This window comes from Tyto alba, unplaced genomic scaffold, assembly GCF_018691265.1.
Source record: "Tyto alba isolate M040663 unplaced genomic scaffold, T.alba_DEE_v4.0 Super-Scaffold_6, whole genome shotgun sequence".
Lineage (NCBI taxonomy): Eukaryota > Metazoa > Chordata > Aves > Strigiformes > Tytonidae > Tyto > Tyto alba.
This window is the reverse complement of record NW_024881327.1, coordinates 52,511,236-52,654,026: the sequence shown is the minus strand read 5'-3', so window position 1 is coordinate 52,654,026 and position 142,791 is coordinate 52,511,236. Positions and strand designations below refer to the sequence as shown.

The 142,791-nt window shown below is 46.7% G+C and overlaps 1 protein-coding gene across 3 annotated transcripts; it reads left to right on the top strand.

The window, feature by feature from the left end:
* The first annotated feature begins 40,384 nt into the window (after window positions 1-40,384).
* SMOX (spermine oxidase) lies at window positions 40,385-117,069 on the top strand. 3 transcript variants are annotated; one of them, XM_032993888.2, is made up of 9 exons: window positions 40,385-40,443; window positions 40,799-40,912; window positions 51,891-51,978; window positions 91,400-91,634; window positions 96,775-97,001; window positions 105,375-105,548; window positions 108,110-108,806; window positions 115,141-115,301; window positions 116,596-117,069. In XM_032993888.2, exons 4-9 carry the CDS (start codon window positions 91,427-91,429, stop codon window positions 116,731-116,733), a joined length of 1,605 nt encoding a protein of 534 aa, XP_032849779.1. In that variant the 5' UTR covers window positions 40,385-40,443; window positions 40,799-40,912; window positions 51,891-51,978; window positions 91,400-91,426; the 3' UTR covers window positions 116,734-117,069. The 3 variants fall into 3 exon arrangements, with proteins under 3 accessions (XP_032849779.1, XP_032849780.1, XP_032849778.1); XM_032993889.2 differs by lacking the exon at window positions 51,891-51,978; XM_032993887.2 differs by lacking the exons at window positions 40,385-40,443; window positions 40,799-40,912; window positions 51,891-51,978 and adding an exon at window positions 61,435-61,593.
* The last annotated feature ends 25,722 nt before the right edge of the window (window positions 117,070-142,791 follow it).

The following is a 142,791-nucleotide window of genomic DNA, read 5'->3' as shown; positions in this document are numbered from 1 at the left end:
AGGTCTGAATGTGCTGGTCTGTCCGTCCTGCTGATCCCAAATGAGATGTCAATGTTCTTGGCCATAGCAGATTGTCAGATTGTTCACAGCTTTTGCTGTATCTGCAATTCTGACGTTTTGTGGCTTCGATGGAAATCTGCTACCCTCCAGCTGTCTGTCGCTGGATTACAACCTCCAGCTGCATTTCTCACTGGAGCACCAGCTTTGGTGTGAGCAAGCCCAGAGCTTTGCAGTGATATTTCCACGTGTGTCCAACGGCCGAGCTGGCTGGAAACCCCAGGTCAGTTTATGCAATTTGGGACTGCATCCTGCTGAGGCTTTTTGTGGTCTTAACACATACTGGGGGCTTGTGGGGCATGAGTCTGCTTTTCCTGGGGCAAAGAGGACTGCTTTGTGCCTTTGGAGCAAGCCACCCATGCAGAGCTATGTGCCGTGTTGAATTAATTTGGTACTACTGTCCTCTTGCTAGATCCCAAAGCATCACTCTCATTTCAGGAAGAGTCTTGTCTTCTGCTGAAGATGCCATCTCCCACAGTCCGAGCATTGAAAGTCTATGTGTTATTTCCCTGTGGTTCTAGGTGCAGCACAGAGAAAGCATTACGTCTGGGCAGTACCTTCTGGTGCTCCAGGAGCTGCTTATGGTCTGGAGAAGTCCAAGGACTCCTGCAGATACCAGTGGAAAGCTCTGAAATGAATTAGTTTGCATCCCCAGCCCTTCTCCCAGTGACACGACAACAGATGACACCAGAACCACGGGGTATGGGGCAGCTGTGAAGGGCAGCCTGAAGTGTGTCTGATGCCCATGGAGAAGGGGCTGAGAGGACCTTGTCTGTCTGTGGTTGTGCTTGTAGGGCTTTATCTGGAGGACGTGGAGAGTACCCTGCCCTTCATCCTGAGTGGGGAACGGGCTTCTCTGTTTTTTTTACCACTTTGATCCATCCGTCCATCGATCGATCGATTGATCCATCCATCCATCCATCCATCCATCCATCCATCCATCCATCCATCCATCCATCCATCCATCCATCCATCCATCCATCCATCCATCCACAGCTCACTCCTTTCTGGTGCCCCAGAGCAGCTGTATTTCAGTGGCTGATGAGGTGCTGCCTGTCTAAAGAGAGAGCTGCTATCTATCATTATCATGTTTCTTGTTTCCTATTATTATAAGACTTTGCCTTTAATTGCTGATAACTCTGCCAGACTCTACTTTTTCTCCAGCCTGGCTGGCTGCCTTCAGGCTGAAATGTTTTTGGAAAATTTCAGCTAAAATAGTTCAGCATTTTGCAAGAATGAGATTAGGAGGAAAAAAAAAAAAATGTTTTTCCCCTGTTGGGTGGGGAGGGGAGCTTCCAGCTTTTTTCTGCAGTTGTTTTGGTCTTCGTGCATCAGTGGAGACCCTGAAGGTTGGAGGTGGGGGGAAGGCCCTTGCATTCACTATACCATCAGCACTTGATGGGGTTCTGTCCTTGAGCAGATCTCGTCCTTGCTTGGCAGAAAACTTGCCTCAGTTGGCCACATGCCCATTGCAACCTCCTCCTGACATAGCAAGGCTGCTCCTTCCTGCAATGCTCAATCAGGGAAAAGGAAGAAAGGGCTGCAGGCAGCTGCCCTGAAGCTCTTTACATCTTCCTGAAATTCCTTTTCAGTCCCAGAGAAGTCTGTCATATGCGCATTTTATGGACTCAGTGCTCCCTCTCTCTCTAAGGCTCCATCCAGTAGCGGCAACACAGCAACGCAGGGCAGTGCCTTGGGACACCTGGAACAGCCCTGTGGGGATGGAAGATTTAGCAGAGGACCTTCAAGAGACCGGGACTCTTCTGGAAAAGCAGCTGGAGGCAGGTGGGGTATCTTAGTCCTACACAATTGGACACCTACACAATTCAACCAAACCCTGGTAGCCTAATTCATCTCCTGTAGTGGTAGAATGGGACCATAAAGTTGTGCCACGTTGAGTACAGAGCCTGTGACCCTCACTAGAGCATCTGGAGCTTTGTTTTATATCCTCTTTTAGTTTATAAAAACATTTGCTTCTCATGCGGCGACTTCTCAGCTATGTGGTTGCACTTCTGGTACATACGGAAAGTCTCAATGTGATTGCCCAGCTTGCTTTTCCCAAGAGATGCATTGATTCATCCAGCACATTTTAAAATATTAACAAGGCATGGTCTTCCTTTGCTGGAACTGACCCCCAGCACATGAACCCTCAAAACTCCTCACCAATAACTCTGTGGAGATGGGGCAGAGGCTGCAAACCAGAGATGTCACTGAGAAATCCTTCATCCCCTTCTCTCCCTTCACCCAGGGCTGAGAGGCAGGTGGGGATCCTGAGGAGACTGGGTCTGGGTTAAACTTGACTTTGGCATTGCTTCGCTGTAGGAAAATGGCTCTTCCTTACCATGCTTTCTCCCACAGGATGGGACCGCGTTTGTACGGAGAGGTGGAAGAGGAAAAGCTGGACTTGTTCCAGCCTCTTCACTCTCTGATGTGTGATTTGGGGCTGTGCATGCAAATTCTCTACCAATGTGCCTGGATGGGGGGTTCTGCCTTCCCAGACCTTGGCCAGAGGGAACCAGAATCCTGCTTCCACACTGCTCACAAAACTTAATTAAATTTGTTCCATCTTTTATTTCTGCAGATGTTAACTTTGCCTTTTCTTTTAGCTGAATAGCCGTTGTTTCTGGTGGCTTTCATGGCACATAGGAGAGGGTGTGGAGAACACTGGCACAGGTTGCTTAGAGAGCTTGGAGATGCCCCATCCCCAGAGACATTCTAGGTCAGGTTGGACAGGGCTCTGGTTGAAGCTGTCCCTGATCGTGGCAGGAGGGTTGGACTAGATGACCTTTAAAGGCAGTGGCCATCCCTCCTGCTCTTCTGCCACAGGACATCTTGTGTGGCACATTTGGGTTGACCCTAAGTGGCTGTCCCTAAACCCTCCGTCATGAGGGGCTGGTGCTCTGTGGCGGGGCGTGCAGGCAGCTGTGCAAATAACAAAGTTTTGCCTTCGGATTACACTGAAAAATCAAAGGGAATTTTGGGGCTGAGTCAACTAAAGTAAATAAATAGAAGAATCCCCTCCACTGAAAACAGAAACTGGAAAAAAATATGAAATCTGACCCAAACCAAGAGTTGTTTTGCTTTTGTTTCTAGCCTTAACTCTGTTTTGATTTAGTACTGCTGGTGTGAATAAGCTGTGGCAGATGTTGACTTTTCTGAACTTTTGTATATTTTTTCTGACTTTTGTATATTTTTTCTTCAGTTTTTTCATCTGACCAGAGTGATTTGCCAAATTCATGAGTTCTTCTAGCCACTTAAATCCACATTTTTCAGTGGAAAAGGTAGTCTGAGCCAGACCTTGTTACATTAGGGTGCAGTGGCTCATGAAGGACACTCACACAGGCACAGACTTGTAGTGCTGCCTTAGCTCTTGGTCTCCAGATGCTGCTCTGGAAGGGTGTGCATGTCCCTTTGGTCTTCTGTCATATCAGCCAGCCTCTTCCAGGTGGAGACCTGGAGCTTCTTCATGGCCCACGTGTCCCTGGTGGGCAGCTGCATCCCACCCCAGAGGCTGCTGGGACTGCCAAGCTTTGCAATTCATGTTCTTGATTCAACCTATTTTGGTAACCGATGAGGTGACACATGTCACATGGCCTGGGGAGTGACCTTCCCCTTCTCTTCAGATGGCCTTGATGAAAGAGGACTTGAGAGAAGGTTGAAATGGTGGGCCATGGTGTTTTACAATGACATTTCTGTGTTGCAGGATAATAAATACACCTGGGTAGCCTTGCTAATTTATAATAAGGTCTGGAAAAAAACATGGCCATTTCAGTTTTGCAGCTGACATGAAGGAAGAAAGGAAGAAGATTTGGCAATAAGAGTGGTCTCCTGAAGTCTTGGCCATGGCATTTGACCTGACTTTAATTAGGACTGGGTCTTCCTTTGACAAGAGGAACAAAATCCTTAAAACAGATTTGACTTGACTCAGACTTGGATGAGTTGTGGATCTTGGGTCTTGTTTTTTTGAAAATGAATGATTGTGAGGGTCATAGAATCGCAGAATCATTTAGGTTTGAAAAGACCTTTAAGATCAAGTCCAACCTTTAAACTAGCACTGCGAAGGCCACCACTAAACCACATCCCCAAGCACCACGTCTACGCTCCTTTTAAGAACCTCCAGGGACGGTGACTCCACCACTCCCCTGGGCAGCCTGTTCCAGTGCTTGGCAACCCTTTCAGTGAAGAAATTTTTCCCAATATACAACCTAAACCTCCCCTGGCACAACTTGAGGCCGTTTCCTCTTGTCCTATCACTTGGCACTTGGGAGAAGAGACCGACCCCTGCCTTGCTACAACCTCTTTCCAGGAAGTTGTAGAGAGCCATCAGGTCTCCCCTCAGCCTCCTTTTCTCCACGCCAAACACCCCCAGTTCCCTCAGCTGCTCCTCACAGCACTTGTGCTCCAGACCCTTCCCCAGCTGAAAGAGGCTGGAGGTAACTACTTTGGAAAGGTACCAGGGACTCATGGCTAATGACCCTCACCAAAAATGCTGGAGGGTCACTAATAACAAAGAGTTGACGGGACCTTGGCTTGATTTGCCATGGAAGGCAGGACCTCCACAGTCAGCCAACTTTGTTTTATTACCCCAAGTTGGTTAGGGTCCAGAGCACATTGCCTGTAAGGAAAGGCTGAAGGTGTTAAAGGGTAGCTACAGAGATCGTTGCCTACCCGATGGGCTGTCACCAGGGTGGGCCCAGCCCCAAACTCTGCTGAATCCTCTGGAGCTTTGAGTAAATTCAGATCCAGGTGTGGATCTCCATCTCTTTCTCTCTTGGCTTCATCAGTACAATATGACAGATGATCGTTGTAGGTCCCTTCCAACCGAAATATTCTAGTCTATTAATTTCTGATACTCAGGTAGAAATGTGCTGGCAGCTTATGACATCTGGAGGCAGGTCTGAGAACTTTCCTTGGACCACATCCAGGTGCCAAAACCCTGACTGCTGGCAGCTCTAGCCCTACTTCAGGAATTTGTGTCTTTCAGCTCTTTCTCTACGCTGCACCACAGCACCAGCTCTGTTGGCTGGGAGAGGGTAGGAGAAGATTCTTTCTCCTGCTTTTTTCTGAGCCAGCAGAAAGGACAGAATAAATGGACAATTCCTGGTCCTGGATCGTTTCTCCAGGTTGGTACAAGTTATTTGAGTTCTCTGGGTTTGCATTTAACAGGTGCTCTAAAATGTTGATATTGAAGGGGAAAAAGCCAACAGAACGGTGTTCAGGCTGTGGCCAGTGAGTGGTCATCATAGCCCATAACAAGCTCAAGGTTTTTAGGTGCAGGGCATGGTGGCAACGTGCCAGGGAGCAGAAGGAGATGGAGAAGGCTCGTTGCTGGTAGCCTCCTCCTTCCTCCAGCTCTGCTCTCCATGGGATGTCCCATCATGTTTCAGGCTTGGAAGGAGAAATAAAGCGATGGGAAATGTGGAATTAGAGTAGGACAGCAGCAGATGAGCAGAGGGGCCATGGCTGATGTGAAGCAATCTGGTGGAAAGACTGAAAACACATCTGGAGAGGGCTCTGCCAGCACACCCAGCTGCCTGCCAGCCAGAAATTCAAGGTGTGAGACGAGGAAGGCATGGGAAAAAGGCACCGGTCTGTTGGCTACAGCTCTGACAGAGAGGGAAACTGAGGCAAGGTGCCCTGAATTGCTGGTTGGTTTTTGCTGGGTGTTTTACTGCTTCTGCAAAGCGTTGCTTAGTCAGGGTGTTCCAGGGAAAGCTCCCTCCCAGGCTTTGGGCTGGGGCTTGCTGCAGGGTTAGCAGGAGCACACAGGGTTTTAAATAAACCCCATGTGTTCCAAGAAGAGCAGGGTACGCAGTTTCCCAGCTCTGTGAGCTGTTCTCAGCAGGAACTGCACGAGGTAGACCTTGCATGATCTGCTTTCCAGGATCTCTCTTTGGGCAAAACCAACAAAGGTTTGGGGCAGTGGGAGCAGGGAGTGCTTCACCTGCAGAAGAAAATGACCCAGACGCATGGCTGAGATTTTTCTTTCATGCAACCGGATCAGAGTATGCCCTCACAGCCCAAGTATATCTGGGCTCTTGTTCCACGCTGCCGGGTAAACAGGATGTTGATATAATTAGCTTTCCTGTCATCAACCCTATAGTAGCTGTAGCATGGAAAAAAACCTCTTGGCAGTGTTGGGCCATTTTGTTATGGAAGGATCCAGCATCTGATTTCAGCCCCCTTGTTCCTTCTCCTTGCAAGCTGCAAGTGGGAGGTCCCAGAGGTCTCCTGCTTCACCTCTTTAACACTTCGCCTTCTTCCCCATCCCTGTTTGAACCCAGGAGGTGGGAGAAAAGACGCTTGGAGCTTGGTACAGGGTAAAAAAAATTGGCTTGGAACATGATTTCTGAGAGGGTGGCTTTGGGCTGTACTGGGCTCCCTATGGATGGCATCTCTGCCATGTGATAAGCTGCCTCCAGCCTCTGCTGCTGCTGGAGAGGAGGTGGATGCTTGTGGGACAGAGGAGGAGACCTGCTCGCCCATTGCCAAGGATTTCTATGGAATCCAGGGGTGGTGGGAACAAGGGGCCCTGCAAATATCCCTGATCTGGGAAGGAAACAGTCTGTGTGTCCTAAAGGAAAGGCTGAGCTTTGAATCCTTCTCTCAGGGAGCTAAAACACCCCAACCTGTTGGTACGATGATTACTGCAAACACAACAAGAAATCTGAAATAAAACAGCAAAAATGAACCACAAACCATCCTCCCCCCACCATAATATTGCATTTTAGGAGGATGCAAAATGGGATGCTTGTAGAACATCAAACCTTCCCCAACTCCCCTGAGCTGGGAAAGGCAGTGTATCCTGCTGAGATACATATCTATAGATTCTATAATTTTCTGGGGGAAGGAAGATAAGGTCTGTCCAAATATTTCTGACTGTCTGAATCCTGGAGGCAGTGGGCAGAGCCCTGTGTTGGGAAGGGTTGCAGATGCATGGGTACGTGCCCATGGCTTCCCAGTTATGTCCTTGGCTTGTGGCTAGACTGGGGTGTGCAAGGGACAAAAGCAAGCAGGATGAAAGCTCCTGGGTGGCCTGAAAACTCCATTTGGGCCAGGAAGAAGTGTCCCAATCTGTGACACGAGACTGAGTGGAGGCTGATTGGTTTAAAGCCCTGTGGGGCTTTACTTGCGCGGCAAGCATGGCATGGTGGGGAAGGGGTTGGTGCAAGGCAGGATCTCACCTGGACGTGGAGCAAGGAGGCTGGGACCTTGCGTGGGCTCTGAGGTCCCTCAGTTTCTGTATGGAGACTGAGTTTCAAAGGGTTTTCTGCCCTCAGACCTGCTCTCCATATGACTTCTTGTGGGAGCACCGCCTTGCTATGAGCATGATGATGTGTCTTGCCTGGGTAGGGATGCGCTGCACAGGCGTGAGCACATTTCTTCCCAGGTAGTGACATCCTCACATGGGGAACCATACTGCTAAACTGATGCAACTCTCAGCCCGCCTGTGCTGGTAGTGAAGAGGGTCTTGCTCAAGCCCATGCTCTGCCATCTTCCCCATTGCTGGCACGTAAACGTGCTGTTGGGCCAAACTCCAGCCAAGCTCCGTGTCCTCCAGACTTTGGTTCATTAACGGTGTTCAAGGTCTTGCTCATCCAGGCTGTAGGGCAGAGATTGACGCCAGCAAGAGTGACTGATGCAGCCCGTCCATAGGGGCTGGCCTGGCCTCGGTTCACCCAGAGCAGGATGGAAATAGCGTGGATTGTGCTTTTGGTCTGCAGGAATCTGCCTCCGGCTTGCTTTCGCCTTGCAGCTCTGGCAGAGCCTTGTCTGTGGTTCAGCCTTGCTGCAAGTCCTGCCCTTTCTCGAAACACGAGGAGCTGGTTGACCTTGACAACTCAGTGCTCTCTTTCTCTTCATTTTCCTTGCAGAGACATCCCTCAGGGTTTTCCCAAACTAGATTAAAACCAGAGTGCCCTTGGATTACAAAACGGAGCCACAGTCACATCTTTTTCCTATGCTGTTTTCGCCTACCAGCTCTCCCCAGCACAGGCAGACCAGCTGGAGCCACTGGCACTAAAAAAGCACCCAGGACTCAGCAGCCACCCGCCGGCTCCCAGCCAGCCAGCCAAGAAACTTGAGCTGGTCTCAGGAGCTGTGGGGGAGAAGCAGCAGCCAAATTTTTGGAGGTTCAGGCTGGGTTGACCAGGAGGTCTCCGAAGGAGGGTGTGCAGAGAGGCTGTGAAGCACTGCAGCGAGTGACCCAGCTGGGTAAACCTGACCTTCCCCCTCCTGCATGGCCAGCAGAAGGTTGTATCCCTGTGGGTCTTCCATCCCATCTAGAGGTGAAAATCTCCTGGGGAAACACCAGCTACAAACACATCCTGAGCTGCTTCAGGTAAAATCTGGTGTCTCACCATCACCAATGTGTCCTGAAAACAAAAGAGCTGTTACTGGATGCAGTCCATTTTGAGTAGTTATCTCCTGATGGCCAAATTCCTTATGTATTTGCTGGCCAAGCATCTTGCAGCATTCCCGTATGCAGGTAAGATGTGCTAAGGCCCATGCCACTGGTGGCTGCAACCGTACAGGAGGGTGAATGATCTCAGCTCAGAATGTTAGCTGTGAAAAAGGGGGAGGGAGACGGAAGAAAGCTTGTGACCACAATACAGTGCAAAAGTCTGGGCCAAATAAATAGGACTCAGTGGGGTGGTGACCCTAATCTGAGATGATGGCTTTTACCCTGGCCAGTTTGTACCGTCCTTCCCTTCCAGGATTAGGTTCGCCATGGGTTTGACCTTGATCCAGCAGCGTGCCCTTGAGGCAAAGGTGGTGTCCTGGGCTGTGTTAGACAAAGCATTGCCAGCAGGGCCAGGGAGGGGATCCTGCTGCTCGGCTCAGCGCTGGTGAGGCCACACCTGGAGTGCTGTGTCCAGTGCTGGGCTCCCCAGGACGAGAGGGACACGGACAGACTGGAGAGAGCCCAGCAAAGGGACTGGAGCATCTCTGCTCTGAGGAGAGGCTGAGAGAGCTGGGACTGTTCAGCCCGGGGAAGAGGAGGCTCAGGGGGGTCTCATCGATGTCGATAAATACCTGAAGGGAGGGTGCAGAGGGGACGGAGCCAGGCTCCTTCCAGTGGTGCCCAGTGACAGGACGAGGGGCAACGGGCACAGAGTGAGAGGCAGGAGGGTCCCTCTGAACACCAGGGAACGCTTTTGGACCGTGAGGGTGAGCGAGCACTGCCAGAGGTTGCCCGGGGAGGTTGTGGGGTCTCCATCCTTGGAGGTATTTAAAATCTATCTGGACACAGCCGTGGGCAACCAGCTCTGTGTGGCCCTGCCTGGGCAGGGGCTTGGGCCAGATGACCCCCAAAGATCCTTTCCAACCTCAACCACTTTGTGATTCTGCCATTCTGTTTAGTCTTCCCTAGTTTGGGGGAGCAGGAGGCAGCCCTGCAGAGAAGGTCTGGAGATCCTCATGGAGAAAAGAGGAGAATCCTAGGGCAGACAGTTCCTTGTTATCTTTTGCTGATCTCTGGCTGGGGAAAAGCAGAGATTCGGGGTTCTGGAGGGTGATGGACAGCCAGGCCAACCCCCAGCCCATGTCACAAATAAAGCCCTTTATGTAAGAGCCCTTCAGGTCTACCTGCCCCCTCTTCTTCAGCAGGTCCCGCATGAGCCAGGGCTTATGATCTGATCTGCAGAGCCTGCACTTGCCAAGGGTAACCCCGACTGCTGGGGTCCTTGGTGCTGGTGTTTCTGTTTGCTTTGGCTGCTGGCAGAACTTCAGCAACCTGCAATGAGCCAGCTTCGCCCAGGGCTTGTAACGGCGGGCAGGGGATCTGAAAGGAGAGGGATTCCCCGTTTGGATCACCATTTGCTGCAGCCGGGGGGGAAGTGGGGGTTCCTTTGTGTTGCTGCCAGTCAGATGGGTGCAGCCTGCAGGATGGTGAGAGATGCCTACAGGGTGGCTCAGATGGGCTGTTTATGTTCGGGGGGGGGGGGTGGGCACTGCTCCCACCCTTCCCACGTGCTGGCAGAGAAGACCTGGAGTACCATCTCCTCCACCAACATCCTCAAAAAGCACCTGGTTCCTCCTTCCCTCTATCTCCCATCCATTGTCTGTGGAAACCAGGGGCACCATGTGCTCCAGTGGGCTTTAGGCCAGGTCTGCACATCTGGCAATGACTCCATGTGGGTCTGTGAGAATGAAGAGTAAAGTATTGGTCCATGCAAGGGGAGTAGCCTACTGCTTGTGTCATGCTGATTCTTGAATTGCCTCATCTTATCAATGAAGGGCAGAAGACATCCTGGCCAGAGGTGAGCTGGGATCAGAGGTCACATGCTACTTTTTTCCTTGCAAAGTCTTTCACTGATTTTCAAAGCCACATGGGATCCTTAAGATATTTGTTTGCCACCTTACAGGTCAAAAGAGGGCTTTGATTAGGTGATAGGGAGGTGGGGCTTAGTTCTGCCCCTTCCCAGTGGTTGTGTCCCTGGAGTATTGAAGTCACAACTCCTCTCAATGCCATGAAGACTTCTGGGACAGCTCACACTGCCACGGCATTTGCTTTGTGAATCAGTAAGAGAGTTTTGATCACTGTAAGGTCTCCATTGCTGTCTCGTACAGCCAAGGTCTTCTGAAGGGCTGACCAGCCCCTTGGCGGTGGTGTCACAACCCACGAACCTTCCAGTGGACACAGATGCTTCACATTGATACTTGCATGGGAACTGACCTTTCCTAAAGCTGAATTTAGAATCAGTTTTTAGTGTAAATGCATAAAAAGAAGACTGCCTTCCTTCCTTGGGTGGGACTTTTTCCCCTTCAGCCACATGCCTTTGTTTGCTCATGAGTATTAATGTTCAGAAGAGATAATATCCCTAAAGCCATCAGTTGGCGTCAGAGCAGAATAGTTTTCCTGCTGGGCTGCAGTAAAACCGGGCAATTTTGAACATAAAATGCCAGGATTTCTAAGCTCCTTAATTTCCAGTTGCATTACCCACTAATTAGATGATTTCCATACTTCAAAGGATGATAGAAAGATGACGCAGGCTTGTAGTCTGCAGATGTCTTCTGGAGTAACGTGGCTTTAGGGTCCTGAATGCTTCACTGAGCAGACACTATGTAAGCCCTGGAGTTGGGAGAGGGTGATGCTGAAGGGAACCACCCCTAAAATAAGTGAGAGCAACAGGAGAAAAGAAGGAGAGTGTTTACAATATGTGAAAACAAGATATTTGAGCATTTCTGAGGTGAAGTGTTTCTGCTGGTCCTTTTATGATTTGTGTCACCTTTATGGTTGAAACACCTTTGCTGAAATCTTCAGCTCGTGCTGCTGCATGAATAGTTGTAATCCCCCCCGGAATGAAGCTCCATTCAGCTGCCCCCACACAGGTATCTTCTGCCATCAGAGACGTCCTTGGTGTCAAGGCTCTGAAGACACTAATAAGCCTTAATGGCCATGACCAGCTTCATCTGTGGCCTCCACCCCCACCCATGGGCCCTGGAGCACTATTTAAGCTCAAATTGGGGCATTCAGTTTCTGTTTGATGTGTTTTGGAAGGCTGGTGGTTTCTAGTTTGCTCATCAGCTTCTTTTTAGCTGTGTTGAGACTTGGTTTTCATGTCTCTTGAATGTATGCAAGCCTTGACTGAAGCGTAAGAGCCTGCAGTGTCTCCTGGTCCTTGTTTACTGGCCACAACCAGCTCTGTGCTAGCATTTCTGAGCATGTGTCTGCAGGAACCAGAAACCAAGTTTGGGATTTGGCTCAAGGACTGAGATGCCTACGGGTAGAGGTATCAGCATGCTGGGCTTGGATGTCCCAAGGTAGGTGTGTTGCTGTTTGAGATGTCTGTGAGCATGCCAAGCTTCCACAGCCAGGGACAAGGTAGGCCTTCTTCCTTTTCAACCTGCAAAGTGGTGAGGCAGGCCTAAAGAATATACCAGGGTACTTGATGTCTGAACGACTGAATGATGTTGTTCCAGCCAGCCAAGACTGCTTCCAGCTGGAACTTCAAACTGGTCCCTGTGGGATGGGGTGTGGGGGGGAGTGTTCTCCAGACCAGACATCCTCATCATCTTTTTTTCTTCCATTCTCACCTTGTAAGTGCTTGCCTTCTCTGTGTTGCTGTTATCTTGCTCACTGTACCCACATGGGTGAGGTTGCCAGCAGCCCCTGGGGCTTTACTTGGTGGTGCATTGTCCTCTTCTCCTCTTCTTTGTGGAGCCCGTTCCCTGACTGCAGAAGTTTGGCAGATGCTGGTTTTGGCTGGCTGTGTTGCAAGGTGAGGACAGGGCGAGAGAGACAGATCTATCGTGTCTTGTTCCTTGTGGCTGAGACTCAGTCTACCAACCTCTCCAGCTTGGTCGTGCCTAGGTCTTGCATCTTCTCAAGATCCTACTAAGGTCTTTTTTTTTTTTTCAGCGCCAGCATCTTAGGTGTTGTAGAATCCAGCTGCTTGGTCTGCTCTGTGACCAACAGCTGTGTGGCCCACAGGGTCCCAGAACAAGAGAGGAGCCAAGGGAGGCTGGCCAGAAGACCGGCTCCTTGCTCTGAAGGGTGGGATCAGAAGCACTGTGACTTGGCAGGTCGTCACCCAAAGCTGAGCCAGAGCCATGCTCCTGTCAACAGCCAGCCTTGGCAAAGCTTGCAGGTGCTCCTGGGGTTTCCCAGGGCGATAGTTTCATTCCAGGGTTTGTGATATATGCCAGCCCAGCTGAATCTTGCCTGCTTTGGGACTAAGTTCCCCAAAGTGGCATAGAACTCAAACCATAGTTGTTGGTTATGAGCACTGAGAAGTCAGAAGCTTGCAGTGGGCCAGTTAGCAGACCCTGGGGCTCGAGGGCAATAGATAATTATCTCTTTAGGACGGATGTGTTGGTGCCTCTGTACTTCTGACCACTGTGCAAAGCACAGGTCAGAGCTATGTGTAGGGATGGCTCTGCTTGATCAGGCTGTCCTGCTGCTGGAAGCATTGAGTCCCCTTATCTACCAGAGCTTGCTTTCCTCCTCTGCTACTAGCTAGTATCTGCTTGTGTCCTGCAGTTCAAGCCTGCATAAGCCTTCCCAGACACCATCCAGCCTCATTGTGGATGTTGTCCTTTACTTATATTTAAGATACTCTGAGGCAGTTGCTCAGCCCAGGTCTCAAAAGCTGGGGATGTCAGGTTGCCCATGATAACATTCGTGTTGCTCCTTGGGTGCACGATGGCACAGTCTGGAGGAGCACATTCATTATTTTCCCCACCGTATGTTTTTTGTAGACTTTTTTTTGGGCATGTGCAGCACAGAGGCTACCGGGAAGGATTTCTTCCTTCTGAGTTGGTTGGTTACTGACTGTTTTTTTCAAGCCCAGCCCTGGAGCCAGGCTGATGCTATTGCTGGAGGACTCAGTGCTTTCACGCTGCAGGTGTCCCTGTCATCATGGGCATCTAGGAAATAATGTGCAAGCCAGCAATTCCTTCCTTCTCCTCTTACTTCGAGTGATTTGGTGTCAGAGTAGCAGAGATGGCCACAGCATTTGCAGACAACATGCAATGTCTTTAACAAGGAAAGCACCTGTCCTCTTCTTTAATGTCCCATCCCTCGTGCACTGCTCCTCAAACCCCTCAGAGACCTACACACTCTGATTTCCTATTACATGGTTCAGATACAGACTCAGAGCTGCTTCATCCCAGCAAGGTCTCGCGGGGACAAGCGTGTGAGCTGTTGCACGCCCTAGCACATGGGGTGAGGAGGAAGTTCACCTAATCAAGGCATCTGCTGTCATTTTAAGGTTTGACATCAGCATCTTCATTTTCTTATAATGTAGATTTTTCTGGGTGTGAATAATGTAATGAAGCTGAAACATAAACCTGAAGTGGGTACCCCAGCAGGAGAAATGTTTTGGATCATTTGAGATTAATATTAGTTTGATGGAGGTATTTCATGTGGAAATCAGTTATAAATAATGACATTTAGTACCTTAAAAGCTTCAGAAATATCTTCAGCAGTGAGTTCCACAGATTAATGGCAGATTGTAAGTCAGACAATTTTTTTCTGAATTCCAATCTTCTCCTATTTGTCTACCAAGATAAATTTGGAGCGGCATCTGATGTTTCTGCGTTCTTCCAGTTACCGGTCTTTGCTGGTCTGGAGAAGCTGTCTGCTCTCAAGCCATGGGAGGTTTTTGACTTGAAGCTACTCAGTTTGCTGGAAAAGTACATAGGAGGTTGTTTTAAAATAGAGAATTCCAAAGCGTTTTGGTTTTGTTTTTAAAAAAATTCCCCAAGAAATAGACAGCTTGCACTCATTCATATCAAATAAGATTTTATCAATTGAATTCAGAACACTTTTCAGTTAAAAAAATGCCATAAACTGCTGAGAAACAGTAAAGATTGCAGCCCTGGGGAAAGGTCCTATGTTCAGTTGGGTTTATATTTTCCATGAGTGCTTTTGCCTCAGGATAGCTTTTAATTGTGTCTTAACAATGACACCATGGTTCTTGCCTGGCACTTGGCTTTCCCGACAGACAGATCGCAAGCATCGCTGACACCAGGGAGCTCCCCAGGAGCGGTAGTGCAGCCCCTAACACAGATCTGGGGAGCTGTCAGATGGAGAAGTGATGCATGCATGAGGTGTCCGTGGTCTCCTCAGATGGGTTTTCTCACTGAATTTGTTCTTCCTTTTCTTTAAGGATTTCATTGGGGATGGCGAGTGTGAATACAGCACGACTGGGTGGGGAGAACAAGTGATGCTCCTCTTTCTTGGAGAATTAGACCCTTGGGATGGAGGGGTAGGACAGTTCTGGGGAGGGAATTGGTAGGAAGAATTTAAATAATGATCAGCTGGAAATTTCTGGCAAAGGCAGGGCTGAGTTCCTTGCTCCAGAAGCTGCTGTTTTTTCACCCCTTGTATGGCCCCAAGTCAATGAGGAGAGACTTGGATATGACTCCATGGATGTAATGGTCTCTTGTCACCATGCTGGATGTCACGGCCTCCACTGAGGAGCTCAGGGTTGGGAAAAACCCTGCCCAAGCACAAGGTCCTGGCCAAGCTGTGCCTGAGATGTTGCAGGGGGAGTTGGTCACTGTGGTCGAGAAAGTCCTGATCCGTACACAGGAGAGTTGGGATGTTGTGGGGGGGTGATTTGGGGCATGGCTGGGCTCCCTTTTTTCCCATAAATTTGCAGGCAGCAGCCATGCTGGTGGTCTCCGAAGATGGGGAAAGAGAGATGACACTGAGGATGCTCCTTGCAAATACGGGGGGTGGTGGCCATGCTAATGCATTTCAGGAGACTGGGTATCTGCCCAGTTGTGGCTGGGAGCCATGCCCCCTTGCCGCAGGGACGAGCCCTGATGGGTTGGGGTAAGGCTGGGCTGGGCATCGCTCCCAGCTCTGTCCTGCATCTCCTTCCTCCCTTGCCAAACCTGCACCTCTCAAGACTGCTGCAACCACCCCCTGCAACAAAAATACAGCTCCTTCCCTCCAGTGCACGCCAGGCAGTGTCCTGCAGCACCCTCCAGCATCCCCCAGACAGAGGGGATGGGTTCAAAGTGAACATTTAACCCTTGGCTCTGAAGCAAGGGGTCTCCTGGGGTGGAGACCCACACTGGTCTTGCAGGCTAGACCTCCAGAAGGCAAAACCCCCTGCACACGTGTGCAGCCTGTGAGGAGCAGGGAGGGCACTGTGGGGAGGATTTGCAAGGTCCAGGAGCTGTGAAGGATGGGATGCAAATTCTCCTTGCCATATCTGCATGTGCCACTTGCTGCAGGAGGCAACATCTTTGTGATCTCAGTTGATGATCGGCTTTCTCTGCCCTGAAGCATAAGGGCTGTGAGGCATTGCAACAGCAAATGCTACTTGTAGGGGCATCAAAATATTTAATTCTTTGTTGGAAATTATTATCTGCGGTGGTGTTGTACAGGTGGAGATCGAAAGAGCACAATAAATGTGTCAAAATAAAACTGGACATGAGGGGAAGTCGCTAGCAGGGAATAATTATCACAATAAGCATAGAGATCTTTAACCTCTGGAAATTCCCTGTACTGTAAAAATCACCAGGCAGGAGTCAGGGGCTACCATATTTCTCACGGCAGCTCTGCTGCCTCTGGCAGAGCTGTGCTCGTTCCCCTTGGGAGAGAAGTTGGCTCTCTGCTCCCGCAGGCCACAGAAAGCAATGTTGGGTTTTGGAATGTGACTTACAAATTCTCCTGCTGGGATTTTTACTTTCGGACTCCTGAAATAACAATTGATTTTTTTTTTTTTTTTTTTTTTTTCCTTATTGATTCCCTTGGTGTGAACTTTCCATTTCCTTGCTAGGCTGGAGGAGTCTGCAGGGCTCTCCTTGCTGGGGGTGGCTTTTCTCAGATCTCCACTGGATCTGGGATAGGGGTGCATCTTTCAGATAGGGGAGACCCTGGGGAGTTCAGACCCTTTGGGACCAACAGCAGGGAGGATGGTGGAGATGCACCATGGAGATGTAGTTAGAGGGGGCTGTTGGGGAAAGTGGTCCTGTGGAAAAAGCATGTTTGGTAGATCTGGGGAGTGGAGCAGGAAAGCAAAGGCTCAGCAGGGTGGGAGCAAAGCTTTCACAGTAACGTGTTTGGAAAGACTGTCTGGGAGGAAAGATGGGCTAGATTGAGCTCAGGTTGGTCAAGAAAACACCAGGAACTTGAGATGTGTAAGCTGCTCTGAGGCTGGGGATTTTGTCCCTCCGGGGTTACGTTTTTAGCAGTTTTAGCTTTGATATTTAATCTTTCAAACTTTCTGCCTGCACTTGAGGTTAACTCCTGCAAAACAGCAGCCGTCACCCCGAGCCACGCACAGTGGCGTGCCCAGACAGGTCCCATCAGATGCAGCACTCGAGAGCTTGGTCAGGAGCCTGGGTTTGGGAATGAGGGGGGACACGGAGCTGGGTGGACCCTCAGGTCCTGACCTAGAGATGTACCAGGTGGTGAAGGAGCAGCTCTAGCTCCAGTGGGCAACGTGGGGGCGTAAGGGGACAGATCCAACCTTTCTCAGTGGGACCCCCGTGAGGAGCTCTTCCAGGGAGCATCATATTGCAAAATCATAGCAATGAGAGCTCTTCAGGAAAGTGTAGCCTCTCTATTTAAATGGAAGATGCCACCTGAGGGCTTTCCAAAGCCAGCTCCCCTCCTGCCTCTCTCCCTTTCTTGGTGTAGATACCCACCTCTACAAGTCAGGATTCATGGGAGCCCAGCAGATATCCAAGGGGTGACCCAGCTGATGGGCCAACCAGGTATGCAATTATCTGGCTGCTTTCAGAGTGGGTCTCACCACCCTGATCCCACTCAGGGGAACACAGCACCCAGGTGAGGAGGGGCTCCAGGGCCCCTTGCAGCTGCCTGCTGGTGCACCTGGGTGCTTTCATCTCCCGGCTCTCCAGGGAGAGTGCTGCCAGGTGCTTTCCCGTGGAGCTGGGGCTTAGTCGCTGCCTGTCCTGATGATGAGCCCTTTGGGATGGGTTCTGCAGCAGCTCTTCTCCTGTGTGGTTTGCCCTGCACTGCTGGGAGTGCCCTGACATAAGGGAGTGACTGTTGCCTGGACCCAGGATGTAGGTCTCGTTCAAGAATGCCAAAGACACCATGCACTCGGGAGGGTCCCAGAATTGTGTTAGAAATTAGAAATCTTTTTTTTCCTAGAAATAGAAAGCCAAGAAAAGCTCTTCAGAAATGCAAATCAGCCTGATGGCACAAGAGGGATGTTCAACAGGATGAAACCTGGGGTTGTGTCCTCCTGGAAGAAGTGCCAAGCCTGCCATTTGACAGGCATTGCACGAGCATGCGAGGGCGTCCTGCTGGGGTCTGTGGCAAAGCGGCTGAATGCTTCAGCATGTGAGCTCCCTGTGAAGGGAAAGACTTTCCGTGATAAGCCACATCACATGCCCCTGTACAACATTCTCCCACATCCCAGAGAGATGGATCTGTAGCACCACAGATGAGAACTGGTTAGTCTTTGTGCTCGGTGCTGTGTCAGGGCCTGAGTGGGTGCTGGGAAGGGGTAGGACCACACAGCTGGGGAGAAGCAGGGAGAGATGAATAGCTGAGGCTCTTCCCCTTTGCAGCTATGTTGGCTCAGCTGCACATGGATCTTGGCAATGGAGTTAATTTTGCTCATAAAATTTTTCTTATGCCTTTAGAAGGAGTTTATCAGAACCTAAGCAGGTGGATTTGGTGGCCCAGGTCTCTGTTAAAGCATGTCTTTCTTCCTAGGGCTCTGTTAGGCAGAGACTTAGAGCAGGAATTTTCATAAGCATCCTCAAAGCAATACATGGGTTAATACTCCAGGGAATGTGAGACCTAGTTCATGGCAAGGCCAATTTCCCAACAGTGAGTGGAAGTGACAGAGCTCACCACAATATCCTTTACATGACAATAAAGGTCTGACTTTGAGTGATAAATTCAAGAAGTTTCATAGCTAAAGACTGTCCTTAAATCGCCTCTCAAGGGCCTTGCTAGATGCAGGTGTCAGGGAAATACAGGATGTTTTGTGTATGCTCAGCACACTAGGTCTCATCCTGAGGACAAGGGCATGCTTGGTCTGGAGCAAAGTCAAGAGCTGTTTGCTCTGTCTACCTGGGTTGTCTCTTGTAGTTGTGAAGAGATGTGAAGGCTCGAGTGATATGCAGGGGGTGACCATGCTTAAAGTGACAAGGGAAGCAGGAAGGACAACTCCAACACCTTTGAGGAGTAGAGGTAGATCGAGGTGACTGTCCTTGGTCCTCACCCTTAATGGTGAAGGGAATCCCTGGTGAAGGAGATGCTAGAGTGACAGGGGGACAAGCAGCTGGAGACATGCAGAAGCCTGCATTGCTTTGGAGTAAATTAATGTCCCCTCTGAGAGGAACCTGGGCATAATTTGCACCAGAAACTTTCCTCTTCTCTGTTTCAGGTTGAACGTAGTCTAGACCTGGGTCTTTGCACCCTGAGCAGTTCTCTAGCCCTCCAAATGCCAGGTTGCTTGCTTAGATTCCCCACACGGGCACATGCCCTTTTTCAAAACACGGCTGTGCTGCAAACACCTTTCTGGGATGTTACTCCAGGCACTGTGAATGGGGCAGAAGCATAGGAAATGTCTGTGGCCCCAGGAAAATCACGGGAAGTGCAGGGTAGAATGAGCTCCAGGAGTTGCAGCGTGGATGTGCACGAGTGGTCTAACTGTGAAGATGGGAGCTGTTCCACACTGCTGGGACCTGGGGTCAATTCTTGCCCTCCAGCATGGTTGCATTCAGCAGAACAGATATGAGCGCTAAGAAGGGGAAAAAAACTGGAGGAGAGAAAGAGGCAAAAGGAAAGAAATGGGCTGCCAAGAAGATTAGAGAGGTTAGAGAAAAGCAGAGGAGAAACAACTCCCTATTTTTCTTTATCCCACACATGAGAATACATGGGGAGAAAACAACACAAGTGGAGGGAGGAAGTAGAGCTAGTGGGTCACCCACCTCTGTGAGACCCATGCAGAAAGATATTGGGAAGGGAAAGGGAAGAGTTAAGAGCAAAAGTTGTGCCTTCACACCCTGGGAGGGGAAGGAAACCCCTTGTGTTCAGCGAAGCATGAGTACAGAGCCAGGTGGGGGCCAGAACACAATCTGCTTGATTTCCCATCACCTACGGTGGAGGTAACGTGGCTGGATTTGTTGGCAGCGAGTTGCACCGCCTCTGCGAGTGGTGTGAAATAGTGCTTCCTTTTGTTTGCTTTAAGCCTGCTGCCAGGCTATCTCGGGACTTTCCAGTTCCTGCAGACTGGGAAGGCTGTTGGCTGTCCCCTGGCCCAACGTCATGTCATCCAGAAGTACAAAGGCTTGATCTGAGTTGGCCCCGTCTGCGGGAAGTTGTTGCATTGTGGCTGACCAAAGGCCGGCCACCCCGATACCTCGAGCTGCCGCGGATCTGGCTTCTCACGCCCTGATTGTAGGTGTTTGCTTTGATCTGTTTCGCTGGGAAAATTGCCCCAAAGTGCTGATGATAAGCTGGCTTCTTGGTTTCCTCTGCAGCACTGAGGAGGAGGTGGTAGGGATGGAGATGGCAGCAGGGTTGACCCTGGGAGAAACCCATGTGCATCTGTGAGCCCTGCCAGATGCTGAGCTCAGTCTAACCTGAGCCCTTCCACCAACCCTGTTGCTGGCTGTCCCCTTTTTTTCTCCTGATTATGAATATTAAGAGCCCAACTTTGAGAAGCAAAGTTTCTGCTGGAAGCACAGGCTGGTGACAGAGGGGAGCCAACACAAACACCTGGCAAGCTTCCCTGGCCAAATTTCACACCTAGAATAAATCAAAACATCTTCCTTCCTGCTTAGGCAGCCCCCAAGGAGCTGCTTGCTCCTGCCACACACACTTTCTGTTCTTTCCAGGAGAAAACTTGCTTCCTCTGGAAAGTTCACACCATGAAACTTTTTATTGTAGACTGGCCCTCTTGACCGTGGTTCCGGCCAAGGGCTGGGAACAGGGGATGCTGGTCCCTCTCCTGTACTGGCTTCAGGCACGCTTACCCTGGGAGGTCTGTGCATCTGCAGTTAATTAGGGCTCCACGGTGAAAAAAACACGGAAAGACCTCACAAACAGCTTAAGGTGAGGAGAAATGTCCTCCCACCCCTCCCGGTGATGGAGTTTCTTTGGCTTTATGCAAGGTGGTGTTTGGTCATTATCCAAACAGCTCTGGAGGCAGATGGGAGTGACAAGGTCCTCTCCGTCTGTCTTCCTTCTGATACCTTATTTACAACCTTGCTGGCTCCAGAGAGGCAGAGTTGCCCTGATATGCCAAGTTCAGTGGTCTGTGATTTGTATTTTGCTTTGAAAGAATGATTATTTGCGGGAGAGGATGAGAAATATGGTGTGGACTTAATCTGGATTTCAGAACAAATCCATAAGGAGAAATAATTCAGTGTTCTGTGCTCCTAGGAAGGAAAATCACATCATCTGCAAGACAAACAGGTGCCCCACGAATGCTCACACCCTCCCTCTGGTTTCTCTTGATGATTCTGTCCCACCCAGCTCATTTCAGCTGCCAAAGTGTACGTGCTAAGTGTTGTTTGATATGACCTGGGGTATCTCTCTGTCCTCGGGCTCCTCGCCCAGAAGGACACACACGGGTTTTTTGCAGGTTCTCAGTCAGGCATCTCAGATCCTTGTGGCACCGTGAAGGTCTGACAGGACTTCTGTAAAAGGAGTGTTTAGGCAGGCCAGGATTTCTTAGCTTGGGAAAGAAGGGAAACACAGCAGGTCCATCGAATCCAGCATGACATGGAGAGATGGGAAGGAATGACTCCTTCATTGAAAAGTGATTTCTTGGAGGAATTTCTGGCCAAAGTTTGGGGAGGGGATTCTTGGACATATAAGCCAGAGCTGTGGCCATGCATTTTATACTGTTAGAGAGGATTATATGTGCTGGTGCAATAGCAAAGCAATCCTCTAGTTCAGCTTTCCGTCATAAAAAATGGTGATTTCCAAAAACACCTTCAAAAACATTTCCAGGAAGTAAACTCTTTGTCAGCCCAGTCAAGCTTCAAAGCAGAAGGAGGAAGGCACAGCTAATTCAATTAAGTTTTTTTTTTTTTTTTTTGTACAAATATGTACTTGGAAAAGAAGTATCCTATTGTATTCCTCTGAAAGAGGGGTAACTTCATGATCCTCCAGGAGAGAAGGGGCAGCGTGAGGTTCAGCATCCTGCTGCATTTACAACATTTTCACATCCTCAGGTGAAAGTTGAACCAAGGCTGACGAGTATTATGATAAAGGAGTATGACTGTTTTCTCTTGTTTTATGAAGTCTTTCTCCTGAATGACCTGGTGACATAAGATCTTAAATTTGGAATTACCTTAAGAGCTGCTTTAGTCTTCCCCCTGCCTGACTGGGGGAAAACAGCAATTTCATAGCAAATCTCTTTTAGAATTTCTCTCTTGCCAACAGCAACAGCAGAAAGCAATGAGAAGTCTGTCAAATTTTGCTTCATTTTAGAACAATGTATTCCTCATCTTAGCTATTAGCTCAAGTGATTAACTTATTGTCAATGATTTATGACTCCTCTTAAGCTATTGCCAGGGTTATTGGACTGACATCATCAAATTGCTCCACTTAAGAGCAGGCAGAGCCAGCAGATAAGCAATCCTGACTAGTTGCTACCGTTCCAGGCAGGGTTTGCTGAAACCTTTCAATGGTGTGAAATGCAGAGTCTGAGTTTTTCTCACCCATGCCTTCCTCTTCCTGCGGTGATGACCCAAGCGCTGGTGTTGGAGCATGAGCTTGTGCTTCACCATCGTGCAGCTCCATTAGTGGTTTCCAGTGGAAGCAAAGGTAAGGGCAAGAAGCCAGTAGGTACGTGCTGCCAATAAGATTAGATACATCCAGAAGCTGACAGCGCTCAGGTTATGAGTGAAAAGTAGAGCGTCCTAAAATTGGCTTCTCCTTGCACTCCTGATAAGGGGCCTCTGTAGTTGCTCTGCAGAGCAGATCTTACCTTTCTTTCATCATTCTGAATCTCCTCTGGGTCTTCTGTTTCATCTGGGCCCATGAAACTATCTTGTAGGCAGGTCTCTGCTGTTTCTGCCCAAGCATTCTTCCTTTCCCATTTGGTGTCCTCTGCAAAAATGCTTCCTCCTGGAGCTTGAATACTCTCTGAAGCAAGTCTCTGTGCTGCTGTCATTGATCTGAGTGGTTCTCCAGCTGGGGGCAGGGACGAGGAGATGGGAGCTGCAGAAGGTGGCTGGCAAAGATCAGGACTGCACACATCCTTGGAAATATCCATCTGGTCATTGCATCTCATTCCCTCCTCTTCTGGCTCTCCTTCTGCTCTCTGTTCTGCAGATTCCCTCCCCTCTGGTGTCCTGGTGGGAACAGGTCATGGATGAGCTGGAATCTTATCCATACAAGCCAAGATGTCTGCAGTGCCTGCAGCATGCAGCCAGTGGAGTCACCCGCATTGGCCATATGAATTCTCCTTCTGGTCCTCAAGAGGATGGGGCCAGGTCTGGCAGACCAGGACAGGCAGGGTCTGAGGCTCTCGCTGCTCTGTGAGCTGCACAGCAAATGTTCATCCAGCTGGGGGGCCAGCAGAGGAATATGGCCCCCTGTCATCACAGCCTGTTTGCCAGGCTTGCCAAAAGGGAATACAAGCGGGAGGATGTTGCTCAGCAGAAGGGGTGCATCCTCCTCCCTTCCCTGGGCTGCTCTCCTGCAGGGCTTCACTCCTAATTCAAGAAGATTGCACAAGCTTCTGCTACTTTATCTCTTTACCCATCTCCTCCCACTCTTCTCTCACCCAAATTGAAGTGTCTTCAAACACAGCCCAACATTCAGCCTGTGCCCCCAGGCTGGGAATACTTGGTTTGAAGACAGACTGAATAGGTTCTGGAGATGGTTGTGGGTGGTGCTGCCTCCTGAGGTGCTTCATTGGAGTCCTGTGCTGATGGGACACTTCACAGAACAAAGTCATCTATGCAGCCATGGGCACAAATCCCTCTCCCACCTCTGCAGCTCAGATGTGAGGAAGGTTTACGTTCCTCTGCCACCCACACTCTTCTCCCCACAGCCCAGCCCCCGGGCTTCATCCTGCTCCCTTTGAACCCATCCTGATCATGGGTTTGTTCCGTCTCCTGATCATTCCACAGCAATTGGGCTGGGGCCTTGCTCTGAGCTGGCATCTTTGATCAGAGCAGCTCCTGGCCTTCCAGATCAACGGTTCCTCCTTTTCTGGGGGGTAAGTCCTACCTGCTCCCCGTTCCTTAGTGGCTGCCGGCAGGAGAAGATGCTGAAAAAAGACATTGGAGCCCATGCAGAGACCTGGGACAATGGACTCAAGGTTGTGCTGAGTACAACTCTTCTCCACCTCCCATTAGCAAGGGCTTTGCCGTCCTGCTCCCGCTGGGAGCTGCTCAGCTGTGGTGGCACAGTACAGCTCTAAAACAGGATGCCAGCTTATTTTCTTTTCAGGGTGGACACTCTTCTCAAAATAAACCTTCTGAGATAAACCTGGCTGCCATTCAACCCTGGGTCACTGCTTCAAACAGCCCGAGGTTATCAGGTCCAACCTGGCCACGGGTGGGAGATGACCTGAACCCGGTAAGGTCTGGCATCTGTTGGGTCGGACACCTCCCTTGCATCTCTTACCCCATCAGCAGGACTGCCACGAGGTTGATGTCATTGCTGCCAGTCCCTGCAGAAGAATTAAGGACTGACTGGGTGGCAGCTTGCATGATCCTCTGCCTTCCCCCCCCCCAGGCTGGCCCTGCCACAGCTGGAGCCTCCTGGCATCACCTCGCTCACTTCTAAACATGTATTGACCCCAGCCACCCTCCGTGGCAGCTTCATCCTCATGGCAGAGCCCAAGGGATGTATTTCCAGTTTACCACTATCTTTCTACAGCATCCCAGGCCTGTCTCAGCCACTGCATGCCTCAGTTTCCCCGTGTGTGAATTGCTGGTGGAGGTTATTTCACTTCTATGCTCTTCATCCCAAGATGGGCTGTCTCCTGCTATGCCACACACATTGCCAAGAATGTTGCGGGGCTCAGGTCTCCTGGGGACAAGTGGTGGCTGTAGGATTATCATCGCTATGGCAGATGGTAGCTCCTCCTGCAATGGGCATGGGTGATGATGTTCAGCAAGCCAACAGATTGTTTTTCCCACCTTTGCCAGCTCAGAAGGCATCTGGCATTCCCACATCTCCAAGGGCCAGTGGTGCAAATGCTGGGCTGACAAAACACCTTGGTTCAAGAGAAGTCATTGAGATTTACACTCCAACTGAGATCGAAGGCACAGCATGTAGCGGTTAAAGTAATGTCTTCAAAATAAACCAGGAAAAGGCTGCTGTGATACCCCCCTGCCGTGAATTTCTGCTCATCTGATCTGGGTATGGTCCCACTGAGGGATGTGTACATAGAGACAGCAAGGGAGCATCAGCGAGGGAGATGCCAGATGGTCTTCCTGCCCTCGGTGATGCAGTGAAGGCATTTGTTTCGTCTTGGTACATTCCTGCCCTTTTTTATAAAAAACAAACAAACAAACAAAAAAACAAAAAACCCAAAGGATGGAAAATAAACCAAGAACCTTGAAGGTCACAGAGATAGTGGCACTGAGTCTGGTTTAGCGGCCATAGGCTGTTGGAAGTGCCCTAGGATCTGCTGGCCTCCAGCTGTGGTGGGTCTCCTATGGGACCCGGGACATGTGCAGATGTTTAAGGTGTCACAGAGCATTTTGTATGTCACCAGGCATCTTGCAGGGATCCAGCTCACCCCTCAACCCCAAAGACTCTGCTCTGCCAGCCAACTGCTACGCCAGCTTCATTGGCTGCTTCTGGTGGCTTCTCCTCTCTGAAAATGTAGTTTGGGTCAAGTTGGAAGAAACAGCAGCAGAGGGAGCTGGTCGGCTGGTGGATGGTTGAAAATTATTGCTTAAAAGGTGTTCTTGTTTCACTGAGCAGCACTTCAGGGGTCGAGCAGGAGTTGGCCTGGAAATCTTGCACCCTGCCGCTGTCGCTGGGCTGGATCCCACGTGGTGACTGGGAAAATGACCTGCTGTCCTTGCAAATAAATCTGGGAGGCGGCAGCGGGGGTTGCAGAGTCTGGCCCGAGAGCTGCTTGAAGGCAGCAAATGCTGGGCTGTACTCCATCAGCACGAGAAGTGCGTCAGCATAGCCGGTATTCGGCAAATAAACCCCATCCCATGTCGGTCCCGCTGAAAGGCAACCTTGGAGCTACGCTGCCATCGTTCGGGCCAAATCTCACCAGGGCCTGTTAGAGGGAAAGGCTCTTTGGACACGGGAAGTGATTTTATTTCTGCCTGATTTAGCTTCACAGGTCTGGGGGAAGTAACATTTCAGATCCCCCTGGGAGGGGTGTGATCCTGCGGGGAGGGCATCCTCCAGCAACACCAGTCCAAATTGGCTGGGTTTCCCAGAAAGGGGCATTTTTGTCTCTGCTGAAGGAGAGGGTTGTCTAAGCTTCTCTAGCTTGTGCTTTTTTCTACTTCATTTGAAAAAGCATTCAAGCTAAAGATGCCTCTCTCTTTACAGGCAAAATCTTTTCAAGATTATCTCTCTCCTTTTCAGAAAGCAGATGTTGGCAGTAATCATCATTTCATGTCACTGAAATTTGCTTTTATTTTTATTCTGTTTTGTTGTTGTTTTTTAACTTATTTTAAATTACAGAGTGGAAGGATTGCTCTACAATTTGGGAAGATGTTTGTGGCTCAGGATAAACAAAAAGAAATCAGTCCCCTGTTTCTGCTGTAAATCTGAGTGATCTTGGTACATTTTTAATACATAAATCATTGATAATCTGTTAAGGTTTATATCCTTTGAATGAATGGCCATTCGGTCAAGGGACTTTCGATACTTTAGGATTTGGACCTAAATCTGTCCTTGCCTTGCATTTGTTTGAAATAACTCTCCATTGCTGTGACAGGAGGATATCTACTGCATCTCCTGCTGAGTTCTTGGGAGGATTTGTCCATGTCTGCTGTAGATGCTCAGGGGTCACTGGAGCTCCCACTTAGGCAGCAAGGCCTTGTGTGAAGCGCATCCCCATGGCCACATCCCCTGATGTGGCTGTTAATCCCCCGTCCCATGATGTACCCCACTGCCTCATCTCCCAGGAGAGGAGACGTGTGGTTTGGAAAAGAGATTCCCAGGATGGATATTGCTTTGCTGTGCCAATTTACGGAAAAGTCCAGCCAGCTCCTGCCCGTGCTGTATTTCCTGCACATATTCCTTTGCAATTTCTGCACTTTAAGCAAATGAAAAGCCATCTTTGAAACTTGATTCCCTTTTTGGGCTTTAAACAGTGAAAGCAGATCAATATCTTGTGAACCTCCTCCGTAAAGATGGGTGTGATTTGCTGCTATACTGCAGCTTTCTGTGCTGGAAGCTTTATCACCCACTTCCCCCTCTTCTTATTCCCACCATGAGCACATTAAGTCATGCCACAGGCAGAGATCCATCAAAGGTTGTAACTGCTGTGGATGTTTCCTGAAGTATTTTATTCAGAAGATGAGGAAGCTTGAGTGCTTCTCCTAATGCAGTCACAATTCAAAGTTACTGGTGTGCTCTTAACTAATAAACTTGCAATTGCGGACCAGAATAGAAAGCTCTGTAATCATGTAAAATTGCTTTCTGACGGGTGAAAATGCATGAGCCTGGGGTGGAGATTTGCTTCCCTTCCCCCTTCTCCATGTTTCTTAAGGCAGAGAGTGGGAAGCTGGATATTTTGCCGGATGGGGGCTGCATGGAGGGGAGAGGGAGGCAGGAGCATCCTCCCCTCGGCTGTAGAGATGGCTCTTTCTGAAGCACTCAGCGGTCAAATGGGATTTGCCGCTGGTTATTGTTGCAAACTGTGATCATAGGACACATGGAAAAGGGACCTCTCCAAGCCCCTGTGAAAACTTCCCCACTCTGGGCTTCATCCAGCAGGTCACTAAGCCTTCCGTGGTGGTGCCAAGTTCCCTGTTCCCTGGAAAGGAGGGTGCTCAGCACCCCAAGAAGTGGCGCATTGCACAGCGAGGGGAGGAGGAGGCCGGGAAACGGGGCTCCCTGCAACAAGCTTGGTGTCCCCCATCCTTTCATCCATGTTGTCTGAAGCATCTACACCTCACCGGGAGGAGGGAGGGTATGTGAGCTCCAGAGGGAGCTGGAGGAGCCTGAGCCCAGTCAGAGGACGGGCTCCTTGGGATAACACCAGGCCTTGTCTTGAGAGCTGTTATAGAGCAATCTTGATGGATGGGATGCACTCCAGTGCCTCCAGCTGGAGAATCCCTGAGTGTTTTGCAAGAGATAGCCTGGGAAGGAGGTTTTTACTCTGCAGAGAAATGACTCGGTGGGACACCTGGGCTTAAAGGTGTGGGCTGAAGTCCCACGTTGAATGGGCCTTGGTAGGCGATGAAATATGAAGCCTTAACTGGTCCGCGTGCCGAAAAGACCACCTCGTGCATCCAGGGCAGGATCATCTCCCTCCGTGTCTTTCTGGGAGGGTGCACGGCTCGGCGAGACGAGCCGACGTGAGGCATGGCAGGGAGCACACCGTCAGCACGGCGCTGCGAGACGCCGAGCCCTCTCCGAGGAGCCTTCCAGGGCCGGGAGACCGGCGGGGTCACCTCCCTCCCGGTTCCGCACGTGCAGAGCGGGAGACGCTCCCTGGACACTACCGGGGTTATCCTGGTGTCAACCCGGGTGACCGCGGAGCGAGGGCCAGGACGTTCCCTCGGCTGGAGCCTTGCCTGGCCGAGGTCGGATTGCCAGGGGCAGGAAGAACAACGTCCCCAGAGGCATCTGATGCATGCTGCGTGCAGGGACAGCGGCCGACGGATGGATGGCTTCATCACGGCTGAATCAACACTTCTCCGTCTGTAAAGCACAGCCCTCAAACGCAGCGCATGCAATATACCTCAAGGCAGGGAGGGAGGATGCCCAGCGGTTATAATTCACGTGCTTGCAATTCCAAAGCTGAACTTAGACTCCAAATTCAGTCAAAAAAAAAAAAAAAAAAAAAAATCATCTTAGATCCACATTTCCCTCTGTGAGGTTTGGCTTTAATTGGGACTTCTGTGTTAGTTCTGAATTATTCATAAATTATGTATTTATTTTTTTCATACAGACTGGTTTTGGTTATCCTGCTTCATCTTGAGTGTCTTGCATCTCAGGCTGGCTTGTCTAATTAATTGGCACCTATAAGAATATGAGGCAGAAAAATCCCTCCAAGCCCTTCCAAGAGCTTCACAGCTGAATTCACAGACTATCCAAGGACTGAGGTTATGGCTACTAAAATATTAATACTCATTAAGTAATATTATCCTCTTCCATTCCTTCCTTTATGCTGCTCCTCCTTCAGTAACTCAAGATCAGACCATCCCATCAGCATCACCCAAAACCTTCCTAGAGCTCCCTCCTTTGCAGCTGACCTAGAATAAGTTGATCTCCCTATTTCCAAGCACCTGATATATTTTAATAGCAGAAATCAAGGTGCTCTCCCAGTTGGTTTCTGACTGAGGGGAGGTACACAAGGTCTGGAGCATGCATGCCAAGAACGGGCGTAGAGGTCACTCAGCCAAAATCATGTGCCCTCCGTGGCGACCATGACTACTGCAGTCTCCAAGCCAGGATGGCCACCTTGCAGGTTCAGCTCATGGCTGATACCTTAAGGTTGTAGAAGACCATGCGTGGCTCATGGTGGTCCCCGTTTCACGTGTGCCTCATGCCACTGAGTGGTGGTCGTAGAGGTACTGACCTGCACTCAGAAGGCACCAAGGGATGTCTGACAGAGCCAGCACCAGGCCACTGCAGCTGTGGCTTCCCATGGTGCTGGTCTCCCAAGGAGATGAACTTTGATGGCATGAGAGTGTTTCCAGGCCTTGTTTTGTGCCTTCCTTCCAAGACAGAATGAGTTACAACCATCAAGCCCGGAGATCTCTGATCTGTGGGAAACTTCAGCCAGGTCCAAGGATGAGACGATGAGGTGCCAGATTAAGGTCAGAGCTAGCTGGGAGGGAGCATATCTTTCCCATCGCGGCTGCTGGGATGCTTGGGGGAATTGAAGAGGACACAGAAGCTGTGGGATGACGTGATGGTCTGAGGGCAAAGGTCATGGACAAGGGGAAGATCTCCAGCAGCTACATCTCCATCCACACTCTTTGTCTCGGCCTCTCTTCCTCTTGCTGTGTTTAGGGTGGAAAAAAACCCTTGAGTGCAAGAGGACCCTCTTAGCACCCTGCCAAGCAGAGGATCTGGGCCAGGACAGAGGCTGCGTCACAGGGCCATTCCCATAGCAATAATGTCCTGTGTGGGAAGGTGTTTGGGTCTTGGAGGGGGCTTGGGTCTCTGAGCCAAACAACAGACCCCAACCTCGCCTGGCCAGGACCAGTGGGAGTCCCCTCTGCAAGAGCTCTGAGCTGCTTCAGCCCTTATAGCAGTTAAAAGAGTAAATAATGAAATTAAACAGGCACAAACAAGCACAGAGATCAGAATTCAAGACTCCCCAGCGCTTCTGGCTTGGGAGTCGCAACAAAACCTTTTCTCAGCCGGCTTTGAAAGGGAAACCCACACAAGCTCCTTTTGCTATTCAGCCCAAACACAGGGCTGCTACTCATTCGAGCCCTCTCAATGTTTTCTTAGCTCCCGGGTTCATCGGGCTGTGCCAAGAGCACAAACACTAAGGCCGCTGGTTGTAGGTGGGCAGGAAATGACAGCGGCGGAGCAAAGTGTTCTCCAGAGCAGGGTAATCGGGGCTCGTTCCAACCCTCTCATCCCCTTTTTTTACTGTGGCAAATGGAGAGAAGTGGATGAGAGGACATCCTGGAATCTGCTCAGCTTCCTCCTGTAATTTCTATTTGGGCTTTGGCTCAGTTTGCAAGTTGAAGCCAAGCTGTTCATCCTCGTTCAGTTCCAGCAAGAGTGGGGCCAGCAGAGAAACCTTTCATCTGAGCCATCGGGCATGGACTGGGGGCTTGGCCAAAATAGCTCCAGAGCCCAACCATTGGTTTGGAAACTACCTACTGCTGTATGTGCCATCTTCATCTGCTAGGGAGCATGGCTTCTTTGGAGGAGGGCATAAGACTGGGATCCTCTCCTTGGGATGCATAGCTTAGCTGTGCCTCAGTTTCCTTTCAACTTTATCGCTGCCTCACTGAGGTGCTGCATATTTCATTAACTGATCCAGTGGAGGAAGTCCTAAAATTAGGTCCTTTCTCTCTCCATGATGCAGCTGGACTCCTGATCCAAACCAGAGAGATGCTGAGTACTGGGGAGCTCAGTGCACCCAGGAGACCCTGTGCAATCAGCCCTTCCTTAAGTGCCCCCCAGCAAACCCACCGCAGGCTGCTGACCTATGCCAGACCGCAACCAACAGTAAAATCAGGTCAGCAAACCATTGGGACCAGGAGGGAGATGTTAGATGTAGCTCAGATGCAGGACACAGCAGCCCCAAGGGGCTAGCAGGATGGCAAAGGCTCTCCAGCCCTGTGCTGATGTTCTCCAAAACCACACGAGGTTTTCAGCTCCCCTCCATGCCCTGGGGAGGTTGTGCTGCCTGGGTCTCTTGCAGGGATGAAGTTATGAGGTGGTGTCCCCTAGATTGTCTGGGTCCACAGCAGAAAAAGGAAACAGATTTTATGCATTGCCTGCATTTTATTTTCTGCTCAAAAGGGGAAGACTTTTGGCCCTTCTCCGCGTTTTGTGGCCACCTTCAGGAAGTCCTGGATGCACCTACAGAAACCCTTCTTGAATGCTTTGATTTTTAGTCCAAAGAACATCATCAAGAGAAACAGCTTGTCCTCGTGGTTAGGTCAAGGAGAAAGCATCAGGTTGTAATCCATGCTCCTCCTCCTGCTTGTCCCTGAAATTTCTGTGCTTTCCCTTCTGTTACGAAATGGAGGTTACAACACTCATTTTACCTTCCTGAAAGCCTGTGATGTTCTCAGAGGTGTGTTTACATGTAGAGGTGCTATTATCCAAAGCACTGTTTCTCCCAGCACTGTGGCTTTTGCTCTGTTCTCTACTACAAAGCAAGCTCCTCGTAGCCCACAGTCACCACTTCAGTATCTTCCCTTCTCCATTTCCCTGGCTCATCCCAAGGAAATTCCCTCAGAAACCCCCTCCTGCCCTCTGAATGCATTTCTGTTTGATCTGTTGCCTTTGCCAGGCATCACCACCTTACAGCACTGCTTGTTACGATGGCTAATTGGTGCCGGTGGTGCTTATATGTGATTTTAAAGCTAACAACGCAGGGATTTGAATTTGTAGCTTGTGAGCATGGATCATGCTAGGAGGGCTGGCTATGCCAGGAAATTCCTTGCATTTTCTTGGGCAGTTTGTTACTCTGTACCTCCTTGCTGGAATGGGCTCTGACACAGCTTTTGTTTGTTGCAGCTGCTGGAGAACAGAGCTATCATCGTTCCTCTCCTTCGTGGGTGAAGCTTATTATTTTGGAAGGGAAGCTGGTATTTTCAGAAGCCTGCTGAATTGGCATCTTGGGTGCCAACGCTCTCTTGGCCCAGAGCGAGTACAGCCCAAGCTTCATATCGTCCAGGGTCTCCTGCCTGGCACATCCCTCCCTCCATCCACTGGGTCAGTGGCCGTAGCTCTATCCTTGAAAAGCCTGTGCCACATCCCTAAGAGGATGTCCCAGACAGCACAGCAGGTCTCTGGTATCACTAGACATGTTTTGGCAACCACATCGAATCTCTTGCCAGTACAGGCAATAATGTCTACATGCAATTCATCTGACCACACGCAGGCACTTTCTGCAGAGGTGAATAGCTCTCTAGGGTCCCTTGATTAAATCTCTGCGGACCGCAACAGGCCCTTGGACACTTCTGACTAAATTCAGTTGCCTCAGTGTAAACACTTCAGGCTTTTTGAGATGTTGTACCATGCCCAGGACGCCTGCAGTGCTTGGCAGGTATGGCACAGGATGGGTGCACAGGAGACCCATGCGTTTCCAGAAAGGTGGGTGGGATACCCAAGGATGTCCCCAGTGGAAAGGGATGCCTACATTTAGGTAGCTGAGTCCTGCCCCTAGATTCTAGGTAGACACCTAATGCTAGTGGGGTTTTCATCTGTGAACTGAACCCCATTCCTGCTGACTCAAAAGGACGTTGACCACTCCAAGCCCTGAAAGAGAGGAAGGATTTCACAGGGCATGCTGACGCATCAGCAAGAGGCTCCTTCCTCCCTATCGTGGCGCAGGTGACACAGTCATACTGTCATTACCATGTAGATGATCTTCCAGCTCATTCACAAGCTTCATCCCTCTGGTAACCTCTGTCGTCCCAGGAGATGCCAATACCTGAATGCAATTTTGGCTCGTTATGGCGCAACAACTGGCTACAGAAGGTATGTCAGCTAACATCCTCCCTATGGGATGGGTTTGTGTGTGATGTGTTGCTGGAATCAGTGGCTGTAAACATCTCTCAGCCATGTGTAAGATGGAAACAGCCCAGAAGCCCAATGCCTTTTTGGCCCAAAGCCTCTTTTCACCTACCATGTGAGCTTGGTGTTGGTTATATCACTGTTTTGCTGAACCAGAATTGAAGTTTGGGACATGCCCTGGTAGAGACATGCTCCCACAAAAGGGATCTGGACAGTGATGGAGGGGAAAGATAAGCACTGTCAGATGCCCTTGTAATGTGTGCATGCAGTGAGGGTAGCAATAAATGCAAATTTATTTAAAAGCTCTCCATACCTGAGGTGGGGGAGGCTTAATTTCATTCCAGTTCCCTTTGGCAGGCGGAGTAAACTTGGATGTTGTCAGGGATAATAAATGTTGCTAAGCAACACGCGATCCCAAATCAGCTTCATCAGCCCAGTCCTGTGGGGAGGAAAAGACAAAAGGGATCTGAGCGGGAAAGATCAGCAGAAAACACCTTGTAAGGGGATGGAGGACAGAAACAGCTCTGGTCACCCTGGGGACAAGCCCATCCCCATGCCCCCATCGGGGGAGCGAGCCAAGGGCTGTGGTTGTGCTTGTCCCAAGCGCAGCATCACAGGGGCTGACCGGTCCTGAGCGATCCCCTCGGGCAGTGCTGGCCCCTGTCCTTGCTGGCTCGAGCTCGGGTGTTATCATTTCTGACTTTTGTGCCACCACGAATGTGGCTTTGGGTTGGGGAGAGAGACAGACAGACAATCTGCAAAAGCCGGAGGCACAACCGTGTTCAGCACAGAGCGAGCTGATAGGCAGGGGGGTTTTCCCAAGGAAGAATAACACAGGAATTGACCTCTCTTGCATTCCCGTTTCTCTCAGATAAGTAAGCCACCTCTTCCCACTGGATGCTCACCACAGCTCGTGTAGCAGGGAGGGCACTGGAGGGTGACACACGTGTCCCCAAGCACCTCTGTATCAGCCCAAACACTTTCCTGCCCGTCTCTGCGCTGTCAGGAGCTCTCCAAGCTCCTGACTTAGGTCCTTGAGATCTTGCTTTAGGCCTGTCTTATCGCAACAGAGGTGTAACTGTGTTCATTGGCTCCTTCCCATGCAGGTTATGGGGGCAGCAGGGAGGATGGTTCAAGCCTCTCCATCCCCATCCTCATCAGGGGCACGTTTCTTGCCACTGAGCGCCGTTCTTCGTGCCCTTCCTGCTCAGATCTGTTCACCCTTGGATGAAGCTGTCTCCAGCGTGGGTGAGGTGCCAGGAGCTCTCACACAGGAGTTAAGAACACAGGGGAAACATCACAATAGCCCTGCACTGTGCCATGGCTACGTACAGCTGCCACCTACCAGGGGAGCTGGAGCTGGGAAAGGCCCAGAGAAGGGCAGCGAGTGAGGAAGGGAAGAGGCATGGAGTGATATTCCTGCGAGGAGTAACCAGGTAGGTACTTCTCGGCTTTGAAAAGAGATGACGGTGGGAAGACACAAGAGCAGTCTAGAAGCTCATGGGTGGTTTGGAGAGTGTGAACAGGGATTAGCTAGTCTCTGTCTCATACAGATCAAGAACTAGGGGTCATGAATTGAAGCTGGCAGGACAAACACTTCCAATCTCAGGAAATCCCAGAGATGATTCCTCCACCTTGCTTGCTTTGGTTGTGTTTCAGTTACTTGTTAGCTACTAGAGTAAGTGAGATGGTCGACAGGCATCCCCTGCAGCCCACCTGGTGTGGAAGTGTACTTCCCAGTGGCAAATGCAGCTTTAATGGTGCCTCCAAGGATGGCTGCAGAGGACTCCACTGTCATTGCATACACTACCATAAGTCACTCCGCCTCAGTTGCATCCCCCAGTACGAGTTTGGAGTGGGGCTCAGTGAGTCCAGAGTCTCTTCTCACCCCCTGCAATGACAAATGGCTGATGAGACTGCTGGTGAGGCGGGGGAATCAAACCCCACGGGGCTTTGCAACAGGACTGGACTCTGTGTGATGCAAGAGATCCAAGTTACTTGTCACCCGTTGGGTTGCTGACTTCCTTTTTGCCTTCCAGTTGAGTTTCAGTTCTCCTTTGCCTGCTTGCACAGAAGCAGCACGTGTTTGTTTTTTTAGTATCACCGCAGGATATTTTGTTTAAAAACATTTACACTTCTTTTCCTGGTTGATTTGGTACAGCTTTAGTTTTGGTCCCAACCCAGCAGTTCTCAAATTGCACCCCAGTGAGCAACCTTCACAGTGTCCTGGGGACCAACATGCATCGTGGGGGGAAGCTTTTATGTGGACACAGTGGCCATGGGTATGGTTTCATGGGCTGCCCAAAATGCCCTCACAGTCCCCAGGGACAGAAAAGTAGTTCTCAGCAGTGTAATGTTTTATTTAGTCATTATCCTGAGGAAGTGAAGGACATGAGCTCTTGTCCCTGAGTAGCTGCATTTTGTCTTCCATCCCAGCAAACTCTCCCCTGGGTGTTCATGCCCACCTAGTTTGACATATGGTTGTATAACTATAGATAGGTTGACCTATATGGACTTGACCTATACGGAGTTTGAGGGTGACAATATTCCATTAAAAAAAAAAAAAAAAAAAAAAGACCAACCAAAAACTGAAAGTGCACCAAAACAAAACTGGTATATTTTTTCCCCCCCTTGATCTCTACCTGGTCTCTTTTTGATGCTGGTGCTATATGCTGACGATGACAAATATTCTGCTGGACCACAAATCAGGAGGAACTGATGTGATTGCTGTGGGCACCTTAATTTCTACCGTTGCTTCTACATTTTTAACATACAGTTAGTGAACTCTTGCACCGCAAGCCGACGCAGTGCTGCTGCAAATGGTTGGCGGGGGGAAGCAAGATTTTCCACAACGGTTTCTTTGTGTGCCTGACCTAGCCTCTTAGAGAGGAGCAGTGGATGTTCACGTAGAAGATGGGGAGTCTCCAGGAGAGCAGTGGTTGCCACTAGAGGGTGACCATGTCATAGCTGGTGCTGGCCTTGGGGACAGCGCTTTCCTGGGGCAGCTCTCCACAGCAGGAACCTCATCGGGGTACATGACTTCTGGCTTTGGGTGTCTGACCTGCCCAGGTAGAATATTTCTGCTCTAAATGAGGTTTTATACGCTCTGACGGATGATGGACAGGCAAGTAGTTTTCACATCATGTGTCAGAGAAGGAGCAGAGGTGTTTGGACATCTGGGAAGGAAGAAAAGGAAAGGTGTGAGAGTTGGGTTGTTGTCTAGGCGGGGCCATGAGTAACGTCATGGCTACTCACCATGAATCTCCCGATCCTCTCAAGTCAGGGGTACCAATGCAACATTTCCATCAGCTCAGAACTGCATTGCAATTTTTCCAAGCTCCATTTTTCATCTGCTTGCATCATGACCTGACTTCACATCCAAGCCAACACAAGCACTGCTCTGTTATTAATCAGTTACTGCTTGAAAGCCATGATATTGTCAGAGAACATAATGAGTTCTCCACCTCTCATATTATTGCAGGTACCAGTGGTAGGTCTTTTACTGCTACTTGCAAATACATTGCATAACCTGAAGGACAGAGTTCCTTGGATGGAAGTGGCCCTAGGCTAAGGCATGGTAAGGACTTTTGCTGAAAAGGGACAAAATAAATTCTCTCCTCAGTGCCTGGCTCTTTGCAGCTCACTGCAGGTCTCCCAGACCATCCCACCAGCCTTGGCCACCTTCCAGCGTCCACTTCCCCTCCTCTGCTCTCCCGCTGCGGGATATCTTGTGATAAAGCTGATTTCCTCGTTCATGTCCCCCCTGTTTTGGTTCTGAACAGGAGCTCTCTGTTCTCTTCCAAGGAGACTTTGGCAAAAGAGCACATTTCTTCCTTTCTCTTTAGCAGCCCCTTTCCTGTCCCAGACCTGTCCCCACCGTCCTCCTTGCTCCATCACCTGATGCTCCCTTCTGCTCTGGCTTTCTTTTTGCTTACCCTTCCACTGGCTTCTGGTTCTCCTCCTCACAGCCCAAACATGTTTTAATCTTTCCCATCTGAAACAACTCTCCCTTGGCTCTGATTTTCTCTCCAGCTCGATCCGATTGCCACTTCTTTGCACACACTAAGCCAAGACCCAGCTCACGTCTTCACTAAAACCTTGGCCTGCGTCTGACAAGACCTCATGGATTTTGGGTTATGCCCAGCATAGCTAATTTATTCCTCCTGTGCTGTCTTGGTGTCTTTTCTTGAAGCCTGAGGACACCACTGTGTCTGCTGACACAGTGAATTTGTCCGCTCCTGCTTACACACATCTTATCCCCAGTCCCTGACACTTGTGCTGTGTCAAAATCCTGCTGATGCCTTCTGTGCTGTGTCCTCCCCACCCCTCTGCACAGCTACGGGGCTCATCCATGGCCCCTGGCAGCCAGTACCTTCATCACTACACGGATGCTCTGCAGCTGACAACTGCCTTTCTGTACCAAATGGCTGACCCCTGCTTCTGTTCATCCCACCGTGTCTGCAGCCTTCTCACTGTTTTCAGGCATGTGTGCCCATGCTCTCTCCTGCACTGTCCCTTCAAGCACAGTTGGGGAGAATTTCTTTTAAACATCCTTGTTCTCCTTCAAGTATCTTCTTAAACCACCATGGTGCTGTGATGGCTACAAAATGGAAGGGTCGGGAAGGCCCGGCATTGTCTTTTTTGATTCTTTACACTCGCTTTTGTTCACGCTGGTGTCTACTGATGGTCTCTGACCATATGTACTTGAGTCCTGGGCTTACAGGGTTTTGGATGAACAGGAATTTGAATGAACCCGGAATTATGAAGTGTCTCTGATTTAAGCATCTCTTTTGCTGGAGCTGTGATATCAACAGAAGTGAGTCTGGCTCTCTGGGGTGTACCAGACAGAGAAAGCTGTGGGACGCTGCCTATAAAGGACACGTAGGGGCTGGGGAGACAGACAGATGTTTGCATGGCAGGCAGGCTGTTATTGCCAGCCAACACCAGCTGGTCTCAAACGGGATCTGCTGGTGATTTTTTAGTTCAGTTTGAGCCTCTTAAAGGCTTAGCTGTGTTCATAGGAAGGGCTGTCCATGTACATCCCTGAACACATCGCAGTTCTTGTGCTCTGATCACCTCTTTAGATGCTGTGACAATCAAGAAGCAGGGAGAGGGGTGAAACGGTCTCACATCAGCTCTGCAAGTTCGTGATTTCTGTGATCAGGGGCAGAAAATACCTGACAAGTCCTCCGACACTTCCCACCTTCCCAGGCTGTGTATTGGGATCAACAAGCTCAGCAGTGCTTCCCAAGGGCTCCTGCCTTGGCTGTTGGCAGTTCCTTATGTTTGTAAAATGAGCCTGGCCCTCTGGGGCTGGTTCCTATCTCCGCTGACTTTGCAAACATCAGGCAGACATGAATGTTTGCCCAGTGAAGCACATGTGAGATCTGCTCTGAGCAGTGAAGACATTGCTTCCTCAGCACTGTGGGTGCTGGAGACGGTTTGCCCAGCACCTCTGCTAACACAGGCAGAAAGGGAACAGGGAGAGGTTCACAGAGGACGCCACTGCCCAGAGATTTCTGCAAAGATCATGTCAGCCATCTTCTGGGCTTTTCATTCAGGGAAATCACCCTGGAGAAATTCAAATCTCCTCCGCTATTTTTTCTCCCCTCCAGTGTCCCTGGAGTCCACTATAAAAATATTGGCATCTTTCTCCCCTTTCAAAAAATGCAGCCCTCCAAGACCCTTTGCAAACACTGCATTCTGACTCCTGTCTCCCCAGGGAAGCAGGAAGTTGTGTTATTAGAGCTGTTAGAGCTGCTTTGGCCTGATGGGCTTCCACGTTCAAGTGTTTGGTAGCCCCTTTGTTTTGAGTCCGTAGGGGATACACACCCCCCTCCTGAGGAAGGGCCTCAGCTGCTCATGTTCTCTTTTAGGGAGTATCTGAAAGACAGCTCCCTGGCCTCAAAAGGCAAGTGAACACAAAGTGAATTGGGAAAAGACTCAGGTCACCAAGATGCCCAGAATGCTGTAGTGGCTACCATATCACTAGATGAGGACTCATCAGGCTGGAAGGGAGACACACAAGAAAGGTTATGACAGAGGGCTATAAATCACTGAGTGATATGGGAAGGGTGGAGAGGGAGAGCATGTTCGCCACCTCTATCTCTACAAGAACTACAGGACATCAGCTGAAACCAGAAATTGCAAGTCCAAAACAAACAAGGGGAGGTGGTTCTTCTCCCAGTGTGTAATTAAGCTGTAGAACTCCTTGCAACAGGATGTTGTGGTTGTTGAAAATCAATGGGGGTTCATAAAGCAACTAGATAAATTCATGGAAGAAAAATTCACTATGGGTAATTAAATAAGAAAACAATCTCTATGGCACAGGAAGCCACAAATTGTTGGAAGCTGACTGAATATTTTGGGGAAGGATCTCAAACTGTTTGATGTATTCTGACGCTCTTCTACAGACATCCAGTCTTGACTGTGGCCAAAGACAAGTCACTGGGATGAATGGACCTTGATGGCCATTCTGATGATTCCACATTTTTTCACCTGAATACCTAATGGCAGGTTAGGGGCCCCATTACCTTTTAGGTCTCAGGACTCGTGAGGATGCTGCAGGAGTTTTGGTGGTATGTTGTGGGAGTTTATTCTGTCTTCTGGTGGATATGATGCTAAGATTAATTACTAGCCAGGGACTTTGTGCAGGAAGGGGGTAAGTCACCTCCACAGACACCATGCATCAAATGGCTTAGAAACTGCTTGTGCCATCCCTGTGTGCTTAACATTCCATGCTTACCATGCTCTCTAAACTTTCTAATACCAAGTCGAAGTGTTCCTTTAACCTGCATCTGCAGATCAGCTCTGGACCCTTTACAGCGGGACTCTCTGGATTCAGTGGGAACCAGCACAGTGTAGATAAGTCTACCTATCTATATTAGAGTTTGGTCACCTGCCACAAAGCTGTTTGTGATGAACGTTTCAGTGTTTTCCTGGTCCTAATCCACAAGAGTAACCTCAGCGAGGCATAGACTGAGCTTTGTTATTTCTCTATTTGCAGTTTTGAGTAAGTACTTGTTTTATAGCCAAGGCACATAAGAGAAGCTTTTGTTGCCTTCTTCCCCAGCCTTGTGTGGACCAGAAGCATCGGGCAGCTCATGCAGCACCTTCAGCACCTGCAGGCACTCGCCTGCCCTTGTTTCTGCTTAGCCTGAGTACCTCGGTACCAGTAAAACATAAATACGCACCCCCTTCCCAGGGCCCATCCCCAGTTTTATCCATGCCATCTCCTGTCTGTATATTAACTGCACAGTCAGGCAGGATGCAGTTATGGGAGTTGATCCACCTGAAAAATAGGTAAACAACACCAGCAATAGCAAGTGTGGTTGTTTTGAAAGCTGTGGTGGTGGTAACTGAGAGGACGAGGCAGTTGCAGTGTGTGATGATGGGTGGGGAAGGATGAAGCAGGCAGCAATACCTTCAGCAGGTTTTTCTGCAAAGGCTTGGTGCTGTGAAGCCACAGACCCAACGCACGTTGGCGTTTGCACAATGCCATTAGCAAGCGTGCTGTTTTTTAAGGCAGGTTGTTGTGATCGCTGGCTTCAGGTCTCTTGCAGTAGGGCTTGTGCTTCATTCAAGAAGAATGGGGGCTTGAGGTAGGTTTTTGTTTCCTTGTACGATTGGCTTCTCATCAGGGAATACAAGGGGAATCAGCAGGGATGGTCTGGTTCATGCTAGCCCAGCACAGCTTGGTGACATTTAAAGGCTTAGCACATTCCCTTCGGCTACCAGTGGGTGACCTATCAAGGGAAAGAAAGGGGTGCCTGTGCCTGGGAAGCCCCAGGCTGTTGAGTTTCCTCATGCAGAGCCTGGCTCTCCTCCCGTTTCCCACAGATCACAAGGGAAGAGGGAAGTCACGATGCCCGCACTGTCTGTTTTGACGGCTACTAGTGTCCACTTTGCTGCAGCTGCAAATTAACATCAGCTTCCCCATTTGGCTTCCCTCTGCAGAACCAAGGAGGACAATCCGTGCCAGAGGTATCCGGGGACGAGTTGAGGTGCTCACCTGGCTGACAAATCCTGCCTTGTTCAGCGCCAAGAGTGAGAAGTGACTTCGTCCACAAGGTAAGACACAATTCTGGTTAATTATCCTTGTGAGAGCTCTTGCAGATTTGCAGGCGGAGGGTCTGAAGGCTGGAGGTGAGGGTACAAAAGACGGGCTGAAATTTGGAAGGCAAGAAGAATTTTTCTCAGTCCTTGGTGTCCACACCCCGAGCAACATCATCCCACCGAGGACAGTGAGTCCCTGTGCTGCCCCCGAGCATCACCAGGGAAGCCACAGCTGAGCAGCACTGAAGGTGGTGCTTCTTACTTCTAGAAGCTATTTCCAACTACTCCACTGGGACACACCAACTTCGGATCAGTGGAGACCTCCTGTCCCTTGGGCTGACAACGAAACACTTTGATTCAGCGGCTGTCTTCATGTTTACCTTCGCAAAGGCTAAGAGGAAACATTTCTACCCAAAATTCTCTTCCCACTGCTCAGATCAGAAACCCCTGCAAGTTCCCGACCCATTAATCTTTGAGGCAGGGCAAATGTGGTGTCAATTAGCCTGTTATGAGCTAATAAGGGACATTATTGGGATTCAGACACATGAAGTTCATAGGCCACATACTGAGCTGTCTAATAACAGACAGAAATTTGGAATAGCTACAGACTGCAATAAACGGTGTTAGATGTAGTGTATTTTAAAGTTGAGATATCAAGAGCCTTTGTAGGAGGAGGGCTGACCCAGTGTGCAGAGCTGTGAGTTTCTACGTGCCTAAGTGCAAGTTTCACCAGGTAGCAAAAAATACTCTTAGATTGGAGGTTTTTCTGTTTTATCAGGAGATAGACTCCAGGAACAGAGGAATTGGGAGTCCAGGATCCAGCACTCTGATCATAACTTGTCTTCTTTTATCTTTAACGTGTATAACGTGTTCTGCCAAGTTGCCCTAAGGAGGCACCTGAGGCTGGTTTAATGCATTCTCTTATGAGTTAAACCATCCCTTGAGTTCACTCCAGTTTAGATGTGCTGCTTGGTCAATACTCAGGCAGGACATCTTAGGCTGAGTATTTGAAAAAAATCCACTCCCTCTGCTGGGGGGCTGCGTTTTCTTATTAGGAATCAAAGTAGCCAGATTGACAGCAGAGGTCCACGTAGGGTGAGAAGGACTCTGATATGCTCTGAAAATGTCATCCAGAGGCTGTCATGGTTTGTAGTTCTCACCTTTGCTACACACTGTGCTCAAAATCTGTTCCTGGCTTTGGTGCCTAAGTGAGTTCTGAACCCTTTCAATGATGTAGAAATCTGCGTGTGATCGCGTGTGTGTATGTGCGCACGTGGATGTCTGGCCAGGGGGGCAGAAATGTTGAGTCCTCACAAATTCAGCTGAACTGAGGTGAAGCTGAAGGACAGTCATGCCTCTCAAGATGGTAATTTCCTCTTGTTCTCTTTCAAAAGACCAGGGAAGGATTTGGTTTTGCATCTTAGCAAGAAGCCAGACTGCACCACCCCAAGCCATGCCAGGCTCTGCCAAGGCAGATGGTACTACTTAGCCTTCTGCAGTCACTTCCATTTTCATCAGCAGCTTTATAAATGTCTGGACAAAGGGACATTTTATGATACCTGCCAAGAAAAGCCTCCTGCAGACACTCCTATATTACCTGACTGCTCTCTTGGTGGGCTCTGCTGCAGGAAGGGGATGAGTCTGTGTATTCTGTTCCTTCTGCTGACCCAGAAGGTCTTTTGGAGCTTTCAGCCTCCCCAGCTACTGATCTAACTAGCCAAAGTCAGCCCAAACATGGGGCTTTCCCTCCTGACCTTTCCAGCCTTTTCTTGAACTTTTGGGCTTATTCTGCCCTGATATAAAGCTTCGCGATTCCTACTATAGAAGACAGCAGGAAGGCTTCAGGAACGGATCAATATGAATGAAAGAATCTGACAGAAATGGTACATTGTGATAGGTACTATTTCATACTTAATGTTCAAAGACTGTTGATGGGGATTAATTTCCCTTGCTTTAAGCCATACAAAAGTCAGGAATGTAATCTAGATGTTGCCCAGGCTCAGAGGATGGGCTGAGGCTTTACCACTGTGCTTGAGACAGACCTGAGCCATTTTACTGCTTCAGCTGTGGTCTGCATGGAGAAGGTCTTCCTTGCAGTGTCCAAGCTGTGTGGTTCACCCGCAGCTGGCTGCCTTCTTTGGTCTCAGTTTGTCCATAAAGAAAGGGAGAGGGAGGAAAAGGGCTTCTCTCTTTCAACCCACCCACCCTTGGGATTGCTGCCTCTGCTGCTGAACCCAAACAGCAGCCAAAGGTCACAGTCCCTGTCCTCAAATGTCTCAGAAGAGGAAGTGCTGTAGATCCTGAAACTGTCTCCTTGACAAAAAAAGCAAGACAAACACTGCAGCTGGTGTTTAAATAGCCTGACCTTGAGTAACATGGGCTTCCCAACTTTAAGAGAAAAGTAACCCTCATGTTTGGGGATAGGAAGGCAATTCTGAGAGGGAATGGTTTGGCTTGCAGAAGAGGTGAGGGGCAGATGCCCAGCTGTCTAGAAGACCAGATGTATCTCCACTCCACATGGTGATATGGAGAGCAGCCCTGTGGAGAGGGACTTGGGGTTGTTGGTGGATGGAAAACTGCCTGTGAGCCAGCCCCGTGCGCTGGCAGCCCAGAACCCACCCGTGCCCTGGGCTGCAGCCAGAGCAGGGGGGGCAGCAGGGCCAGGGGGGGGATTGTCCCCCTCTGCTCCGCTCTGGGGAGACCCCCCTGCAGTGCTGGGGCAGCTCGGGGGCCCCCAACAGCAGAAGGACCCGGAGCTGCTCGAGCGGGGCCAGAGGAGGCCACGGAGATGCTGGGGGGGCTGGAGCAGCTCCCCTGGGGGGCCGGGCTGAGAGAGTTGGGGGGGTTCAGCCTGGAGAAGAGAAGGCTCCGGGGAGCCCTTCAAGCGGCCTCCCAGGGCTTAAAGGGGGGACAGGGAAGGGGGGGAGGGACTCTGGGTCAGGGGGTGGGGATGGGATGAGGGGGGGACAGTTTTAAGCTGAAAGAGAGTAGGTTTAGGTTATATATAAGGCAGAAATTGTTCCCTGTGCGGGGGGTGAGGCGCTGGCCCAGGGTGCCCAGAGCAGCTGTGGCTGCCCCCTCCCTGGAAGGGTTCAAGGCCAGGTTGGACGGGGCTGGGAGCACCCTGGGCTGGGGGAAGGGGGCCCTGCCCGGGGCAGGGGGGGGCACTGGGTGATATTTAAGGTCCTTGCTCAACACAAGCCATTCTATGATTCTATGACTGGACAAGTAATGGTGTGTAGGTGCCCTGCAGAGCATGTATGTGCCCCATTTGTGCATTGTTAGAACCTTCGGGACAGCCAGGCTGGGGGTTGATCTCCCAGCCGCAGATGAAGCGATGGAGGCTGTCCTGGGGTAGGGAACTGGTCCCTGGAGTGAGACCAGCAACCCGCTGATTGTGGCAATGACTGTGAGACACACCTTATAATAGGCACTGACAGAATAGTGTGAACATGGAGAAGTGCAGTCCTGGCTCTTGTTTGTCAGTGCTGGGCTCATGCTGTGGCTGAGGAACCTGTGGTTGGGGGCTTCACACAGCCTGTGACTTCATTCCATATGCGTTGCTGACCCATTAGGGCATCATGGCTTAAAGCATTCAAGTTGTAGACTGGCTCTGGCCAACCTACAAGGTCTCCTCCAGCACTAGCCCAGCATGTCTTGCAGCATCTGCCATGCCCATGTGCATGTTTTGTCCAACAGCACTCAACCTAGGACACCACTCTGGTGGGTTGTGACTCTTGCAAGGTCTTTGAAGTGAAAAAATACTAAATAATAATTCCATTTTGTGCACAAAAGGACCAAAAGAGATAGGGGACCCAAAAGAGACTTGCAGCAAGCACTGTTTGGAGTGGGCATGGTTAGTGTATTCCAGAAAAATAGTATAGACAAGAGCCCACAGCATTGTCTGGAGACCAGAAACTGCTTCCTGGAGAGGATGACTCTGGCAGTACAGAGATAGTCCAAGTTAAATAGGTCATTTGTAGCTTGTTCAAGGGGCGTGAAGGATCCATTTGACCTTTTGTAATGAAAAGGTCCACAGTCTTGTTTCACAGAGTAAAATGGGAAGGTCTAAGCCCCTGAGAAAGTACTTATGCTCTACAAATATGACTGGCCATATGGATAGCTGACCTGTAAGGCCCTCGTTTGCAAAGAGAGGTTGAAACAGGGTAATTGGCTGGCCTGGCCTGGCTTTGTTTGGGGGTTTCTGTGTGTTGTTTTGCAAAAGGATCAGTGGGAGCAGTGACAGTGGGAAGGGCATTTCCCAGCAGGAGGAGGGGAAGGGTCTCTGACTCCCTCTCCAGGGAGCAGCCACAACCACCCTGTTTTTAGAGGTGGATATAGAAAGTATGTGTAGATATAAATGTGCAGCTGGCCATGAGTCTCCTGGATCAAAAAAACCCCAAAACACCAAACATTGCATAAAATGTCCTGGGGATCTTGGTGGACAGTAAGTTGGACATTAGCCAGCCATGTGCTCTTGCAGGGATGAGCCACACATAACACTGTAATAAAAAGAGTGCAGGTTGAGGGAAGTGATTATTTCCTTCTGTTCAACACTGGTGAGACACATCCAGCTACTGTGTCCTGTTTTGGTCTCCCTGGTAAAAGACAGACACTGATGTACAGGAGCAAGCCCAGAGGGTCGGGGGCTGGTGTGCATGAGATACAAGGAGAGGCTGAGAGAGCAGGGTTTGTTCAGCCAGCAGAAAGGTAGGGCAAGATGACACCTTATTGCTGTTTAGAGCTACCTCATGAGAGGGTATAGAGAAGACAGAGATGACTTGTCTTGTAGGTGGTCAGTGGAAGGGCAACGTGCAGTGGGCACAAGCTGCAACGTGGGAAGTTCCAGTTACATACAAGGACAAAATTCTTCCCCATGAGGATGGTCGAACACGGAACCAGGACACCAAGAGGTGGAGGAATCTCCATCCTTGGAGATATTCAAAACTCAGTTGGAGAAGGTCCTGAGCAACCTGAGCTAACTAGCCCTGCTTTGGGCAGGAGGTTGGGTCACAGACCAGAGGTGCTTTCCAACCTAAAATGTTCAATGATTCTAAGACATGTGAATATATGTGTATATGGGCAGTATGTGTAGATACACACCTTAGAAGTGATTACTATGTGCTGTGAGATGCCTCCTGGAGTTATCCATAACACCATCACCGGGCTGTGTTCCCTCATCCCTTAGCAAACACCGAGTATGAGGGAGTGAGTAACCCACTGTGGTCACAGCTTCTGGGATGGCATCCCAAAACGAACAGTGCATGTCACCTCTTGTCCCACTGCTCCCTTAACACTCCTTTACAGGTTTTCATTATTCTCTTGTTCTGACTAACCTAAAATCTGAAATGTTGTTGTGTCCCCCCTAGGCCCCTTTAATTGGGTCACCAGCCTATTCAAGCGTGAGCTCTTATCTGGCGCTGTAGCTAAGTGATTTGGAGGGGACATGAGGGGAACTGACCACCACCTCTCTTGGCAATTCTGTCTCCTCCAGCAACAGCAGCAGGAGGAGCAGGCCTGGCTCTCCTGGACTCACGCTCCATTCCTTTGTCTCATCTCCATCCTCTTTATCTTCTCTCCTGAGGGAAGGCACCATCTCTTTACCCTATGGGAGAAGTGATGAGCCCGCTCTGGCTGCAAGGCAACATGCAACACCCCCAGCTGAATCCCCTGCATTTTAATCTGCAAACTCAAAACTCTCCTCCTATTGGCACCTAATGTTTTTCCAGGCCCATGAAAATCCTCTGCCATGCTCCCCATCAGGGTAGAGAACGCTGTTTCTTTGGTGCAGGGAGCTAGGCCCTTTCCTCCCTTGGGAATCTCTGTTTTCTGGAGAGACAGCTAGGCTTATCAAACACAACTGAGGCATCTGTCCATAATTATTCTGCTGTTTTTTTAATATGCCTGGCTCAGCTTCTTTGTGGGGTTTGCAGTCAAAATGTTGCAAGGACAGTGCTACTGAACAGGTTCCCCAATGTAAAGGAAATGATAAGCATAAGAAAAATGGCAAACTGAGATTGCTGACTTCTCAGGAATGCCACTATTATTATATCACTGATAATGTCATTGAAGACTTTGAACTAGGAGAATAACCTATCTTTTCCTGCCTTGGTCACTATATCTGCAACAAATGAGGCAAGGATCTAGGGTAAAAATATTTCCATTCTGCACATCAGAGCTATCAAGACCAATAAACGGTGCAAGAGTTCTGCAGAAGAGAAAGAGACTGTGCACGGACCACCTTGAATGTTTTATTTCCCAGGCTTCACACAGCTGGTGGTTGTGGGTGACTCTCCTCTCACCTCTGTTTCATCTGTGCACATTAAATTATTGGCTGGATTTGCTAATCCTTGGCCCTGAGATCAGGAAAAAGTGGACTTATAACCATGTTAGAAATGTAGCTTGCCAGGACCATATATCTCATAGAAAGGCATGGCTAGCAGATGAGTCTGAAGAGTTTTGGGCTGTCAGAGCATGTGTGTAGTCAGCACTAGAAATTTCTTGGGAGGTTAAACTTAATTTATGTCCTCCCTGGCTACAGAAATATGTATTTTCCCTTCCAAATGGAAATCTCATAACTTTTTCATCTGAGGCCATGCCAAATCCGAGTGCTTCCAGACTTTAACATGGACCCCAGGATCCAGCACTGAGGACTGGAGCTGGTGTGATTCTTGCCAGTTTTAAAGCTGCTATTTCAGGCTCTCAAGAACTGTGCTGGTTTTAGACAGTGGCTGCAGAGATTTCTAGCAGTAAAAGAAGGAGCAATGACCTCAAGCAATCCAAACAAATTTAGGTCTACCTAGGCTATTTGGCTGGATGGGTCCTTGGGCTGTCTGACAGATGGGGCAGTGAGGCTCCTCAAGGGACTGCCCAGCAGCCTGGAGTTGGGATTGTACCTGTAATGAGCTGCCCCGGAGCCAGGAACAGCCAAGCTTAGCCCAGCATTTCATTAGGAGCTGGAATAGAGACTTTTGTAGAAGCCTTGAGCTCATCAAGTCATCAACCCGGGATCCTGATTGCAAATCAACAAGCCTGGCTCCCCAGAAGTATGGACAAGTTGGTTTGTAAGGAGTTCCTCACCATCACATGAACTGGCAGTGAGGTTCCCAATGGAAATTTGCCTTGTCCAGTGAAAATATTTCCCTGCCTGTGCTCCACCAGAGGTTCAATGAATGCAATGTGTTTTCTGTGAAAGGTTCAGTGTTCCATAGATCAGCATGTTCTGATGGAAAATAATGTTTGTCTGGAAAATTCCCAGGGAGCTTGACTGGGTCTGAGTGGTGTGAAACAGGCCTGGGAGTGGGGTGGTGTTGAGAAATATGACAGTGTCATGCTGTCCATCCTGTCTCTTGGGTGTAACCTCATCCCAGACCTGACTAACCTGTTGCTCTTGGCTAAAGGCTGTCTTTCTGTCCCTGCTCCTGGCTCCCTTGTCTCTACTGAGTTTGTTTCCATGGATGTCTGCCATGGAGATAGCTTTATCTTGGTCTCCTAAGGAAACATCTGGGAACACACTTTACATATGTACGGAAGAGAGGATTGGCTTCATTTATACCCTTCTCTACTTCAACATCTCTTGAAGTGTTTGACCAACCTCCACCATATTTCATGGCAAAAGAGTCATAGAGATAAAGCTTTTACATGTTTGCAGTCAACTTGTACCAGAGTTGGACCACAAGGCACAAATCCACACGGAGTCATTGGGCATCATCAGCTCTGTTGTGTATTGAACCACTTGTTCTTGATCCCTTTCTCTTTCCATCCCTGCACGGTGAGTCTGACGGGGCTAGGGAAAGCCCACAGTCTTTATCCATGGCTGGAAGAAGGAAGCTGCAGGCTTGTCTCTCTTTTGCCTCTTGTGTGGGGTCTGTAGTATCTCTCCCCAACTGAAAATCAGGCTGGGTCCCTTCTCTTTCTCCTCTGGATGTTGTTTAGCACAGCAGAGACCTGGTGATAACTGCCCGTGAAGCTGCCCTCCAGATCCTGCATTGGCCTCCAAAGGCCTCTGAGGTTCTGCAGCTTTACAAGAGGAGGAGATGTCAATGTTTCACGTTACTGAAGCACTCCTGGCTTAGCTAGCCAGAAGTCTATGCTGTGGAAACAACAAACATTCCTGCTTGAAAATTCACACGCTCCTTGGGGGCTTGCTCCAGGAGTAACCAGCTCACACATTTGAAAGTCATAATTCCGTCCTTCCTCCTCTTCTCCACAAACATGGCATTTAACTGAAGTTTTAGGCTGTGCAGACAGTTGGGGATATCTTTGGAGAATATCCTGGTGCTGCCAAGCCAGCTCTGCACCTGCTCCTTTTTGCTGCTGGAGGCAGCAGACTCCAGCCCCGTGGGACCATGAGCTTTCTTCTGCTTGTTTGTTTTGCTCTGTGGCTCCACGTTCGATGCTGTGCTGGGCAGATTGTACTGCCCTCTGACCCTGCTCTTCTGGAGACATGACACATCTGCTCCTCACGCTCCTGGTTTTGAATAGGACTCCCTTCCCCAACGTCAAAATATGCAGCTGCCTGACAGTGCCAAAGAGGCTTTCGCAACTTCTTGCATGACAGCAGTGGATGTGGGGAAAGGTGATGATGTCAAGCGTGGTTGCTGCAGCAACCTGATGTCAGAATGTGGTTGTGGTGCAGAACTGACGTGGAGTCAGAGCTGGAGTCCTCAGATGAGCTGGGCGAGATCCAGATGGTGCTGGGGCTGTTTGGGGACAGTCACCGAGGCGGCTCCCTCCGGCGCACTGCTGTGGACACAAGGAAAGCATTTCCAGAGAAGAGCTGAGCATGCTGAGTAGTGACTGGATCTTTGCAATGGCCCAGCCTTGTCCTAGAGAACAAAACACGGGAATCAGCACAATTTCAAACCAGACAAAGCAGGGGGAGAATTGTAGGAAAGAACGACAAAGGAATTTGAGGGGGACAATGGGAATCCATGAAGGACAGTATGATTAAAGGCCTGATCGTGCTGATATATGCCACCTCTGGGAGTGCCCACCAACTAACCGAGGTGTCAGTGACATTTGACCATCAAGCATTCAGTTTCTTGCTGAGTTGGTTTGACCAGATGGGGAGACCCAATGGTGGAGGGAAGGCAACAGGCTGTTCTTGCATCCCTGACCCACGTCTAAAGCAGAATGGAGACCTCTACTCTATCCAATTAGAAGAGCTTTAATTAAAAAAAAGTTGAAGGAGAAGCAGGTTTGCCCAGCACGGTATCACTGAGCTGGTTGCAGCAGTGCTCACCACAGGATGGACCCCAGGCTCTGAACAAGTGAGGGATGCTGGCTTATCTCTGTCTTGGGGCTAACGGACAGGATCCCAGGGGAGGGCTGAGAAAGGCCGTGGCGCAGCAGAGACTGGCGTTTGCTTCTCCTGACAGGTTTGAACTTCCAGGTGTAGACTGTGGTGGGCATGGGGAAGTCAGTACGTGGTGATCTATAGCACGATTAGACCATCCTCTGCGATCTCCTTGTTGGATCCCTGTGTGACAGGTCTGAAGAAGGGTATCGTGTCGAATTCCCATGGCTGGCAGAACTTACAAGGGCCGGTTGGCACGGGTTTGGTTCCTCTAAGTGCTGCTATCTGGGACCTGTGGGGACCTAGTTACAGTTCTCAGTCGGTCACACAGGACAAAGCCTGGCTCAGTCTTGGCTCAGTCTTGGCTTAGGCTAGAATTAAGAGGGTGACCCCTGTCCTTCCTCATTAGGGTAGGGGTCTGGAGAGCCAAATGGGCTAACCTTTATGCTTCAGAACCCCACCTAACCCTTCTTTCCTCTGGGAAAAGCACTGTAGTTGCCCTCCTCTTCCCATGTGCCAGACAGAGAAGGTTGCCTCGATCACTAGACCTAAAGTTTGAGGGAGGCAGTGGCACTGTGGCCCCGTTATTAGCAAGGATCTACACTCATGGGCAACAGATCCCTTTTCTGTCGCATGGCTGGACGTGCTGGGGTGCTCCTAATGTGTCCTGACATGCACGTCTCACCTACCTCATTGTGTGAGGTGTGACCCAGCGTGCAGCTCTCAGATGCCCACGCTATAAAAAATGGCCATTGCTTAGGCTGCGTTGACCTCACACGGAAATCATCTCAGCCTTGTTTCTCACCTTCACCCTTACCCATGGCCATGCAGGTCTCCTCCCACCGCCGCAGCAGACCCTTCTGAGAACAGATCTAATTCTCTGCTCTGGCAGAACACTGTCCCACTGTCCAGGGGCAATGAGGACAGGGGGAAATAAGGGACGCCCTTCTAATGCAGGGAGCTGTTAATTCAACTCACCATGTCTGCTAGACTTGGCCTTTAATCTGAAAAGGTACCAAAATGCTCTCTTGCATACAAGGAAGAAGCAGGCATGACACTTACACCCTTGCATAACTCAAACACATCTCCAGGCTCCCCGCTGGATAGAAGCCCAGAGGTACTTTGTCTTGATTCAGTAACACACTCTGATACGTGGGATTTACTAAAAAATAAGCGTGTGTATCAAATTACTTGTGTACAGCAGGGAAAGAGTTCAGCATTTTATTGCTTCCTGAACTTGCAGCTCGATTCTGTGAAATGAGGGTGTATATTGAACAAGAGAGGTGTACCAAAAGACTGCTTGTCAAGCTTGTCTTGATTTTGAGTCCCCCATTCCATTAGGATCCCAGCGGAAAAACACCAAAGAAGTCCTCTGCCTTCCAATCACACAAAGGCAAGAGACTGAAAGGGCTTTTTTCAGACTTCCTCCAGACCAATAACTATTAGCCAGATATTGTTATTTTTTTTTAATGGAAAAAAAATATTATGTAGGCAATTGATCTGATGTTTCTTGGTGAGCAAGGATAATTAGTTTGTTGTAACTATATGCTACGAAGTGCTCTTGCTACTATAAATAAAGGTCAAACGCACGACACTTCCTGCTACTTTTGCTCACACGTGGCTGCCATTTAGTGATTCATAATCTCTACACACAGCTTGGCAAACAGAGGGGATTTTTTTTTTTTTTTTTAATAGGAGCTGTTTTCCACTTGTGCAAGCACAACAAAGGATTTAAAGGGACCTGCTTCGCTCCACCTACACAACCAGCAAGTTTCGTCAGAAGGTAACTAAGACAAGTAAGGGCCCTGGTCTGTAGGCTGAACTATGCACAAGAGGGAACTGATCCTCTATTATCTTTTAGGGGTCTTCAAGCCAAAAAAAGTTTAAAGCTATGCCTATTTTTGTGTTTTTATAGCATTTTTTCTTCTATATATCATACTGCCTTGTGCAACTGCATAAACACTGATAGACTGAGGGGCAGAGGGGGAAAATGGACACTGGGAGATAAGAAAACCTGACAGTGTTTGGATAGGATTGTATTGGGCTGCGGTCTTCTGGTCCACAGGCTGGGCTTTAGTTGTGAGATGGACTCTAATGAGATTAATTTCATTATCTGGACAGGAATAGGAAAAAAATGTACGTGAATTAAGCGCCTTTCCACGTTGGGTCTATTCTGTGGTTTGTACAATGCCTCAGTAGCAGGAATATCACAGCAGCCTTGAAGTACAATGGCAATTGCAAGAGGTGAAGAAGACCCTTCACGTTTAGGAAGACAACTGGGCTTCACGTGCTTGTTTCATCAAACAGGCATTCTTATTTTCACAGATTTATGTTTAAGTTGCATAAGATCACAGTTATTTTATTTGAGACAACTTTTCTCAGTGCGGTGCGGAAATTATCTGCAAGATTCAGACAAACCTGAAACACCAGGGTTTGGAGAGCTGCTGGGTATTTGGATATTTGGCCTGAATGCAGGCAAGAGGAATGACTTTTTTAATGCACTCTCACCGTTTCTCAGGCCGCAGTAGTAATCTGCCTCATCCCCTATTTTGATTTATTTTAATGACCTGATAAGAGGTTTCCAATTGGAGCTGGACTGGGATGTATGACTCGGGATGTGTATCTGTGAGCAAGTAATTCCATGAAGGATTATCTTTTACCTTTGATGGCTGGCCCACTTAATTTCCTTTTGGTAATCTTTTTTTTTTTTTTTTTTTTTTTTTTTGTGTGTGTATTCATGGAAAGTTCAGGGAAATGCTTTGAATTCTGCTGTCTGAGTGAAGCCACCATGCAGTCACGTCGGTGTTTGCATTGCAGCCCAGCTTAGAGTTTCCACCATGCTGGGCACTGTTTAGGTGTGCAGCGAGAGCCAGTCCTTGCATGGGGAGCTAACAGCTGAAGGAAAAGGGAGAGAAGAAGCTGGCTGGGGAAGGGAAATCTGGAGTGAGCACCCGAGTGGGAGATTTGTAGTCCGTGGTCCTACCAACTGAAACACACTGCTGATATCATTTATTAAGGCTGTTTCCTGGTGAGGAAGAGACTCAGCACCGCACAGGTCACCAGTCACTGTAATGAATCACCAGTGCTGTTTGTTGAGCTGAGTCACTTGCACGGACAGAGACCTTTCCACAGAAAATGTGCCTCAGTGAACGAAAACCCCCACCAATTCAGTAAAAAACTCCAGGTCCATTTTCAGTATCTTTTTTTGAATGAAAGGAGCGTTTTGCTCAGTTGAATATTGCCTCCTTCTGAGGAGCTGGTCCGTGGCAGTGTCTGGGTGCAGAGTGACCTGAGGTTTCCAGCTGGCAGAACAAAGGCAGGGGATCGTGTTTGCAGGCTGTTTGTTCAGCGTCCCGGTAACAGGACATTGGGCACCTGGAAACTTTGGCATGCAAAACTTGGATTTCATTATCTTTTTTCTTTTCTTCTGAATCTCAAAGCAACTGGGGAGAGAAATACCATTTTAATCTTTTTTTTTTTTTTTTTTCCTAACAGAAAAGTGAATTATGCAAGGGGGAAAAAACATTGTCCTGAGGCCAAGTTATCACCTGCTCACTTAAAAAACACTTGAATATTGGCTCTGAGGAGATAAGTGAAAGCAGAATGTGGCCTTAGGTGCTAAAGCAACACATGAAGGAGGTCTGGAAGATCCTGTGTGCCAGGGACGGGGTGGCGAGGGAACACTGTCCCATGTCTCAGCCACTACAAGAACTAGTGGCCAGCAAATGGAGTTAGTGGGATGTGGGCTCCAACCAAACCCAGGGAGGTGGGTCCTCATGCAGTGGGTAGCTGAGCTGTAAACTTCATGCTTAAAGCATATTGTGGGTACAAGAAGGTTCAAGAGGTAAATGGGCAAGTGGAAGAGAGATCTGTTGGGAAATCCCATCAGGCTCAGGACATCTCGGGAGCTGAATATAAAGGAGGCAGGGAGAGTTTTGGGGACCAGTAACACATGTGCTTGACCCACCCTTGAGTGCCTGCTCATGGCTACTGGTTTTATCTCTTTTTCCATCTTGTTAACTTGAAACAGCAGGAAGCAAAATGGGTTTAGCCACCAAAGCCACCACACCTCATGGCATATGATTGGAGTTGGGAACAGCAGAACAGCATCCTTTGTCACGTGCAGCAGGAATGTGTTCTCTACAGCTCTCTGTGTAGGTAATCTCAGGTTTTGAGATGCCCTGAATGCTGCCAGAGAGCACCTTACGAGGATGCTCAGCTTTGTCTTACATTTTCTTTTCCAAGTCCCTTCTCATCTTTATCTGCACCCACCACAGAAGCTTCCCAAGCTGGATAGACCCTGGGCCAGAGCAGTGTGGCTGTTTTTATGCTCTTAATGTGTCCCAACAACACCGGGCAGCCAGCCTAGCATTTGGACTGAGATTTTGATGGCTTGCTATTACCAATTCCCTTCTTCTGTTTCTCTTCCAGCAGCACTGGGTAATTTTACCAGTTTTTGTTAAAGTCTGGTTCTGCCCTTCCTTTGGGGATTAGGACAAGGCACCTGTTGTCACAAAAGTGATTTGGGTACCGGATCCCTGCTAGTGCCTGTCAACAGCTGTAGTGTGCTGCTACCTTTCTCCTTCCCCACCTCAGAGCCAGGCAAACACGTTATGTCCTTTTGGGATTATATCCGAGAGATCTGAATGTCACAGCAGGCTGGATGGTTTAACACAGGAAACATTTGTACCTGCTATTTAAGAGAAATAAGTTGCTCATGTTTCCCTGGGAACCAGCCCGTCAATCGAGCTTGCTTGACTCCCCTGTTATTAAAATAAGATGTGAAAGAGTAAATGGATATGTTGCAACTTGTGGAAGGGTAAAAAGCTATCTGGATATATTTTGTGTTCAAAATACGTACCCTTATGTAAAGAAGGAGCTAAATTTGAGTGCTTTTTCAGATTATTTAGGTGGATCATTGTTCTTTTGCTTTTTGATTACTTTTGCTAGCAGTGATGCATCTTCATGCGCAGAACTTGGAGGCTGGCTCTAAAAAAGGCCCTGTGGCTCAGCAGTTGTCATAGTATGTCTGTGTGCAGGTTATACGTAACACTTGCTCCCCGGGCCCCTTGGCACTACTTTCCTCTGCTGCTTGTGAGTGTACCGAGGCTGTATTCTCTGTTCTACTTCTTAGCCTATTTCTTCAGAGCTGAGCTTTTCACGCCAGGAGCGCCTTTCCTTCTCATTTTGTGCAGGTTATAGGAGGGCTTATCTTCAAGACCTGTGACTTTTAAAGACTGCAGGTTATCTGTGGGGCAAGCTATTTTTAGGAAAGGCAGCACCAGGGTGGCTCATAGCACTTGGCAGCGTACACGTGCGGTACACAAAGGCAGCCTCTGTACTGGACGGCTTGTGAAACTGGCATCGTCAGGAGCGGAGAGCCAGGCACGGACAGACAGTGGGATATAGAGAAAACAACAGCTTTTGTTGTTTTGGTCAGCGAGAACGGCTGCAGCCTGCGAGCAGACATCTGCGGGCATCGCAGTGCCCGGAGCGAAGGCAGGAGGGGAGGCAGGGGCTGCTGAGACCAGGGTGGAAGAGGTGTGGGGGGCAGGAGGACTCTCCTGATCTTTCACTGGCCTTTAAGGGGGAACATCTGAAAGAAGCAAGATACTGGCTGGAAGAGAGATATATTGGCTGGAAGTACTGCTGTCACCGGGCCAGTGCTAGAGATCAAAAATGAGACTTGTTGGGCTAGTTTGCGTTTTTCCACTGTTCTCACTGCAGTTGCCATTGCTTGCACTTTCCTCTGTTTCCTGCGGTGAGATAAGGCAGGAGCTGTGCTGCTGTCATCAGCAAAGCCTCCTCCCAGATCTCCACATTCAACCCTGTTCCTTTGTACCTGCCAAATTTTAATTTCTTGGATTCTTTGTGTTCAGAACAGTTTAAGTGGCTGCGGTTTCAGGCAGCCTACACTCAATTGGTGACAAAGTGGAGTAAAGGCCTGTAACTGCTTTCATAAGAAGGCATATTAGGTGAGCTAGGTCTGTCTCTCCTGGGGATAACTCACGAAGGATGTGCTAGAGGTGTATGAAATAGTGAGAGACTTGCAGAGAAGCCAGCTCTTCACCGTCTCTTCCAATATAAAAACATGGGGGCATCGAATGAAGAGCTCCAAGCAAATCAAAGGATGTGTCATTGGTACAGTTCCTCTGTGGAACCCTGCTGCAGGGTGCTGGGGTCATCTATATTTACATGGGGAGATCAGGCAAGCTCATGAAAACAAAATCCAGAGAAAGTTACTAAATACAGAGAAACCATGTCTATCTCGTAAAGTCCCTGAGCAGAAAATAATCGGGAGCTGAGAGGGGCAAGTCTTGTTCTTCCATGTGTGGAGGCAGCGTACTGGCCTAGACAGACCTTTGTTCTCACCCAGGACAATCGTTCTGCTGTTCTTTGCCAGCCCCGATTTTCTGCCTCTTTATTTTTTTTTCACTTTTTTTCAAAGACGTTTGCATTGTGGTGTGGCTGGGGTACTGCTGTCCTTCTTGTTGTCTCCTGCAGATGACTTACTCCAGGATTTTTGAGAGATGGAGCAAGGTGCAAGGGAAATGAATGTGTAATAAAAGCATGCACTGCTGAAGCCGGCACCTATGCTCTGATAGCCTTGCTCCCCCGATGATGGTGGGGATTGAAGGCCCAGGAAGGATTTTTCTCCTGTGTACTTTCTCTCTCCAGTACGGACAGAAAACAGCCTGGGCTGTACTGACTCAGGTTGTTGCCACCATATATCCCAGAGAGTCTTGCAGCACTTACACACCCCATGTAAGTATTTCCAGTTTTTCTAATCCAAATGAAACCAAAGGGATACTTTAGCTACAAGGCCTCGCAGAAATGGAATCATGAAGGATTTTTAAATTTAGCAGAGAGAAGGCTGCCGTAAGAATAAGTATTTGGGACTCAAAGATTGACAGATACAACCTAGAAATAGTGATGCATTTCAAGCATTCAGGGTGCATGCTTGCTACAACAAATTATCAAGGATTGCAATGTATCTTCCACGGCTAGATTTTTTTTTCCACTGAGATTGGATACTTTTCTGAGCAGCTATATCCTTCCAGAAATCCATGTAGGAAAGTGTTAAAGCCTGTAGCTCTCAGGATATTAGAAGAAATTATTGCTTGAGCTGTATCATTCTGGAAATCACCTTCCTAGAAGGGAATAAGGAAGAAAAAACCTGTGAGGGGAATTTCAGGAGTTCTCTTCCTCACCTGGGCTTGTTCTATTTCTAACCATAAAGGCAAGCTGGATGGTTGTTCTTTGTCTAGATTGTTTATTATTACAGGGAAATATTTATGATAGATCTCCCTGCCACTTAGACAGCTTGTCAGATGATGACTGAATAGCAAACGTCATTATTACTCATTCCTATGAATTACTGCAGCTACGCCGGAATGACTGCAAGGTCACGGCTTTTTAGCAAAGGGCACACTCTCTGAAGTGACTTTTGAAACTGCCTGTAGTCTGAATATACTTTCAAAGGGAGGCTGCTGGGCTTTCAGAGTCCCTTTGTAGTCTTGGTAAAACCTTTTATTGACTTATTGTAAGGGGATTGTAAGGAAAAGGGGAAAAACATTCACAAGAAGCAATATTGTTTAATCTTTGCCCTTCCCCGTTGTGTTTATGATCAGTAGTCTTGCTTCAGATAAAACTCCTAGCAGGATTTTGTATTTATGTTAGAATGTTTCTTTCTCCTGCACCGGACGTGGTTTTGCTTTTTCTCCTGGGAATGTATGTTTTTGTTTGACTATTCAAATGTCCGTCAAGTGGATGAATGAATCATGGAAATTCCGTATTACGTACAGATGGAAAGATGATAAAGCATTATATCTGAGCCCTCATGGTAAGCTTGCTTTGTCTACTTTGCAGGTAAAATGGATTAGTCTCTCTCTAGTAAACAAACAGGGTAGAGGATGGAAAATTCAGCTGGGCTGTTTGGAGTTGTTGTAATTATTTAACACAGGTATTTCTAAACTGTACTTAGTGTACTGCTTGGGGGAACACAAGCAGCTCTGCCATTAAGCCCAGAGCAGGAGCAAAAATCAGCGACCTGGTGTCCTAATGGTAATGATTCCTGGGTTAGAAAAATCAGAAAAAAACCCTGTTCTAAGCTACGTATTTTGTGTTTGCTTTTGAGTTGTATTTTAGCTTGACAAAGGGTCCTGCCAGACATCAGTGTGCGAGTGGATCCCCCAAAGATCTGAGCATGTGCCAGACTTCTGACATGCAATGGGGCCTTTTGACTACTGACATGCTCTTAATGCCAACTCTGAATCTTAGCAAGAGTGGGCAATCTGTAAAGCATAGCGCACCCCGTGGTTTGTATCAGGTGGCTTTGCACTGGAAGATCGCTGACTTCAAGTGAATAACGGCATTTTTAACAACATTTTTAAATCTGAGGATGAAAAATGCTGTGTGAGAACACCAAGAGGCAAAGCCTTTCTATACTGAATGTCAGGAATGTGGTGTTTTGGAGCATGGAGGGGTACCGAATGCTGCCTATTTTTCATTTCCACTCCATCTCTTTTCCAAGCAGCTGGATTTTTATTTTCCTAAAAAAGGCTTCATGCCAGGCTTGATCCTCATCTCACCTGACAGTTCTAGGAATGGGGCATTATGCTGGTCGATAAGAAGCTAGAGGACAGTAGCTTAATGGCTTTAAATCATTATTTTGCTTGGCAGAAAGAAAAAGGATCAATCCATCTAATAAGATTCCCTCGACAAGACTTCAAACACCCCCAAACCCAGAAGTACAGCTTAATATAGTGCCCTTCCACTCCCCTCATGCCCACTGTGGGCTCTCCGGCTTAGTTTGCTAGACTCCCTTTGCCTTTGAACGTGTGTGTTGAAGGACATGAGACCTAAGCTATTTCTGTCCATCCCTGGGAGATCTTGCTGTGGTACAAAAAAACCCAAGAGTCCTCCCAGAAAGAGATCTTCTAGGCAAGAACACCCTTTTCTTTCTTCATTCCGATTATGTCTCTGACTCGCAGCTCTTGGCAGTCTTCTCAGGTGTGTTGCACAAGGAGGTCTTTCTTCCTAGCTTGTGGGTTACACTTTCTGGACTTTCATCGTTCACTTTGCATTTCATTCATAAACCTGTGGTTAATGGGTTCTTCCCAGGAAAGATCCTCTATTTACCTTGAAGGCCAGCTGTTCACAGACCACAAGCTAAGAAAACAAATGTCAGAGGCACAAAAAGTGCTTATTTTAGGGTTTAATGAAATTTATTTGGAACTGCTGTCAGAATATGGCACCAACATCAGCCGTATCTGTCAATTCCTCTTTCTTAATGCACCAAACACTGTATGAAACATGTGCTTGCAAAGCATTTTAGCTTTATGTTCCCACAGGTAATTGCATCTCTATGTACCCTCAAAACGTCTTGCAAGCATGCCTAGGGCTTTTGAGCTGGCTGGGCTCCGTTGCCAAATTTAAACTGGAGAAAGAGGGTAGAGCCCAGGGGACCCCAGCCACTCAGAGATTTCTAGATTTAGTTCAAATCCTTCAAATTGCAGCCAAGTGAGCTGAGAGCTAGTGCAGTCCTGAAGAACGGTTGTTTACTTGCAATGGAGGAAATAGAAGTGCCATTCAGTAGGAATTGGCTCACCAGCTTTCCCAGCTGCTGGATGACTAGCATCTCTCATGGGTCAGCCTCTCTGTGGGAACAGGGAGCACAGTTCTTCATCGCGGCTCCTCTGGCTACAAACAGACACGGCCTCGATCAGAGGCAGCCCTGGGGGCAGGTATTGCTCTGGGAGATGCTGAGGACTACGGGTAGGAAATCCTGGCTTCCTCTCTGTCCCCTCCAGATAGGTAGCTCCAAGTCGGACCATCAAACTGACCCTATTTCCTTATCATCTCGGACTCTGTCCGGTCTGGTGGGAAAGGCTGCTCTTTCCAGCCAACATAACCAACCTCGTTGCCAATTCCTCTTTCCAGATATAGCTGGTTAAAACAGGGATATGGCTCATTTCCCTGATGTCCTTTAATTTGCAAAGCTCTGCTTCCATCTGTAGGCTTGGTGGAGACCCTGTGCCGTGGCTGTGGGGCACGTGTGAGAGGGCAGAGCCGCTGCCTCTTCTCCATCAGCATCCCACCATGCCCAGCCTGGCCGGCTCCTACTGGTGTGCTGGATGGGGACAGCCATCCTTATGGCTTGCAGGCTCAGAAACCACGTTTCAAACACAGTGTGTGGCCATGAGATGCCCGTTGTCCTATACTAATTGTCCGTGGCTTCAGCCTCTGGGTGAGGTGCTTTGCAGGTATCAATTCTAGCGGCGACAGCAGAAGCAAAGGGCAGCCTGGAGAGCGCAAGGTCTGGAAGCAAATGGCCCGCAAACACTATATATGTGAAATGGAAAAGTTTGCACAGTAATTATTTAATATCTGACTGAAGCTGGGAAACCCAAGCCCTATGTTGTTGTTGCTGTTTTCTCCAGATGTTTCAGCTGGCTAAGAAACCTCACCCCAGTCGTGCAGGTGCAAACCTCTGGCAGGCAGCTGAGCGCGCTTTATAAAACCTTAAGACGCTTGAAGGAAACTTGCAGAAATGACTGTTTTCATCCAAGGCGCAGTCTTTTCTCCAGACATCCAAAAGCAATTTCAGCCAGCATTTAATGTGAAGGCTGCGGGACGTCCGAGTGTCTCAGCTCTACCGGTGGATCCCCATCCCACGTGTTACCCATTGCTCGCTCCTGGTTGCAAACTTATTTTGCAGAGAGGCTGTAATTTAATAAAACGTGCTGTTGAAGGGGCCGCTGCTTGGAGACAAGACTTTTACCCTGCAGCTGCATGAAAGGCATCAAATTCAGAAGCAGCAGAGCCCTGTCCCCTCCGCTGTGAACGCGTTCTCCTCCCTCCTCGTTACACCGTAATGACATTTTTTTTTTTTTTTGCTTTTCTGTACCTTCAGGAGAGGTCCACCCTGAGGTATTTCAGAGTATAGATCCCGTACCAGCCGGAGTGGGATGTCTGAGGGGCACTGCGGGCTAATGCTGGGATCCCCCATGCCGTCCCCAGCCAAGCCTGTCCTAAAGGAAGAGGCGAGGGTTTATTTCACCCCGGGGTTTTGCCGTTTGGGCGCTGAGGTTTTTCCTTGTGCCGGGCAGGCTGCGGGGGAAGGCGGCCGGGCCGCCCGGTGCTTGGGGCGGGAGGAGGAGATGGCGGAGGAGGAGGAGGAGGAGGAGGAGGAGGAGGAGGAGGAGGAGGAGGAGCTGGGGCGGGCCGAAGGGGAGGCGGCTGGAAAACAGGCCGGCGCTGGTTCTCCCCTCGCAGTGCCCGCAGCCGCCGCAGCCGCGCCGGGAGCCGCTGAGCCGCGGGGAGGGGAGCGAGGCGCTGAGGCGAGCCGGGAGGGCGGCGAGACAGACCCCGTCCCCTCCGGCCACCGCAAAGAGAGGTACGAGGGAGGCGGAGGAGGAGGAGGAGGCGGCGGCAGCCCCCGCGGGGGGTGTCCGTCTTCCCCTCCGAATTTACCTCAGAGGGCATGGCGGGCGAGGGGTTCCCTCAGCACCCCGTCCCCTCGGCTGTCAGGCTGGCGGGAAGGGCAGCACCCACTTCTCTTCCCCCCCCCCCCTCACGATGAGGCCGCGGGGGATTTCCAGCCTGCCGTGGGGGGGGGGCAGCGGGCGGTCGCCTGAGGGGCCCACCCCGGCGCCCCATCCCGCACGGCCCGGCTGGGCAAAATCGCCTCACGAACGTGCGAGCCCTTTTCCCTCAGCCCCGGGAACCGGGGCCTCGCCAAGCCCAGGTGCCGAGCAGGGGGGGCTGCGGGTGGTGGTTTTATCCCAATCCGGTGGTTTTTGAGGAGGGGGGTAGGGGAAAGAAGGACCACCGCCTCCCTGCGTGGGGCTCAGCTGAGGGCAGAGCACCTGCGGATGTGTGTGGCTGTGGTAGGGTTTTGGGGTGTTCTCTATGTTGTTTGTTCGGTTGTGGTTTTTTTTTTTTTTTTTTGTGTGTGTGTTTGTTTGTTTGTTTTCCTTTTTTTTTTTTTTTTTTTTTCCTCTCTCCATATGTTTGTCAGCGTATCGCCCGCACGCGACGTGCGTCCCTGTGCGCCTCTGCTTTCTCTGCCTCAGCGTTTCAGGCGATGACATGAAGAATAAAGGTTAAGTGGGAAAGTCACCATAAGCTGATGTGTGAGGCGGGATGTAAATTACGAGCTGTGAAGACTTGCAGTTCATTTGCGTTTTGGTGTTTCTTGTTTATACAAAGCTGTTACAATAACTGGGGGCTTGGCAGTTCATACCAATCTCGTGTTTTCAGACAAATCCATTGACTTCTGCAGAATTGCTCCGTCTTTTTAAATCGCTGTGGTGGATGAGGGATTAGTCCTGGGCACGCAGTAGTGAAATGCACAAAGCCAATTGTCAGTCACCAAACCTGACCTCAAAACAAAGCTTTTTAGCAATTTACATCATCAGTCCCAGAAATGCAGCTGCTCCACTTGATCCTTGTTCTCTGATCACCCCTAAAAATCCTTTGTGTGGTGTATAGGCACGCTGTCTCAAATCCAGTGCTGAGGCCAGCTGTAATTGCCCTGATATACTGGATGTAAACACAAGCTTTACGTAAAAGTGAAACCATATGTACAGGATAATGCATGTCCACTCCGTGATCCTGCACAAATAGAGTTGAGTCCAGAGCTCTGTCCTTAGCTCACCCTGTTGATCCACTTTTCCCTTAGCCTGTACCACGCAGTCCTGTTCCCAGCGTTACCAGACAGGTTTAGTGGAAGGCAAGAAATCAGCCTATGAGCACTTCTGTGCATTGTGCAAGAATGCCGTGTGTTTTCAGTCTTCTACAAATGTTGTTTTATTGACTTAGTGATAACATTTTGCTCTCCTAGGTCCTTTTTCCTTTCCAGATTGTTAGCCCAGCACTTACTAATCTTTTATGGCACTGCTGGAGAACAGATGTACAGTGTTTTTCAGTGAGTAGCAAGGTTCATAGTTTCATCTGGTTTTGCCTCTAAAAAAGACAGTACTGCCTTTCCCTTTACCCCCCTCTCTCCCTGTTGTGGAGTGGGTAGCCAGAGTGAGAAACAGATTTGGATGACTACTGAGCTGGCAAAAAAAATCTATGGTCTTAGGTCTGACTCAGTGCCTGGATCCAAATCATCGCATAGCTGCTCAAATGTTTACCTGGGCATCTTTGGATTTAGAGGAGCATCTAGCTGGTATTTTGGCCAAACTATATATGGAAATAATCACAGAGGTCTGGGTCTTTAAGTCCTGAAAATTCCAACTGATGTTGGGCACTGTCATCGTTTATCCTTCTCAATCCTTCGGCTCGGTGGAGCAGCTGTTCTTGAGCTGTACCGCTTTGTGCCATGCTTTCTTGAAATACCTGGAATGCCATGAACACCCTGCATGTGTCCTGGGAGCCCCCATCCTCGTCTGTTGTTGCCAAAAGCACTCCTGGATAGTCCTCGCTGGTTTTCAATTGAAAGGCTTTCTCTCTGTTGTGTCTCTCCCACCAAAATGTGCCCGAGTGCTGTCAACAGTTAACTGTGGTATCTCTGAAACACAAGTTTTTTTTCCTGGGGTGGAGGAATCTCAGCTGATTTGGTGGAGATGGAGAGGCTGAGGTAGAGCTTGGAAAGCTCTGTGAAATGGCTAACATTCCTCACAAGCAGAAGAACACCTATGGCTTATGGGCTCCCTACAGAGCCCTTTGGTCTAGAAGATGTGATGGTGCTCTTTTACTGGTCTCCACCTTAGCCAAGTAGTATGATTTTATGATACGGGTTTTTCACAGTCCTCCATCTGCACAAGATAGTGGGCTCCTGCCTGTCTCTGCCTCAGAAGTTTGGAGGGGTATTGCTGCATGTAGTGTATTTGTGTTGCCGAGGAGCTGTCTGTCCTCTCAGCCCCAGTTATATTGCTTCCTGTTTTCTGTGACTGTCACCCCACAGAAAAGTAATCCCTTCTAATGAAATCTAAGATTCTTCAACTAATTTCCTGCTGGCCCAAATGAGGGTCTGAGGAGAATGGTGATGCTAACTTCTGAAGTATGTAGATTTACTTACTTCGTATGATTGGGTTATATAAAAAAAAAATAGAAATTGTTTTCTCTGTGCCTTTGACTTGAGAAATATTAAAATGCAGCCTGTTGTGTTTCACAAATCTAACTGCTGTCTCCTTGTCTCAGCAGCTGTAATTAACAGACCAGAAAATGGAAGAATGTAGAAATATCCTTTCCCAGTGGCCACAAACATTCGTCCTCTCCAGAAGTTAATGAAGTCAAGTCTATGGAAATTAAATAACTGATTTTTTTTTTTTTTTTTAGCTCTGTTGGTAAGCCAAACTATTATGTTGGAATGGTAGATAATAAAGAAGTATAAAGGTTGCCTCTTGGAAATGAAGTGGGTGAGGAATGGATTTGAACTCTACTTCTCAAGAGAGTGTCTAAACCATCTGGCTTAAGGATCTGTCCCGCTCTGCTTGGGTGTAAAAATTAATCTGTAGCACAGCAGTGATGTGGGAGAGGGATAGTAGCTCACCATGGCTGGTGAGCGACGTGCTCTCTACTGGCTGGTGGGAGGTGGGGTTCAAATCCTCTAGCACATGAAATGTGCTAGCAAGTTTGTGAGAAGGGGATAGAAGCATAATGTTAAAAAAATGAATGCAGCCAATTCCTTGTATTATGAACTCTTTAAGAAGTGAATAGTTAAAAAATGGCATCACGAAGCATGGTGGTGTTTCCAGACCATGTTATCATCCTTGTTGTGTTCCCGTTGAGGGAACATGAAAACTTTCAGCCCTTGATGATGTGTTTTGTTTTCCTCAGCTCTTGTTGATGTGTTGGCTTTGATGTGTCCAGGTATTCCATGCATAGAGGACACGTGGGTGTATGCACAGTAATATCACTTAAGCTTATAGTAGTCACCATGGAAATTGGTTACAAATCTTTGCTTTTTTAAAAAATCTGATGTATCTGTGGTTTCTTTTTATTTTAAGAAAAGATTCCAGAAATACTGTGGGTGGGACTATGAACTACTTGGAAAAGAAAGCTTTGTGGCAACTCGTTAGCACCATGTGCATCATGGCACCTGAAGAGCATGTTGATGTGGTTCAGCTGTTTCACATGACATGTGGCTCTGCTCTGGAGGGTGGCTTTGTAAAAACCTGAGTTTGAGGCCCTTAGTTTGTGCCTGTGTACAGTTGTGAACATATTTTGGGGAGCCTGTGGTGTTCAGCTCCTCCCTGTACCTTCTGAGAGTCCACTGCAACCTGTAGTAAAGCATCTTGAGGTTAAACTTGGCACATGCAGCTGTTTTAAGGAGAATGTCATCGGTTGGTGTTGCAGCAGTATTGCTCTTCAGCAGTGCAGGGCGGATGCTCTTTATAGAATTCATAAAGAACCTTTGCCTTCACCTGACCGGAGCGCGTCCGTCACATCACCAAAATATACAGCATATATTAATTGTATGGGAATAAAAGGCTTTGAGTACCAGAGCCAGCACCCTTGAGGGACCCTGGGGTAGGGATTGGGTTGCAGGCTGGAGGGATGGTAGTGGGGGTTCAGCCAGCAGCTCCACGCTGCCCACCCTGGCTGTGGATAGCACAGCACTTGGGATTTTTATAAGAACCTGTTTGCAGGCTGAACCTGCCAGCAGCATGACACAGACCTTTGCTTTGGGAAGTGCAATGGATACATATTGGTGACCTTCTCCTCTGGGGATCTTTAAATGCAGTAGATTTTTAAAAAGTGGTGTGCTGCTTTGAATTTTAATCATGTCCTTGGTTTAAAGCACTATTTTGGTATTGTGGGTTTTTATTTTTGTGTTTTTTTTTGTGTTTTTTTTTTTTTTTTTTTTTTTTTTTTTTGTGGCCGCTGGAGTTTTTGTTTTGTGACATCGTGGGGCTGGGGGCATGGGGTGGTAAGGATGGATGCTGCAAGGAATGTTCTGGCACAGAGGAAGCCCCGGGTTGCTCTGAAGGTAGCGAGGTGAATTCATCAGCAGGAATGTAATACAAGAGGGTCAAAAAGATTCTCCCTGCTGTTTGTGCTGGAGCTTGATCCCTGAGCTGTTCCAGGGTAGTTCTCTGCTACCAGGCCACGCTTTACGTCTCAGTAAAACAAGACAGCTATTGTTAGTGCTCTCAGATAACTCAAAATGATGGCAGCTGGAGGCTTGCTGGTCTGGGGGGAAACAGATTTTTGCAGCCCCGGAGTAGTGATTTACACAGAGCTTTGGTTGTCATATGTTCCTTCTTTGGGGCTGTTTCCCGCATCACCCTCTGAGACCATGTTTATCTCACTTCTGAGAGTAGGAGGATGGAGGGGGAGAGCTGGAGGCACCGGAGCAGATCGGTGACAGGATGGAGGCCACAGTAAGCGAGGCAGATTCTCAGCTGTGGGCAGCCTGGAGAGCTGAACTGACGTAAAGGCAGATGGCTTCAGCTTGTGGGGAATCTTCAGTTTTGGTCACTTGCGTTTCTTTTATCCAGTAGGTCTTTAGAGGGCTGCAGAGTCTTTATAATGGCTTGAAAATCTCATTAAAATCCTTTTTTTTTTTTTTTTTTTTTTTTTTTTACCTACTGAGTTCAAAGGCAGGAACTACCTTTTAAGAAATAAGAAAATATTTGTTTTACTGGCTGACGAAGTAGAGAATAATTGGAGGTAGATAATTTCTGAAAAATGGATAGTTATTTATTCATTTCTTCATTGTTCATTATTCTGCATAATGCCAGATTTTTCTTAAGTGTGTCCTCTATATTTAGCTGAGTGGCATTTAACAGTGTAGGTTGCTGACATGCTTGGAAAGACTGAAATATCGGACAGGATATGATGATGTTTTCACACTTTGAGGAGAGGAGAAAAAGAAAGCAATTTGATTTAGATTATTTCTGTCGTGAAGTACCTACTCAAGCTAATGTATCCAGAAAATGCCTTGTGCTAAGCTAAGTAGGGAGTCCTGGCCCATCCCCGAGCTGGGAATCGCATAGGGAAGAAGCAGTTTCTTTTTAAGAGCTCTGTTCAGTTTAATTCATTTGGTGGGGCAGGTGAGTAATGCTTTTTCTCTCAAAGAGATTGTACAGGTGTGATATTCAGATGTGCTAACCTAAAGTTTCTGTTGGACAAACAGACATTTAGTCTGAAACAGAATTAAAAATTGTTCTGTCCCGTGGGCATGTGTGTTCCAGGATGTAGGTGTAACCTCCTGCTTTGATCTCCAGTTGTCTTCTAACAGGATTTTCTTTTTTGGAATCAGTCACAGTTGTGATCCCAGAGGACTCTGCCAGGAAGCCGTGCATCATTAGTGCGTCTGGTAATCCTCTGGTTGAACTCCTAAAAATCTTTGACCCTTTTGGAAAGCCTGGGTAGCTGGAAGGAGTGTCGTTCTGCAAGACACTGGCTTCAGCAGTGAAACTGCATTAAGATATTTTCACTGTGCTGTCCTATCCGACTGCTTGTTTCCTCTCTTGCATAACTGTTCTCCACCTCTGTTAGGGCATAGTCTTTTGGGTGACTTATACAAACTTAAGGTGCTACATCTCAAGGTGAAAGGGATGGTCCTGTGTGGGTGTGCCTGTGGGTGAGGGATCTTGATCAAGGAGCCTACACACCTGGCATCAGATTATCACTTATTTTTATAGGGTTATTTTTCAGTTGGATCCAATCCCCGGCCTGTCCCATGACTGCTGCTATCAGCACTACCCAGACAGTCAGGGCTGTCCTTCTTAAGGACAGTGCAAACTTAGTTCTAAGTTTCCTGAGATTGCAAAGCTGTGCCCTTGGACGTGCTGAGGTGTACTCTCACACACACACACACACGAGTGGGTATTTCTGCCTTGGATGACTTCTGTCATCTTGCTCACTGCATGCTTCCATGGATATACGCGACAGAGCTTGGGGATTGGCTTTGCATTTACAAGAATAAGCCAGGAGGATTTGTGGGGGCACTCAAGGAAGCAAAAATTAACCCCCCCGTGCTGCTGAAGTTGATAGGTTGAGCTCTAACCCTGAGTTAAAGGTTAGTACTTGGGGCTTGCAGTTTACACTCTGCTGCTGGGATGGCCTGATCCCACAGAAGCTATGTGCCATTAATTAACGCTTGCAGAAGCGCAGTGCTTCAAGCAACGTAGTAGACTCAATTAAATGTCCCTTTCATAGTCATGGGGAGCTCACGCCGTTGCTCCAGTTATACAGTAGCATCTGGTGCCTCTGCTGGGACTTTGAAGAGAACTTGACAAAGGGCTGAATGTGACCATGGGCTTTAGAGTTAAGCACTGGGTCATTACCCTTTTTGTCCCCCAGTTCCCTCAGGGTGGGATCCCGGATTCTGTGGTGGGCTCCCCGCACAGCAGAGCGGAGCATTAGGAGGGGAAACAAAGTTTTGATGAAAGCGCTACATAAAATCAGCTTTGCTTTTTGGGCAAGCTGGTGGGAAGCATTGAAGGTCACAGATCCTGGGGATGACTGAAAGGTCAGTGCTAACTAGGCGTTTCTTCATGAAGAGTTTTTATGCAGGTGGGATTTCTCATGCTGGGCTCCCTGCCGAGCAGAGGGACAGGCAGTGCGGGAGGGGAGATGGGAATCTGTAATGCTAAGCAGATGATCTGTAAGCTTTTTTGTTGTTAGGAGCACAAACATTTTGCTCGAGGCTTCCCCAAAACATGAAAGAGATCCAGTCCTGAAGATCTTACGCATGAAAATATTCCAGGGAGGAACAGAAGAAAGGCCTTAAAAAAAAAAAAAAAAAAAAAGAAGCTCCTCTGACTTCAGGGTGAGATGTGGAGGCAAAAGGTGCAGACAGGCTCCTGTTAATAACTGTCCCTGTGCTGTGGGATGTGAGAGGAACTGTCTCATTGGGAGGGCTGTGCTGGGGAGCTCCTGTGCCTGTTCTGTAAGACTGATTGTTGGTGTTATCTCTGTAGTGGTCCTTCCTGAGCGGAGGGAGAAGTTACCACGTGGGAGTGGGTAACTGCTGCACACAGGATCTCACAGCATTGCTCTGATATATTATGACAATATTAGTTAAGCTCATGTGCTCTGGGGCTGCTGCTGCTATGTTCTGTTGTCCTAGTTCTGTTATAAGCAAAGAACAGCGGGGCTGGAAGGGACCTTAATAAACTGTCTAATCCGACCTTCTGCCCCAAGACTCGGTCAGATCTGTCTAAACTTCCCCAGCAGATGTTTGTCCAACACAGTTGTTAAAAGCCTCCAGTGATGGACTTTCCCCACCCTCCCTGGGTGATCCTTTAAAGTCCTTCATTGTTCTTATTACCAAGATTTTCCTAGTTTCTGACTTCGATTTCTTGTGCTATAGTTGAAGATTGCTGACCTCTTGCCCTTTTGTTTCTGTACAGAGCAAGCTGTCCAGTCCTCCGCAGCTGACTTTGGGGAATGTCTGGGCCATGTCTTTCTTGAGCTGCAGGGCCCAAAACTTGCCTGCACTGCTCTGTCTGGTACCTACCTGTACTGAGCTGACAGACGCAATTTTATGACTCTCATATGTAGACTTTGGGGGTATGATGGATTCATTTCTATATTTTTTTTTTTTTTCCCCTGACAGCAGCACAGATAGTGTTTTGTCATGAAAGGTTTCGTTATGACTTTGCCTCTTTACCCACTGTAAAAACAGAGCACGTGTTCTTTTTGCTCAAGTGCCATCTTTTCCACAGGGGTGTGTTACAGATCTTCACTGACTGTTCCATAATAATGCCTCTCTGTCGTAATGTGAAGGTCCTTGTCAGCTTTCCCCATGACTAGCTCAATTGCAACTTGGGCAATTGTGCTTTACTGATCTGACCTCCCAGCTGCAGATCAGAAGTGACCTTCTGCTCTCCCTCCCTGAAGTGGTTATGCTCCGTGCATCTGATTTTTTTACGTACTATCTCTTTGTTTCTGTGAAGGATACAGTTATTCATGCATTTCTAAAGCTGGTAAGAGGTGCCTGTGAAGATTATTCTGAGAAGAGAGGTAGCACTCAAACATCAAACATGATAGAAAATGCAGCCGATAATCACTAGAAACATTACTTACTAAGGTAGACTGGGTAATGTGCCAGCCAGCATTAAAGGAACAATTAGCTGTTTGCTTGAATGTGATTGTTGTTTGATTGTTATAATTTTAGGAAAATTATTCTGAATGGCTATTGTGTGACAGAGACAGATATCAGAGGGCTGCTCATCTGTCTGGGTGAAGTGAATTTGGGTATTGTTGCTTCCAGGTGAACAATTGTCCACATTACACAAAGCACTGTAGTTTGCATTCACTGACTTTGTACACCGTAGTTGTATCTGTTTTGTTAGGTTTAGGGGGTTCATTTTACAGGATGCTGAGAGGAAAGTGGCAGTTTCATTTGAACTGCCTCTAAGTGCTTCACTTTGTGTAGTACCTTATTTTGGGGAGGAAAAAAAAATAAAAATTGCCTGTGTGTATTGTTGCAGGCATTTTCTCTAGATCTATTAACACCTCTTACAGCTTTCAGTGGGAGAGAGTAGGAAGTAAGTGTGAAAGGTATGTCTACATACAGAGAGCCTTTGTCCTGAGACAGCTGAAGAAGCTAACACCAAAATGCAGGCTGGTCTGGGCAGGTCTGAAACATCTCAAGTTTATTGTGGTGGGAGGAGCAGGTGGGGAGGAGCAGTCTTGATTTTGTTTGTTTGAACTATCAGTATGTATCTTCTTTGAATTCCTCACAGTTTTCTTGCAGAGCTTTTGTATGATAACTTGTATAACATGAGTCTCCAGTTTCTCTTGTTCTGTTTCAAATAGCAGTGAAAGCTCTAGTGTTTTCTTTCTTCCTTTTTTTTTTTTTTTTTTCCCCCTTAATTACAGATATAGGGACCTTTAGTCAAGTGGAAAGTATTTTATTGACAGCTTTTGAGTCTAAAGTACTTGTTATCACTGAACAGGTGTAGAGTGCTGTAGGCTACTGGGCAAAATCCCTTGTTCAGTGTTTTTCCATAATAATTTCTTAGAACCGAAGAGTAATTTAGATTGCATAGGACACGTGGAGCTCCCTCATCTGACCCGCTCCAAGCAGGGTCAGAATCAAAGGGAAGTTTCTTGTGAATTTTGCTGATGAAGTTTTCAGACCTTTTCCACTCGAGCGTGGCAGGTTGGTGCCATGCTTAGTGCTCTCACAGTGAGGAATGTTTTCTTGTCTAATCAGAATTTTCTCTTGCTGCATGTTATGCCCACTGTTTCTTGTCCTTTTGTTTGTACTCATCAAGAATCTGCTGCATCTTTGTAACCTCACAGTTAGGTAGTTGAAGATACAAATTAGATCCCTCACTAACCACCATTTCTCCTCTAAGTTAAACAAACCCCATTCCCTCATTTTCTTCTCTTAAATCATGTATTCCAGAGATCAGACCGCTTCAGTGGTGCTCCACTGAACTCGGTTGAGTTTATCTTTTCTGAGGAGTGCAGCTAAATTAGATAGTGCTCCAGATGAAGCCTCCTTGATGCCGAGAAGAGCCATTTCCCCAAGCTCTCGGCTATTGTCCTTCCCAAGACGGTGCAGTAAGTGACTGGCTTTTGTCGCTGCAGGGGTATGCTGCTGATTCCTGCTCACCTTATTGCCCACCAGGACCCCCAGGTGCTTTTCTGAAGAGCTGGTCTCTAGCCAGTCAGTCCCCAGTTTGTCCTGACAATGGGTATTTTTTTGTCTCAGGTGCAGGACTCGTGTTTTTCTCAACTTCATGAGGTTTCCTTCATCCCATTCTTCCAGCTTGCCAGGCAGTCCTGCCCTCCAGCGTATTGACTGCTCACCCCAGCATGGTGTTGTCTCTGAACTTGCTGAGGGAGCTCTCCATCCCATCATCTAGGGCATTAGCTAACCTGTTGAACACTGTCAGTAGTGGCTGTTCGTTGAGAAACACCACTCATAAAAGGCTGCCAGATAAGACTTCAGTCTGTTGGCTGCTACCTTTCGAGCTCAGTGATCCAACCAAATTTTAATCACCTTGTGTTTCACCCATTCAATCTGTATCTCCCTGTTTGTGGGGACAGGTTAAGTGTCTCTAGGATGGTCACTCTTTAAAAGATCTGCTAATGAGGGAGTTGCTTTGAAACAGTGAAAAACTTGTGTTCAGACTGACCTACATGGGGCTTTTTTCTGAGGAAAGTGTGCTGGAAGGAGTGTGAAGTAAAAGCACATGGGATTCTAAAAAGTAGTTTCTGGTCTCTCTTTCTAGGTTGATAAGCCCACGGACTCGTACTTTCCATCCACATTGATGGTCATTAGCTTGTTTTTAGACAGAGATTAAAGCCAGTATTAAACTTGGAAGAGCTAAATTCTGAATTCTTCCTGTTGAAAGTATGAAGGAGGCTTCCTTCAGGCAGTCACCTGCCTGCTTGCCTGGACTAGTCTGTTCTTAGGAACGTGTCTGGCTTAAATGGATCCAGCTTAATCTCCTACCTGGTGTTTTTTAATTTTGTTGTTCTCTACAAGAGTCTCTCCAGTCAGCTTCTATAAAAAGCACATTAGCTGCACAATGGTGAGCATCTAAGGGCAAAACTTTGCAAGGTATAGCTAAGTGCTTCCTATGAATCATCACTGAAGGCTGAGGTTTTCCTTTATGCAGCTGCAGGACAGTATTGACCCTCACAATTGTACCTTGACCCTCTAAAATGCCAGAGCCTTTTCTGGAGTCTTGCTGATTAGGAAGTTGCTCCCCATTTTTACCTTTGTACCTGTGACTTTTCTTAAGTATTTCCTCTTGTTGATGTTGGACCACGGTGTCAAGATCATTTGGAAATCTAAACCTGTACACCATAGTGCTTGCAGATCCTCCCAGCTGAATCATCTGTTGGGTTTATGGCCATACATTCCAGTCTATCATCCAAATTGGCAATGAAAATATTGCACAGCTCTTGTGCCTGGCTGAACCCGCTTTCCAGTGCCCTCCTGATTAGATAGCAAACCCTTGATAATTAAGCTCAAGAACTATGCTGTCAGACAGACATTTTATGGTGATTACATCTAGTTCATGTTTTCTTAGCTGGATCTTATGAGAATGTCATGTGGAACAGTGTCAGAGCTAATAAAGATTGCATTTCTGAATATCCTTATCACTTCTGTACAGGCCTATGTTTTTTTTTCCTGCTGATGCATAGATCCTTTATTGTTCCATAGATTTTTGAGGCTAGAAGGGACCTTAAAAGTGATGAGATCTGTCCCTGTCCACACTGAAAGTTTAAATGCACAAGCCACCCCAGATTTATCAATTTATCAGGAGTTTTGTAACGGGACAGTTGCGATATGACAGCTCCAGAAGATCAAGAGGAAACAAATGTGCTGTCTTTATAGGTCCCAAACAAAATTAAACAATTACCTGAATCCAGTCTTCAGAGCAGCCTTTGAACGAATCCCAACCCTTTTCCTCAAGGGCTGGAAAAATAAAGAACGTGTCTAATCTGTACCAGATATCAGCCAACGGTTATCTGTGCCTACGTGCTGTTACTCAGATCTTGTTACCTGTCTAATTGGATGATAGGCAGTACTCTTCACAACTATATAAGTATATTAAGCTTAATCTGCTTTCAAGCAGGGAGGAGAGGATGTGCTTGATGACAAATGGACACAAGAAGATGCACAGTGGAGCAGCAGTGTAAATACGGTCCTGTGTCCCCATCACTTCATTTCCAGGAACTTTGAGGCAGAGGTTCTGTATGTCTGCAGCATTTTCATTAATATCTGGAGTCCCAGAGCAGAGACTTGCAACACTTTCAGACTTTGCCCATGCTAGCCAGGCAATTCCACCTTTAAAAGCACAGTTTTTTCTAGTGGTTAAATCCCTTTCACAGGTGTCTTTTATTAAAATGTATAGGATAACTTCATCCCTGTTTTTAAATCCAACGTGATATAACAGAGAGAGGTGTCCTCTGTGTGTGTGGGACACCTGGGTTTTGCAGCAGGTTCCTGGTCCTAAATCTTGTTTCCAGTACATGAAGATGCACAGTGGACAGGATCAGAAAGCTTGCACAGGAGTTGGCGTGATCAGTTCTATACATAGAAAGAGAGGAGATATTTGGTTATTGAAATACTTTTCCTTTTCTTTCCTGAGAATATGCAGTTAATGCATTTATCCATTTTAAAACTTTTGGAGTGGATTGACTTCTCAAAGGCATAGTGAAAACAAAGCCAGACTCTTGTAGAAGATGTGGGTTTATATTTTCCCAGCAGCTGGCTTGTCTGTTGAAAGACTTGTGGATATGAGCATGCTTCACAAGTTGTCACCACGTATTATATTCTCAGGAGAATGTACCCAGAAACGTCCCTTGCGTATACAAAAGATGCATCTGCCAAGGGGATCTTTAGCTCAAGGTAATGGGAGAGTGACTATGTGAAACATGTCTTGTCCAAATGTTTTGTGGATTCCCTTGGGATCGATAGAGGATTTTGACACAAGGCTCAAGTTGAGCCCAACTTTTGGCCCTATATCTTGGGTGAGGTGCCTAGGGCTTTTCATTTATAGCCTGCTTACCTCATCTAAAAACTATCTCTAACTTGTCATGCTGTCCAACATCTGTCTGTGGTAGGCAGAAAAGACAGCAGTAGACCTCTTAATCTTTAAGTGTCTTACGCAAATGTAAACTCCGATAAGTGTGTTTATCACCAAGCAGCTCATTTACCAGCTGTGCAAAGTACCTTGTGGTTCATTTATATGGGAGGTTTGGAGGATTCTCTTGATACTTTCTATCTTGACATCTGTGGTTTTGTGGCTGGCAAGGGTTAAGAGTTAGGCACTTTTCCACATGAGGAAACTATTCCACTGTAGAGTGGGGTGTGAATTTAAAGCATGCTGACTTTCCCATGGAAAATCTTATTAAATAACAAAGCCCCTAAATCACTTTTATTTTGGATGTAGGGAAAAGATTGCAGGGTAACTGTTTTGATCCATTTCAGTGTAGACAAACTCCTCAGCCACCAGTTTATTTTGGATGAACGAGACAATAGCTGTTGAACGCAGAAGAATTTTTATAGTTATCCACACCTGATTTAATTGCCAGACTAAAAGCATGGTCAACAGGGAAAATCGTATTTTTTCCAGAGGGTAGGTCTCATCTCAGCACCTAAATTGCTGGGACGGGCTCTGGAGAGAGTATGTGTCCTCGTTTTCACTACATAGGAAGCCTACTCTCCTAGCTGAGGCACTGATGATGGGTAGTTACGGGTACCTGTTCCCTCCTGTTGCTGTGTGCCTCGGTCAGATTTTGATTTGAGGCATCCAGGGGAAATGAATGAGAATGGTCTGTTACAGATGGTCTCCCCAGAGTGTTAAATGAGGTGAAGGTTGCAGTCTTTCTGTAACAATATACGTTAATAATACCTTTATCTCCCATCCCGGTCTGCTGTGTATTGAAGTAAACACCCATACTCAATCTATCATGAACTTTGTGTGGGCTAGACTCTGACCTGTGCTTATTAAAGGGTGAAGAATGCTCTGTCATAGGCAGTTGATAAGGGAATTCAGAAATAAAAATGGACATTAAGTTGTCAGAGGCCTTTTTTTCCCTTTAGCTTTAGCTGCAAAAAAATAAAGGCATAGGTTGTTTTCTTCCTCCTGCATGGGCAATATCTAGACATGCCCAGCACTTTCACGATTGTTTTCCAAAAGCAAGATAACCGTTGTGGTGGTCCTGTCTGGCCGCTGCCTGCTGCAGATCAAACCCACACCCAGTAGCTTCTGAATCAAAAGCAGAACACCTGCTTGGTTGGTCATTAGTGTCTTCTCTACAAAATGTTTTAGAACCAAAACCAGACGTGCAATGCTGTATGTTTTCAAGAAAACAAGATTTGTAATGCTTCTTAGCTCCTGGGGGAGGATTCATCTCGCGGTTGTGAGCAGCGTGGATCCCTCCACAAGGACAGCTCAGCCACAGAGTGAACGTGTCACGCTAAGTCTTCATTAGGGTCTTTAAGCACTATTTTAAGTTTTCTGAACCTAAGTCATAGAACATCTTGCATCTGGAGTCAAAGCCTTGACTGTGGCATGCAGTCCTTTGGAAAGCTGTGCAAAGATCCTCGTGTCTCTCAAAAACACTGGCCTGTATTTCAGAAAGGGACATTGTGAACGAGGAGAACAAGTTTCAAATCACATGTCCCCCAGCAAGTACTGTTCTTTCGATAGGAAGACTTGTCAGAGAATGTTAATTGAGCCCCTTTTTAAATGAAGGAGGCTTTGCTTCCTTCCCAAGTTTTCAAAACAAATTTTCCAAATACAGAGCCTATGTTTCATTCAAGTGTAAATCCTTTCTCTTTAACCTGGAAGTTATCCCAGAAAAAAGCCTATCCATTCACTGCAGGACAGACCCTTGTGGTTGCAGTGGAAAAAAAGAAGTGGATCAAATTGTCCAAACAGGAAGGGAATTAAGAAAAGACTTTACTCAGTGAGCGGAGCTCTCATTTAAGTTTAAATGGTCATCCTACAAACTCCACTTCATATCTCTCTTGCTTTTGAAGCATCACACAATAATTGAAGTGTCTGCTAAATTTGGAAATGACAGATCTTTCTTGCCAACGTGCCAGCCTAGCTGTAGGCTGTATGGATTTTAGCATGTAGTTACAGGATGGATGCAAACAGTGATTTGAAATTTACTGGCTTGTTATCTCTTCTGACTTCCACGTAGCTCAGTCCTGGGAGGTATCTAATATTTTACATTGATTGCTTTTCATTTGAAGGCATTAATTGAAGTGCTTTTTTTTGGCACAGCTACGTGCTAATGCTGTTTTACATATGGTGAAGCTGAAGTATTGAGAGGATAAAGCATGATGATGTGCTGAATAAAATGAGCTCCCATCTAAACACATTGAAGTTATGCTATGTTTTTAGCAATTTATGGATAGGATTGTCATTCTTTTGCCCCCAGTCACATGGGAAGGCTGTGGAAGAACAGATAAATCACAAATGTCCCAGTTGCCTGTTTCTACTGTTTACCACATGACAAGTCTTCCTGCTCTGTGAAAAATCTCTTAGACCTAAAATATCTAATTTTTTTCCTTAGCCTGTGCTATTTAATTTTTCTCTTTGAGCAATGTTTTATCTTAATTCTGTGAAGCTGTTTGAGAGGCAGTTTCCTGAAGAGAAGCAATGCAAAGTAAATTTCTCTTTGTTTCAGTAAAATGTCTTGACTGTCACAGGGGAGAAATGTTTTGGAGTTCAGGTGTGTCAGGAGGAAGGAAAGGCACCTTGCAGAAGTGATAATCCATCCTTAGTGTGCATCCCACGGCATTCCGGGCTGCTGTTGCCAGCAGGGCACTTGGTAACCTCAGGAAGTTGACTGGAGGAGATTTTCTCTTGGAATCTCTAGAAAGTTTTATTCCTCGGGCTTTTGTTTTGAAGTTTGCAACAAGGTGAAAGTAAAGCCGAAGGTGTCACTGTTGTGTTTTCATCTCTTTCCTCTCCCACTCTTCTTTTCCTTGTCTTTCATGAGCTGTTCCTGCTCTTTGCTCTATTTCAATGTGCCTAGCACTCAGGAGGAAAAATCACTCAGCAGGGTGAATTGCTTCTGTTGCTTTACAGCAGGGATACGTTCTTGTATGAGATGCTTTTTGTAGCCATCACTGATTTCCTCTGGATATCTGTAGACGACCTGAATGCAGACAGTGTTTAGCTGGGAGAAGGTCTGTGCTTTTGTATTGAAACATTTCTTGTTGTCATATGCAAAACCCTGCACCTTAAGCACCATGGGGAAGATGCCTGTCTTCTTTGAGGGAGGCTAAAGCCAGCCCTGGTTAGGTGTCTGCTGTCTTAAAGCTGGAGCATGCAGCTTTAACGTTACGGCAAAGCGCGAGCTCAGGAGAAGTCCCATCGATACTTTTCCTGGAGTCAGGTCGAGTCCCTTCCAGGCTGAGGTCAATCCAGTTACTGTGGGAGTAAATCCGTGTGGTGTCCGGCTTTTCTAATTTTGGTTCTCATCCCCTAGTGTTTCTGTTGCATTTAATGACTTTCCCTGTGGCTTGAATGGTAAAGATGTGGTAACTGCTCAGGGATGGCTTAAAATCAAAGATTCAGTGTGGGTGTTGCTTTCAAATAGAGAAGAAATAATGCTATTTAGAGAGCTGTGCTGCTATTTCAGGGCAGTTTGTTAGGTCTGGGTTCTGAGAAGTGGTGAGAAAAAAAGAGTTGGTTTTGGGCTAGCATGTCTCATATGGTGTGTCCTGAAATGATCCTCATGTACACATTGGGTTGGAACCAGTACTGAGCCTCTCTGCATGCAGATTCAGTCCCTGTCTCACCCTCCCATTACACAGGATGGGAGGAGAAGAAAAGATTCTTGTTGAAACTCCGCTCCCAAGCTTGCTGTAATGAATTTAAAACCCCAAACCACAGAGAATTCCCAAATGTAATATGGACACCAGTGTTTATTTGACTGAGACCCCATTGTGTTCCGAGTTGTGCAAACACGGGCAAGTTTCCTATTTAATTAAGTCTGGTTTTATCAATTAAGTTTCCCAAACAATTGGAGAGAGAAGGATGGTAGTGAAGATAAGATCGCACGGTTATGCAGATGGGATAGGGTACAGCTCTTTTTGGCAGTCAGAATACAAGTTCTGCAGGAAACTTGTTTGCAGCATTGTTCTGATCCATTATGCCAGTGGTTTTAGTTTGTAACGTCTTTTTTTTTCCTGTAGTTTACTGTCTGTCTCTCCTTCCTTTTACAGTCCTGAAACAGCAGGCTTTGCTTTCACAAGAAGCTTCGCAGTGGCAGATACCTCCCAGTACTGAACACGATTGAGGAGCTGGAAATAAGGGGAAGATTTCCACCACAGGGTTAACCAGGGCTTGGCTAGCTTGTAGAGACACAGGAAAAGGCAAGCCAGTTTGGGTCTGTTGCTTGTCCTGGTTGGTTCAACAGCTCTGTGCCTGAGCTATTAGCTTTCTGGATTGTCTGAGGCCAACACAGCCAAACTGCATCTTGCTGTACTGGTTTAGGATCTGGCCAGCTCACGGTGTTGGTAGGACCCTGGTGGTCTATAGGATGTGGAAATACAGTGATTTCTACTACAGGTGTTAGAATTTGTGGCTAGGTCATGGTTTCTGTCACCAGGGTTAAGATAGGAGTATCCTGTTCACTGCAGCAGGTTGAATAGCACTCTGGTGTCCCTATTTTCTCCAGTTGCTCCTGTTGCAGTAGAAGAGTGTTCTGGCAGTGTAAACTGTCCCTGGTGATGGAGCAGATGTTTTGGGATGCTTTCTGAGTAGGTGGGCCCTATGGCTATCTCGGCAACCTCCCAGAATAAAGGGGGTGCTGATCCCCAAACTACGGCATATAGTTTTCCTGTCTTTGGCGGGTTTGTTGAGCAGAGGATTTACTGGATTTGCCCCTCAGTTGTGCAAGGAACATGCCAAAGCTGTGCTTTTTGTTGCTGCTGTGGAACTCCTTTTGACTGTGTCCTGTGTAACAGTAGCCTCTGGCACACGAACCACAGCATTACAGTGTTGTGATCTTGGTAGCTGCATGGGCAGGAGAAGCTCCGTAGCCCAGACCGCATGGCGCAGGGAAGTCATTGCCTCAGCTGCAGATGAACTATCCAGCTTTGTGTGACTAGAAAAACTGCAATAAAAAGGGGAAGGAAGAGACTTATGCCTCCAAGACTGTCCCAAAACCTCAGCCAGTCTGACCATAGCTGACCCATCTTACAATCACCGGGTGCCCTTGCTGTGTGTTCCTGAAAGGCCTTTGACTTCATTCTCAGACCATTTCTCTGGGAATCACTCGGGGATGGTGACTTCCTCCTAGCACTTCCATGGAAGCTTCTGACGGTGGAGGAAATCATCTAGTCCTTAATTTTATCCCCATACTGTAAATCAAGATGCCCATCCACTGGCCAAGGCTGTCAGAGGGGCCTTTTGAGAGCAGTTCAAGATAGCCGGCTCCCCTTCCCAGCATCTCGGAGCTGGTTGAGCCTGCTGTATTCTCACAGTGCCCTTTAGCCAGAGGAACGTGCTTGAGAATCAGCCGTAGGCCAGCCAATTATTTTGATTTATTTTCTTTTCTTTTCCCTCAGATGAGAAGGATTTGAAAAACACATAATGGTGCATTTTATCAGTGAATTTTAAATGGTGTGATTCATCCCCTATGTTCTTGGCATGATGTTCTCTGGTTTATTTTTTGGATATCCTTGCAGTTCTGTTAGTGCCAAGCACTGTATGGAAGTGCCCCGTGGCAGACAACCTGCTCTGCCCATATGTTAGCTTTAAAAAAAAACAACTCATAATAGGAAGTCTTTATACTGCATGCCAAGATGCTTGGGGCTTGTTAAATATATTCTGCTTGTCAACAACTACCCAATTTAAAAAGTAGCCTTGGTGTGAATCAGCTTTGAACAAGTTCATTTGACTCGAGGGATATTTGCAGGCATTAAAACAAGTTGGATCACAGTGGTAAAAATGTGCAGTGGTTTTCTGATCAAAAGCACCATCCGGTGACCCATGTTTTTTGTTTTAATCTTCTCTAAACACTCAAAAGTATAGAGATTTTCTCAGTGAGCAAATTTTTGGTGACTTTGGAAAGCGGAGGAGGCTTACTGGGGCGAGTGTTTCTGGGAGCCACACGGTGTGTTACTGGAGCACTTGCTGCAGCTGATGCAAACTAAATGCCGGTGTGCAGGGGTATGGCTGCAACAAGACAAAACATCCTGACACTTCCTTGCCTGAAGTCAGTATTATTCAGTGGGGTTCACTGGCTGCAGCAGCGGATTCCTCGCTGGTGTGTAAATCCCACGTGACGCTTGTGTGCTCCTCAACAGGTTCCTTTGCAAAGTGAGAACTGTGGCACCCATTTACAAAGTGAACTCTGCTCCTTACCTGCTCCATCCTTGCTGGCTTGTCTGAAATTGTCTGCCCTGCCCTCTCCCCTGCCAGCTCTGCAAAGCCTCTCTCATCGGGGAGACTAGTCTGTGTGTGACGGGTATGGGAACCCGTGGCTCATTGCAGTGTTTCCTGGCCCTCCTTGTCTTGAAGACTGAATTATCAATCACAGATGCTGTTTTGTCCACATTTCCCACTCTCCGTGGGCTGCTGATCTGGTCGCTCAGAGATTTGGACACTAGCTAGCTATGTCTTTTCTTGCAAAGCAGCTTCAGATAAGCTGCTCAGAAAATCAGGTGGCAAAGGAGGTGCCCAGTTCCTCAAAGGTAGCAGGAGATCTTATCATAGAACCTTTTCCACCGTCTTTGTTGATTCAGCGATAATTATAAAATGTCAGATGTGACAGTTTATTCTCGTGGTCTCCCCCGCGTTTTTCCTGGATTGAGGGTGTTGTGGGAAGAGGCAAAGGGGACAGCTGTCTTGGATGATACTTATGAAAAATATTGTTTCTCAGAACAATTTGTTGTTGTTGAAGAACTTAAACACTTCTGTTTCTTTTTCTAGGCCAGCAGTGTAGGACCATGGAGTGGTGCTGAGGTGGGAGCCTGTAGCCTGTGTAAGGTCTTACGGCCTCAATTCTAAGATCTATCAGCTTTGGGCTGCTCATTCATAACTAGTGGAGTAGTTTTACAGAGGTGGCTCTGGATGGTCATCCTTATATGACACAGCTAGGTGAAATGGCTTGCTCAAGGTCCCACAGACCATCAGTGGTCACACCAGGAGTAGCAGTCCGTTGTTTGTTGTGTGTGTATCAAAGAAGCACAGCTTCTTCCCAGCCTGGCAAGAGAAAGCAATTTAGTATGGCCCCATTTCTGTCTCTCCTGAGATGTGGAGAGGTGATATATCTGGAAACGAGGGGGTAAATGAAGATAAGACTTGCAGTGTTTTGTTACAAGAATAAAGGCTAGGCAGCCCAACTAAGGTCATCTTCTCAGGCTGGAGGAGACCTGATCTTAGACAGAAAAAAGTTAATGCTGTAATTTCCCTCTGTCTCTTTTGGAATGTGTCCAGAGGAAGAAGAGTGTGAGTCAACCTGAAGGTCTCTGCTGCCTTCAGAAAACTGATGCCAAGGAGGTTTCGGGCACAAAGCTGCAGGTTTGGCGTACGGGTAAAACGGGAAGCATTTTGTTCATGCTGCTGTCTAAGAGTGCACGTGGTGTGTTATTAATATGTGTCCTTCCTTGATGTCTGATCCAGCTCTGCGTTCACTGTCTGTCAGTCATTGGGGTGGGTCAGTAATTTGTAAATGGGGCTCATAGATGCTGATGTAAGATCAACGCTACTGAACTGCAGCCTTTTCAGTGCCTCGAGCCATGTTTGATGGCTTGAGCTTTTACATGGGCAGATTTTAGTGGAGGGTAGCATTTGTCTTCAGTTCCAACTTGTTTTTCTCTTGCGGTCACCCCTATAAATTCCAGCAGCTCTCTGGAAATCAAACTACTTAGTTTCAGCTTCTGCCTGCAGAAATATAAGTCAGAATGTGAGTTGCTTGTCCGCAGCAGGAGTGCTGGCTTGTTTTTTATGAACAGCTGTCTGGCTTCCTTGTACCACCATGGTGAGAAAGATGAATGTGGTCATCTCTCCATCACCAGGGCTGGTGGGACAGGGTGAGGCACACGGGTTAAATGGGTGTAGGATGTAGTAGAGAGGGTGCTGCAGAGATGATGGAGATGCTCCAGTCAACACCTGCTTGGGTCCAGGGAGAATTGTTCACTCGGGCTCACGTGTCCCCATGCAGTCTCTGCAAGGCTCCTGCCTCTGGTCAGGCATGAAGAGGTGATGAGGAGCAAGAGGATGAAATCACACCGAAGCAGAGATTTTGGATCCATCTTGCTTGTTTCAAGTACTGGAAAACACTGCATTCAAGGAAACCATGCTGGTGATGGTCCTACTTGGAGCAGGAGGTTGGAGTAGACCCTTTCAGGAGTTGCTTCTGACCAACACTTCCAGTTTCTGTGAGCTGTCAGAACAGGTCTCCTCTGCCAAGTCCTGCAGCCTGCCCACGCCTGGCAGCTGCCTGCTAAAGAGAGCAGCAGGACTGGTCTGGGGCTGAGTGACTTTTTCCAGCTGCCCACAACCAGCCGGCAAACCTGTTTAGACTAAAATACTCAACTGGATAAAGCCTGAGCACGAGAATGACGATGAAATGTCACTCTCTACGTGGTTTCAGCCCAGCAGCTGGTGCGTGTGCTGTCAGTGACATGGGTTTATGATCTTGGGAAAGGCTCTGGTATGTATATAGATGGCCATGGACCATGATCCTGCTCCTGCAGCACTCCAGGTAGCTGAGTAAACGAGGTGTGTCTGCTTCCGATGCCATAAACCTCCCGCTCCGCTGCAGACGCAACCTTGCCACGTCTGTGTTTGCACAACTACTGTACAAAGGCGGTTTATAACAGCAGGCTTGTTTCACTCACATATCTGACTGACGTGTAGTACTTAAGTTCAATTAATAATGCTCCTGCCTTCTGTTGAAAGGGTGTCAGCACTTAACCCATGCTGGTATAAATGGCGATTCTGAAAAGGATTGTGAGCGAGTTTGGCGTGTAACCTGCTGGATTAAAAAGCTGGGGGGGTATGCGAAGGAGGAAAAAAGAGATGTATCTTCCAGTTTGACATGTTTACAGCCTGGAGAGCTTGGAAAGAGCATCTTGAAGTAACAGGCAGTAGGGATTAGTGTGCTTGCTTCTGAGAAGGCTGATGAAAGGGGAAAAGAGGGAGAAGTTACAAAATCCTCGTTTGTTGTGCCGGGAGCTGTGGAGAACCACAGCTAACAGCGATGGGAGGCACTGGTGTCAGGCAGTGCTGGGGCCAGCACAGAAATCTCCTTCCACTTCATTTTTGTATCTACTCAGAGATATGAGAAATCAGAGATACGAGTAGATGATACTCAGAGGTATCTGCTTTATCCTGACCTGTGCTCAGTGGGCAGCCTGAGTCTGAAGTCTGGAAAGGTGTTAAAAGAGATGAAATTGCTCTAACTAGATTAAGCCTTCCGAGCCCTTCTCCCTCAGCTTAGAAAAAAAAGTGCATTAGAGATGATAATTGAAAAAATTTGCTATTGCAGTTACTTAGATAAAGGCTGCTCATTAGAGTTGTGCAGTTGCTCAGTACAAGTAGTGCTAGACTGTGTAATGAGTTAATGGCCTAAACGATGGAGTGTCTTTACATCTGCTAAGTTGCCTTTCTGCTTCCATTGTGGAGCTTTTGCATTTGGGCTCTGCTAATAGTGCTTTCAGATAACCACTCTTCTGTATGCAGTTAATGAAATAGAGATTATTACATGTATTGAAAAAGGCTTTTGAAACTCTATAGAAAAAATTGATAGGCTTTATTTTATTGTTTTCTGTGGCCCAGGAGATGCCCTGCACTGGGTGGTTCTGTGCAAATTTCCATTCCTTAGGCATCACTGGAAACAACCCGAGTGTGTTCTCCATCTCTATAACACTATGCTAATAATGCCTGTACTCACAGACCTACAGTTCTGCATCATGGTAGATTCCTGAGGGTGCAAAGGCCAGAAAATTTTGTCTTGGAAATCTATTACCTCCATCATAGAGGCAGGAGCATTCCCAGCACCACAACCCTGTCTTCTGGTGGGACTGGAGTGTAAATGTCTGAGAGATTGGATCCTGTTTTAAAAGCTTCAGGCAATATCCAGTGAAAAGTGTTTCAACAGCTGATTAGTGTCACTATTAAAAATGGACTTCTTATTTCTATTCTGAATTTTTCTAGCTTCTGCTCTTGGTTGTGCAATCTTGCTTTGTCTCTACTTACGTTGATTTAATCCTTTGGTGTCAAGTGTTCTCTGTAAACATTTTCAGACTGTGATGACAAACCTGCATTATAAACAAATGTGTATGTAGTTGCCCCTTCACGTGTTGATAATATCTTGAATAGTTGCACTTAATAATAAAACAGTAATGTGTTTATTTTTTTGTGCTTGCTTTGCATGTTTCAACTGAAATGAAGTCTTGTTTTTTATCTGCATTCCTTTCAAACAAACACAATATTGTTGCTTAGGTTTGTGATTAAGGATGATGCTTAATTCCCATCAATTAAAAACCTAGAGGGAATTAAATGATTCTGGTAAATTTAGTGGGTTTATGCTGGAGCTGCTTGGTCTGTGTGGTCAGCAGGGAATTTGTTTGTGTTGATGATGCATTTCTCACCCTCCAGACTAGCTGTTACACTTGTTAATGTGAAGACTGTCAATTCAACACTCTGCGGAAGGACTAAAAAATTCAGGCAAATAATGTGGCTAAGAAAGAAAACCATGTCCTCGTGCAGAAGCCTCAGAATAGCAAGTGGATGTGTAGCCACTGGCTGCCTCTTCTGGAGGTGCAGTTCCTCTCAACATCATTTTAGCTGTCTAAATCTATTTCTAGATCAGTAAGTGTGTCATAGTAATACGAGGTGATGAGTTAGTCAGTGCTGAGGTCCCCATGTCTGCGAGTGTGTGTCCCTGGAGGCTTCAGGCTGGCCTTGCTGTGCTCTGGCCCCGTAATGAATGCCCTTACTGGCTGGGGATGCATTTTGGCTCTCCTGGAGTACATCTTCTAGGTTAGTTTTATCCACAAGGAGCAAAGCTGTTTGGCCGCTTCAATACCACTGTACAGCATGCATGAAAATGTGGGAAGTGGAGGTGTTGAGGTCACTCCAAAGCAAATGCCTGATCCTGGTTAAACTGCTAATGTAAGAGGAATCAGAAAGGTTAGGTCATAGTTTTAAACTGGTCTGTAAGCTTCCTTTTAGCTTGTCCATCTGAAGATAGGTATGCCAGAGATCAGCAGGAGGGATTACTCCTCCTCTCCATCAGCTGAAAGGCTGCAGACAGCAGATGTGAGTTGGACACCCAAATGAAGAAAGGGGGTGAGTCAAATCCCACCAGGGATGACCATGATTGTGGGCTGTGGTATGGCAGGAGCTCACAGCTCTGGTTCGTGGGTATAGGACAGCCTGCTGTGTGATATGAAGTCTGAAGGGAGAAGGTCACTTCTTTTTTTTTAAGACTAACCAATCCTGGTGGAAAAAAAACAAAGCAAAAAACCCCAACCAACCACCAGACAAGTCTTTAAGCACACAGGCCTTGTTTTCAGTATGTTGCCTTGCCTAAGTTTTTGTGTAATTACAGCTAGGACAGCATTATCACGGGAGTGTTTGGGTGAGCTAAGAATAGCAGATTTCCTTGAGAAATTTTTTTGTTTATTTTGGTTTTGTATTTTTAAATTGGTGGAGCCTTGGTGACCTTTTTTCTTAAGGGTCCTAGAAGAATAGCCTGATTAGAGAGTCTCATTGTAACAGGGACAGCAGCTGTGAACTGCCTTAATTCTCTGGTTTCTTCCTTGTGACCTGCCAGGTTTTACTGGCAAAATGAGAAAGAAAAATATTCTGAGGTGGACACACCTCTGCATTTTATTTCTATTTCTGCTGGATTAAAGGTAGAGAAGGCTAGCGTGATATTTGCATTTATGCTATTTCTAGATTGCCATTGTAACTTAAGTAAGTAGAAGGCACTCTGAGTTAAAGGGAATATATCCAGAATGTATCTTTATTAAAAGAATGAAAAGCAGGAATCTTTTCAAAATGATTTCTAAGTTATTGCTAGGATATCTCTGGTGTGAAATCCTGCTGAAAGCTAACAAGGCTCCTCTATACAGATGAAAAGAGTCATTTCCCGGGAGCAGTCAGTGGGCTGGGTATGTAACTAAGATTGCAGAGATGAAGGGATGAGGAGCTCATAGGATTGAAGGGTACAAATGCCAGGAATGGAAACCCATGATTCTGAGTTGGTAGAACGATGCCCATCTTTGAAAATATATTTTTGCAAAGATTTGCCTGCTGGGAAACAGCAGTCGAGCTCAGGGTTTTGTTTGGAGGGAGGGGTGTTTTTAGGGATTTTTTTAAGGTATGTTTTTGAATGAAGGAAATAGACAGTAGTGACAAGGGGTGAATGAAGGGCAGTAGCATCTAGGGAGACAAGGACAGAATGGCCACAGAGACTGAGAAAAGGGAGCAAGTCCGGAGGAAGAAGTGATTCAAAAATCATGAGTGAGACACTTAGCTTTGATCCTCTTACCTCTTGTGCATTTATTATTTTTTTTTTTAAGACAAAAGGAAGAGGTGTATTTGGTTTTTTTTGTTTTTTTTTTTTTTTAAATTGTGGCTAGCTGGTTCCTGTTAGCTATCTCACAGGAAAATGATAAGCAAGACAAAGCAGGGGGAATTTTATTTTTAGTCAAGCTATGTACTACCTGTGCTCTTGGATGGACACAAAGTAAAATTACAAGCTCAGAGAGATTCACAGTACAACAGATAACACTTCTTACCCTGAGATTTAAAAAAAAAAAAACCAAAACAAAACAAAAAAACCCAAACAAAACCAAAACCAAAAAAACACACACAAAAAAACAAAAGAGGAAACAACCTTCTTTGGCAATCAAGGAAAAATAAAAAGCCAAACTATCTTCTGTCAAAGGACCTGGTAATATTCACTGGCTCAAGCCTTGGCTGGTGGCTTGGCAAGTACTGAAGGTAAAGTATTGCACATAATAGACCATGTTTTATGTGCTTGTCTTAATTATGAGCCTAACAGAGTGTATAATTGATACTGAAATAAAGTATAGTGGGGATTCAGAGATTTATATCGTCTGTTCGTTTCAGGATGGAGCATGTATCCCTGGTTGGAAAGCCCAAGCTCTTGCTAGATTTTAATTGCTTTCCCCTGCTGATCATACGGTAAAGGTTGTTGGTTAATTAAGGGTGGTTTCTAAATCAGGATTCTGTACACACAAAATACTCTGTTATTTTCTCATCTGTCTAGACAAGTCACCTAATCCAGTATTAAAATGCTGAAACAGGAGGGGAAGACGTGTTCTTGAAGCTTTCATATGAAGAATTCACATGAGTTTGCTGAAGCCAGGATTAGGAAAGCTGTACTTAAAGAACCGAGCTGAAAAGGTTCAATTTCTATAGGAAATGACAGAAAAGATGTTTATTTACTGTGGCAATTAAAATACGTGCATCAAAGTGTTATCTGGAGACTGAGAAGTGGAAAGTGTTGTAATAAATCCTAAAGACATTTCTAGTAAGAGTTATTTCAGCTGTGGGTTTATAATAGCTCACAAATGAGGAAGGAGTAGCCAAATGAAGATTTATTCCTTCCTGAAGAAGGGATGATCTATGGATCATATATGGAGGTCCTTAGCACCAAGGAGAATGTGAACTGGAAATGACTGTTCAATGTTTCTTAACACAGTTTTGGGGTATGTCCTCAATTTTCATTGGATAGTGGTTTTGAAACCACCAAAAGGACATTCATATTTACGTAAGGTTAATAGACAGTGGAGCTCCTCACCACAAAATTGTTGTGAAGGCCAGAAGTATAGAGGGATTCAAAAAGCGGTTGGCAGTGGGGAGAAGTCCCTGGGGTTGTTAGGCTCACAGGTCTGGACGTTAGCTCTGCCTTACAATGTCCTTATTGGACTTACTGGTGGAAGCTGGTAGTGCCAGAAGGTGGTCATTCCTCTTTGCACCAACCCCAGACTCTTCAATATGACTTGCTCTGGCAGTTCTTTTGTACCCTTTAGTAACTGTACTGCTTTGCCCTGCATATCCCAGTGGTGGACTTCCCTGAAACTCTAAAGACAGAGATCCCAGTGTTCGGGGCCCATCTTAAAAGAATGCAGAGAAATTTCACTTCTTATCTTCTTAGATTAAAAGTCAACCAGTTGACATGCTTGGGAGGGGAGGTGAAGGACCAGTGATTGATAGGGCCCAAGAAATGTAGTGGCTTCACTCAACCTCAGGAGAAGATGGTGGGAAAAAAAATTTCTTTGTAGGAAACCCAGCTCCTTCCCATTGTCCTACACTGGTAAATAGAGAAAAGAGATGCTTCCTTTTTTCTGTTGGGGTTTTTAACTAGAATGTTGTCCCTCATCTTTGTTTGTGATGTGTGTTAGTGTGAGTCTGTTGAGGAGTGGTCTTGTCTTTCATATCAGCCTCTGACTGGTGAGGATTTAACCTACACATCATGGAACAGTTTCCAACTAGCTCCCGAGGGAGGCCCTACATACCTGGAGTGCCATGTGCCTGTTTATCGAAACCTATTCTGAAAATCCACGTTCAGAGTGGATTGAGGTAAAGTGAACAAAACTCTCCGGTCCCAGATAAGGAAAATCCACAAGAGGAATGAATCAGCATCAAAGCCAAGTAGAGACAATTAAGTCCTAAGGTGTCTGCAACTGGAAAATTGATCCATCTCACCAGTTGCTGTAGGGAAGGAGCTTCACATCGCCTACCCCCTTGCCTGCTCCAGATCTTTACTGTTTCTTGTGGATCAGGAAAGAAATCATTCACTGCTCCTCTTTCAAACTGTTGTACTGCTTTTGAATTCAGTTTGCTCAGAAGTAAGTCCAGTGCCTGATTTTGGTTGTTCACAGCTTTTCTGCATGTCAAATAACTATGATTTGTGACTCTTTCACCATGGACTAGAAAGCATCAGATACTTTGCACACATATTTTACTTCAGCTTGGAAATAACTCTTCAAACACCAATGTCTCGTTCCCTATGACAAATATCTGCTAGCTGAGATCTGTTGGTCAGGAGATGAAAACCGTGAGATGATTGATGTGATCACAGGTAGAAGCTTTTAGCGTGGCTGCAGCCAGAGCTAGCTCAGTGTCACAGGTTCTGTTGTTCAGTGGCAGTTGGAAGAAGCTGTGTTAGCAGGAGCAGAGTTAGTTACAATTTTTGTGCTAATCTCTCTTGCAGGTGAGCCCAGATGGAGTGGATGGAGCTGAAGTTGTTCCAGTTGAAACTAAACATTTTTGAAATAGTTGTCAAGAGCTCCAGTAGGACCACTTTACTTTTTATAGCACTGCTTAAATCACTACCGACTGCACTCTGGTGTTACCTCTAATATAGAGGGCAGGAGATGTTTGGTCAACGCTTTAAGATCCCAGATTAAAAAGGACACTCTAAATGAAACCACTATTGCTTTGTACTTCATTAGTACACATGATCATATACTGCAGTAGTTCAGCAGTGTCTTAAGTGCAAAGGTTTGACTCAGCTGGTGATGCAAGAGAGAAACAGGAGTCTTTGACACTGGCTGAGTGTTGGGTGAATTGAGAAAGAACTCGGAAGGTGTACCCAGCGGCTTGGCAACAAGTAGAGGCAGCATACAAGCTCCTTAGGTTTCTCTGCATTCAGTAAGTGTTGGGTAGGGAGTGCGGTAAAGCTAGGAATTGTGTGTGTGCTTTATCCAAATCATCGGGCACCATCTGATTCCAGGGATGATGAATCCCGGGCTGTGTGTTTATCCTTTGCAAGTCAGGACTGGTATTTGCTTGGGCCTGGTGGAATATGGGTCTCTGTACTCTCTGTTCCTTCGTGCTCTTGAGGGCTGGTGTGAACCTACTCAGAACCAAATGACTAGACGTCGATATTTGTGTATAAAGCCATCCTACACTGGTAATCCTTGATTAAGGTTTAACCTTAACCATGAACTCCGGCAGTGTACTAAAACAAGGTGATGGGACCTGAGAACTAAGGGTGGTATACACAGTTAAAAAGCTGGCTTCTAGGAGCTTGCAAAGAAAAATAGGATACTGCTTGGAGGAGAAGTTGGATGTATTGGGTAGGTGGAGGTAGAATTGGTCTAGTTGGGGCTGGTGTGGGTTTGAACCTCTTTTCATCAAAGACTGAGGCTGATCCTAATGTAGCAGGACTGTGTTGGCTCCAGGGGCTGCATTATGTGGCTGTGAATTTTTCAACTGACCCTTGTTGACTTTCATCAGTTGAAACATTGTTCCATCTGTACCATTTCTGTAATGATTGGTTTTATATCTGATCTCTGTGCTTTGAACTAAATCCTCTTTACCTAGTCCCACAGTTACATGATCTGAAGCTTTGTGGTTGCCACAGAGGCAAAGTGAAGCTTCAGCGCTGTGTTGTGGAGCTTGTCAGCACTGGACATGTGGTTTTCTTTTTCTTTTTTATTTAAAGTCTTTACCACAAAATTGCTACTTTTGGCAGTTATATAAAGAGACGGGACTTTGAAAATCCTTTGACTTCTCCGAAAATAATCTACATGGTACAAGAGGGTGGAGATTTCTGGAGTTTCCAGCACTGGTGCTCCAGGCCAAAAAGTTGTTGCATCCCAGTTTGACCTCAGTTATCCTTCCTATGCATCCCATTTTGAAGGCTGGGTCTAGTTCACAAGTTTTCTTTCTTTTCTGCTGGACTTTTCTTTTTTTTTTTTTTTTTTTTTTTCTTTTTTTTTTTCCACCTTCCTTAGGGTTTTTAATTGAAGAGGATAAGTTTGAGCCGAGATCCCTGAACACACTTGTTTGCTTTTTCCATAGGTTCCTTAGAAAGAGAGCTTGGACGGCATGCAAAGTTGTGAAATATCTGGAGACAGCACGGATGATCCTCTTAGTAGTGGCCTACGGAGAAAACGACAGCCTCGAATAGTAGTTATCGGTGCTGGGCTTGCAGGCCTGTCGGCAGCGAAAGCTCTCTTGGAAAGCGGTTTCACGGATGTAACTATCCTTGAGGCGACTGACCGAATTGGAGGCCGCGTGCAAAGTGTGAAACTTGGTAAGAGCAGCATTTTGGGCATAATGCAGTGGGCTCGCTTTATTCTGCTAGCAAGGCTTTGTACGGTTATTAGATTAATTTGACCTTGGAAATGTGCTTTTTCAGTCAGCGTGCACATGCGAAAGGTTATTTGAGATGAGATGTCGTCAGGGGCATAAGTCCTTGGGCTCCTTTCAGGGTGGGTGGGTGAATCTGAGCTATTTTGTGCATCTTTTCTGAGGGAGGGCTGCTCCAAAACCACGTTTTTATAAAATAAAGACCTTGGTGATTTTGTGCAGGAAGAGCTCTGTGTCTGTGATTAAATAACTGTATTGAGACAGTTTCCACCACCATTTTCAAGTTTGACTCTTGACTAGGAGCAGTCAGTAAATCTCCTGGCTAGTGAAGGGCTGTTTCTCAGTGACTTATATCACTTGCAAAGGGGCAAGCTCCAAGCTATTATGTTTCACAAATAGCCCCATTCATTTCCCTAGAACTAATTTACTGTATAGGGCACTACCCACTGTGAATCAGGCTGTTGGAAAAACCTCTTCAATGTATCCTTTCATCCTGATTTGCAGCTTTCCTACCTCTGTGGCTTCCTTTCTCAGTGTGTAATAAAGGTGCAGACACTGGATATTTTAATCCCGTGTCAATTGGAAGGGCTTGTAAAATCTCTAGAACTACTGGAATAAACGTTACCCTTTGCAGCCCAGTAGTCGATGAAACTTGCCCTGGTATCTAGGCGGGCATTGCCTGTGTCTTCTCCACAGGAGGCAAAAAGCTGCTCACTTTTACTGAATTGCCTTCCTGATTTCAATTAACTAGTTCTGTTTCTGATCCCGCTCTCTGTATTTATTAGCTTTGGCCTCCTGCTGCCCTCCTTTCTTTTTATTTGTCAGGTGCTTATATCACTTACTATATGTTACTCGATAAACTCACCACAGTAAGTAAACAGCAGTGTCCTATGAACTTTCTTTCAGAGGGGATATGAATGAAAAGGCAGTCGGACAAATCTAATCTGCAGGGTTTGAATAGGGCACTTTACATTCTGCTGAGACTTGGCATAGAGGTGAGAATGGGAAGTGTGTCCTTTACTCACAATACGCTGTATTAAAAATATCCTGGATCATGTCTGTGAGAGGAGGGAAGTGTTAAAGACCTGAAATCTTCAGGGAGCAGTATATCATTTTGTCAGTGCACCTGTGAAATAGTTTTGTTGTACTAGTATGTAGGCTGATTCTCTCACCTTTGGACACCTTCACCAGTTAGTCATATCTTTGCCTTTGCTGGGAATCTACCTCCTGTTCATTAACACTTCTTCACTAACATGAGACAAGAGCAGGCTTCTCAGTTGGGTGGAGATCTTGCAGTTCGTAGATGTAACTTTTTTGCAGAGCAGAGGACTGGAATCTAAAGTCTTGATCTTTTAATACCTTTCTTAAAACTACAAGCTCTCTGTCTTTTCTTACCTTCTGCAAACTGTCAGTTATACTGTGTGGGTATGGACTGCAGTTCCCTCCCAACGTGGGTCCATGTTCTGGCCCCTTGTCCGCTCTGCAGATTCACATGCCCTTTAGCCAAACAATTTTAGACCTTAGTTGGGTGGTGAAATCTTCAGAAGCAGCACGTACTCAGAACCTCCTTATTCCCTGGTATGAAGGCAAAAAGGCAGCATGGTCTTGGGCTGTGTTTTCTTCTTCTGTACTGCCTAGAGCAGTGAGATTGCACCTGGGGCATGCAAGACCTGCTCATTTCTCAGACCTGGCTAAAACTTACAAAAAGCCGTTACAGAAGTGTTTCTCTGGGTCTTCAACGTATGAGCACTTTGATCTGCTTGTCTAAATGGCATTTAAATGTTAAACTTCTCTGGCCACTCCCCTGTCTGCACACTTGACTAAAGATCTGATTCAAATCTTCAACAGCACTAAGGTGGCACCTCCTCAGGGTTATACCCTAATACTTTCACTGAGCCATGCTGTGTCTTGCAGTGGACTGTTTTTTCCCTCAGGTGCATAGAGTGTGTTGCTACTCATCACAGGGAAAAATTTTGGATTTTCAGAGGTTTGGTTCATCATTTCTAGCACAGGTGAGGCAGAGGGTTTGCGTGTTAGGGCACTGTAAGTGTGTTTCTTTTATGTGATTTGAAGGAACAGTGTGCTGCAGCAGCAAAGAGAGCCAACAGGATGTTGGGCTGCATCAACAAGGGCATCACCAACAGAGACAAAGAAGCCATTAACCTACTCAGCGCTTGTCAGGCCACACCTGCAATACTGTGTTCAGTTTTGGTCCCTGCTGTACAAAGAAGATGTGAAGAGGCTGTAGAGGGTCAGGAGAAGGGCCACAAAGATGATCAGGGGGCTGGGCAGCCTGCTGTGTGAGGAAAGGCTGAGAGTTGGGTTTGTTCAGCCTTGAGAAGAGAAGGCTCAGGGGAGACCTTATCTCCATGTTCCAGTATCTAAAGGGTGGCTACAAAGAAGGAGACTCCCTTTTTATGGAAAATCACATGGAAAAGATGAGGGGTAATGGGTACCAGTTACTCCTGGGGAGATTCTGATTGGATACAAGAGGAAAATTTTTCACAATGAGAACAATCAGCCACTGGAATAATCTCCCCAGGGAAGTGGTGGATTCCCCAACACTGGACACTTTTAAGATTTGGCTGGACAGGGTGCTGGGCCATCTTGTCTAGAGCGCGCTTTTGCCAGAAAGGTTGGACCAGATGATCCCTGAGGTCCCTTCCAACCTGGTATTCTATGATTCTTTGATCTACAGCATCTGTATCCGCTACAGATATTTCGTGGCAAGGTGCCCAAGGGATAGTCAGGGCTGCAAATTGGAATGTGAAAGTTCCCATGCGTATTCAGAAGGCTTGATACACAATCTGTGTGTTCCTTTGGAAAATTGCTGGTATGGTATATTGTTGTGTATAGGCCTGTTCTGACAGCTGCTTGTGTCTCTGTAATTATATTCACAGAATAGGAAGCAGATTTTTTTTTCTATTTTTTGGATGGTTCATTTGAAGTAGATTAATATCGAAACTAAAATCTTTTAAGGCCCTGAAAGTAAATTAGCTATCTCTGTTTAAAAAAGATGTTTAATTTTATACTTTTAATTAACTTATCATGTAACTTACATTAGGTAACAACTAGCTTATCTGTTTGATAGTGATGATACTGAATTTCTGTGTGTTAAAGGCAAGAATGACTATTTTTTAGTTGTTGGTATTTGATTATATTTGACACAGCTGCTGAAAACAGGAGGACTTGGAACACATCACAATTGTTACCAAGCGCCCATACAGCAGGACCTACTGGCATATTTTTTTTTTCTTTCAAAAGATCAGGTGCCCCATAAATAAAAGCTATATACAGGAGGATTGTTAGTGTAGCAGAGAGCAAGCTCCTGACATAAAGCAGCAGGCAATATTCCTGCTGCTGATCTGGCATGTGATGACTCGCAAGAGGATTGTATTAACAAGGTGACTGCCACATGCAATATTTATGAGCTTTGTACCTTTGGCTGCCAATGTACAGCAGTCATTTCCGCTAGGCTGGGTGCTCTGGGAGTGTGTTGGAGTTTGTGGCGCCTTAAATATTCACACGTTTGTGACTTGATGCTGCACACTCTGAAGCACTTGCTTTGTTTTAGGTACACATAGAAATCTTGGGCTCTCAAGCCCTGTAATGTATATTTTGAAGGGCGATCAGCATGCTCCTTAATGGCGAGGTGGTTGTCTGCTTGAAAAACAAGATACGTGGAGTTTCCCTTGGAGGCAGAGTCTCAGCTGGAAAACAGCATTTCTTGGAGCTTTCACCCGTTAAACCTGACTGCATTATAGCATAGTGCTGCAGTGTCTTTCCGTCTGAGCATACATTTACATGTTAAACAGTATATGATGACTGGTAACTGCATGATCCTTTCTTCATCAAGCAGGATCCTATTAACTATCCGGCTTAATCAGGTATTCACACACTTCTGCAGAGCGAGCTGCACAGTGTGGTGTTGGCAGGGATGCTGGGAGAACACAGCTTTGTCAGACTTTAAAACAGCTAGCTTTGGACTTCTGAGAATCTGTAAAAATGTGGGTGGAGGACATGACCCAAGCTTATTTTTAGCACCTCCTTTCAGCTGCTGAGCATCTCCCTGTGCTATCAGCCCAGCCGTGGCAGCGCTGGCTTAGCAGGGGTCAGAGCCCTGGTGCAAACCACATTAATTATAAGGAAGGGAGGGAGTGGGGCTGACCAAACTCTTTGTGTTTTGCAGGCAGAGAGTATAGGGTGATGAAGACTAAATGCATTTCGTGTTTAACCTGACAGTGCATCTTTTTAAAGAACCTGATTAAAATTTTCAAAGGCATAAATAGTAAAATATAATCTATTTACTCATTTGGGGAATGGAAATGCATTTCTATATTGCAGTTAATCTGAGGTAGATTTGTAAATAACATGCATTTTTTATCACAGAACAAGGCACAATATGCAGGCCAATATTGCCATTCCAGGGCAATCCAAATTTTCCTACATCTGCCTGCTGTTGACGCTTTTCTTCATCTGTCTGAGTATCCATCCCCTCCTCTTGAATACGGTGGATATTTGAGGTCTTTAGATCCTCAGTTCTTTCCCTACAGCTATAATATTTGTGCAGGTATCCTTATACGTCCTTTTTACAATAGTGCAGTGTGGCTTCTTACAGCTCTTTTCCTTCCCACGCCCCCTTCACTAGTCGGTGGCTTGTGCTGCAACAGGAGCAGTACATCCTCTGCTGTCTGATCGTGCTCTTAAGTGCACATTTAGAGAACATGATTTAGAAAAGCCAAGCAGCAAGGCTAGAGCAGCTAGCAACAACCATGATAAGAACTGGGAACCTAGATTCTGAATTTTGCCTTAAGTATCAGAGGTGTGTCACTGTGATGTATCTTTATTGGAAACATCCCATCCTTCTAGCACTATCTCAGCTCGTATCCCGAAGGACTGGTTTGAAGAACGCTGGCATTACCCTTGTCTAACAAAGAAAGCTTGCTTAAGTGATGTTCAAACTTGTGTTGTCCTTGGGCAATTGTTCTGCTTTTGCACGTGTACGTTTTATGTAGGGTTGCATGTGACAAGCTTTCAGGAAAATGGTCTTCAATAACTAGTTTGCTTGGTTTACTCTCCTGCAGGGCACGCCACTTTTGAACTGGGAGCTACGTGGATTCATGGTTCACATGGAAACCCAGTCTATCATCTAGCAGAAGACAATGGTTTACTTGAAGAGACTACTGATGGTGAGAGAAGTGTTGGACGGATCAGTCTTTACTCCAAGAATGGGGTGGCTTATCATCTTACCAACAATGGGCAAAGGATCCCGAAAGATGTGGTTGAAGAATTCAGTGATTTATACAACGAGGTTGGTATTCAGAAGCTTTGTCAGGTTGTAGATTTGACTGAAACAGTGAGACCCCTTGGCAGTTACAACGTTCTGGGTGTTGGATGAAGGTAGAAAACCATTAATGTCTTTATTTGCAAACATCAACACTTAGTTTGTTCTCATCTGCTTAACTATACCCCATTTGTCCTTGACGTGGGATTAACTCACTGTTTCTAGGAAGAACTATCTTTCCACATTTGTCATCAATTTAATCACTTCTAGCAACTATTGCTGGGGAGATCCAGTCATTTGTTCGAGAAAGTTGCTACTTCATTAAGAGAGTAGAGGAGGGATCAAATTACTAAACAAAGTAGAATGCAAAACCTTAGCAACAACCAGCTAAATATTGTAGCCCTGTGACAATTTATTGATGTTATAAATACCATAGTGTGCTGTGTAGTATGCCAGAGTCAGTGCAGTATTGTAGGAATTGCAAATTTCCTTGCATCAAAAGGAAAGGAACGTCATTTCTGGTAGATTCAGATCAGTGTGGACTTCAGTTTAAGATTATTTTAACTTCTTTTGAGCAATGTTCAGTGACGTCCATTTCAGTTCAGTGTAGATGAGGACGTCAGTATGTGACAGAAAAGCCAAATAGAAAAAGAACCCAAATAAACAACTGCAGATGCAGAACCTAAAAATACTAAATAGAAGCCTGAAAGATGGAAATGAAAATGCATGTTTAGTGGAAAGATTAACCTCTGCAAAAAAAGCAATAAGCCAGTGTTAGGCTCAGGGATAAAAGGCCAAATTTACTTGCATGTAACTTGGCACTGCTGCTGTCATTCTAGTATTTCTTCCAGAGGGAAAATGGGGTTTCTTACTGATTTGTGTGTTGAACATATGAAAGATTGGTATTAGTTCTACCTGCTTTCAGTAAGGAGATTTGGCCTTAGGCAGAGTGAAGTGAAAGAAGGAGGCTTGCCAGAGTTAATTGTAATTATTCCCCACATTAAAAAAATGTCACTTATGAAATACATTTAGGGGGATCAGTGCAGAATGCCTAGTCCTCCAGGTAATGTAATCTCTCTGTGAGTTATAAAAAATTGTGCAAAACATTATTATTTTGATCAGGCTGAAGCCATGCCTAAAACTGTCAGATTTTCATCTGACAGTGGATTTCACCAATATTTGATTCTTGGCTGAATGCACACTAGATTCAGGTTACTCTTGCATACTTTATGTTTAAAAATATATCCATGAACATTTAGAAAAGCCACCAAGAGAAAAGTCTCTGTAGCCTCTAAAGAATTATCAAGAATTGAATGGGGAGCAGAAATGGGGATTTTATTTTCAAACAAAAAATAATAATAAAAAAAAAGCTTTTGACACTGTCCTGATCTCTGCACTGAAACCTTTGATGGGATGGCACAAAATGATTTCTGCTTTAGAGAGGGGTAGTAGGAATTTCAGAGCAACCTCATTATGGAAGGAATTTAGCAAACAGCGGTAGGGAGCAAATTCTTCTTGGCAGGTGGAGAGAATTCATCTGAACAACTTTTTCATATTAATGGATTGAAAACAGAACCAGAGCCAGGAGGGAAGAAAGACAGGTGAGATGTGTGTGAAGCGAGATTAACAGGAACTAAAACTAGGAAAGATAGAGGGAGAGAGAGAGAGGGAGTAAGTGAAAATACTGCAGTGAGCAGCATTATTTATGTAAATAGAACACCGCCGAACTGCATGCAGGGCTCGGTGATCATCCTGTCTCAGAGATGATAGGAAAATCTCCAGCAAAGGGAGGGTGTCAGAGGCAGGCAGACTCTAAAATGAGAAGAGAATACAAAGATGAGAGCTACTTAGCTTTGAGACACAGCCGGTAAGATAAAGGCTATAACAAGGTGCCAGTGTTTTAGAAATGATTAATTTGGTAAATCTACCCTTTCTTTTACAGTAAGAGAAAGGGGGGCAGCCAGTGACATGAGAGAACAACACATTAAAAGTTAATCTTCTTTACGCAACACGTAATTAGCTTATCGTTGCCATAGGATATCTTTATCGCTAGGAGACAGAAAAGGCTTTCACATTTATAGACTGTAAAAATGTAAATACGTAGATTGTAATTTAAATGTAGACTGTAAATATGTAAGGGACAGCTTAAGCCAAGAAGACATCAGCCAACCTCTTAATTGCTGTTGCTGGGGAGGTGCTTTCTCTGTCTTCCTTCAAAGTGTGCTGGAATTTCTTGTAAGGGCAGCTCATGGTTTTGTCGAGCTTCTTGTCTCAGCCTCCTTGGGTTGTCACATTGGACCATCTTTAGTGATTAAGGACAGTTAACTGTGGTTTCTTCCCTACGTTGCGTAGGAAATGTGGGAATTGAGGCGAGCTTCGTGATCTCCTAAAAATCTCCAGTTAAAAAAGACTGTGTGAAATAAAAGTGCCCCAGCGGGTGGGCAGTCAGGAGCATGTGTGGCAGGCGTGTGGCTTTGGGGACCTTTGTCATGAAGTGCAGCGAATGTTTCTGTTTACACATGCTGAATCTCCCTGGTGCATCTCTGTTTTGTGTTTTGAGTCCCCCAATCCTCCAGCATTTTTTGTTTCCGTTTTCGCTAGAGTCCGTTCCGTCATTTTTATTGTATCCTGGCTGACCAATACTCTTTTGCTTTAACTGGTGATAAAATGGGTGATGGGAAGGAACAGTAAGAATTTGGTCTTCAGTTCTGCATCTCTGTTTTTTTTTGAGGAAGGGGGTTTTGTTAAAACATCTTGAAGTTGTTCAGGATAAAAAGCCATCTTACAGGTCACCAATTCCCGAGGTCAGGCTCTCCCTTGCCTCTTAGGAGCTCCCAGACCCTTCTCAAAGTTCTGGGGCAGCCAGCTGTTAGCAATCCCACCATCACGTCGTCTCACCTCTCAGGCTGCATTTCCCTCTTTAGAAGAGGCTGAGGTAGCAAAGGCATGTGACACACGCTGTCCTGACTTGAAAAGAAAAAACCCAAACCAAAACAACCGGCAACCACATGACGGGTGCAAAGCCTAACCAGGGACGGAGCACTGGCATTAACAGCGGAAAATGTCCTGAATGAACGGGGCTAAATTGGTCACAGTTTCAAATGCCTGCCCTCCCCTGCACAGCCGGCTCGCTTCCCACGCACTCACACACAGCCCTGCTCTGGCTGCAGCTGCTGCCACGTGCTTGTGCTCGAGCATATGCCTCCAGCTCTGCTGCTTCATCTGTATCTCTCTAGCCCCAGTTATCTTGTCATCTGGACACCAACTTCTAGTGAATGCAAAATGCAGAAGGCCTCCCTTGAGTGCTTCACTTGGCTCTGTGGAGCCACTGAAGCAGGAGCCCAGCAAGGTGAAGTCTCTACTCTGTGCGCTGAATTTTCTTGGCGTGAAAGGCAAGGCACCCCACTACCTCCAGAGCTTTGCCTCGCTAGTTCGTTTGGAAAGTCCTTACACTTTTTCCAGGCACTTCTCCAATCTTTTTTGGCTGGCTTCTTCTACTTTAATACAAGTTTTGCTTCTTTTTGTTTGCAGTAGCCTGAATTTTTAATAGCTGTAGGGATGCCTCACAGAAGCCTTTATTTGGTTACAAGGAAGCCAGCAGTAAGACTGCTCAGCTCTTCATTTCTGTAGCAGAAAGGTCCCTATGAGAGGTTGTCTTCACTGAGAGGCTGTTGCACCGCCTTGAAATCAGTCAAGATCTATCACAAGCTTGTGACCGAGGTGACCCGAATCCTCCTCCGTGAGTGCTCTAGAAGACTGAGCAATGCCTGCAAGGAAAGTCTCCAGTCCTGCAGAGCAGCTACCTGGATTTCCAACCATGCGTTGCCAGGCCATGGACCTTGAGAAAGGGCATTGAGCCTGCTGTTGGCAGGACAATTCTCCAGCCTCCAGTTGGTTTAAGATTATCCTGCTTTAGATCCTGTGGGACTGGCGCTGCTCAGCGTCATCGTCAGTCCATTTGGACAGCCTCTCAGAGGAAGGGGGGCACCAGCATTGGAAGGTTCCCCAGAGTGTGATGTCCATGCCACGTATTCACAATCTTCCCACCTTCCTCTCCACTCCTGCTAGAATAATTGGGGGAATCCTGGGGCTGGGGGAGGATTTTTTGCTTATAGCACTTCTGCATGACCCTCAAAGAAAAGTGACAGCAGTGTGACCTTTGAGGATGTCTGCTGCTTCAGTGTCTGTGTGTGCTTATAACTGCCAGGAAAATGTGAACAGGGACAACCCATTTCAGAGTTGCTCTTCCGTCCCTGCTAAGTCCTCATTTCCCTCTCTGAAGAGGTATTTAAGGCCATTTTGCAGGTATTAGTGAAGGGTGGGAGGGAGGTGGTGAGCTTGACAAGTTAAATGCAGGTGAAAAATCACAGTGCTTTGCCTGCTCAAGAATGTCACGTTCCATCGGCCAGCCTGATTTAAAAAAAGTGCCTATTTTTATGTAGGCTTTTCAATAAGGATGTGGTCCCTAAAGACCTGCTTCACAGGAACCCTCCCTTTAACAATCAGCTAATTAATGGCCTTGTTATCTGTCAGCTTTCTCCGGGTGTGCTGCACAGTTTCTGGGGGAGGGTTGCAGCCAAAGAATGACAAAGTTTTCCACCCTTTTCACCCCCTCCCTGTGCTGGGCTTTGTGCCATCCCCAATTAAGCTCCAATGCCTTGCCTTATGTTATCATAGAAAGCAGGACCAAAGGGCCAGGGAGAGTCGCCGTTCCCTCCCTGCCCCTCTATTGCACTGACAGATGTCTGGCCTGGTAACAGCACGGACCTATCTCCATCGGCGTTTTTTTGCTGCCCGGGGATTAAGTCACTGCAGTTTTTAAGCCAAGTGAGAAAAAGACAATGCTACGAATCGTCACCGGCACTGACAGGAAGGAGCGTGGATGGGGATGTGCTTTCCTGACCTCCTTCAGTTCTGAGAAACTTCTTTATTTAGATTTGTTCTTCCTAAGAGACTGCCTCTTCCTGTGGTGGAGGAGCACATATGTGGTAAACATGCGTAGGTGGAAGCCTATAGGTAACAGAGGGGACATCCTCGGTGGAACCCGTGTTCTCTGCAGATACTTTGGCTGTGGGATGCCCCAAAGCTGGTCAGAAAGAAGACAGATGTAAGCCGAAGTGAAGCCATTTTAGGTTTATGGCCATTCAGTTAACTCCTTTTAATTTCTGAATTTCAGCCCCATTTCCCTGCAGGATTGTGTGTAAACCCTCAGAATTAGGGAAGGGGATCTGCTTAGAATGAAATAGTCATTTGAGGTGTTCTGTGTCTTTGGCTTCTGCTGATGGTTCTTGCAGACAGACTTCTAGGGCCGGTTGTTCTGCCCAAACCCAGAGGAGCTTTACACTGAGAAATGATCAGGTCATTGTGCTGGGATGTGAGTTTGCCAGTAGTAGGAGCTGGGAGTTGATGCAGTCTGTCCTTTTTACCTTCCTGCTTCTGTCAGGCCTGTGATTACAGAAAAGGGAGAGGAGTCTGGGCTGTATATGGTGTAGCTCTCCTTGCTTCTGAGCATGGTGCTCCCCATGGAGGAGGGTTACCTAGAAAATCCGCAGAATCTTTCAGGCCATTCTTGATGCTACCTTTTGCCAGGATCTTTGAGATAAAGCCCACTTGAACTCTCTCAGGAGCCCTTCTGTCATCACACCGTGATGAAATCAGTGAAGGAGAATGTGTTTTCAAATCCCACAAATGCCTGTTCCTAGTGACTTCAAAGGTGGTGCCATAGGCATGATGATGCTTTCTGTTATTATGAGCAGTTTTCCCACCTGGGGAAGGAAAGTCTAGGTAACTGCCAACTCCAGACAGTACAATTCTGCTCCTACTTCAGTGGAAATCTACCTTAAATGAGGGCTTCTAGTTAACCTTTTCCATAATTTCTTATACAGGATGTGTTTGCATACGTACATTAAAGGATACATTTTGAGCATCTTTTTGTTTCTTCTATTATGACCATGTATTAATGTAGGACTTGCTGTCATTTCTCCTTTTGCTTCTTGCCTACAACAGTTTAGCCTTCTGTTCTTCGTCAAATGGTTCAGCACCCCCAAGAAGAGAAAAGCAAGAAAATAACAGGGATTCTGAGGAAAAAATAATAAGTCCTGATGGTGTTTATACTTCCCTGCTGTCTGATCAATGGGATGACATATAGAGGAAAGACTTTACTTGATGTTAACAGCACAGAGAACAGTGCTTTTCTGCTCTTTTCTCTGTTGGGCAATGAAGAATACAATGGTTAATAAAAACATGCCCATGGCTCACTTATCCTTTTGGCCAAATGGTAGCTGGGTTTTAACACAGCTTTGCTTGTCTTGTGAATGTGTTATCTGCTTATAATGTGCAATCAGCTTATGAAAGCTGAGCTGCATTATGCTGACGCAAGGTCTACGCAGCTTGTGCTTGCTGGAAGTGGTTTGGGCCTCAGAACTCAGTGGACCTGAGAGCTGTGGGATGTTGAAACTGCCAGAGAGCATTGGGGAACAGAGAAGGCACAATTTCCTCTCCTTTGCTGGAAGCCTTCATTTCATACAGGGCATTGGTCTCCACCTTTCTTGTCTGGAAACCTCCTTGGAAAGGCAGTGTTCCAAACAGTGTCTGCAATTCTCTTCCATCTTTACCAGTTCCACTTATTTTTCTTGTGATTACTTCCTTCTCTGTTTTTGTAGTTTATGTTCCCTCTTTTTCATTCTTTCACTCATTTTCTACTTCAGTTTTCTCCTCATCTCTTACTTATCTACACACCTTCCTCATTCACTCACAGACCTGCTCTCTCTTCACTCGGAGCACTGCCATGCATTTTTCCTCACCACCTCTCTTCCTTCATCATCCCTCTAGTTTGCCTCCTCATATTCACTTTATTCCTAAAACCCAAGAGAAAATCAAGCTTCTGGGGAGAAATGGAGTGGGAAGAAACTAAACCATGGTGAATTAGCCATATCAGCAGAGAACGGGAAGCTCTAGGAGCCTTTGAAGGAGAGGCTGCCACAGTTTTGCCAGCTTGCTACCAGGCACTTACTTTTGAGTTGAACTTCTCAGTGTATATTCGAATAATCTCTTTCCAAAAAAGGATCATAAATTGTAATCAAAACATCTTTGACGGGAAAAACTCACCAAGCAGGGATATTGCCTTTCTGCTTGTGAGAGTACTGTGCATCCCTGTGGCATGATGTAAATGAGAAGGTGACTCATTCTGGACAAACAACTCGTTAATGGGATGAGTTGCACTTCTGGGAGGCATCTTTTAAAAGCTTTCCTGTGTTAAAAGATTCCTTGGGAGTTTTTCTGTGGAAATGAAGGGCCGTGATTCAACTGCAGGCTCTTCTGGCAATGTTACAGACAAAAGCACTGATTACTCCAGACAGCCACAAGGAGATGGCTAGGTGGATGGTGGTTTTCTTGCTTTTCAGTAGCTTCTGTGCTGAAAACTGGGGTTAAAAAAATATCAGGAAGATCTTTAAAGAAAAATGGTTTGTTTGAAAGGTATTTTTCTTGTGGGTGGCTCTCAGGCTGGGTTCTGGTGGGGGCTGCTAGGGATGTCATTGTTTTCCATGGATTTATACCTGTCTTGTGCTCAGCAAATAAAACGTGTGCATACAAAATTCCTCTGCAAAGCCTGTGTTGGTTGCTTCCAGTTTTTCAGGGGACAACAGAAGAGTAACTATGAAACTGAATTCCCTCACCCTGGTGGATTCCTGGGCATTATTGTTAAATAATGGAGAGGGTGGAAGGGCTGGTTCCAGGTTAGAGCAGTCAAAAGTATGGGCCCTGCAACTTGGGCTTGAACCTGAGACACCAAAGTGGGAGAAGAGCTGGTTCTTCAGATGTGAGGAGGCACGTGGGTTCTGCTGCTCGTGTTCCCTCCTGGTAGACTTTGGATGGACACTGGAGCCACGTCGGGCTGTGACACTACTCAGCAGAGCCAGAAAGCACACATGGCAAACCCAAACCCGTTCTGCAGAGCTGCTCTGCAGTCTGCACTTACTTGGCTCGCTAATGCAGCTGCAGCATCTAAACATCTGGTTGAACAACAGGTTTGAGCTACCGAAAATGGCAGGACTGCCTCACTTGGTAGAATGGGCACGCTTGAATTAAAAAATAACTTAATAGTAAGTTAATAGTGACTTAATGACTTAATGGTAGCTGGACTGTTGCAGGTGAGTAAGGGTGGTTATCTTTGCCTGGAGGGAAGTGTTGCTTCCTGCCTTCTAAGCAGCGTAGCTGTGGGTGCAACCTGACACGGCCCTGGAGCAGAGTGCACGATAAACTGCCAAAGCTGCTCTCTAAGGTTGGCAAGAGAAGGTGATCTAAACGTGCTGGGTTTGGAGGGAAGGACAAGCATCTTGCTTGGGGGCTTGGATTCTGCTGTGAATCACGTTGTCCGTCTTTCTGTCCCGTCTCTGGCAGGTCTATAACCTGACTCAGGAGTTCTTCCAACGAGGTAAACCAGTCAATGCTGAGAGCCAGAATAGTGTGGGCGTCTTTACACGGGACGTAGTGCGCAAACGTGTCAAGGCCGATCCGGATGACACAGAGGCCATCAAGAGGCTGAAACTAGCCATGATCCAGCAGTACCTTAAGGTGTGTGTGCACATCATTGTTTTTGGGTTTTAATTAAGAGCGGGCAAATCTTGAACCTCAGACACCTGGCTAAGCCTTGCCCATCACTGGGGAATTGCTTTCTGTGGTCTCTTGCAGCTGGGACAGTTTGTATTTATATTGACAACTTTTCCTCATAAGGCATATCCAAAGACAGTGGGCTGCAAGAAATAATGCCTTTACTCTTTTTTTTTTTATTCTTCTTACCTTAAACTTCCAGCTTTCTCATTAGAAGGAGCTCTCCTAGGCCCTGTTAATTTTTCTGGTGTGATGTAATGTTTTCTTACCACCTGAAGCTACTCTATTGTCAGATTCTTTTAGTAATGTCTTGTAGTATGCCTTACACCTGGGACCCCATGATCCTTCCTGAGTGTCTTTTATCCCCTTCTGCCTCTGTCCATATCTCAGAGACCAGAAGAAATGTAACTTTGATACTAGTAATTTGCTGAAGAAATCCCCGGAAAGCATTTTGAAGGTAAAGCAATGAAATAAAAGGTAGATTGTATAAACCCATGTCCTAATCTTCTTTCCTCACGGCTTGCCTAGTTCTTTTTATCTCCTTGATGCCTGGGCCTAAATGAGATCTCTGTGGGATGAGGACTTAATGCTGCATCGAGCGCTCCACAATTAAAGTATAACAGTAATTCCTATTTCAATTATAATGAATTAAAGGCTTATGAAATGAGGCAGGGGAGGTGAGCAGCGTTCTGTGATGTGGGTAAGTGTATGGTACTTGTTATTTACTGGTTGGAAGCTGAAACAAAGAGGAATAAAGACCTAAGCAGTCTCACAGGAGATCTGTGGTAACACTGAGATTTGAACCCAGGTGTCCTGAGTGCTGTCCTAACCCAAAAGCTTTTCTCACAGGGAGTCTCCACAGCTGCCACGTAAAGACTAGTTATTTATTATGTTATTCACATAACATCACCCATGAAGACAATGTTAGTAATTTGATATAGTTCTGGTTTTTCTAGTGGTTACTTTTGTGGTTGCTACAAGTTGCCACGGCCAGAGACTTTTCTGCAAGTCTTTCAAATCCCTTCTCGTGCGTAAATACCTGAGAACAACAAAGCTGCTAATACTTAAGACTATCAGATCAGAGTGGGGATTAACTGGTGTCTTGGGCAATGTATAGGCTTGCTAGTTGCCTGTTTTTCTCCCTGGCGTTTTCCTCCATGGTTGAAAGAATCAAATAGCCATCACTGTAATCCTCCTAATGTGGGGCGTCCTGTTGGAGCATCCAGGGAGGATGAGCGGCCTGTTGCGTGACCCAGGGTGCAGGGTTTGTATTGTGGGCCAGCACAGCTGACCCTGGGCGAGTGTTGGCGAGTGCCACTCAGCTGTCAGATGTGGTGGGACCACAGCAGGCTGGGAGGACGGGTCTTCTTCACGACCTAGCTGCTGGTGACCTGGCCCAGCAGTTGTGCCTGCTCAGTCTTCACTGGAGACATGGGGCGATGTCCAGGAGGGGACAACCACCCGGTCACAGTACGGTCACAGGAGCTGCCTGGGAACTACTTAGTACAACTTTGAGTTGTTTGCTTGACATCTTAGCCCAGCACAGAGATTCCTGCCCTGCACCAGGATGCTCCACAGGGAGAGGGTCTAGGCTCGCCAGGTTTCCAAACGTGGTCATTAAAATGGGGAAAAGTCTGGAATATTGGCCAAAGGGTGAGGCAAGGAGTTGTAATGTTCCCTTTGCCTAAAATGCATAAAGAATTACAGTGTGCAAATCCTTGTGACTCCGGTGATTTGAAAATTTTAAGATGTGTCCTGTGCATCAGTATTATCATTAGAAACTTAGCACAGGAGAGGCCAAACATCCTGCCTTTGTTTCAGGGATTGTTGGAAGCTATGGCTATGCCTAATACTCCTGCTAACATTAACCAACAGGTCCTGAATTGAAAGCTTTGATAATCACATCAAGAGAATCAGGCGCAAGTGTCACACATCTCGGCATTTCCCTTTTCTGTCTCCTTCAGTTCCCTCTGTGTTGGGTCCTCTCACCTCTGGCAGATTGTTAGCTTGCTGATTGCTGACTGCCTGACAGCACGTTGAAAGCTGCAGACAGCAGAAATAGCTGCCAAAAGTTTTTCGTGGCTCCTCATGGGAACATTTATTAACATTGGAAAGAACATCTGATTAACATAGCTCCAGCTTCTGTTGTAGAGGCACCAAGCAGCCAGTCCCTGGCCAGAGAAGTGGGTTTTAAATGATACAAAACAGTCAGAACTGTAACCCAGAATCATGCAGAAGCAAAGACATCGTCTCTGAGCTGTGGATGATGCAACCATGGCTGATGCAACCAAAGCTGATGCAGCTTGTTAACATGACAAAATGGTTTCTCTGATTGGAAGAAAGGCTAAGGATTGATTTCGTCAGATCTGATGGCCAAACGCTTCTTTACTAGCAAAAATAAATGTGGTTTAAGAGTGGGATTCATGACTCCCAGCTTGTGCAGCTCCTCTGTGCCCTCGCGGTGTTGTGCTGTGACGAAAGAAGTTGCTCTGTGGCAACGTTGCTTTTGTGTTGCTTTTCCTTAGGTAGAGAGTTGTGAGAGCAGCTCCCACAGCATGGATGAAGTCTCGCTCAGTGAATTTGGGGAATGGACCGAAATCCCTGGGGCTCATCACATCATTCCTTGCGGTTTCATTAAAATCGTGGAGATTTTGGCCCGCTCCATTCCTGAGTCTGTCATTCAGCTCCGCAAGCCGGTCAAGTGCATCCACTGGAACCAGTCGGTCAGCAAGGAGATTGAGAGGGTGGCTGACCACAACAGTGACCCCGAGGAGGACAAGGGCTCCGATGTCTTCGTAGAGTGCGAGGACTGCGAGTTCATCCCAGCTGACCACGTCATTGTGACTGTGTCCCTGGGAGTCTTGAAGAAACGCCACGAGAGCCTGTTTCATCCCCGCTTGCCCGAGGAGAAGGTGATGGCCATTGAGAAACTAGGAATCAATACGACTGACAAGATTTTCCTGGAGTTCGAAGAGCCCTTCTGGAGCTCCGAATGCAACAGCATCCAGTTTGTCTGGGAAGATGAGGCAGAGAGTGAGAGCTTGACTTATCCCGAGGAGCTGTGGTACAAGAAGATCTGCAGCTTTGATGTACTCTACCCACCAGAGAGGTACGGCCACGTCCTGAGTGGCTGGATCTGTGGAGAAGAGGCTTTGATTATGGAGAAGTGCGATGATGAAACTGTGGCAGAAACCTGCACCGAAATGCTACGTAAATTCACAGGTCAGCCATGCTCTGGTTCCTTTGGTGAGTGGAGAAAAGAGGCAGAGTGGGGCTGGGGTGTTGAATAACCACTAGGAAGGAAATGCACTAAAGTAATTTTTAGTTCTTTGGCGTTTTATGTCTCTTTGAACGGTCTCTGCGTGTGCTTTCAGCATACCTCCGGCTTGGGTGTGCCTGAAAGCTATTTATACAGAGGGGCTGATAACCAGCTCAGGAAGTGGTGGGCAGAAGTGCTTGAGGATTCCACATCCTCTGCTTTATTTAATCACAAATAACTCTTCAGCAGCTGGAGCTGTCAGACTCGGTACTGCTGAGGACTGATCTCAGCTGCAGAAAGCAGCACAGCTCTTACAGAGCCAGTGGAGTTGAACCTGTTTAGATCAGCCGAGATGTGGTAGTTGAATTGCATCCCTGACCTTCATTCAACATGAGACTGTATGGAAATCTCTTTGGCCTAAATTTCGAAGAATCCATTGATCTTGAGAGTTCCCATTTTCTGGGTACCTCACTTAAGTATTTCTGGGCTTCACAGGTTTCACGTTTACAGAACATACATCCCATTAAAGGCAGCAGTTGGAGCAAGACAGATCTTAGCTGTATTATACTGAGAAAATCGAAGGTGAAATCACTAAAAGTAGTAATACTTGAAGGCACTGGGCCTTAGTTTGTCTGCAATCACTTTTCTAGAGGTTGCACACCTTCCCAAGAAAAGGGCTTTTTGTATCTGTAGAGGTCTTTGAGATCCTCTGATGAAAAACACCGTACATGCGCAAGTGTAAGGTCGTCACACTGAAGGAGATAGTGGTTGACTCATTGGCAATCTTGAAATAAGGATTTTGAGTTTATGCATAATTACAGTCGATTGTAAGAGCAGCATCATCCAAGATTAGATGTATTTTATGATATTCTAGAGATGAGTCCTGTGATTAAGCTATTTATATCTGCCTGCTGGCTCGTGTTAGCCAAATCTCAAGACCCAGGTAAGGTTTCCAGCCTTACCTCTTGCCAGTGGACCTCCTATTAACTGAAGAAATTTGCCTTCGCAAGTGTAGCTTTCCCCCGTGCTTACAGACCATTTGCTACCAACAGCACAGAGATCTAGAGAAAGGGTCCTGGAAGCTAAGGACTGCCTGCATAACTGGCTGCTGCCAGAAGAGGTTTTATGTATTACTACTCTCTTCAGAAAGCATAGGGTAGACACTGGATTCAGAAACCCTAATGCAGCGATCCAAACTGATTCCTTGTTTCAGCTTGCTGGGTGTTGCATTTATGTTGTGTGGCTCCCCTGCAGTCTGCAGAGGAGTGGGATGAATCAGTGAATGCTCGGCTCTGGGCAGCTTCTGCCTCCCGAGCTGCTTGTTTTCAGTGGTGTTGGGTATCCCTACAATCTGTTGCAACGTCACTACATACATACCTTCTTTCCTCCTGACCTCAGCAGGCCAACTGCTGCCCTGTGCAGGCGGAGCAGGAGGCTGTTCTCCAATTTAAGGCCAAGTTGTCCAGTGCTGATGTCTCCCAGAGCATATAAACAACCTTGTGTGTTGCAGCTCTTCTTGCTTAAGTCATCTTTCTTTTCTAAAGCAACTCGATTCATCGGTGGGAATTTGGCTCTTTGGGCCTTTCTTAGTTTGGTGGATGGGAATATATTCTCTCTCTTCCTTCTCTGGCTCCTTTGCTGTTGTTATTGTTTGCATATGTTGGATGTTCCTCTCTTCCTCTCAGGATGGAAATGTGTTGGCCCTGGGTCATCAGTATGCGCTGCAGTTGCTGTTCCAGCTGATGCTGCACCTGATCACTGTCCATCAGCCTCCTCAGCACTGTGAGCTCTATCTCAGCTTTCTGCTCATCCCGGGTTATCTAACCCCGGAGGATTTCAGACTGAATTTACTAGGGCCTTGCCTTGCAATGAACATTTTGTGCATAAGCTGAGAGGTGGCCTCTCAGCTGCTCTAAACTGCAGGAATAAAACCTGTTCTTGGAGCACTCATTACACAGCGTGACCTGTTCCACTTTCTGCCCCCAAAACTTATTAGTTTGTAGAAAACCTTTTCACAGATCTTCCAGAAAGGCAGCTGGGTTTATCCTGTACCCTTTGCTCCCACTTTCCCTAGCAGGTTTGCAGAAGCAGCAGTGCATCAAGGCTAATCTGGACCAGGTGCCAGGCTGAAATAACAGAAGCATGCTCAGCTCTCTGTGCACCTACCGTCTTCTCCACTAATCTGCCTCACTGGGAGTGTGAGAGTGGGTTAGACCAGTTTGGGGAGGGATGGGGACAGACACAATGCAGCCTTCTGTCTATGATCTAACTGTATTAATTTCTGAAAATTACTGGACTCCTCTGGTCCAGTTAGCACCACCAAACTTTGTGTTAGTCATCTGAATTGGGAAAATAGTCCTCCCAGGATCCTGTGCTCAGTGGAAAAAACGACTCTTCTGTGAGGCAGTTCAGATCTTCCACACCTCATTTGGTGCTCTGTGACCTCTTCTGAAGCAGCTTTTCTCTACTGAGTATAAAGAGAGCCTTATATTCAGTAATGAAAGTAGGTAGTATGAGCCTTTTAATGTTCGCTTTGCCTTTTGTAGCTTTCATGTTCTGGGTATAAAATCCCCCACATTCTTATTTCTTACTCTTCTATTAAAGAATTAATGCATTACCAGGTGGGTTCAGCTGTGTTTTCCCAGTCTGTTGCTTATGGAGGCCTTTGCTTTGGCTTCGCAGGGTGTTAGACCACTCCTGTGTTAAAACCTTTCTCTTGGACTCGGTGTTATTTCACACTGAGAATTTCTTTCTGAGAGGAGATGATCTGCCTCTGTGACCTTAAATTTCACATGCAGGTTGGTGTTGGGGATTATCTGGCTTTGTTGTGGAAAGCTCTGAGGATTGTTCTAACCTAAGAACCATTGACAATTTCTGCTTTTCACAACTGGATGGCTGAAAAGCAGTGTCCTCTAAATCTGATTAAATGGCATGCCTTTGAACAATTAGAAGCCTTGCTCTGGTTTCTTTGTTGGCTAAGCTCCGAGGGTTAGAAGCCAGAAGGCAGTAATTGCAGGCCTGCTCCCTTCTGAAGGACTCGCTGGTTTGTCAAGCTGCAGCTGGAGATGTCCTGGGTTGGCCTCCCCATCCTCCAGCTATTTCTCTAGCGGGGAACGAATCCCTTTTTCGGTTCCGTGTCATATCCACCAGCCTGAGTTGGATGCCTGGGATGCCCTAATGTCTCTCTGGGAGCTGTAGACACTAATGTGTGGGTAGTACCACAGATCTCTGTTGGCCTTGATGGGATCTTGGAAACCCTGCTCTCAGACAGGCATCTAAATTTAGGTGTCTTGCTTTAGATCTGTGATTTGATTTTATGATAATCCTGTGTCTCATAATCAACCCCATAACCCAATAAGTCTACCCAGCCACACCTCCCAGTAGCTGAATAAAGAGAGGATTATTTGAGGCACATGGAATTATCTTCCATAGCATCACGAGTGGAAATCTGTGGCATAAAGATACATGCCCTTCCATTTTAATGAAGGTTAAGGTCCTTTTTTAGCCATTTTATATCTTGTTGGAAACTTCTAAGTTTCCACATCTGTAATAATTGTTACTTTTATCTGTCGGCAAAGGCAGATGTTTACCCATCTGTTTAAAAGCAGATGGAGAAAGCCCAATTAAATACGTTCCTTGAAAGAGCGTGGTCCTCTCAGTCTTTGTAGTTTCAGTCTTGCAAACAGCAGCTCAGGATCAGAGCTTGCATTACACGTTCCCCTCTGACGTTCAGCTGAGCTCCTGTCTTCAGCAGCCATGAAAGTCCCCCGATTCTTCTCTTAGAAACAGCTCCTCGCGTTCAAAGGGGCATAAATGCAGAAGCGCAGGGGCAGGGTAGTTGCACGGTGGACACCTGGGTCGGGCTCACGCAGTCTGATGTGCTGGAGAACCCTAGAGGGGCTCGTGAGGGCTTGGTACGTCTGCGCCGCACAGCACGGTGCTGGGGAAGGAGACTGGTTTGGTGCTGGGAGCCCTCCAGCTGCCTTTTAAGGTACCCAGGCTCCTCAGCCCTGCCGTCCGCCCAGTGCCACACGCTTCACGGTGCTGTGCTGTGCTCCCCCTCGGGGTGAAGTTGCTGCATGAAGAATGACTCCCCGGTGGGAAGGCTGCTGATTACCTGCTCGTATGCACAGCGCACAGTCATCCATGGGAAACACTAGAGAGGGACAAAGCTGTTGCTTTTACCAGTCTGAATGACTGCTCTATTAAATATTGCTGGATTTCTACAATTGTTGATGGGGCTGATGACTCCACAAGCTCTTTTGTTAACAAATTTCAGTCTTTTAGCAGATCTGTGGCCTTATCTGCAGGCTGGCAAGCCCACACCTCCCTGCTTGTAACATTCTGTGTTCCTAAAGTTAATCACCTTTTTTATCAACATCTTACTTGTTGACTCCTGTATTGAAAATCATCTGGGTACCTTGACAGTGGACCATGAGAACGTGCCCCAGCTACAGCAGAGGCACCACCAGCCCACTGCAGAGGCTTCTTTTATTTGAAAATACATTGTGTGGTTGTTTTTGTGTAATGCAGTGTGATGGATGACTGCTTTGGCCCTCTTTGGTGGTGTGTTGTCTAACAGCTTTCATGGTGTTTCCCACAGCCCTTAAAAATAAAACGTGATAACTTATTTCCTTGACGCATCTGAGAGCTCCCTGTTTGCAGACTCCCTTGGGCTTTTCACTTCCATCCCAGGCATTCCTGCTTTGAAGATTCTTGGGGGAGCATATTTTAGAGGCTTTGTTATGCTGAGTTCTTATTCCTGAAACAACATTCATTTGTAGGATGTGTTTTGTTTGTAGGGTGTATTTATTTGCTAGTCTGTGCCATATTTTGATCTGAGGGTTAGTGGTTAGAAAGTGTTCACAGTGTACTCTGGCAAGCCATCCAGGTGCCTTTGCTCTGTTTCAGCCTCGTATTTCATAATTCTAGTTGACACACTACACTCCCCAAAAGAGTAGCTGAATCAGGGAAGTAACCTGCTCCTGATTTTAAGGAATTAGAGTCATGACTAAATAATTGTTTAGTGGAACTAAATAATGTAGTGCCTGACTAGTCTTTACAGTTGGATGTCTCCCTCTCTAAGCTCTGATGGAGAAAGTGGGGGAAGTTGGATCATCTTTATAGCAGGCTCAGCATGCTGAAGCATTATGGAGCCAGGGTCTGATGCAGGTACAGGAACTGTGCAAGGTGTAGATACATTTGAGTTACTCTTGCTCTCTGTGCTGTCTGCCAGACTCCAGTAGCTGAACCTTGCCTGCATATGTGAGGTGGCCTCAAGGGTGGGTCTCAGCTCTCCTGCAGAGAGAGTTTATCTTCAGTTCAGTTCTCCATGTCCCGTCTCCCCATTCCTCTCCTGCCAAGCCAGGTACAATCCCGGGATGCCAACGGCATCTTGGGCAGTGACACTGAGGTGGTCTCAAACCAGCCCAGCTCGAGGCTCTCCCACGTGTGACACTCCCTATTTCAGTTCCACCTGAGGCTCTTGTGCCACTGGCTGGTGGGCTGTCTTGGCTACAGTCCTGGACCCCATGCCCTCCACTGCTCTTGGGGATGGGGACAGTGGCTGATGATGGCCCTATCCTCCTTTTACTGAAGTGCCCCTCCCCTCTAGGTCCTACATCCTCTTCGCAGTGGAAAACCCACAGAAATCTAGAAGTCCTACTTCCAGCCTCAAAAGCCTTCTTCCCATACCATGTGCATCCCACAACATGGGTGTGTTGGATTTTAGGTTAATTATGGGGAGAGACTGAGGAGCAGTTGGAGTAACACGGGTTTTGAAAACTTTCTGACAGGTTTTCCTATGCCCCCACGTAATGAGGATTTGCCTTCTAACATCCTTATCTCCCTTCCTCTTTGAGGGCACACCTCTCTCACAAGACTGCTTAAACTTCCAGTTTAGACTGGGCGCTCAATTAAATACCTAGGTGAGATGAATCATACGCTCGATCACCCCTGTGGCAAATGAGACCAGGAAAATGCTCTGTATTTTCAAACAAACTGTGTCCAGAGTTCCCTGACGCTTCCTGACCTCTTAGGAACATAAGCATTTTAATGATATTTCCCAAAATGGAAGACTGCAGCTGCGATTAAAAGGAATACTGTTTCTTTTACATAGGTACTTACAACTCAGTAATAGAAAAGAGATCTAGTTTAGGGCCTTTCCTGTAGCCTGCAGGCTCTGCTAGGATGTATTTTCAGTAAATCAGAATACATGCCACTCCACACCTTGCACAGGTATTGTAATGTTTTCTCTCAGACAACAGTCTTACTTTTTGTCTTCTGCTTTCCAACCAGGGAATCCAAACATTCCAAAACCTCGCCGGATCCTGCGGTCCTCCTGGGGCAGCAATCCCAACTTCCGTGGATCCTACTCTTACACCCAAGTTGGGTCTAGCGGGGCTGATGTAGAGAAACTTGCTAAACCACTGCCTTATGCTGAAAGCTCCAAAACTGCTGTAAGTATGGTCCAAACCAGTTCTGTGTCAAGAAGACTAACATCTCCATTTTTTGGGGGGAGATTGAAAGAAACAGGTTGGGCTTCTAGTAATGTGTTTTCCAGGTTTTTTTTAATACATATCCCTCTGGACAAATAATGTGTGTGGGATTTTACCTCTAATGTTTGGAATCCCAGCATCTCAGGGATTCGCACATCTCTCTCTAAAATTATCAAGAGCTGGGCATCTGCGTGGCTTTTGAAATTCTGATCTCTGTGTTTAAAGACCATTAGCCTTATTGGCAAGTTCAAAATCCCGTAGGAAAGCATGTTATTCTGTTTTAAAGCGTAGTCTGAATATGGAGATTAAATGCAGGAGCCCTGCTGATGACTAGGTCTGAATGTGTCAGAGGTGCATGTTAGGAAATCTTTTGGTGTTGGCAGTAGAGGGTGAGGGAGGCCCAGTCCTTGGCTGGGGGACTTGTGCATTGAGAGGGAACGATGAATTTGCTCCTCACACACTGCTTTTGCTTTCTGAATACAATCTTGTTTTTGGAGAACAAGAGCACATGTGGAGATAGTTACCACAGCTCAGCTGATGCACAGTAACGTGTTAAGCCAAACTCACCCCATCATTCAGGGTTATGTGTTCAAATCCAAAGACAATGGTTGATGAATATGCAGCCTCCTGACCCCACCATATGATTTTTTTCAACGCAGAAATCTATTAAAAAAAGATAGCAGGAACTTTAGGAACCTATCTCTGTAGTTTGCGGGGGAGAGAGGTACCTGAAATTCCTGCCTCAGAACTGAGTTGGCAGCAATTTTAGCAAGCACCTAACTGTTGATGTGAGAGATAAGACGCTGTGTCTCACCCTTTGGGTTTTGAGAAATGACTACTTTTTCCTTCTGAAACTGCAGCCCAGAAAAACGAATCCTTAATGCCGAAAAGGCTAGAGTATAATTGGGGGGAGCAAAAAGAGGAGTTGACCTAGAAGTGAGGTGCTCAGTGACTCGTGCAGATCTGTTGGAGGTTATTGGAGCTAGTGTCTGGCTCCGTGGTGGTGCCTCAGCCCTGCAAGCAGCTCTGCGCAGGCATAGCAATGAGGACAAGCTTGACCTTGGCAGACATGTGCCGTGCCTGTCCCCATGGTGCATCTCACTGGGATTTCAAGAACCAGCACTCTAAAAACACTGGTGTCAGCTCAAGGGGATATGAGAGGGCACAGAAAGTTCTGTTTCCTTTTAGCCTCGTGTCTGCTTTCCAGTGAGAACTGAGCATTTCTGCTTTTTTTTTTTTTTTTTATCCTCTCCAGCCGATGCAGGTAATGTTTTCAGGGGAGGCCACTCACAGGAAGTATTATTCCACTACCCACGGTGCTGTGCTTTCTGGGCAGAGAGAGGCCGCTCACCTCATTGAGATGTACCAGGACCTCCTGCAGTGCCGGAGCTGAAAGGCCCCGCGTTTGCAAACACCACCAACTCCTGAATCCTTGTACAGGTGTGTGGAGGGGGGTTCTTTTTAAATTATCAGTTCACAGTAGAACAACCTTTATCTTTTTCTATTAAAAAAAAAAAAAAAAAAAAAGCCCTAACTGTTTAAAAAGTTAGTCATCAATAGCTTCATTTCCGTGTGCTGTATTGTTAACAGGGAAGGGTGCTCCTTTTGTCCGGTAAACTGTTTCTTTGTCATTTTAATTCTGACTTCACTTTTGGTGCCTATCTTTATTTTTTGTTTTCTTTCTGTATTGTAAGTGCCTTCTATACTAAAATAAATGTTGTAATAAAAAGACTGGGTGCTTTGGTACTTCCTGGACACTTCACTCAGTAACTTGAAACTCTTCTATTCAGTGTTATAAAAATAGGGGTTTTGTCGCTTCCTACAAAATTTGGAGTAGGAGGATCTTGAGATAGATCTGGGTACTCCATGTACTGGTTGATCTTACTGTTTGTTCAAAGAATTGCATCTTACACAGCCGTTGCCCTGTGCAGATTAGCACAGAAATCACTCCGTATCACTACATATTTAATTCTGTGTGTCACCTGTCTGTCTGTGTGCTTCAGGAAACCTGCCTGTAATTTCCTGGGGGAATTTGTCTTCCCTGTGGGTTCACTCGGCCATTCCGTGGGAAGTTATCAAAGGAATCGCAGCGCTGCAAAGCAGAGAGACAGGGCAGAAGGGCAAACAGCCTTGGCGAAAGCAGCGCTGGAGGCTCTGTGCACATTTAGTGTGGAATAGTGTCTTGGTTTTGAAGGGAGTGCCCCAGTCATTCCCACTTTTCAAAAATGGATTTGGTTCACAAAATGGTTTTGGGGTGTACAAGTTAGGCTTCTCTCTAAGGAAACTAAGCCAGAAGTGTTTCTCCAGGAACAGCCCAGGTATGGTGCAGCCTGTAAAGAGAACATCAGAGTCCAAACTGTCACTTGTCCTTCAAAAATTCTTGAACCACGTTGTGGAAGGGACGTTCATACCTGTGCACCAGACTTAAAGTGCAAAGTAAAAGCCCCGAATTACCTTGGTAATGCAGATAGAGCTGGAATGTAGCCTACGGCTGTCATTGGGGCGACTAATCCAAGTGGTAAACACCTTGCAAACTTATGCGGGAGTGTGGGCAAGAAGGAGAATGATGACAAGCAGCATTCTTGAACTAGCTCGGTGATGAAACTCCATCTTTTGTTGGACAGCAATACTCAAAACAGGTGAGGTTTTTGCCCTGCCCCTACCCCCACAAAAGAAGGTCTAAAAGTCTGCATAACAGCATTGATGTTGAAGAGTTTTCTTAGGGAGATCAAGGCCTCTCCCACTAATAAGGACTTTTGAAGGAACGTAAAAGCTTGGCTCAGTCATGTTACATCTGGACTGAAAATATATTTTCCATGGAGCCTACGCGTAGTATCTGACACGGGCTTCAAATAAAACCTCTTAAATGCAATTATCCCAGAGTTATGCTTAGACCAAATACAAGTTGGGCAGCCCTGGGTTATCTTTGAGGAGTTGAGACCATAGGGTACAGCTTGGAAAGCTTAACGTTGCCTGCGGGGATGCTGTGTCTCACACTTCAGTGATTTTTATTTGTCCAAGAGGAGGTGGCGCCCCAGAACCTCTGATACACAGTGAGTATCCTCATGTCCCTTCCTGTATATTCAGATTGGCCCCAGCTGTGTATAAATGTGATTGATTGGTTTATCAACAGGATTAATTATCATGTTAAACTATTTCTGCAGTAAAGCAGAAGGCTGGGTGACGCTGTTTTAGGGGACTGCCAGCCCAGCCAGGGTTTGAAGGCTGATCGAATAGATGTCCTTCCTTGCTTTGGGTGGAATCAGTTTCTCCTCCGCGTTTTACGCGGAGAGGCCAGTGCTGCTGAACCGTGAGAAGACCAAACACCAGTGCCAAGGGTAAGGAATGCCTGGCAGGGTTTGTTTAGGAGCCTGCCAGCTCCTCCTTGTGTGATCTGGAGACCACATGTTCATCTGAAGAGCACCTCGGGCAGGGACGCCTCTGGCAGCGACTGAGTACCGCTTGAAAATTCATTCAAACATGGTTGAAAAAATGGCTACGCATAAAACCGATGAAAAAGGGGAATTGAACAAGCGAAACCTTTGAAAATTAACTTGGGGCGAATGACTACGGATGACGCAACAAGCCTATCCTCAAGTGCACCACATAAACCTTTGGGAAGGCATCTAAGATAAAACTTTCCTTCTGGGTGGAGCGACATAGTCGTTCTCAGAAGAGCCTTAAGGTAATCACCTGCAGCGGTCCCTACGGAAATAAACAATTCTGAGTGCACAGTGTCAGAAATACATCACATAAATGGTGTTTGTGTGGAAGGATCTCTCAGAACTGGAGTTTTCCTATTCTGGCAACGAAGTCTGGACCAAAGAGGTCTGGGTAGTGCAAAGCTAACAAGCCTGGGGTAGGAGAGAAACCACCCGTGCGCTGTATTCCAGCCGCCCAGCAGCTCAGTGAGAGTTCTCCGTTGACCCAAATAGGCTTCCTGAGGAGAAACGTGTTTATTTTTAAAACGGGTCCCAGTTTTAGTCACTGAAGCATATGTGTGTGTGCGCGCATGGTTTGTTTCCCTCAAAGAGGTCTCTGATTCTGTAGGCAAGTACTTGCTAGGACATATGTTTCTTTGATAAACCGTAAGCCCGGTGGCAGCCCCGCCGACTTCCAGCGTGTCCTGAAGAGGAGTTGGGTGCGGAGTCGGGAAATTCGCAGACGTCACAGATCATCAGGGTTTGGGATCCCCTGAACTGCGTGGGATGAGAGAGAAGGCTTTGGATAACTCGTGCTGGCTTAGAGCCTCTGCCCGTCTCGGCGGCGCTCGGCGCCGCCACGGCAAAGCCGGAGAACGTGCGCGTCTCGGGCAGGGCCGTTACGAGCCACGGTGCCTCGAGGCCAACGGCTCGCTTCCGAGAGTGGCACTGCATGCTTTGGGGTCACTGGAATCCTCGGGGGAGGCTTTTTAGCACGAGGGTTTGACGCTCAGCTTTATTGCTTTTGGACCCTCCCTCCGGGCTGTCCGCACTGCACGGGTCGGTGTTTCGCCCGACTCACGTTTGCTCTTCTTGGGGGGTTAACAGCCTCCGTGCGGACTCGGGTACAACATGCCCCTTCGTTAATGAGTCCATTTGTTGCCTTATGCTTTAATTGCATGTCCTCCAGCTTAACAGGAGCCCTCTCCCCCAGTCTAAGCAGCCCCTGAACTGTGCAGAGGTGTATCAGCACTCGCAGATGTTAGTAACTCACAAGGTTTTGTCTCGGCCTTGTGAAAGGTGCCACCTGGAATGAGAAATAAACAGTATTTTTTTCTTAGAGATATAAATCTTGTTCTTTTTTTAAAGTCAAGTGAACAAAATATAGATGCCAGCATAGCTTTAAAATGCCTAAACAGTTTCCAAAAATAAAAAAAGTTTTCAGGGGGAAGAAGACGCGTGTTTAGCTGTTGCCTTATCTCTCTGCATTTCATTTATCCATCTGGCTGGCTGCTGGCCAAGGGTTCATGCAAGGAGTGAAGAATGTGCCTACTTTGGCATCTGCTACCCCACGTGAAGTGTGTGTACTCTCTTTGTGCTTTTCTACAGAGCATCTGGGGTGGGAGTCACGTTGCTTCGCTGCAGCTATTTAGAATATGGGATGTTCAGTTCATAAATCAGTTATAGAGGGACCTTCTGGGGACAACAAGGAGAGGGAAAGGGACAGAGAGAGGGGAGAAACCTCTCCAGAGGGTGAGTCTGTACATCCCAAGGTAGATATCTGGAGAGGAGGCACCATCTTTGACTGGCTCGCTCCAACCGTAGCTAAGTTGTGCTGATTCTCTGCTGATGTGCGGAGGTGGGATGCCTTCCCGGCCACTGGAAAGCTGGAAAGGACTGCAGCATGTTGACTTGATGGTGTTTTTCGCCCACTGAATCTCAGAAGCAAGCCCCTTTTCATGACGTTACTGCGTTGAGAGAGAGTTGGGCTGTGGCAAGACAGCGCAGCGTGCTTGAGTTGATGAGAACTAAAGATAAGAAATCTGCCCAGCTTCAGTCAATCACTTTTGCCAAAGCTTGACTTCAAGGAGCCAGAGTTGATTTCCCAGCAGCCAGATCTATTGCGAAGTGGAAGCAGAGGAGAAAACCAAATCCTTTGGGCATATGAGGCTACGACCCAGGAAAAGCTGAAGGGTTGCTTTCTCCTGCGGCTTCTTTATCAGGGGATATCCAAGAAAAGCTGCTATGCTGGTAATCAGGGATTCAAAACTCTTCTTTTCTGATTTCTGCAGACAATACGATGATGGTGTCTGGTTTTGCTAAATGGGAATCTATGTCACTGCTCACTCAATTGACAAATATCAAGACGTATTCAGAATTTAATGTCCCAGGATCCTGGCTTTTTAAATAAAGAGTCTTCTCTCCACGGCTTGTTTCTCTGTGTGCTGTTCAGCCTTGGGTCCTGGTGTACACCCCACGAGCAAGAGGTGTTGTCCTGCTCTCATCACCCAGCTCCACAGACCTGCCTCCGCCCGGAGCAGCTGAGTATTTCTCAGCAAAACCCCAAGTTTTCCTCCTGCCAGCGCAACGTGCCGCCGTGCTGCTGTCCCTTGCGCAACCCAGCAGAATTTGCAGTGGACACAAAGAGAAGGGGGGTGGGCAGACAGCGGTTTGGGGGCCCTCAAGAGGTGGGGGAGGGCTGGTCCTGCTGCATATTGGGGCACAATTCCCCTCTTTGTTGGGGTTTTGCTCCATCTGGAAACTGGAAACCTGTGCGTGGGGAGGTTGGTGAAGGAGGAGAGGTGAGGGGCAGCGCTGAAGGCTGGACTGAAGCTTCACGCCTCCCGGCCTGGTGAGGGTTTTCATGCTCCCTTTGGATGGGGACTTCAGATTAATGTTTCCCTTCCCCACCGGGAAAACTTTGCAGGGCAATCCCACTTCACCCCTTGACTCCTCTGCCTCCGTCACCAGCAACCAGCCTTTAAAACCAGGCTCGTGTTTCTCTCAGAGGCACTAAATTTAGCAACTGTTTACTAAGAGGAACTTAAAATTAGCAGCGAAGGCAACGCTGAGCATGTGCCAAGGAGAGGTGGCATCACCATGGGGCTCCATGACCGCTCGTGTGACCCCCCCTTCGCCTCTGCTCGTCTTCAAAACCTGCAGCATCCTCTCTCCAGCTGTGTCCACCACGTGCTCATCGGTAGGATGAAGGTTGGTAGAAAGCAGACATGGGTGCTGTGATGGTGAGTCACCTAATTACCCGGGAGTAATTAGAGAGAGCTCCTCCTGGCTGGCTGGGCTGGGAAAGGCAGAGGTGAGTCTCTAAAGCCCCGTGGGTGATGTTGCCCCCCCGGGGAACGTCCCCATCTGTCCCCAGCTGCCCATTTCCTGGCTGATCCTTGAACTCGGAAGCAAGAAATGCTTTAAAAAGGGGGTTGCCTGAAAAGTTGGAGCGAGCGCTCAAAGCGTCTCTCGCACTAGGAGCGTGGTGGCATTACGGGCCAGGTCCTGGCTTTCGGCTTAACATCCCTCCTCGCACAAATCGCTGCCAACCTGCGGTGAGCAGAGAATCCCTTCAGTGTCACCATGAGGTTAAGCCTGAGTTGGTGGCACTAAGCGGGCACTGAAGTTGTCCATGCTGCCATGCACGGAGAGAACTTCATCTGCACCACCACGTTTAAGGCTCCCAGAGTGATTTTTTTTTTTTTTTTTTTTTTTTCTGCCACAGGGCTGTGGATGTTTGCAGTGCTGAGCCCTTTCCCCCTTGCGCTGCAGGGCCGGCCCAGGACCCATGCTGGTCTCCGAAGTGTGCAAGTGGGCACAAGCCAGGCTGTGCTGGGGGATGCTGATTATACAACAGTGTAAAGGATGGAGTTTGTTGCCCAGGAAATTGCCCCGGCGCTGATTGATTTGCGGTAGAAAACACAGACCCAAAGCAGAAAAGGAGACTGGGACCCACTGGGAGATACTGGGACATGTAGCAGGGACTAGGGAAGGGAACAGGAAGGGATGGCAGCAGTTTGGGATGTACCTCTGTGTCTGACCGTACCACTGCCTTCCCTTGTGCATATTCCTCTGATTTTGATGCTGCTCAGAGCCTGCCGCAGCTTTAATCTCCTCTTTCTCAGCCCAAACATCCCCTCTTATAGAGGCTTTTTCCTATGTGGAGATGTAAAGTGGGGAAGAAAGAAGGGAAAAAACCCCTCCAGCTTTCTGCTGGGTGCTCTCAGGCATGATCTACCCGAAGTTCAGCTCATCAGTGCCTGTGGGCTTTGTCTCATCTGCAGTGATTACCACCCCTCAGCACATCAAACCGGTTTCTCCAGCGCCTCGGTGCTGTGGGGTGAAGTGAAGAGGCTCCAGGTGTCCAAACCAGGCTTAGAGTCACCTCGGAGTCATTAGATGAGTGCCTGAAAGATGGACAAACTCAGCAAAGCAGAAGTGCTTGCGAGGAATGGATGCTGAAATTGCAGACATTTAAGTGATGCAAAAGCGGGTCCCGGCTCCGCGCTTGCTGGGGTTGGATATTTTCTCCTCCTGTGGCCGTCCCTGGGGTGAGACCGCTGACTCCTCCATGGCAGCGAGTCTGGGGGACTTTCTGCAGACTGAACGCACCGAGAACAAAAAAAAAAAAAAGGTGGTTTTGTGCTGCCATCCCGTGGCCTGAAAATGTTGTGTATATATATTAAAAAATGACGTGCCATAAGAAATATGTGCATACACGCACGCACGTATACGAGTGAAGTAAAAGAGGTGGGGGCCCAGAGAGGTGAGCAGACACAGTGCAGAGAGCAGGCCGTTTATCAGTGAGTTCTGTTTTCAGTTGTCGGGGTTGAAGAGCTCAATAACCCGAAATACCCTGGGATGTCTAAGACATGCCTGGGGCGGGGGGTGCGGGAGGTAGGCTGTGGGGTTGTCTGGTTTGGAGAAAAGAAGGCTGAGAGGTGACCTCATTGCTCTCGACAGCTTTCTGAGGAGGGGATGGGGAGAGGGAGGTGTTGAGCTCTTTTCCCTTATATCCAGTGACAGGACACCTGGGAACGGTTCAAAGCTGAGCTAGGAGAGGTTCAGATTGACATTAGGAAGAATTTATTTGCCGAGAGGGTGGCCAAACACTGAAACAGGCTTCCTAGAGAGGTGGTCAATGTCCCAATCCTGTTGGTGTTTAAGAGGCACTTGAACAATGCCCTTAACAGCATGCTTTAACTTTTGGTCAGCCCTGAACTGGTCAGACAGTTGGACTAGATGATCACGGTAGGTCCCTTCCAACTGGAATATTCTAGTCTTATCCTCCTTTAATTCAGTGTCAGACAGCATCTCAAGAAAGTTAAGGCTTGACTTAAGTCACCTGGCTTCAGTTGTGCCATGCTGATTTGTGGCCATTGAAGATGCAGTCCTCAGTTTCTGAAATCAGAAGAGTCAAGATACTTCAGCAGTTTTGGGGAGATGGGTTCTCTGTGTGGGTGTAAGACCCTCAGCTGAGTCGTAGAGTACCAAATTTAAACTCCATGGTCTGCCTGCAACTGTGAATTTTCTGATGCAAAAGGGGCATGGAGTCTGAATAACTTAAAGTCTACCACAGTCTGAGTAAGCAAAAGGGAGACACAGAAAGACCTGCTGCAAAATAGAACATTTTCTAGTTGCCTGAAATTATTTTTTAAAACTTACGAAGTTCAAATACCTGAGTTCATACTGTTTAAAATGCATTTCAGTAGAAATTGTAACCTCAACGTTAGAAAGGTGGAAGATGCTTTGGGTATCTGTAAGATAAATGCTGTGAGTGTGAGAGCAGCAATAAAATGAGCAATTATGTTCGGAGGAGAAGCAGCAGTGTCAGTTTTCTCACGGGCAGCGTGACCTTGGCCAGGGTGGCTGCCAGAGGGCAGTTTGCAAAATTGCTGACAAATGAGCACTGCTTAATGGAAAAGCAACAGCAGAGGCAGTGATTCAGCTGCCGGAGAAGTTGATTTACAAGGAGAGAGATTTAAAAATAAATAAATAAATAAATAAATAAAAAATTAAAAAATGACAGAGCTATATATGTGGCTTTTGGCTGGGCAGCGGGTGAAGGCTGAGCTGGTGGGATGCCAGGAACGTGGGAGGAGTTGGCAGGTGTCGGGGGGGGGTTGGGATTTGTGACCCTCACAGGGTGCTGGGGGTGACAGCAGAGCACGGAGAGAGCCCACGCAACCATCCTGCCCATGAGAACGTGGATGTGCCAATGTAGTGCTGTGCTAGGAGTCACCAGCTGAGGGCCTTAAATCTCCAGGAAACTTTGGTACAGGCACATCAGTGCAAAACCTCTCCTGCCCTGCCCGGGCTTGCTTAATTTAAAACCAAGGTGGAAACTGTAAATTTGCCTGCTTACAGGTAAGCAAGCTTCAAAGTCCAAAGAGATGCTTTCTCCCTGACCTGGGGATGTTCAGACCATCTTGATTACACCTGGACTTGCTTGTGCTCAGAGATATGCCCAGAAATCATTGCTTATTCCTGGTCATACTTCTGTTTCCTAGCTGAATGGGTTGAATTTTTACCCACTTTTGTGACGACAACCATAGTGCTCCTGCGTGGTAGGAAGAGAAGAGACGTACAGAAGCCAGGAGCTGTGCTCCTATCCAGTCCCACAGTTCTCCCCAATCTGATCTGAACCATATCTGCTTGATCGCTGCTAACCTGAGCGTATGCAAACCTCCAGCAGTCACAGAGGGACGTCTGCTAGCTGAGCCAGTGACCTTGTGCTGCCTTGCTCACTTTTCTGGACACTGCAGTGCTCAAGGGGAAGACAGCAGTTGACCCCCACAGCTGTCACATAGGATTGTGCAAGGGGTGATTTGGCCTCACGGCAGGGATATGGCTTCACTGGATCTTGGTTCAATTTGCAGTCAGTAAAAGGACCTTGTTTTGGGCTGTCCTCCTTCTTTATCGCCGTTTTTGCATCCGTTTGTTGGGTGCCACCACTTGTGGCTTAACAGGATAATCCATCTCGTCCTGGGGTCTCTGCCCTTGCATCACTTTCTGCTCTCAGTGAAGTTTCTGCTGAGGGGCCGTGGTCCAGGAGGGTGGTGCTTTGCTCGGCAGTGAATTTCTGTTGGTGTGTCCCTGAGATGGTCCCCGGACACTTGAATTGCTCTGCAAACAGAGCCAGAGTCTGAACTGGACCTCTTGGCGTAGGGATAGACCCAGACCCCTGTTTTGAGGATGTTTTCTTTGGGGTGGCCACCCCAGAGGCTGATTTTGGCCTGTCAGAGTAATTAGCTGGTGCACACCTCGTTCCCTGGCACCACCCCTCCTGAGGGCCCTCCGGTGTAGAGAGGGAAGGGGTTGTAGCGTACATGAGTTGTACTCAGGTCCTGTCTTTTAGGAACGTCCCATCACCTGTCTGCACGTGGCACGTGGCTGCCATTGTCACGCGTGATGGGCGCATGCTTGTGCGTGTTGATCCCTGTGCAAGGGTCTGGTTGCACCCCATCCTGCTCTTCCATCACGCGTCGGGTCTCTGTCAGACCCTGGTACCTTCCTTCTGTGCCCAGGTTTAGGGACAGCTGGCTGGAAACGTTCAGCACTGGTTTGTTTTGGAAAGAAATCTACCACCGTGCCCCTTTTTGTCTCACTTCACCTGAAAACCTCGACAGCTTCTCTGCTGAGGGTGTGTTTGTCCACCACCTCCATTACAGGAGGGCTCTGGGATTCATCTGTACACAAACAGGAACGTTTGGTGCTCTGTCTCCCCTCTCCCAAGCAAAGCATCCCTTTTGGATCTTAAAAATGTGCCCCCAACAAATAAACTAAGGTTTGATCCTCTAATTTCTGTTGCTCTTTTGATTAAAACACCCATTTAATTTCCATGTAGTAGCCTTCTGATGCGACTGCTGGGAAGGGCTAGGTGATTTTCCACAACCATTTCATGATGCTGAGCCCATGGAAACCTTTCTGCTCTGACTTTTAAACAGCAAAAAACTTTGCCATCTCCAAAGAATAGGAATATCAAGCTGCCTGCTGACAAAATCGTCTCTAAATGGGCCAGACTTTGAGCACAATCAGGATGGAGGAATGACAGCTTTTTCATGTAATACTTTTTCAGACAAGGATTAATTTTAGGCCGACTGTCTCTGCTGCCTGAATCACATCTGGAGACGATGTGGTTGGTGTATTGTGTGTGGCCCTCTTAGCAAGGCATGGATCTTCTGGTCAAACCCATTTCTATCGCGCAACTCACAGGACCACATTTTCAGATGAAAAAGCTGTATTTGAAATATTTCACAAAGCCCCACTTCATGAAATGAAGTGCTAAGATATCCGCACTTTCAGATAACTTGTCCTCTCAGATAATCTGCACACAAATGAAAAGCAGGAGGATAGGGAGAGAGCCAGAACCGATAATGACAGGTCAGAGGTTGGTGGAAAGGGTGGATTTCGATAAAATGCCCCTTAAATTATCTGGGCCTGTATGCAATTGTCACTGCAGCTGAGTCACAGTTTTACTTGCTTGAATGGAAAACTCTTGGTAAATATGTGTATATATATATATATAATTTTTAAAAAATATGCATATATATATTTATATTTTATAGTATTTATTTATGAAATTTCAATAACCCTCACTCCCAGAGCTCTCCTAAGCAGTGACTGCCCATGCTGTGGCCTTTGTAAAATGTCTGCATGACCTCGAACTCCTCAGACTAGCTCTGAACTCATTTTCCAGCAGGATCCCTTCCCAAAGCTCGCTCTAACCCTGCACTCTCCACCCTCCTTCCTATTCCCTCCAGCCTGTGCACAGTGTAATGTCCTTGCTATGCGGTAGCGTCACTGCAGCCACGCCTGTTGCTCCAGGACAAATACTTCCACTGGGAAATGCAAGAGTGGAAGAGAAGGAGCTTTGCTGAGCCAAGTGAGGCTCGTCGCTGCTCACCCCTGCTCTGAGGGCAGCTGAGGCATTCTTCTCAACCTAAAGTGACCCACCTCAGTTCATCGTGGGTTGGGGTAGGTTCCCTTTTGCTAGAGGGTTTGGGTCAGGATGGATGTGGCCAATCCACTGACCAGTCCTTCCAGGGGACACAGAAAAGAGCTCCTCTGTGGGTAAGGAGAAAGAAAAAGAAAATAGCAAGATAATGTAGAGAGAAAGGGGAAAGGATGTGATTCTTGAAGAGAGATCTCCAAGAGACAGGCGCTCTGAAGACAGCGCCAAGCATGCTAGTTGCTGGATGTAAGTAACACCAAGAAGAAATTCAATTTTTCATTACCCTGAAAGTGTTTGATATCAAGGTTGATGTTTTCTCACTGCATTTCAGTGAGAAATATTCAACTTCTTCCTTTGACGTGAAGGTAGATGACCATGTCTTCTGAAGACTTTTCTTTTGTGGCATGTTCCTCACCCAGTGCAGATTAGCTCTTTAGTTTAGGAAGATCAGCCCGTGGAGGCAGCTGTTTATCAGAAAGTGGGATGACGGGGGGAGGTACCCAAATCTGCCTTGTGATTTTGGTAGAAAAATTTGTGTGCATGTCCATCTTTGTCCTGGTGCTGCATCCCAATGTACTTTGCAAGGTGCACAGCCTCCCGTCACCTGAAGGGGAACTGGAGCAGGGAAATGCCATGGAGGGCGGCGTGCTGGGGGCAGAGCTGTGCGGGTGGGGTGTCTTCATCGCCTTCAATCCCCTGCTCCCTTTCCACCAGGGTCCCCAGAGCTGAGCTGACCTGTCAGGCAGACCTCCTAGGAGCCGGGGGTGGTGTGGAGTTACTGTGAATGATTATCCGTGTGGGTTTTGTCTCCTGGGCTGTGACTAAGGCAGAGCCTAACCATAATCAGAATGCCTAGGAATATTTATCTGAGCAGGAAAACGTTAAGCCTACGAGTGTGGCAGTCACAAGGAAGAGGGGTTTGCTAAATATATTGAAACAGTGTCTGGATTGAGGGATTTTTCCTTTGGGATCAGGACCCTGTGGATAGGTAGTTGACCTGCGCAATAACAGAGCAGAAAAGGTTGCTTTTTCTGCTCCCTTCTCCCCATATCGTGCACCGCTGCACTCTTGCCCCTCGGTTGGGTGCAGGTTGCTTTAGTTCATCCAGAGGGAGAAGAAACTCTGACCAGGGTGCAGGAGGAGAGACGAGAGAGGTGATGACAAGTGCCCAGTGTTAAGTGGGAAACCTCTGGAAGGAGAGCTGCTGAAATTAAATTTTTAGGAGAGTGGATGGGTTTTAGGAGGTTTCCAGCAGCTCCCTCCTCTGAAGGCTGCTCTCTGCCCAGTGCTGGATTGTCCCTGTGTTGTGGATACACTTATAGGGATGCTTTCCTAATGTAACACAAACTGGCTGACAATGGGTAAAGCACTCAGTTTTTCATAGCTTTTTTTAAAAAAAAAGAAAAAGAAAAGATAAGCAGAAAAAACTTGATATTTTACACTGGGATGCAAGTCAAGGAATCCAGGGCCTCATCCAAAATCCATTAATGATATGGGAAAGACTCAAGATGGCTTCAGGATATTGGGGGGTAGCTGGTTGCCAATGGCTCCACATCATATAGACATTTAGGAACTAATCCAGTGATTAGCTGCCTTCTGTAATATGGCACTATTTCCATTTCTGTCCAGCCAGTTCTGATTTTCTTACATATTTCCTATACTTCCTTTATATTACATGTTCTTCCTGCTTTAACCAGCCTTTTCTATTTGCTGGGCAGAAATCCCATGGACCCAAGGATGTAGAACAGGAATTATTTATAGCAGTTTTTAAAGCCAAGCCTCAGATGCGGGAAGGGTTTCATTACAGAAACTCACAGTAAAGCACCCAATCCTGTTTCCGTATTCAACGTGGAATACTTGAACCATATATAAACTGAGAGTTTCTCTGATATTGAGAGTGCCTCTGTGGAAACTGAGAAAAAGAACTGAAGAACACATATGTCTTAAATCCAAATAAATGTGTGAGTGGGGTGTATACTGGAGGTGGAGGGGGTGTGAAACTGTGACTCCTCTGACCCCTCCTTGGGCTTCAATAGAAAGGGACGAGGCTGAGAAGGAAGACATCTCTCAAAATGATGATGCTTGCAGTCCCTTTTTGATCTCCCCCCCTTGAGGCATTATTAGCTGAAGCATCGCCCCATGCTAACATTTCAGCACGGTTTCCAGAGATGAGCTGGCTCACTGTCCTGGTTTGAGCCCAGAGGACAAGTAAGCACCACACAGCCATTCACTCACCCCCTTCCCCCAAAGGGATGGGGAGGAGAAAATAAAGTAAAAGGCTCAAGGATTGAGATAAGGACAGGTAGGGGTGACTCAACCATTAGGGTCATGGGCAAAAGACAGACTCCTTAGGGGAAGAAAAAGAGCATCACGTTAGTTCAGACACTAACAACAACAATTAACAGACAGAGTACGACAGTAAGAATTATTGCCATGTTTTAAAAACACCTTCCCCCCACCCTCCCCTTCTTCTCAAAGCTCCGTTTTGCTCCCAATATTTCTACCTCCTCCCCTCCAGCAGCTCAGGGGGCAGCAAATGGGGAGTTACGGTCAGTCTTGCTGCTTCTTCCTCCTTGAGGGGAGCACTCCTCGCAATCTCCCCTGCTCCACGTGGCTCCCCTCTCACTGCAGACAGTCCTCCATGAACCTTCTCCAGCGTGAGTCCTCCCCACGCAGCCATTCCCACGCTGCTCTGGTGTGGGTCACCCCTGCATGTTGCCGTCCTCCCAGCACCGAACCACAAGAGTGGTGGCTGCTTCTCCCCTTAGAGTCCTGGCCTCCTTCGGGCACAGATGCCTGTCCTGGTGTGGGCTCCTCTACAGTCTTCAGGTCGGCCTCTGCTCCACCGGTGACCCCCATAGGTGGCAGGGGGGGTGGTCCTGCTGTCTCACCACGGGATACAGGGGGCTCTGCGCTGATGCACTCTCCCTCCATCCCCCTTTCCTCTTTCTTCCACTGTCCTTGGTGTTCGCATAGGTGTCTTCTTCTCAGCTCCTCCTCACAAGTTCCCCCTCTTCCTCCCAGGTTCCTTCTTAAATATGCTACCACGGAGGCGCAGCCACCATTGTTAATTGGCTCAGCCTTGACCAGAGGCGGGTCTGACTTGGAGCTTGGGGAGCTTTGAGAAGCTTCTCACAGGGGTCACCCTTGTAGCCCCCTCCCCTGCTACCAAAACCCCTGCCACACAAAGCCAGCACACTCACACTTGGGTCCATCTGCTTGACAGACCTCACAGTTTTAGTTTTGGGGTTAAATGTGGATGGAGAGGGCATGTCAGGTGTCTGCCCTGTAGACCTGTCTGCAGATCATCAGAGAAGACCCAGCGGTGAATTACAAATGTCCACAACTTGTCTCAGGAGGCCTTTCCCAGGGGTCTGGATCATCAGGGCAGGCATTTTAAAGCAATTGAAAAGGGACTTGATTAACTTACTAGGGAAAAGAAGCAAGAACTGGGATATAGGGAATGTTATATTTATATTCAAAAAGCCTTCAGCTGAGGCTGGACGAATTACAAGTCATCCTTCCTTACATGTGTCCTGGGGAAATTAGTTTGCAATTATATTTAAAAGCAGGGTAATGAAGCTTCAGGGAGATAACTCACAACAGGAGAGCATGGACCCAGCAGCTTGCAGAAAAGAAAGGTCTCACAGAAGGCTTGCAGCTCAGTGACCATGTCAGGAAAATGGTGGATGAAGAAGACTTGGTAGACGTGGTGCACTCAGATACCCAGAAGGTCTTTAACAAGGTCAGGCTAAAGAGCCTTCTGAGGGAGCTACAGGTTCACAAAATGAGTGAGAAATTATTGTTGTGGCTCTACAGCTGTCCTAGGAGAAAGCAAAGAGGATTAAATGGTCAATTACGTCAGAAAGTCACAGTTCAGTGCTTAGTCCCAGGTGTGCCATGCTGGTTAATGTGCTGATACATGTCTTGGAAATAGAGGCAGATGAATCTGCTGATGACACAGAACAGATTTAGGTAGTCAAAAACAAGGAAGAAATTCAGAGACAGCTAAACAAGACAAAGGAATTAACATCACCATAGCAGAGGAAATTAAGCACTGATAAAACGCAAAATAACATAGAAGAGAGGAGAAATTAAGCAAATCCTGAGCTGGACAGGATTCTCAGATAACCTGTGCTTGATCAACAGTGACATCTCTGTATCAGGACAGACAGTTCAATACAAACCTCTTTTCACCTTATATTTGTAGTCAAGAAAGCAAAGAAAAGAGTATGTTTTATAAATACTGAGAAGCTGACTATTACTGATAGTGCTTTCACATAAAAATCAATGTGTAGTCCTCAAAAAATCAATGGCAAAGTCACTCAGGTGGTGGTAACTGGTGTCCAGGACCTAAAGACAACTGCGTCACTGGGAAAGACTGAAAACCATTCGCATTATTTACAGCACAAACAAGGGGGATGTTTTGCAAAAACATATGAAATAATACAGGCTGTTTGATGTCAAAAGATGCTGAAGACACCCAGAAGTGTGCCGAGACTTGTCCTGAAGATTCAAAATGAGAACAACTGTTGGGATTAGGTGACGTGGCCAGCAATCCTTCCAGGGGAGGGCAGGGAGCTTGGTGGTGAGCCTGCCTTGCCTTCCTGCAGTACCAGCAACGCAGCACCTCGCTGGGACACGGCATGGCAGGGCCTGCTCCCACTGTCAAAAAGATGTGGGGTTTTTTATCTCACATCCGTTCCTCTCAGTGCCTGTCGTTTAAAAAAATCACCAGAAGGACATTGATGGTGACAAGCCCTCTGGAGAACTGTGTCTCCCTGGTGCAGGCTGCAAAGCCACAGGAGTGCTGGTGCTCTGACCAAATAGAATATTTAGATGCTTGATCATAAGCACTGGCCTTTTTCCAGAAAGTTAAAACCTCTGGCAGCAACAGACGTATGAAAAATTTGACAGCTTTGCTGCATATTTTGAGTTATTTATGGAGGGGCAAATATATGCTTTGCTGGCTCTTTTTTTTTCCTGATGTAGGCATTTACTGGTGGATCTGCTCTCAATTTTGTCCGTTCATGTATGATTATTTCACTTTCTTCACCAATGAGTTTGGGCAGGGATTTGGATTCAGTGATCCTTATGGGTCCCTTCCAACTTGAGATATTCTGTGACTCTATGTGGGTGCGATCAAAATGTTGAAATCCCTCTCATGCACTTGGCAGGAAACTCAACCCACTGGGGTGTCTCTAGCTTAATCTGGTGGGCTTTTGTGATGTTCATGTCTCATTAGGTCTTCAGCAGGTCCTTGAGTGCCATGTCTGTCTAACAGAGACAACAGACAGCTTTCCAGATCCTGGCACTGCTGTCTCCTCTGGCCTTATCCCACCTCTGTCCCAGGGTAAGACCAGAACTTCTCTGTCACCTTCACTCTTGAAATGGAGAAAAACACGGTGTGGAGATGATGGGGAGCAAGGACTGGTGAGTGCAACATCAAGGGCAATGTCCATGTTATGAAAGGCCCCAGTTAGACAGGAGGGCTCACTGGCCCCACTAGTCCCAGTGTGATCACCCCTGTCAGAGGGTCACACACCCCTCTTGGGATTTGGTAGGTTAGTTGTCTCCATGCTTGCTCACCCTACCTGCCCATGGGTTGCTTGGGCTATGGTGCAAGAACACTGTAAATCTTGCAAAGTTTAATGAATTCCAGGACATCAGTGTAGGTGTGGTGGAGGGATGGTGGTCTGGAGCAGATGTCCTTGGTATGGTGGTGGTGAGGGTTAAATTGCATGGTGGGGGAGAAGGGGGACTGGGATTAGGGAGGTTTCCCCAGTCTCTACATGAATGAAGGGTATTCTGACCATGATCAAGATTTTTAAAGGGGACAGAAGGAGGAGGAGAGATGTTGATGAGCTTCATAACACTCCTGGTTAGAAAGAGCTAGTCACAATTGAAATGCAAGATATTAGGAGAGATAAGAGCATAATTGGTGGAATTTAATATGGGAATGATTACAGACAACCCTCCCAGCAAACCAGAACAGCTGAAAGATTTATATTTATTTCCTTTGGAGTTGATTTTACCACCCTAGATTAGGGTGCTTTGCAGTTAAGTGATGCATTTTGGGCCTTTATTGAACAACTATTTTATATCAGAGCAACAGCTTTTCAGTAATTGCAACAATTTTCTTCTTAGCTCAGAGTCATTAAGGAGGAGGATAAAGAGAAGGAGAAGGCCATGAGAAATGAAGTTGTGCACCTGAAGTGAGAGGCAATCAGTGTCACACCAGTCTCAGGTGACAAGGGACAAAGAAAATGGAGGTGTGGTACCCACATGATCCAACCTCTGCCTTCATAAACTGAGCAGATATTGCTGCTTGCTTTGCTGGAAAGCAACACTTCCCAAAGAGAAAAGAATGGAGAGAAGTTATGGAGAACCAAAAAGGGAGGGAAAAATAAGTCTTTCTGAATAGCTATATACATACATATAGAATACAAAAGCTCTTTTATCATAAATTTCAATTAAAATAAATAGACCATTTTATGTATTCACTAGGGGGTCTGGTAAAGGCATATTAGCATAAAAGTGACTCAATGTCTCTACATCTTGATGTTTCTGAGTATACCCCATTTATTTTCCACTTTTCATGACAAATTTCACTTTCAGTCATCAGCATTTTTTTCTCGCTGGTGATATTTACACGCCTTTTGTTTTCAAGTGAGTTGAGAGAAATCCAAACGAGACCGGCATTATTGGGTAAATTTTTCCATTATCTGCACAAATGCTCTTTGTGCCCCCAAATGGTGGTGGGTCCTGGCTTCCAGATCCTGCTGAGCTCTGGGCTCTGGGCTCTGGGAGATGTTGGTTGTCACACATGTAGGATGTACTGGAGAAACGGGTCACAACCAGCTCCTGCTGTGCACCGCTGATTCCTCCTCTATCTCCTGGTACCTGCCTTGGTGAGACTCAAACAGCAAATATTGGAGTGTGGGGATGGAAAGGTCTTTCCCTTGGATGTACATCTCTTGACCTCGGTGCCCTTTTTGTCATTGATCTTTCTGATGACAGGACAGATGTAGGGAAGAGCTATAACCAGTCTGAAGAAAGCTAGGTGATGAAAACTTAGGTCATTAATGATTTATGAGCAACATCGGGGTGCAGGGTGTGCCGACCTTAAGAGCACATCTGAAATGAAACAACAGGGACTGTGTTTTCCCCTTGATATAAACAAACCAAAACCATCAGAGAAGGACAGCATTTTTACTTTTTTATTAGGTTTTTAATATTCTGGAGAGTGGCCAATGTTTCTCAATGAAATGTCTTTAAAAAATATGTCGAGCTAACACTGAGGCTGTTTGAGGGGTGTATGTATGGTTGCTCTGCAGCCTGATAAGAGCTTTTTCTTCTAAGGCTATTCAGAGGCTCTAATCACACCTTCATGTTGCTTCTCTCCAGAACAAAGTGACCACTGTAAAGCTCTGAATGTTATGTAAAAAAGGATGGCATTTCTCACTGGAGCCTCAGAGGAATGTAGCCCAACACAAATGGTAGCCTACCAAAAAAGCATCTCTTAAATGGGAGAGCTGGAACCTTACACATATGTGTCCATTTTTCCACAAAATCATAAGCTTGAGGAATAAACAAGGTTGGAGCTCTCTATTTCAGTTCCTTGCTTAACACTGGGCCAAGCTCAAGGCTGCTCAGGGTCTTGTTCAGTCTAGTTTCAAGTATCTCCAAGCATGGAAGCTGCACAGCCTTTCTGGACCCTATTTTTTTCTTTGTATTTAATGTGATTTTCCCTCATTGAACATTGAGTCCATTGCATCCAAGGGGAGCCTGACTTTGTCTTCTCTGCAACCCCATTAAAACAGTGCAACCAGATACCCACACAAAACTTTATTTTCTCTAGACTGGATGAACCCAACTCCCTCAGCCTTTTCTTGCCTGCATGCTCCAAACTCTGGGTGACTGCTGTGGCCTCCTCCGGACTCACTTGTCCAGGTCCCTTTGCAGAGCAGCTCAGCCTTCCAGCAAATCAACAACCCTCCCCAAACTGGGGGATCCCAGAGACATTGCCTACAGATCCGCTGATGCATCAGGATCAATGCCCAGATATCTCTCTTGAGTGGGGAGGCAGAATATGTGTTTAACTTTTATTTTCTTTTTTTGATTAATTATTTATGGCCTATGTAAACACGAAGATATTTTTTTTTATTCCTTTTTACTTTTTTTTTCATTTTCCTTTCAACTACTTATAGTATTCTGGCTGTTCTGTTTGATCTAAGACTCTCAAAGCAAGGGTTTCATCCTGCTCCTCTTTCAGCCTCTCTCATAGTGAGCTGCAGAGCAGGAAGCCTTTTTCTCCTTTGTTCTGCACTCAGCTGAGAGATTCCAATTTCATTTGAAGATATTTCTAAATCCTTTTTGGAGTTATTTTGATACCTGATCCCTCCATTACATATTACCACTTGAAGACACCTAGGGGTTGGAATATTTTTAAGCTGCATTAGATATCTGTAATCTAGTTCAATTATGTTTTTTTTTATTTTCATATTTACTTAAATTATTAATGGGAGTAACCTAATTCATGAAAAGCCTGAGTTGTACCTGTTCACTGCTCATGACTTCTTTATCTGTGCTGCTAAAAGTATTTTTAGGACTACATTGGCACAAGCAACATTTTATTGTTTAAAATAAATACATGACCTTTTCACTTTGCAGTTGCCTGTCACACTGATTTTTGCTTTTAGGCTGTCCATTGCTCCTGTGGAAAAAAGTATCTGGTTTAGTGAAGTTGACATACTGTACACAGTATCCATGCACTAATGACCTTTGCAAATTCCTCTCAAGTGATAACATCCATTATTCTTCCTCTTCTCTTTTCCATACAGTTATTACCTTCTTTTATGAAGGTTTCATAGTGTTTACAGTCTTGTGTCTAATATTCAACAGTCTAGCCTGAAAGGTTGCCTAGATCTCTCTAAGCTGTAATGGGGTAAGGTAAAAGGTCTTCTGGTTTTCTAACAGATAGAATAAACAAAGAAGAAGAAATAAAAAAAAGTATGTTAAACAGTCATTTCTCACAGTGGATGAAGGCCATTATAAATTTCCTTGAAGTAGTGATGGGTCCCATAATAGTCACTGTATTCCAAAAAGATCTGGGAAAATATGTAAATAGGTTGGTGACAGTTTGCTGACAATCCTTCATTTTTCAGGGACGTCAAAGCTAATACTAAATGTGAATATCTGTGGAAGAGGTGTCATGATATTGGATTAGCAGGTGGTGAATTTAATACCGATGAATGCAAAATAATGTAGATGAGGAAAAATCTATGCATAGGTGGTCATGCACTCAAAAGTAGTCATTAGCATTCAGGAAAGAGATACTGAGTCTTTGTGAATAGCTGAAATGGGAGCCTCAGCTCTGTGTTCAGCAGTGGTCAAAAAGGGCAGTAAAATGTTAGGAATTACTAGAGAAAGAATTGAGAATGAAGAAAAGATAATTATGCCACATGCATGATGAAGTTATGCACTTAATGATATCCCTGGTGGAACTATGACTGAAATGAATAGGTTAACTTTGGCCACACACTCTCAAAAAGGATATAATAGACCTAGAAAACGTCAAGGGAAGGACAGCTTTAAGACATCAGATAGGCTAAACAGGACAGGAGTCCTTCGCTGGGAAAGAGATGGTGAGGATGGACATGATGGTCTATAAACCACGAGTTAATTACATCCATCTATAGACAGCAGATAGGGAGCAGTTATTCATCTCATCTCAGAGTTCAAAATGAGGGAGCACTGGGCAGCACATCTGCACTGGACAGAAGTTATTGCCATGGAGTAAACTAAAGCCTGAAAGTAGACGTGAGATAAAAAGGAGATTAGAAAAAGCACTAATCTGAGGCCCGTTGGTGACCACTTCTTTACTTGTCCTGAGTGTCAAAATCCAATTCCTTGGCTTAAAGAGAGGACAGAGAGAGAGAGAAACCTCTCAGGCTGTCAGTCAGGTTCCTTTCTCTGCTAATAAATCCCTTCAAAATAAGCATCTACATGAAAAAAGTGAAAAAATAACTTGTCTGGCCAATTTCTACCAGCTAAAACCAGCTGCAGAAGTCCTTGATAGAAAAATGTAATGCAAAGAACATGGATGCTAAAGATAACGAAGTAAACAAATTGCTGAGGGGAGGGGAGGGGAGGAGAGGAGAGGAGAGGAGAGGAGAGGAGAGGAGAGGAGAGGAGAGGAGAGGAGAGAACGAAGTAAACAAATTGCTGAGGGGAGGGGAGGAGAGGAGAGGAGAGGAGAGGAGAGGAGAGGAGAGGAGAGGAGAGGAGAGGAGAGGAGAGGAGAGGAGAGGAGAGGAGAGGAGAGGAGAGGAGAGGAGAGGAGAGGAGAGGAGAGGAGAGGAGAGGAGAGGAGAGGAGAGGAGAGGAGAGGGACTAAGGGCAATGTCCAATGACAAAAAACATTTATTTTTAAGGCTAGACAACATATTTTGATAATTTAACCTGACCTCCTGTATAAGCAGGGCAGGAGAGCAAATTTTTAGCTCAAGCCCAATACTTCTCCCTGAGCTGGAGCATGCATTATAAAATAATCTTATATTTTATTCTCTCCCAGGTTTTGAATTTCAAGAATCTCACATCTTTGAGAATATTTTCTCCAGTTGTTAATTACTCCCTGTGCTCACTATGTTTTTAATCTTAATTTCCCTAACCTCAGATTCCCGCCAGTGGATTTACTAGTCCTCTGCGTGTCGAATGAAAGTGTCCTGCTTACCCAGATCCCAAGAGGTTCACTACTGTAGATGTGGTCTGCAGAGAGAGGAGCTCAGCTGAAGCATGTATGACTCTCAGGAATAGCACTGTGCCAGAGAAAGGATGATCATTTAGAGACTAATAGGAGAAAGTGGAGACTAGAAAGAAAAGCTAAACTATGTCTACCAGTAAATTAATCAGCAGGGGAATGTTTATTCCTTTTTATAGGCAGTGTGTTAGCACAGTGCCTTGCTCAGTTTGAAAAGCTGGAGGTGGGGTTAATACCCATAGTGCAATCAGCTATAGGTGGCCAATTCACAAAACTTGAAAACTCCTTTTTTTAATTCCTCAAGGGTAGGTTAGGGAGGAGAACATATGGAACAATATAGAATATGGAATGTTATTGCTGCTAGGAACTGCAAAATTGTTAGGTTGCCCTACTACCTGCAGCAGGATCCATCCTATCTAAAATGCTGCCTAAGACAAATATTTGTCTGAACTCCAGTGATGGAGAATCCACACCCTTTCTGGGAAACTGATTTCAGTAATGGAATATTAGAAAACTGATTACTGATTTCTGCGTTACCCACATGACAATTCAGCAGCTGCACTCAAGATACTGACTTTTGGATCATAGTTTCTGGCTCAGGGGGACATGGGACACAACCTGATATGAAGTTAGCCACAGACAGAAGAGTGCATTTTCCAAGACAGCACAAGAATGTATTTGAAGGATAAAATCTATATATATTTATATGTGTATCTTTGTATATGTATGTAGACTCATCTATTTATACATATATATGTATATATACCTATACAGAAACAAATTTATTTGCTGTTAAAACCTTCATACCCTAAAGCTTTGAGAAGCAACTTTTAAACTTGCAAGCCTAAAACAGGTTAGAAATTAAAGTGTCACAGCAAACAAAGTTATATTGGACTTGTACTGTTAATCATCTGTTGAACACCATAGTAATAAACATGCATAAAACAGTAGCAATTTACTCACAGATTAATATTTGTGCTGTCAAGGTAGCAAGCCTTTTAAACCCATAAAACTACCTTGTTGTTATAGAAACAAGGTTACCCAAGGTCATTCCCTTTTTCCAATAATTTGTTGAGAAATTCCAATCTGTGTCAAGGCAATTTGTAAATGACAAAGAGCTTTTGGGATAACTCAGTGTAGCCGTAGTCTTGCTTTGCATGTTCTAACTGGTGCATGGCGGGTCTTTTTTTTTATGTTCCTGCCATGTTTCTGTATTTCAAACACCTTCTGTGAAACTCTGGAAATTAAAACTCTGCATTTGACATAGAGGCTCTTGCAGTGGTCTTCCTCTACTAACCATGCCACCTGAAGCCTCTGGGACATGGATGGGTGTTGTGGTTTGAGCCCAGAGGGCAATTGAGCACCACAGAGCCGCTCACTCACTCCTTCCCCCTCAGGGATGAGGAGGAGAAAATGAAACAAGAGGCTCTGGATAAGGACAGGGAAGGATGGCTCACCCATTATGGTCATGGGCAAAAGACAGACTTGTTAGGGGAAGAAAAAGAGTATCAATTTAATTTGAACACCACCACCACTAATTTACCAATCAAACAGAGTAGGACAATGAGAAGTACAACTACATCTTAAAAACACCTTCCTCCCACCCCTCCCTTCTTCCCAGGCTCAGATTTGCTCCCGATTTCTCTACCTCCTCCCCCTCAGCAGCGCAGGGGGATTGGGAATGGGGGTTGTGGTCAGCCCATCACCCACTGTCTCTGCTGTTCCCTCCTCCTCAGGGGGAGGACGACTCACACTCATTCCCTGCTCCAGCATGGGGTCCTTCCCATCAGAGACAGTCCTACATGGACTTCTCTGACATCGGTCCTTCCCACAGGCTGCAGCTCTTCATTCACTGCTCCAGTCTGGGTCCCTGCTGTGGTCTGCAGTCCTCCCAATGACAGACTGCTCCAGCATGGGCTTCCCTCAGAGTCCCAGCCTTCTTTGGATGAAGCCACCTGCCCAGCATGGGGTCCTCCATGGGCTGCAGGTTGGCATCTGCTCCACTGTGGACCTCCACGGGCTTCAGGGCACAGCCCTGCAGTATCACCACAGGCTGCAAGGGAGTCTTTGCTCCAGCACACCTCCCCCATGCTCCTCCTCTTGTCTTCCACTGATGTTGGTGTTTGCAGAGGTATTTCCTTCACAATTTCTTCTCTCAGGTTCCCCTTTTAAAATATGTTATTACAGAAGCACAGCCACCATCGCTAATTGGCTCCTTTCTTCAACTGACCTTGACCATAGGCTGGTCCAACTTGGATTTGGGGGAGCCTCTAGAAGATTCTCACAGGGGCCACTGCTGTAGCCCCATGCCTGCTACAAAAAAACCCTGCCACACTCAAACCTGGCACATTTGGGCTAGGCTTTGGACCTTCTCTTTCCAAAAACACTCCTCTGCCACAACAGAACTCAAATTTCTGATCCATGTGTTGTTCTGTCAGGCTTTATAGCAACCACAGATCTGCTAGGAGAGAGCAGTGGGGTTTGAACAGGCAATGCCATGGTGCTACTGACAATTATGATCAGATTTCAATGAGATTTCAGAGTCAATGATAGCTCTGAGGGCTTTTTTTTTTTTTTTTTTTTTCCATCCAGAAGATAGCAGCTGAGGAAGAAAGAAGAATAAATATTCAGCACAGGAGCTGAACTGGGCCTTGACTTTTTGTGAAGTACCCAAATACTTTCCTTAGGGTCTCAGTGAGATTTTTAGCATTGGTCAACTAGACCTATGATGGGCAGAGTCCCTGACGTGTTTCAGTATTCTTGAAAGTAGAGAAGTACAGAAAGTCCAGCAATTTCTGAACGGATAAATGTGCTTTAGGCTGTGTTGTGAAAATGAAATTGGAGAGCTGGGCATAATAAATGGTAGTTAATGTTTCCAGAAAATGCATAAAAATTATTTCGGATGTCTACACCCTACCCTCCAAACCCCAAGACATCTATTATCCACCAGCATTGCACACAGGAAATCTTAAAGTTGGCTAAGTTTGGTTTATTGAACTGAACAGAACTGAACATTTTGCTCTAAACATTTCTTTTTTTTGGCCCCATGAGACTTCAAGATAAGTTACTATCTCTGACTTGTCCTTCCCACCCTCTTGGCAGGGATGTCTCCCAGGATGACGTAGGGACTGGGTGGTGTGGTCCATCCTTCAAGTCAAGCGTTGAACTGACTTTTGATGATACATTCAACCACTGCAAATATCCTGTGTCTTCTTTCTCCTAGAGAAAAGGTGGGGATCAGACCTCCATTTTCTGTCTGTTCTTTGCCCAACATTTACTTCTGCTCCAAGCTTACAAGTCAGGTCCTTCTGACATGTTCCCGAGACAATTTTGCACAATTGGTTTTCTGTCCTATTTCCTGACCATGTAAAGACGTCTTGGATAGACTAGGATGGCTCAAATGACATGAAATATCTATATTCAGACACCATTTTTACTTTTTTTTTTTTTTTTTTTCTTCTAGATCTCCATAGTGGAGTTTAAACATCTAGCTTGTACACAGACACTTTATTGGAATGAAGATGTCAATCTGTGAGCTGAATCCCACTGAAGGTACCTAGGAAAAACAAACTAACTCATTGGGGGGGGCGGGGTGGGATATGTCACCATGCATGATGTGTGCCTCTATGGAGGGACATTCAGAGTTCTGAATGTGGAAAAGAAATTGAAACCTTTGCACAAGATGGCTGAAGTTTCTTGGGAAATCTCCGGGCAACTCCCAGTCCCAGCTACAAGCCTGTTCTCTGTGGAAAGATCTTAAAAGTCAGTCCATTAGAGGAGATGGTTTTCAATTTCTGAGTGGTGTTCGGTAACAGAAATTTCCCTGCAGGAACCAGCACACAGAAATGGCAAAATGGTATGACCTCATTGGCTGAATATGCATTGGAGACTAACCTTGAGATTTCTGTATTTTTTTCTCATTTTAGCCTATGGGGAGAGAGATTAATGATGTAACCATGGCATTGATAGGCTACCCAGCATGCAGACGAAGGGGACATGCAAACAGCTGTAGCAATTCAGAGCCTTGGTCCTTCTAGCTGAGTCCCTGCTCTCTGGCGATGGAAACTTTGGCAGAGATAGAGGGAAAGAAAAAGCCTACAGTGAAATATTCCTTAAAATATGCTCCCAGCTGACATCAATTGCTGCCTCAGGGACTTCTCAGTTCAGAGATTATATAAATATTTCCAACAGTCCTTGATGGACTTTTCTGTCATGAAGGCACCTAATTGTTGTTCTAACCCCTATAGATTTTTGGCAGATGCAGTATCTTGTGGTGATGAGTTCTACCATTTAAATATGTGCCATGTGAAG

Bases quoted from the DNA above. Each gene is read 5' to 3' on its own strand.
- SMOX (XM_032993889.2), top strand. From the start codon at position 91,427: ATGCAAAGTTGTGAAATATCTGGAGACAGCACGGATGATCCTCTTAGT. The intron at 91,635-96,774 runs GTAAGAGCAGCA...ACTCTCCTGCAG, and splicing joins CGTGCAAAGTGTGAAACTTG to GGCACGCCACTTTTGAACTG. The intron at 108,807-115,140 runs GTCAGCCATGCT...CTTTCCAACCAG, and splicing joins AATGCTACGTAAATTCACAG to GGAATCCAAACATTCCAAAA.